The 144,179-nt window shown below is 41.0% G+C and overlaps 4 protein-coding genes, 1 long non-coding RNA gene and 1 pseudogene across 10 annotated transcripts; 5 read left to right on the top strand and 1 right to left on the bottom strand.

The window, feature by feature from the left end:
- Window positions 1-197: 197 nt before the first annotated feature.
- Window positions 198-4,148, bottom strand: zgc:113208 (uncharacterized). 3 transcript variants are annotated; one of them, XM_014137485.2, is made up of 6 exons: window positions 3,766-4,148; window positions 3,348-3,503; window positions 3,169-3,267; window positions 2,984-3,054; window positions 909-1,039; window positions 198-804 (listed from the first exon to the last, which is right to left on the bottom strand). In XM_014137485.2, exons 1-6 carry the CDS (start codon window positions 3,968-3,970, stop codon window positions 570-572), a joined length of 897 nt encoding a protein of 298 aa, XP_013992960.2. In that variant the 5' UTR covers window positions 3,971-4,148; the 3' UTR covers window positions 198-569. The 3 variants fall into 3 exon arrangements, with proteins under 3 accessions (XP_013992960.2, XP_013992962.1, XP_013992961.1); XM_014137487.2 differs by having other exon boundaries at window positions 3,169-3,256; XM_014137486.2 differs by having other exon boundaries at window positions 3,348-3,498.
- Window positions 4,149-7,635: 3,487 nt separating this feature from the next.
- On the top strand, window positions 7,636-12,869 carry LOC106568030 (melatonin receptor type 1C-like; annotated as a pseudogene).
- Window positions 12,870-17,391: 4,522 nt separating this feature from the next.
- vma21 (vacuolar ATPase assembly factor VMA21) lies at window positions 17,392-19,471 on the top strand. The gene is made up of 3 exons (XM_014137488.1): window positions 17,392-17,568; window positions 18,065-18,174; window positions 18,396-19,471. Exons 1-3 carry the CDS (start codon window positions 17,507-17,509, stop codon window positions 18,539-18,541), a joined length of 318 nt encoding a protein of 105 aa, XP_013992963.1. The 5' UTR covers window positions 17,392-17,506; the 3' UTR covers window positions 18,542-19,471.
- Window positions 19,472-36,594: 17,123 nt separating this feature from the next.
- On the top strand, window positions 36,595-106,805 carry npas2 (neuronal PAS domain protein 2). 3 transcript variants are annotated; one of them, XM_014137490.2, is made up of 22 exons: window positions 36,595-36,782; window positions 70,840-71,044; window positions 74,401-74,457; window positions 75,957-76,111; window positions 79,714-79,805; window positions 80,022-80,111; window positions 80,910-81,030; window positions 87,374-87,487; window positions 88,445-88,563; window positions 94,079-94,161; window positions 95,389-95,495; window positions 95,790-95,937; window positions 96,451-96,535; window positions 96,852-96,981; window positions 97,199-97,305; window positions 97,401-97,487; window positions 98,055-98,237; window positions 98,531-98,740; window positions 102,525-102,718; window positions 103,301-103,393; window positions 105,303-105,513; window positions 105,638-106,805. In XM_014137490.2, exons 2-22 carry the CDS (start codon window positions 70,989-70,991, stop codon window positions 105,833-105,835), a joined length of 2,640 nt encoding a protein of 879 aa, XP_013992965.1. In that variant the 5' UTR covers window positions 36,595-36,782; window positions 70,840-70,988; the 3' UTR covers window positions 105,836-106,805. The 3 variants fall into 3 exon arrangements, with proteins under 3 accessions (XP_013992965.1, XP_013992966.1, XP_013992964.1); XM_014137489.2 differs by lacking the exon at window positions 36,595-36,782 and adding an exon at window positions 65,355-65,951; XM_014137491.2 differs by lacking the exons at window positions 36,595-36,782; window positions 97,401-97,487 and adding an exon at window positions 65,354-65,951.
- Window positions 106,806-116,556: 9,751 nt separating this feature from the next.
- LOC106567771 (uncharacterized) lies at window positions 116,557-121,239 on the top strand. Of its 2 annotated transcripts, XR_006758384.1 has the most exons (6): window positions 116,557-117,492; window positions 117,644-117,816; window positions 117,973-118,066; window positions 118,200-120,221; window positions 120,320-120,456; window positions 120,674-121,239. It is a non-coding gene; the product is annotated as an uncharacterized lncRNA (long non-coding RNA). The 2 variants fall into 2 exon arrangements; XR_006758383.1 differs by lacking the exon at window positions 116,557-117,492 and having other exon boundaries at window positions 117,503-117,816.
- Window positions 121,240-134,352: 13,113 nt separating this feature from the next.
- Window positions 134,353-134,911, top strand: rn133 (RING finger protein 133). The gene is given in 1 exon segment (NM_001140800.1): window positions 134,353-134,911. A coding segment is annotated over 1 exon segment (435 nt). The 5' UTR covers window positions 134,353-134,391; the 3' UTR covers window positions 134,827-134,911.
- The last annotated feature ends 9,268 nt before the right edge of the window (window positions 134,912-144,179 follow it).

The following is a 144,179-nucleotide window of genomic DNA, read 5'->3' as shown; positions in this document are numbered from 1 at the left end:
ATCGCCTTATTTTTAGCGATTATTCCAAAACCCTATACTTTCTTCCCTTCGAGATGGCTGAACAATCCAGAGGTAACTCATTTCCGGGTTTTAGGACTACAAGCTGGTGAGCGCTGTAGCTCATATTCTTTTTGCAGCGCACAATACCCACTTAGAAATACGCATGAGAATAACAATTAGACAGAAGCTCCAAGAAATGGAGTTAGGTATCAAATTTTTTTTTTAAGTCACATTAAAGTTAAACATTGCATTTCCAGTATCAAAAACACCACAAACATTGCATTTCCAGTATCAAAAACACCACAAACACACGTTTGCAAATAAAACAGTCAAACTCGTGCACTTATTTCTGTACCCCAGTGGAGGCTGGTGGGAGGAGCTATAGGAGGATGGGATCGTTGTTATGGCTGGAATTAAATAAATGGAATCAAATGTCGTTTCCATATGTTTGATCTGTTTGATAACGTTCCATTTAAATTCCTTCCAGCCATTACAATGAGCCCGCCCTATAGCTCCACCCACCAGCCTCCCTACTGTACCCATATAATGAATACAAGCAGGGTGCACAGTTATTTTGGCTTAACCCTCTTGGCACCCTCCTTGTAGTCCTCCTTGGTCAGTCGGTAACCCCAGTGCTGTAATGTCTGTCTGACCACAGGAGAGATTGTTGGGTTGTCAAAGCCACAGCCTGACCGGACTACTTTGGCGATAAGATTATTTCTCCACCGGCCTTTTACCCCAGCACACTTTGCCCATCGCCCGATCTGACGCTCATCATCCTTAGTACGCCGACCATGGTAAAACCTGTAGGGAATTTACATTTCAGAGTAAGAAGACACTAATGTAGGAGAATAGAAAGGAGCCTTATTATACCCAGTCTGAATGTACTGTATATATTCTGCAAATACCTGCAGTACCACTGAAACCACCCATAGGGATCCTGGGTTACAATCCATCCACTGCTTTCCCACATTTCTAGACTGCCTCCACACTTCACTTTGTATGTGTTTACACTCTCTCTGCATGTTGATGAGGCCACCTGTATGGGGAAACACATAATGCATTATTTATTATAAGCAGTGTGAGCCTGGCTTTGTAATGTCTTATTAGTAGGGATGCACGATATATCAGTGAACATATCAGAATCGGACGATATTAGCTAAAAATGCCAACATCAGTATCGGCCCGATGTCTAGTTTAATGCCGATGTGGAAAACCAAAGTTTTCCAAAAAAAAATCAAAGCTGACGTGCATACCTATATAACGTAGGTACATGACGTAATGATGTCACGTAAAATTATGCGCTACATGTGCAACACAGCATTCCTAACCTAGCCCACAATGTCTGCTGTGTGGATCGAGCAGTCAACAAGTCGAGCAGTCATTTGAAAGAGTAAGAACATTTCAGCGAGACAACTCAAAGGCGAAATCCATTAATGCCAAGATAATGGAATCCATTGCCCTTGACAATCAACCATTCTCTGTTGTGGGTGATGTTGGATTTCTCGCGACTGGTCGAGCACCGGTACACACTACCAAGTGCGCTATTTTTCCAATTTTGACCTACCAGAGTTACACAGTAATACGCTAATGTTTTCTGGCTGTCACTGAGTAGACTGATACCCCATGTCATTCATCCACAATCCATAAGTAAGGCTGTACAGTGAAATAAGTATGCCCTCAATGCAATTCTAAAGTATAATACATCCAGTGTGATTTCAACCGATTTTTGATTTTCTATAACATTCCAAACTCGTTTAGCATGATCTATTCAATTATGGCATAATTCTACTATTTGTATTAATTTGCATCACTGTCAATGACATACTTTTGTGGCTGATCCTTATTGTGGCTAGCTTCACATAGATGGGTCCGACCACCATTAATCAAATAAGAACTGTCTTATAAATTAGGGTTATTTTAGATGATAACAACTAGCTATATAGTTAGCTAGCTAACTATATAGCTACTGAAACAGATGGCGTTTTGCTATGTTTTTGGGGAAGAACATTGCTTGCATCCATGAGCTAGCTAGCTAGCTTTTTTTTAAATGACCAGCACTGTAGGTACGCGAGACAACTTCACCAGCATCATAGCATACGGATCGATGAATCGTTGTGACATATGAAATACGAGTGATATCAATGTGTAATAACTACGTCAAAAATGTATGAACACGTTAAATTATGTGACGTGCAGTCATATTCAGGTCCTGATTGGTCAAATAGTGTTATTTGACCTGTATCTTTTTGACACGCAAAGACCCAAATGGCATTCCATAGAAATCCTGGTTGAGAATGAAACGACTGAATAAATGAACAACGAAACAGCACAGCAAGTAAATGAAAGAACTAGGTTTTGATTATGTTTTACTGGTAAATGACAACAAAATATTTTTTTGGTCAGTGTGGTGTGTGTGTAACCCTTATTTAACTAGGCAAGTCAGTTAAGAACAAATTCTTATTTACAATGATGGCCTACCCCGGACGACGCTGGGCCAATTGTGCGCCGCCCTATGGGACTCCCAATCATGGCCGGATGTGATACAGCCTGGATTCAAACCAGGGAATGTAGTGAAGCCTCCTGCACTGAGATGCAGTGCCTTAGAGCGCTGCGTCCATGTGTGTTAACTATTTAACTGTACTAGAATGCTAAAAAGGCCACTAAAATTTTAAATATCGGATATCGGTATCTGTTTTTTTTGGCAAGGAAAATATCGGTTCATATATTTCTACAAATTTCCAAATGACTCAAAAAGTCTAACTTGGTCAGGATCATTATGCGATCATAACAACATTGGTGGGCATGCTTATGACAAGTCTTATAATGCTTTATTTCTGCATTATACCAATCAGCTTTAATTGTTCAGTCTTGTTTGGGTGTCTATTACAATGAATGTGTTCATAGGTGTTTTAGCGTTAATTTGGTTTGGTAGGTCTAAACGCAGTCAGTGTGTAGAGTAGGTTTGGTTTCGTATAATCACCTGTGTGGGAATGTTCAAACCTTTCAGCCAATCCTCAGGGAGTTCCTTCCATTCATCTTTGTAATTTTGTTCTATGATGAAAGAAACAAAAAAGGTGTGATTAGTAAAGTGGTTAACCTACATTAGTAATTAAGTCATAACATCCAAAGTAATGATTTTAGATTTGTGTGGGATAGGCTACTCACTTGTGACACTTGAGTATATTGGTCTGAAGTAGGTACCACCAAAGCTGCCAGCTTGAAGTACTTCTTTGGGTGACATGTTAGGTTGGAACTGTGGGAAGTCTAAGAAAAATTACTTGTCACCGAGCCTTCTGTGGAATGAATGTCCATGTGTTTAAACAGAGTTGCATATGTAGGCATACCTTTAAAAACAAGTTGTCCTTTGTCATTCTTTGAAACCTCTAGGCATCCATCCCGAATCATCTTCTGGCTTGCATCTTTAGAATTTAGAGAAACTTCTGAACTACCCAAGAATTTGTGTTTTTTCTTGCTTGAGTCCTTCTCCATTTTAACCTTTTCTGTGGGAAAGTAAAATTATTTTAGGTGGCTAACGTATTATTATTTTTTTTTAACCATTGGCCGTGTTCAAGAAGATCAAACCCGCAATGTATCGTGGTTAAATTGTGACTGACTGACTAATAATGAGTCGTTATTTATGATGAATAGTGATTTGTTGATAGTCGTTTTGATGCTCTGGAGCACGGCCATTTTCTATGCAGCATAGTAGGCAGACCTTAGGCCACGTTGTACCCGACTCAAAACCGTGACTCACTCACTTACCCTTGTTCAGAGCTTTATTTGCGCTAGTCTTGCCACTATACTTCGATTTCAGCTTTTTGCAGTCTGGAAAACTTGTCTCAGATGAGGAAGCTTTTCTTTTTGTAGAAGTTGTCCCGCTGCGTTTCTCCATGTTTCGTCTCGTTATGTTCCTTCCTGTAGGCCCTAGACAACGTTCAAATGAAATACATCGAAAACGACCAAGCATCGGAGTTGCACAACCCTAGCTACAATGGATTTGTTGTGAAGAAGAAGGGACTCAACTGTATCCTCAGTATGAATGAATGAGGAAAAAATCGTGTTAAGTAACTGCGCATCTCACTGTTTATGTAAAGCTACGGGTGCGCCTGCTTTACAAGCCAGCGCGCCCCGACCAATGCGCCGGAGTCAGATGACGCGTTCCAATCAACGACATATTAACCCTGGATTGCTGATGCTATGTTTTGGCCATGGAGAGGCTTTGAAGGCGCCAAATTGGCACTCCTCAGAAACGCAGTCTTCCATAGGAATGAATGAAATTGTAGAATGTTTCAAGGACAAAAATTATGTTTATTTAAATATTTTTTGTTGTTGTAGTGGGGACAGTAACATTAGTAGTTTCCAAAATGATGCTTTAAGGAAAATGTTTTTATATATTTTTTGGTTCCAACCAATGGTTTATATATACCTCAGAAAACTGACAGTGGGTGCTGTTTTGAAACCACCATGCCTCCATCTTTGCACCCCCATCATTGTAAAAAATATTTTGGAATCTATATAAATGCATTTATTAATGTCTACATTGGTTTTTGCCATGTGTATTCTATTAAAGACACCTTAATGCATACTTAAATATACTGAACAAAAATATAAACGCCACATACAACAATTTCAAAGATTTTACTAAGTTACAGTTCATAGAAGGAAATCAGTTAATTGAATCTCCTAATCTATGGATTTCACATGACTGGGCAGGGGTGCATCCATGGGTGGGCCTTGGAGGGCATAGGCCCACCCACTTAGCAGCCAGGCCCACCCACTGGGGAGTCAGGACCAGCCAATCAAAAGGAGTTTTCCCCCACAAAAGAGCTTTATATTACAGACAGAAATACGTCCATTTGGAGAGCATAAGGTGGGGAGTTTTTGAGTCGTTAAGTCAGACTTTCCTCTTGATTGCTAGCTATAGCATAAATTCTTAGTTTCACAGTGTTATCCGACAAAGGTATTGATGTGAGTTTCTGTGCCTCTGCCTCCCCACATATTGTTTTCACCATATAAATTGGGCCAGTTATATCAAAGTCTCTGCAATAGTGTGTGGTTTCATATTATAGCGGGCATAGCCATTCACCATGGGAATGATTCAAGTGCAACGGTCAGGTGCAGCCGATCTAAGGGTGCTCTCTGATTGAATTTTAACTGTTAGATTTGAATACATTTCATTTAGATTTTTAAGGTTAACCACGTTACAATGATTTTCAGAGAAAAAGACAATGTCATAATATAAACACTGCCGTTCAAATGTTTGGGGTCACTTAGAAATGTCCTTGTTTTTGAAAGAAAAGCACATTTTTGTCCATTAAAATAACATCAAATTGATCAGAAATACAGTGTAGACATTGTTTTTGTTGTAAATGACTGGAAATGGCAGATTTTTAATGGAATATCTACATAAGCTCACAGAGGCCCATTATCAGCAACCATCACTCCTGTGTTCCATTGGCATGTTGTGTTAGCTAATCCAAGTTTATAATTTTAAAAGGTTAATTGATCATTAGAAAACCCTTTTGCAATTATGTTAGCACAGCTGAAAACTGTTGTCTGATTAAAGAAGCAATAAACCTGGCCTTCTATAGACTAGTTGAGTATCTGGAGCATCAGCATATGTGGGTTCGATTACAGGCTCAAAATGGCCAGAAACAAAGAACTTTCTTCTGAAACTCGTCTATTCTTGTTATGAGAAATGAACTGTCCACCCAATCAAAGGATCAGAGAATTAATCTAGTATTGAAAGCATATGCTACAGCTAGCTAGCACTGCAGTGCATAAAAGGTGGTAAGTAGTTGACTCAAAGAGACAGAAAGGCAATAGTTGCATTTTTTTTATTTTGAAGATTTTATTTTAGCATTTTCCAATTAAGAACATTCATAACAAAAGTGAAAAGATATTAGACAACAATATGACAAAGCGACAGTAACAGACAAGCGTAATTTAAAAAATATATATATTATATATACAAACATACAGTAAATAAGTCATAAAGAGGAAAATAAAAAATAATAATAATGAGACATTGGATCATATGGTCACCTGCCGTAAACTACATATTATACATTACGTGTGAAACATTATGTGAGGATTACATAGAGATTCAATCAATGTGATGTGAGGGGAGATTCACCATATAGTCAAGAAAAGGTTGCCAAATTCTGTAAAATGTCTCTAACTTATTCCTAAAGCAGTAAATATTTTTTCTCCAGTGGGATACAACTATTAACTTCCGATAGCCACATTGCAACTGGCAGGGGGAATCCGATTTCCATTTCAAGGCAATACATTTCTTGGCAATCACTAGCAATATTTCTGTTAGCTTTATAGTATGGCTTTGCCTAAGATTGGAGTTAGACCTCCGGGTCTAAAGGGAATGCAACCCTGTGAATTGAGGATATGGTATCGCATACCCCCTGCCAGAAACGGTGTAGTTTTGAACACTGCCAAGTGGAATGGAGGAATGTTCCTTCATCTGAGCCACATCTAAAACATAGCGAGGAGATATCAGGGTTGAACTTGTGGAGTCTAGATGGGGTGATATAGAGCTGATGGAGGAAATTAAACTGGATCAGTCTGTATCTAGAGTTCAATGTGGATGTAACACCATCCCTGCATAGGTCACTACATAGACACTCATCAAGATTAATACCCAGATCTTTTCCCCCATCTAAGTCAGGGTTTATCTAGCTCAGGCAGTGTTAGTCCTGACATAAGAGCATCGTAAACACGGGAAATGGTCTTGAACAGTGGTTGTTCTGCATGGCAGAGTTGTTCAATAGGTGACATCTTAAGTAGGTTCCATTGTCCATTGAGAGTCACCCTAATGAAGTTTCGTAGTTGTAGGTAGCTAAAGAAGTCCCTGTTAGGCAAGTGGTATTTCTGTTTCAGCTGATCAAAAGACATAAGAACTCCCTCCTCATAACAATGTTCCAGAAGAGTGATCCCCTTATCAGACCATGGTCTAAAGTTACTATTCTGGAAAAACATAGGAATCAATCTACTGTTCCATAAAGGGGTTTTAGGGGAAAGAAATCCCTCCCATCTGAACAGCTCATGCAGTTTGCACCATGCCAGGACAGAATGTATGATTAAAGGGTTGTCTGTGATGGTTTTTATAGATTTTCTGTCCCATTTGTAAAACAATTCTGCCCCAGTATCATCAATTACCTCAAACTTTTCAATGTTCAACCATGAGGGACCATTGTCAAACCTCTGAGCCAGAAATCTAGACTGTGCAGCCCAGTAGTACATTCTCACATTGGGGAGGTTTAAGCCCCCTTGACCGTAATCAAGGGTCAGTTTATCCAGGCCAATCCTAGGGGTTTTGCCGTGCCAGATAAACCATCTGGTCAGCTTGTCGAGAGAGGAAAAGAATGCTGCGGGCACAGGGATAGGGAGAGATTGAAACAAATATAGAAATCTGGGCAGGACATTCATTTTAATTACATTGATTCTACCCAGTAGAGTGAGAGGCAAGTCCATCCATTTACACAGGTTACCCTCCACCTTTTGCAACAAGCTGGCCAGATAGAGTTTATAGAGGTTCTTCAGGTTACCATCCACCATTATGCCCAAATATGTGAAGCCCATAGGCGACCATCTAAAAGGAAACTTGTGATTGATGGTATGGTGGTCAAAGACAGACAACGGTAAGATTTCGCTTTTATCAAAATTGACCTTATATCCAGAGAAGAAACTATAACACTGTAGTAGGATCTGCAAGTGAGAGAGGGAATGTTCTGGGTTTGTTAGAAATAAGATAAGGTCGTCCACAAAGAGTGATAACTTATGGGTATGGAGGCCCACCTCAAAGCCATGTCTGTCAGGGCACTAGTTGAACAATTTTTAACAAATTCATTTCTTCCAAAATGAAGGAGAAGAAAGTAAATTTTTTATGGATTTATTTATTTTTACTTTTGTTACTTTAGCTAATATGGTGACAAACGATGAAAGGCTGTGTGTAGTGGTTATGATATGGTTTGGCTTGGAAAGGTTTTTTCGCCAGGTCACATACAGCTGATGTGTTGTGCATTGAAGTCCACAAGTGAAGGGACAAGGTGAAAGGAGGAGAGAAGGAATACAACGTGTCTGCAATAAATGTAACTTTGTTTACGCGTGATCAGGGTGTATTCATTCCGCCGATTCTGTTGAAAAGCGTTTCTTAAAGGGAAGCAAACGGAACAAAACAGGAATAAACATACCTGAATTTCTTCAATAGAAACTCTTGTTTGCAACTATTTAATGTGTCACTGTCTGTCCATGTGTCACTGTCTGTCCATGTGTCACTGTCTGTCCATGTGTCACTGTCTGTCACCTCACATGTTTCTTTCGACCTGTGTGCACCTACGTTGTAAACTGTCATTCATAGGCTAGGTTGTAGCAACCTCATGATGGGTATATGGAACATTTTTGTATCATGTAGTAGCCTAAACCTCTCGCTGTTACATTGAACTGGGTGAATGGAATATGAATGAGTCATCCAATATGCTTTAATAGAAATAAGGCCATGCTCTTGGGAAAAAAAATTGTCCTCCATCTTAAACGTCACTGACCGCCACTGGATGAATCACACTTCACCATCTGGCAGTCCGATGGATGAATCTGGGATTAGCGAATGCCAGGAGAACGCTACCCTGCCCGAATGCATATTGCCAACTGTAAAGTTTGGTTGAGAAGGAATAACGGTCTGGGGCTGTTTTTCATGATTCTGTGCTTCCAACTTTGTAGCAACAGTTTGGGGAAGGCCCTTTCCTGTTTAAGCATGACAATGCCCCCGTGCACAAAGCGAGGTCCCTACAGAAATGGTTTGTCTGTACGGACCTCAACCCGTCGAACATCTTTGGGATGAATTGGAACGGCGACTGCGAGCCAGTCTTAATCGCCCAACATCAGTGCCCGACCTCACTAATGCTCTTGTGGCTGAATGGAAGCAAGTCCCTGCAACAATGTTCCATCATATAGTGGAAAGCCTTCACAGAAGAGTGGAGGCTGATATAGCATCAAAGGGGGGACCAAGTCGATATTAATACCCATGATGTTCGATGCGCAGATGTCAATATACTTTTGGTCATGTAGTGTATCTTGTATTTTATGTGGCATACTTGTCAAACCTCTAGACCTTAAGTGAAACTGATACATTTTACAATTCATACTAGTCATTCTATGCCAATTGATTTTCATTGAAGGCAGACAAGCCAATTCATTCCTTTCTCTGTTGAGTAATTTCCACTTTCATTTTTGTGGCAGAGCTGCGATGAGATTGTTGATACAAGTATGGAACAACCCATGTTAAAAGTAAGCCTTTTAATTGATTATTGCTTTGTACAGCTGAGGCTCATTCATTAGTGTTTATGATGCACTTAACAAATATATTTTGGATTTCAAAGTCTCCTAATGTCAGGAACTGAGTGGGAAGAATATTTATTTTTAAGGCTATGAGGGAGTTTGTAAATGTGGAGAATAGCAAGAGAATATCAGGGACAGCTATATGATTGGGATGAAACCCCCAGTATGGTTATTTACACTAACATTTTAGTCATTTAGCAGACGCTCTTATCCAGAGCAACTTACAGTAGTGAACACATACATTTCATTTCATGCAATTTTTTTACTTTTTTGTACTGGCCCCCCATGGGAATTGAACCCACAACCCTGGCATTGCACACACCATGCTGGCATTGCAAACACCATGCTCTACCAACTGAGCCACAGGGAAGTTATGGTTATGTCTGCCATCAGCTGACAGATTTAAACTGTCAGTGTCTTTCATACTGCAGTTCATAGTTCAAACCACAAAGTGAAAACAAGTACAAGCAAGCAGTTAATTCCATAGGGCAAACCTTGCCCTGGACCAGGGAATCCTATCAAAAGCTTAATCTGCCTTTTCCAGATTTGGCCAGTTTCTCCAGCTTGGTGGCCCCTATACTGTACCTGCACTACCTCCCATCATGTTCCCACTCCCAGTGCAATGTATTCCGTGGCCCCAGCAAACAAGTTCCAGAACACAGCAGCGGACCAAGCTGTACTTCGGTTGGCCCCTTCAGAACTAGTCCCCATGATCACTTAACATCAATGGATTCCTGCCTTGGAGAATGTTCATTGTCAATCTATTTCATATTGTATATCATGTCATCACTATCTGCAGCCTGGATAGAGAACTCATTGTTTGTTAGGCTCTTGCTTAGTATCTCACATTTTCAAGATGGATGTGATAGATGTTGCCGCTACTAATGTTCGTATGCGATTAAATCAGATTTACATGCTGCAACTTAGCATCAATAAGATAATTGTATTGCATGAGGATGGAAGACTATTTGCCCATACATTTTATCATAAGATACCCTCTTGAGTGAAGATTAGATAAGAATATTTGGACCCAGTATCACTCCAAGCTTGTCGATGAGAAGTTAGATTTATGAACATGACATGTTCCGTTTGTTTCCCTGTGACTGTGGGATATAGCTTCAACGAAAAATATAGACATTATGTGAGTTCAAGGCTGTAGTAATCCATCTGTCTAGTATTCTATGAACAAGCTACTGAACCTCTGACCAGAACATAAACCAGTCAGTTTGAGATTTAAAAATAAATCAAAAGTGTCACGGCTGTTCAAAGGATCGGACCAAAATGCAGCGTGTTCGTAGTTCCACATATTTTATTTACCGTGAAACTAAATGCAATACACTAAATACACAAAAACAACAAACCGTGACGCAGAGAGAAAACACACTACTCAAAAATGAATCACCCACAAAAACAGGTGGGACAAACATCAACATAAATATGACCTCCGATTAGAGACAACGACAACCGGCTGCCTCTAATTGGAGATCATACCAAACAAAACCAACATAGAAATACAAAACTAGAAACTGAACATAGAAATACAAAACATAGACAAACACCCCCTGTCACGCCCTGACCTACTCTACCATAGAAAATAACAACTTACTATGGTCAGGACGTGACAGTAAGGTGCATTTTTGCATGTGAAATCATTCATAATGAATGCACAAGCTAGTGTTTCTCACTTCATGTGAATAAATACCAGGATTTTGCCTTTGGTTTAACTTTAGGATGATCATTTCCTCAGAGTCCAGACAATTCCATAATTGAGGTGTGTGTTTCTCTGGTTTGGTATTGGTCATCAGAGGGATAGATACTGTACACAGACTCTACTCCTGTCAGGAGTAATCAAGCTCCATAAATCAAATGGTGACACAACAGAAAATTATTTTGCTGATGCTTCTCAGACACTTGAAGTGGTGATTTTAGCATTTAAATCTTTGTGGGGCAAAAAAAAAATGTGTGATGCATGCCAGCATAAACACAACACTAAACAATACATTAATTGCACTATACCACTGTTACACCTGGCTATCAGCGGAGCTTTGTTTAGCAGTGAAACAGTTCAATCAGCCTCATTTACTGCATTTAAAAAAAATATGGCTGTCCTGCTTAAACCAATGTGGTTTCTACTGACAATTGAGATGTACAAACTATGGCATAAGGGGACAACAAGCGCATAAGAGGCAATCTGTTATTTTCATTAATAAATTAACGAGTGACCTAGGACAGATGTAGTCAATATAACTATTTGTTCAGCACTTTTGAAATGTGCAGCTACAGAATTCAGAACATGGGCCGTTCTTACAGTATTCTCCCTGTACACCAAGTCAGAACCGTATGATAAAAAGGGGGCATATAAGCAAACAATGAAAGCTCTTACAATATTCAATGACGTTTCTCTAAAACAGGCTATAGGCTACATGTGCACCACCAAGTCAGAGCAGTAGGCTAAGTTATGAGGGTGAGGCACATGGGCTACTAACAGCTGACTAAACAATATACACTTAGTATTACTTTCTTAGCTACAGTATACATATCTCCCCGGTATATTACATCATTTGTGCAGCAGCATACAAAACATTGTTGGACTCACCTTGTTGTGCTGTGCTCATTTGAACAGAAAGCTGGTGCGGCGGTCCTTTGTGGGCAAATTGTGTCATTAAAGTCCAATCTCTGGATTTATGGTGCTTTCAAGACAACTGGGAACTAAAAAAAAAATATATATATTTCAATCATAATGACGTCAGTCATCTTCAGGTCAGCGGCTTAATCATGGGCCTCAGTGTCATTGTCTCCATCTTCAAAATCACGGCCATTGTAATCAACCGCTACTGCTACATTTGCCACAGCCTGCACTACAACCGCCTGTTCAACACCAGAACACCTGCTGCTACCTGGGCATCACCTGGCTGCTCAATGCCATGGTGACGGTGCACAACTTCTTTGTGGGCTCACTGCAGTACGACCCACACATCTACTCTTGCACCTTCGCCCAGACTGTCAGCTCCTACTACACCATCTCTGTGGTGCTCATCCCCTTCCTGCTGCCCCTCTTGGTGGTCTGTTACTGCTACCTGAGGATCTGGGTGTTAGTCATCCAGGTGAAACAAAGGGTGAAACCAAATGACAAGCAGAAACTAAAGCCCAGCGACCTTCACAACTTCTTGACTATGTTTGTTGTGTTCCGATTGTTTGCTGTGTGCTGGGGACCACTCAGCTTTATTGGCCTGGCAGTGGCCACTGACCCAGAAGGGTGGTGCCAAATATCCCAGATTGGCTTTTTGTCACAAGCTACTTTTATGGCCTATTTCAACAGCTGTCTCAATGCTGTCATCTACAGGCTACTCAATCAGAACTTTCGTAAGGAATACCAGCACATCTTCCTATGGCTGTGCACCCCTCTAACAATTTTTGTGGAAGGCTCCAGGTGTGGGACTGAGGGATTTAAAAGAACAACAAGTAAACAGTCACATGTAGTGTCAAACAGCAATCAGGCAAGGGTGAACCTGTAGGTGAATAGCAAATGACTGTGCACTTATTCCTTTAAAATACTATGAAATGGCACAAGAAAAATGTATTTGATCAAATTATAAATGTGTTAAAAAATAAAAACATTTAACCTGTATACAGTGGTGGGAAAAGTACCCAATTGTCATACTGGAGTAAAAGTATAGATATGTTTTACTAGAATGTTACTCAGGTAAAACTGAAAGTCACCCAGTAAAATACTACTTGAGTAAAAGTCAAAGTATTTGGTTCTAAATATACTTAAATATCAAAAGTAAATGTAATTTCTAAAATATGCATAAGTATAAAAAGTAAAAGTATAAATCATTTCTAATTCCTTATGTTAAGCAAAGCAGATGGCCCCATTTTCTTGTTTTTAAAATTTACAGATAACCAGAGGTACACTCCAAAACTCAGACATAATTTACGTACGATGCATTTGTGTTTAGTGAGTCTGCCAGATCAGAGGCAGTAGGGATGACCACGTGTTCTCTTGATAAGTGTGTAAATTGGACCATGTTCCTGTCCTGCTAAGCATTCAACATGTACCGAGTACTTTTTGGCACTGAAAATGGCTCCCAAAAGGTTATTGCCTTTTTTTGGGGTTCATCGAGGAACCTCCTTAGTTAGTGTTTTTTTTTTTTTTTGCAGGAACCTAACTGCCTAACTGAAACATTTCAATTTGAAAGGACAGCAGGTGCAGGCACTTAACTAAAAAAAATTAAGATCTCAGTTTAAGGTAAGGTTGTCCCTTGTATGATCTTAATTTATATTATTTTATGATGATACAGTAGCATGTAACTTTTCATATTTGTGCAAATCTTTCTAAAACAGAAAATGTACACAATTCAATGGATATCAATCAACAAAGATGTAAGAATATGTACTGTAGGCTATAAGAACATTGAAGGCTAGCTGTATTGAGTGCAAATGACTGAACTGCTCACTTTTCTGTCTGTCTGCAGGTATACAGACGGAGGCACACAAAGGTATGTCAATTGGTATTGTTATGTTATGCTGATCACATTTACCATCCTCCCTTACCTTTTCAATGAATATCCCGTAGACCTCTACATTATGGAAAAGATATGTGTATGAAAACCATTATCAAAACAGTTTTTTCCATCACATTCACCACAAATACCAAAGGTATGAATTCTGTTGTGTAGGCATGTTTTGTTAATCATCTGTATAATTACTATTTTGGGGATTCACAGACTTCACCCTCCCTACATTAATGAATATGCACTTCAAACTCATTCTGGCTATGGATACGGAGAACATCAACACATTAACATCAACACACCAGAGGATATACTCATTGGACTTGGGGCTCTGCTGGGAGGTTACCTCATATTTAGATTTTTTTTAAATCTTTGCCACTAAAATCATAATAAACACTGAGAACTAAAATATTGTGTCATTGTTATGCGTATTAATAATGGGGGGGGGGTATTTAAAAAATAAACCCAAAAATGTTCTCCAAAGGTTCTTCGAGGATCCATTAAAAGGGGTTCTTTGAACTTATAGGGTTTCCCCCACAGTTTCAATTTGAACAACCCCTAAAGGGTACTCCAAGAACCTTTTTGTTTTCAGAGTTTAGAGAAAAGTTTGTATTGCAGCCAAGACTTACACATGAACGTTGTCCTTCATAAATTGTATGTAGACATTTTCATAGAGCGTATATGAAACAATACAAGTACCAAAGGAGTTTAAAGCAAGACACTGATGTGTCACCCAGGTAATGAGAATGAAACCGTTTTGACCTCATCCGTGATATTGTCCCTTATCAGTCCCATCTAAAATGTGTCATTTTCACCTTTAATTTATCTCATCCTAATCAAGTGCTGAATGAAGGAGAAATCCACTTTATGCATAGTATAATTGATCATACATGGGACATTGGGACACCTTGGGGTTGATGATTCAGAGCACAGAACATTGCCAAACTAATTGTAATTCATCTCACGTACCTATAAAAAGAGTTGTACCAAAAATAAACAGCATTTCAGAAGTTGCTAATTGTTAATTGTGGGACTAGTCTCATTTAATCTCATTTTACTCTCTCCTGAGTGGTGCAGCGGTGTAAGGCAATGCATCTCACTGCATGAGAAGTCACTATAGTACCTGGTTCAAATCCAGACTGTATCACATCTGGCTGTGATTGGGAGTCCCATAGGGCAGCACACAATTGGCCCAGCGTCTTCAGGATTAGGCTGGAGTAGGGTGTCATTGTAAATGAGAATTTGTTCTTAACTGACTTGCCTTGTTAAATAAAGATTCAAATAAAATGAGTTAACATATTTCTGATGTTATCTGACTTTAATCACTCATCACTCACCCTCTTATGGGACCGAACTAGAACTGTGTTAAAGAAACATGTATATTCCAATCCTGCCATGTGCATTGTTATGACCTCTACATGCCACTTGTCTTTCATCCTATACTATCGTTGTGAGAGTGGTGTGGGGTAGACAAGTGTGGTGTGTTTGGATATGGTGCATGTGTAAACATAAGCAAAGAGGCACGAATAAAAGAGGGCTGATGCACAAAATGACCACCCAGCTCATGATGAGGAAGAAACCGACTCACTAAAGTCAAGGATATAATGAACCCAGCAAAAGCTTCCTCTATAGAATGTATGGAATGTGAGCATCCCCTAGCCAAATCAATAACAGTTAACAGTGTCCTGCTACAGTGAATGGGGGATATAATCAAACTACACAATCATTGGATATCAAACAAATAAAGTGAATCAAGTGCTTTTGAAGTGATATAATGTTGTGGCCCTTTGGGAAGGGCCGAATTACCGAACGGGCACGCAGGGCACGTGGCCTGGGGACCGAACTTCCAGGGGGATTTCAGATAGCATATTATGAACACGTCGGTTGGGTCTCCCCTGGAGGTCGAGCCCCCCACCCAGATAGCATATGAACATATCAGTTGAGGTCCCCCTGGAGGTCAGGCCCCCCGAGATAGCATATGAACACATCATAAGCCATGGCAAAATGTGTAGGATTGCAGGAAATTAGCTTTAAAACTGCAAAATGTTATTTTCATCTCATGGTAAAATGTGTAAAATAGCATGAGATAGGCCTAAGCTATAAAACTGAAGAAAATAAATATCTGCACCATGGAAAAATGTGTAGAATTGCAGCAAGCTAGCTGTTTTCCCCCAAAATATGTAGGTAGGTGACCCTGGGCCCCAGATTTGGAAGTCCGGGCTTGCCTTTGGTTGGTATGTCCCTTTCAAGAATAGTTGTTCTGTTCATTGGGTACATGGTTGATCAATATACGTGGCTTTATGGGCTGTGTAATCACTTCACTCTCCATACTTTGGCAAAGGGCACTCACTGTAAGGACGTGAGTAGATTTTTTTCCAGAGATGTGTTCTGCTGCCTCAGTCAGTGCAAGTCATGCACTTATTCTAATACAGTCAAACTGCATGGTGACCTGCGTGCACCTGTTTTTTTGCGACGCAGATTACTGTTCGATTTGCGATTTCCTTCCTTACCACTTTTGCCCATTCACTTCACAGGCCATAGACCGGTGCCCGGCACCCAGAATAATCGAAACCGCCCATTGGTTAAAACCAGAGTAAAACAGATTGGCCTAGTAGTCACGTTGGTTTAGTGCCGATTCTAAGAGTATGTTACCCTCTAGTGGTAAGATCTTGCAATTACATGGACTCATATTTCCATTGATCACCATGCTTTTCATGTCTTAAAAATAATATTACTGTATACAATTTCACGAATATGTCTTTCTCTGGGAGAATGGCTATGAAGTGACATTTTAAGCATCAGGTCATCATGTTTTATTTATTTTTTTAACCTTTATTTAATTAGGCAAGTCAGTTAAGAACAAATTCTTATTTACAATGACAGCCTACCAAAAGGCCTACTGTGGGGACGGGGACTGGGATTAAAAATAAAAATATAGAACAAAACACACGTCACGACAAGAGAGACACCACAACACTACATAAAGAGAGACCTAAGACAAAGAGAGACCTAAGACAACAACATAGCATGGCAGTAACACATATCAACACAGCAATGTGACAACACATGGCAGCCGCACATGGTAGCAGCACAAAACATGGTACAAACATTATTCGACACAGACAACAGCAAAAAGGCAAGAAGGTAGAGAAAACAATACGTCACGCGAAGTAGCCATAATAAGTGAGTACATCTGTAGAGATAGTAAGAAAAATATCCTCATCAGTAACAACATTGGTGAATAAAATGCTCCTGTTAAAAACATAGACATGGTACAAAGAACACTGATTGACGCTGCACAAATACAAATATATACTATGTCAGGGGCTCCCGAGTGGTGCAGTGGTCTAAGGGACTGCATCTCAGTGCTTGAACGTCACTTCAGATCCTGGTTTGATTCCAGGCTGTATTACAACCGGCTGTGATTGGGAGTCCCATTAACTGTCTTGCCTAGTTAAATACATGTTAAATAAATAAAAACATCAGCACCATCGACTTGGTCAACTTTAAAATGTATACGTCATGGTCATGTGATGTTACCAGGAAGTCCTTTATGTTTTCATCGCCACACTGCAAGAGCCACGACATAGTAATCTTTTATAGAAAAATATTGCCTGTGTCATTCAGTTCAATCAAAAATGGATAACTATAATAAACAATCGTTGAACTCAATGCCAGGTCCCGTTCCAGATTTCAGAGGGTAAGTTATTACGGATAGGTAAAAGGTTGCGAAACTGGAGCCTTGCTAGCTAACTAAGACGGGGTGGATTGCTAGCTAGCTAGATATCTTGCTAGCCCAGCTTGTGAACTTAATTTATGCAATACTATCTACTTGCATGTAGCTGCATGGTTACATGCAATGTTGTTAGCTACTGTACCTCACCATGGGCATACAGTATTTGACCACCTACAAAATCATCACCAAACAATAAATATAGCTAACTGCTCTCTGTCCAGGGTTAACCAACTAGCTAAATTACTCTACAGTTATACATGCACATTAATAATGAGTTTATGCATATGATGAAGTTATACTTTACCAATTTACATTTTTTCCTTATATTTTTCCGTTTTGTTTGCCTGTATAAGAAACAGTGTATGAATCTAACAAGTAAAGTGTTACATTTGTGAAATGTGGTCACCAAATCATCTAAATTAAGAAGAAAATGTGTTTTCTTTGTTTCATTCTCTTTCAGGAACGATGGATCATTGGTGTCTGTACTGAAGACGCTGCTGTTTTTCACAATCATGATGATAACCCTGCCAATAGGATTATATTTTACATCAAAATCATATATTTTTGAAGGTAAATTTGATAGCTAACCCACCGCTTGCCCACCAAACATTAAAATTATGCGCAGCAGGAGCCACATTGTTTTTGTTTAGTGGAATATTTTATGTAAACTGTCTGTTTTTGGTGTCATTTTCTAAAGACATCCATTTCTGCCATCATGACGGCTTTTCTGTAAGCCTATATTGTTTTAATGTCATACACAAGAACATTTTTTTTCTCTCTTGCTTCCTCAGCTTCTGGGTATTCCAGCAATGACAGTTATTTCTATGCTGCCATCGTGGCAGTGATAGCTGTCCATGTGGTCTTGGCCCTCTTTGTGTATGTTGCATGGAATGAGGGCTCTGGGTCACATCAGACAAGAGAAGGAAAGCAGGACTAGGAGGATCAGGCTGTGTGTGGACCAGGAGAGGATGACCACATCACTACCACCACACACAGAGAAGACAGTGAGGCTACAGCCTAGAGCCCACTGATGCAGTGCAATAGTGGATGGTTGATGTTCAGGATTTATATGCTTGGAGAGGCACGAAAGTATGCAATGTGGTGTTCAGGCATAAGAATATGCAGCAATTGCTCAATGAGTTTGTCCAGTTTCAGCAGTTAAAAAATTAGGGACAACTATTTTTAAGACATGGGACCCTATTAAATATAACCTGGTAACAGGGCTTTGGGGATGAGTCAAAAACATGTTTTTGATAGGTTTTCTTAGGGAAGGGTAGAGCATTGTATTTTCGTGTATTGCCATATGCCGTTAAGGTAAGCAATCATCATTCAGTCATTGTTTTGAATCTAAATACTTGATAAACATCTGTAGGTATCAACCTAAAATGAACACCTGTGGCTTTGCATCATCGGAGGTTAGATTGTATCAAAATAAAAAAGAATGGATAAAATAGATGGCTGATGATAAGTCTTAATGTCATGTACCACAAATCTATCTTCACTTCATCTGGGTTTTTTTTACTTTAGAATGCATGTTTTTTCTCATAGATTCCTTCAAATGTGATTTGCACATTCTAGTTTGTTGAACTCCCAAGGCTCTTTTTGACTGTCACATATGTTGTATTCTATGTTTGTTTTCTCCTAATTTGATACAATTCATAATGATACGTGAAATACCCATGAAGTCGTTTTTATTGATCATGCTTGCAGAGACCTCCACCCTGGGTCTCTTTATGTAAGCTTGTCTCAACAAAAATATATTCAAACTGACACCATGAAGGTGTGCTGTCAGGGTTTGACAATTGGATGAAATAGAATAGTCATTGGGGGATAACAACGGGTTGTTCAATAAAGCATTCATCTCTGATTTGTGGTTCAAGAATTATAACAGAAATGCTTTCAATTCACACAGCAAATACTTACTGGACAAGAAAGAAAGAATAAAGGTCTTGACTTCATGACAGGCAGCAAACCAAACGTTTAAAAACATGGAAAGTTAAGACAATCATGGAAACCTTGAGAACATGTCTGGCTTCTGATGGAGGAAATATGCAAACCAAGGCCACTGACTACTTAAATGCCCAATGATTAAGAAATCTAACCATTCCCTCAAAGAAAAACTATGCATCCTACAAAAAGGCAAAACTAGCATTAAACCTCAGATTTAAGTCAGGCTGAATTTATATAAAACTTCAGATCAATGTAATGAACATATAATAAATAGTACTTGGTAGACATACTACACGTACAACACTAACCTTTTCTGAAACCAACTTGTCACAGCAAGACTGACAGCCATGTGTTTCAGGTCAGGATTGGAGCATTGGGGATTTTAGTGTGTAATTATTGGTGGGGCAAACAAAAAAAGAATAATTGGGATGCATGCCAGCAAAGCCACTGCACAACACTAAACAATACATTAATTGCACTATAATGCTGACAAACGGTGCCCACAAACTGTTAGGGCCTGCATAAAGCTGTCCCAGCAGTAGAGTCCCAACAGCAGTCCCGACACCCTACACTCAGAAATGAAAAGGTTCCTGGAGTATCCTTTAGGGATTCTTCAAATTGAAACTGTGGGGGAACCCCTGTAAGTTCTTCAAAGAACCCCTTTTAATGGATTCTCAAATAACCGTTTGAAGAACCTTTCAGGGTTAATTTTTAAACTACCCCCCCAACTCCCGTGTAGTTATTAATTATAATAATATGAATAGCAACAATAACACAATATTTTAGTTCTCAGTGTATATGATTTTAATGGCAAAGCAGCATTTAAAAATCTAAATATGAGGTAGACTCCCGGCAGAGCCCCAAGTCCAATGGGTTTATCCTCTGGCGTGTTGATGTTAATGTGTTGATGTTCTCTGTATCCTTAGCCAGAATGATTTTTCAGTGCATGGTGATTGAACAAGTTTCCTGTCATATTCATCAGAGATGTAGGGAGGGTGAAGTCTGTTAATCCCCAAAAATGTAATTATACGGATGATTAACAAAACATGCACACAACAGAATTCATACCTTTGGTATTTGTGGTGAATGTGATGGAAAAAACCTGTTTGGATAATGGTTGTCAAATCAAATTTTGTCACATGCATGGAATACAACAGGTGTAGACCTTACAGCGAAATGCTTACTTACAAGCCCTTAACCAACAATGCAGTTTTAAGAAAATACAAACAAAAAAATTGAAATAAAAGTAACAAATAGTTAAAGAGGTGCAGTAAAATAACAATAGCAAGGCTATATACAGGGGGTATAGAGTCAATGTGCGGGGGCAACGGTTAGTCGAGGTAATTGAGGTAATATGTACATGTAGGTAGAGTTATTAAAGTGACTATGCATAGATAATAACAGAGAGTAGCAGCAGCATAGAAGTTTTGTAAAGAAAAAATAATATTTCACCTTTATTTAACCACGTAGGCTAGGCGAGAACAAGTTCTCATTTACAACTGCGACCTGGCCAAGATAAAGCAAAGCAGTTCGACACAAACAACAACACAGAGATACACATGGAATAAACAAACATACAGTCAATAATACAGTAGAAAAAGTCTAAATACATTGTGTGCAAATAAGGTAAGATAAGGGAGGTAAGGCAATAAATAGGCCATGGTGGCGAAGTAATTACTGTCATGTCCTGACCAGTATAAGGGGTTATTTGTTATTGTAGTTTGGTCAGGACGTGGCAGGGGGTGTTTGTTTTATGTGGTTCGGGGTTTGTTGGGATATGTATTTATGTAAGGGGTGTTTGTTGTATGTGTTCCGGGGTTTTGGGGTATTGTTCTATGTTTTGTATTTCTATGGGTTTTCTATGTTGTGTATTTCTTTGTTGGCCTGGTATGGCTCTCAATCAGGAACAGCTGTACATCGTTGTTGCTGATTGGGAGTCATACTTAGGTAGCCCTGTTTTCACCTGTCTTTTGTGGGAAGTTGTTTTTGCACTGCTAGGGTTAGCCTGCAAAACTGTTTAGCTGTCGTTATTTTTGTTAAGTGGTCAAGTTTCTTAAAATAAAATGTTAAAATGAGCACTCAACCCGCTGCGCCTTGGTCTACATACGACGGCCGTTACAATTACAATATAGCAATTAAACACTGGAGTGATAGATGTGCAGAAGATGAATGTGCAAGTAGAGATACTGGGGTGCAAAAGAGCAAAATAACTAAATACATAACAGTATGGGGATGAGGTAGTTGGATGGGCTATTTACAGATGGGCTATGTACAGGTGCAGTGATCTGTGAGCTGCTCTGACAGCTGGTGCTTAAAGTTAGTGAGGGAGATATGAGTCTCCAGCTTCAGGGATTTTTGCAGTTTGTTCCAGTCATTGGCAGCAGAGAACTGTAAGGAAAGGTGGCCAAATGAGGAATTGGTTTTGGGGGTGACCAGTGAAATATACCTGCTGGAGAGCGTGCTATGGGTGGGTGCTGCTATGGTGACCAGTGAGCTGAGATAAGGCGGGGCTTTACCTAGCAAAGACTTGTAGATGACCTGGAGCCAGTGGGTTTGGCAACGAGTATGAAGCGAGGGCCAGCCAACGAGAGCGTACAGGTCGCAGTGGTGGGTAGTATATTGGGCTTTGGTGACAAAACGGATGGCACTGTGATAGACTGTATCCAGTTTGTTAAGTAGAGTGTTGGAGGCTATTTTGTAAATGACATCGCCGAAGTCGAGGATCGGTAGGATGGTCAGTTTTACGAGGGTATGTTTGGCATCATGAGTGAAGGATGCTTTGTTGCGAAATAGGAAGCCGATTCTAGATTTAATTTTGGATTGGAGATGCTTAATGTGAGTCTGGAAGGAGAGTTTAGTCTAACCAGACATCTAGGTATTTATAGTTGTCCACATATTCTAAGTCAGAACCGTCCAGAGTAGTGATGCTGGACGGGCGGGTTGAAGAGCATGCATTTAGTTTTACTTGCATTTTACTTGCATTTAAGAGCAGTTGGGGGCCACGGAAGGAGAGTTGTATGGCATTGAAGCTCGTCTGGAGGTTAGTTAACACAGTGTCCAAAGAAGGGCCAGAAGTATACAGAATGGTGTCGTCTGCGTAGAGGTGGATCAGAGAATCACCAGCAGCGAGAGCGACATCATTGATGTATACAGAGAAGAGAGTCGGCCCGAGAATTGAACCCTGTGGCACCCCCATAGAGACTGCAAGAGGCCCGGACAACAGGCCCTCCGATTTGACACACTGAACTCTATCAGACAAGGAGTTGGTGAACCACGCGAGGCAGTCATTTGAGAAACCAAGGCTGTTGAGTCTGCCGATAAGAATGAGGTGATTGACAGAGTCGAAAGCCTTGGCCAGGTTGATGAATATGGCTGCACAGTACTGTCTCTTATCGATGGCGGTTATGATACCGTTTAGGACCTTGAGCGTGGCCGAGGTGCACCCATGACCAGATCTGAAACCAGATTGCATAGCGAAATAGGTACGGTGGGATTCGAAATGGTCGGTAATCTGTTTGTTAACTTGGCTTTCGAAGACCTTAGAAAGGCAGGGTAGGATAGATATAGGTCTGTAGCAGTTTGGGTCTAGAGTGTCTCCCCCTTTGAAGAGGGGGATGACCGCGGCATCTTTCCAATCGGTGTTGCAACAATTTCGGCAGATCAATTTAGAAAAGGAGGGTCCAGATTGTCTAGCCCGGCTGATTTGTATGGGTCCAGATTTTGCAGCTCTTTCAAAACATCAGCTATCTGGATTTGGGTGAAGGAGAAATGGGGGAGGCTTGGGCGAGTTGCTGTGGGGGGTGCAGGGCTGTTGACCGGGGTAGGTGTAGCCAGGTGGAAAGCATGGCCAGCCGTAGAAAAATGCTTATTGAAATTCTCAATTCTAGTGGATTTATCGGTGAAGACAGTGTTTCCTAGCCTCAGTGCAGTGGGAAGCTGGGAGGAGCTGCTCTTATTCTCTATGGACTTTACAGTGTCCCAGAACCTTTTTGAGTTTGTGCTACAGGATGCACATTTCTGTTTGAAAAAGCTAGCCTTAGCTTTCCTAACTGCCTGTACATATTGGTTCCTAACTTTCCTGAAAAGTTGCATATCACGGGGGCTTTTCGATGCTAATGCAGTACGCCACAGGATTATTTTGTGCTGGTCAAGGGCAGTCAGGTCTGGAGTGAACCAAGGGCTATATCTGTCCCTGGTTCTACATTTTTTTAATGTGGCATGCTTATTTAAGATGGTGAGGAAGGCACTTTTAAAGAATAACCAGACATCCTCTACTGACGGGATGCAGTCAATATCCTTCCAGGATACCCGGGCCAGGTCGATTAGAAAGGCCTGCTCGCTGAAGTGTTTTAGGGCGCGTTTGACAGTGATGAGGGGTGGTCGTTTGACCGCAGACCCATTATGGATGCAGGAAATGAGGCAGTGATCGCTGAGATCTTGGTTGAAGACAGCAGAGGTGTATTTGGAGGGCAAGTTGGTTAGGATGATATCTATGAGAATGCCCGTGTTTACGGATTTGGGGTTGTACCTGGTAGGTTCATTGATCATTTGTGTGAGATTGAGGGCATCAAGCTTAGGTTGTAGGATGGCCGGGGTGTTAAGCATGTCCCAGTTTAGGTCACCTAGCAGCATGAGCTCTGAAGATAGATGGGGGGCAATCAATTCACCTATGGTGTCCAGGGCACAGCTGGGGGCAGAGGGTGGTCTATAGGAAGTGGTGAGAGACTTGTTTCTGGAAAGGTGGAAGGGGGGGGAAATGCAAATAGTCTGGGTAGCCATTTGATTAGATGTTCAGGAGTCTTATGGCTTGGGGGTAGAAGCTGTTTAGAAGCCTCTTGGACCTAGACTTGGCGCTTCGGTACCGCTTGCCGTGCGGTAGCAGAGAGAACAATCAATGACTAGGCTGGAGTCTAACAATTTTTAGGGCCTTCCTCTGACACCGCCTGGTATAGAGGTCCTGGATGGCAGGAAGCTTGGCCCCGGTGATGTACTGGGCCGTACGCACTACCCTCTGTATCAGCTCTCAACCTGCTCCACTACAGCCCCGTCGATGAGAATGGGGGCGTGCTCGGTCCTCCTTTTCCTGTAGTCCACAATAATCTCCTTTGTCTTGATCACATACCTTGTCGATAATGTAGAGGCCTATGGGATATTCATTGAAGAGGTAAGGGAGGAGGATGGTAAATATAATTTGCATAACATACCAATACCAATTGACATAACTTTGTATGCCTCCTTGTCTGTATACCTGCAGACACAGACACAAAAGTGAGCAGTTCAGTCATCTTCACCCAATAAAGCTAGCCTTCAACATATTCTTATAGCCTACATATTCTTACCTCTTTGTTGATTCATATCCTTTGAATTGTGCCTATTCTCTGTTTTAGAAAGATTTGCACAAATATGAAAAGATGGTATCATCATAAAACAATATAAATGTAGATCAGACAAGGGATAAACCTTACCTTAAATTGAGGAGGCCTTTACATGTTTCAGTTAAGTGCCTGCACCTGTTGTCCTTTTTAATTCAAATCCAAGTGTTTCAGTTGGGCAGTTAGGCTCCTGCAAAAAAAAAAAACAACTAAGGAGGTTTCTCGATAAACCCTACCTCCTATGGGGTTCTTGAAGAACCTTTTGGGGACCAACCTTTTAGGGACCCTAAGGTTCTTCGAAGAACTTTGAGGATCTTAGAAGAACCGTGGTTGAACCCCTAATTTTTTGTGTACATTTCAAAAGTGCTGAACAAATAGTTTTATTGACTACATCCATCCTAGCTAGCTTATTAATGTCTTAATCAAAATTATGGATTGCCTCTTATCTGCTTGTCATCCCCTTATACCATAGTTTGTACATCTCAATTGTCAGTAGAAACCACATTTGTTTAAGCAAGTCAGCCATATCAGCTATGTTTTTTAAAGGGCAGTAAATGAGGCTGAATGAACTGTTTTGCTGCCAAACAAGGCTCTGCTGATAGCCAGGTGTAGCAGTGGTATACAGCGACATAATTCAGGACATGGGCATACAGGGACAGAATTCAGAACATGGGCTGTTCTTACAGTGTTTTCCCTGTACACCAAGTCAGAACCGTAGGATAAATAAAGGGGGTATATAAGCAGACAATGAAAGCTCTTACAATATTTCATGATAACAGTTCTCTAAAACAGACTATAGGCCACATGTGCACTGTCAAGTCAGAACAGTAGGCAAAATTAAGAGGGGATAATAGATAAAATTATTAGGGTGGGCTACTAACAGCTTACTACACAACATGCACTTAGTATTACTTTCTTAGCTACAGTATACATATCTCCCTGGCATATTACATAATTTATGCAGCAGCATACCATACATTTTTGGACTCACCTTGTTGTGCTGTGCTCACTTGAACAGGAAGGTGGAGTGGCGGTCCTTCGTGTGCAAATGTTGTAATCAAACTTTATCATCAAAGTCCGGAATTCTCTGGATTTATGGTGCTTTCAAGACAACTGGGAACTTGGAAAAAAACAAGGTCGAATCATGATGACGTTAGTGATCTTCAGGTCAGAGGCCCGAGTTCCTGACTTACAATTCCGAGTTCGATGACCGTTCAAAACGTATTTTCCCAGTCGGAGCTCGTTTTATCCCGAATTCTCAGTTGTCTTGAACTCACTCAGATTTCTCAGTTCCGAGTTAACAGTTGTTTTGAGCGCGGAACAAATAATGCTTCATTGACTGCATTGGCCAATGTTGAATGTTTATAATTTTAAGCTTGGCAAAAAGAGACTCTTCAACAGCCACTCCACTGAATAGCAGGCTAGTGATTGCTTTGCAACGCTTGCAGTCAGCCACTGATTCTTTCCAAACTACTCATTGTTGAATTTGTGATTTCCAACTTGTTGTGTAATGCTTATGTCCAATGGCCGATGAGCACCAATACGTTTTATCTATAATTTCTCTTCATTATTTATCTTTATATGATATGATTTGATTTATATGATTTGCCAGTAGATTGTTGACTTGATTCATGATGATGACAGCTAGTTAAGATTTTGAAAGTATGATGTTGACATGATCAGTCAGTGAGTTGTTCCTAGCCACCGTGCTTCTACATCTGCTTCTACATCTGCATTGCTTGCTGTTTGGAGTTTTAGGCTGGGTTTCTGTATAGCACTTTGTGACATCGGCTGACGTAAAAAGGGCTTTATAAATACATTTGATTGATTGACCAGTGTTACGCACGCCTCTAGAAAGAGGGAACGCAACACCCTACTACAACTTAACTCTCCGTGGTGTGAAAGAGATATGGACTGTAGGTGTGAGTAAGGATGACAAATAGGCAGAGAATACCGTTAACAGGGAATTTATTCCTTCACACGGTAAGTTTGGGGAAAAGGGGCTGGACGGAACCAAAGCAAAGAAAGTAAATATCTCCCTGCAATCATCTCTCTCTGAGCAACAGCACACTGGCTTATATAGCTTTAGGTGGGGTTGTTAATTGGAGACAGCTGTGTCCTGACGAGGGGGCGGGGTCAGCTCTCCAATCAGCAATGGGGCCGACCAATCAGCTGCTTGGAGAACTTCAGGAAGCCATTACCTGAAACACACTGAAATATACAAACTACAACACAGAAACTGGGGAACGTAACACGCCCACCACAAAATATGCAAACATACAGTTTGCAATAACAAAAATCAACGCATCCCCAGTTACTAAACCCGTGATAGAGCGTCGGCAACCACATTTGCCGAGCCCTTCACATAGGCTATCTGTACATTATATCCTTGTACAATCAGAGCCCACCGCATAAGGCGGCGGTTCTGATTGTACATTTGCTTTAAGAAGACCAAAGGATTATGGTCCGTGAAGACCATTACAGGCAAGGCACTGGAACCCACATATACCTCAAAGAACTGTAATGCTAGCAATAAAGCCAGCGTTTCCTGTTCAATTGTGGAGTACCTTGACTGACACGAGTTGAACTTACGGGAGAAGAAACTGATAGGTCGATCCACTCCATCTTCATCTTCCTGCAAGAGAACCGCACCCACCCCCACTATACTAGCGTCTACCTCCAACTTAAAAGGTTTGTCAAAGTTGGGGGCGGCAAGCACTGGGGCACTACAAAGTAGCGCTTTAACGGACTCAAAAGCATAGTTACAGTCCTGGGACCACTTAAATGGTACCTTCGGACTAAGCAGAGATGAAAGGGGAGCTACTACCGTCGAGAAATTCTTACAGAAAGTACGATAGTAACCTACCATCCCCAGGAATCTGCGCAACTGGCGGCGAGTCGTGGGAGCAGGAAAAGCAACAATTGCTTCCACTTTGCCAGTTACTGGGCGCACTTGACCTCGTCCTACTTGTTTCCCTAAGTAAGTCACTGTAGCCTTTCCAAACTCAGACTTAGCCAAATTGAGGGTTAAAGAAGCATTCTCCAACCGCTGAAACACACTTTTCAAGGTGGCGAGATGATCAGACCAAGTAGACGAATGAATCACCACATCGTCAAGATAAGCAGTACAATTCGGCACATCCGCAAACACAATGTTAACTAAGCGCTGAAAAGTTGCAGGTGCATTACACATTCCAAAGGGCATCACAGTATATTGTACGAAGTTATCTGGTGTAACGAAAGCCGAGATGTCAGAAGCTCGAGAGGTCAGAGGCACCTGCCAATATCCTTTTAGCAAATCTAATTTACTAACGTAAGCAGCAGAGCCAATTCTATCAATGCAGTCATCTAAGCGAGGTAGAGGAAAAGAATCAGTCTTTGTAACGGCATTTACTCGCCTATAGTCCGTACATAAGCGAGACGTACCGTCAGGCTTAGGAACAAGAATACACGGGGAACTCCAGGAGCTGTTACTGGGTTTTGCCATGTCATTCTGTAATAAATAAGCTACCTCACTTTTCATTACCTCCCTTTTCTTTGCATTAACCCGGTACGGATGCTGACTTATAGGAACAGCGTTCCCCACATCCACGTCATGTTCCAAGATGGACGTGCGACTTGGAACATCCTGAAACACATTGAGAAAACTGTTTATCAATAAGATAAGATCCTTAGTTTGATCTTTATCCAAATGTTCCATTTGAGAGGGTAACTTTTTCAGCATCTCTGAATTACATAAGCGTTCACACTGCTGTAGCGTATGGCGTAACTCCAACCCATCCTCCTTATCCTCCTCTAGGTCCCAGCCAGGCTTAAGCACCACCGCAGCCACACTGGAGATGGCGGGCTGGACCGGCTTACTTGAGGAGCTGTTGGGAGAATCACGCACATAATATGCTTTCAGCATGTTAACATGACACACTCGGGAAGAACGCCTCCGATCTGGGGTCTTTATCACATAATTGGTGTCACTGAGTTTCTTTTCCACTAGATATGGTCCAGAAAAACGTGCTGACAGAGATGAGCCAGGGATTGGCAACAAAACTAAAACTTGATCCCCTGGTGCAAAAGAACGGCCAAAGCCTTTTTGTCATAATGCAACTTCATGCGTTTTTGAGTAGAGGAGAGAGAGTTTTGGGCTAACGCACATGCAGCGTGCAGTCTCTCCCGCATCTTACTTACATAATCCAACACATTTTTAGGGGCGCTACTGGGTGTAGGAGATAAGATATGCTCCTTCAAAACTTTTAGCGGACCCCGTGGGGTGTGTCCAAACACAAGGTCAGCAGGGCTGAACCCTAAGGACTCTTGTATTGTTTCCCTAATAGCAAATAGGACAAAGGGCACCCCCTCATCCCAATCGGCACTGGTATCCATGCAATACTTGCGTAGCATTGCTTTCAGCGTCTGATGCCAGCGTTCGAGAGCCCCTTGACTCTCCGGATGATACGAACTGGAGACCTGATGGGAAATACACAGCGTCTTTAACACATTAGAGAACAGCTTTGACATAAAGTTGGATCCCTGATCAGTTTGGATTACTTTAGGGAGTCCAAACGTAGAGAAGAACTTCACTAGTGCCTTCACCACAGTCTTAGCCGTTATTGTACGGAGAGGTATAGCCTCTGGGTATCGAGTAGCACTGCACATTATTGTTAGTAAGAACTGGTTACCTGACCTGGTTCTTGGCAACGGACCTACACAATCAATTATCACTTTTTCAAACGGTTCCACCACCACAGGAATCGGGAAGAGCGGCGCACATGGAACTGTTTGATTCGCTTTCCCAGTGAGTTGACATACGTGGCATGTTTTACAAAATTGGACAACGTCAGACTTCAAACCTGGCCAAAAGAAATGTCGAAGTACTCGGTTATAAGTCTTCGTGATCCCTAAGTGTCCGGACCACGCCTGGTCATGGGCGAGTGACAACACCTGCTGTCGGAACGGTGTAGGAACAACCACTTGACACACTTCACTCCAGTCACTAACAGTGTCATGAGCTGCCCATTTACGCATCAAAACTCCTGCTTCCATAAAGTAAGCAGTCTCTTTAGTTTTAGCTTCCTCAATGGAAATTACCGAAGCAAAACACTTGCGAAGACTGATGTCTCCCTTTTGACATTCAATCACCTTCTCGGGGGTGACAGACAAAAGAATGTCATGTAATTGGGGCGCGATTTCGCTTTCCCCTGCCTTAGTTTTTACGGGGGTAAAAACTGGCGGCATTTCAGAAGGAATACTCGGTGCATTGTCTTCTACCTCAACCTTCTCAAAAATGGAACTAGCCAAATCCACCACATCTCCTAGCTTGCGAGATTGTGCCCTCGTTAACACACAAGCTGGAAAAACGTGGAAATGCTTGAACCAATTTCTCATCTGTAGTTCTAATTTCTGGGTTGTCTACTACCTCTAACACAGGAGTGACGTTACCACCAGCGATATCATTCCCTAGTAACAATGTGACTCCTTTTACTGGCAGTGTAGACACTACACCAACACGGAAACGTCCTGATACCAAGTCTGACACTAAGTGGACCCAGTGTAATGGTACAGGTACTGTTTTTGTCTCTATCCCCTGTAATATGACATGAGAGCCACAATACGTTTCAGGAGACCAGGGTAAAGCATCAGTAACAATTACTGACTGCGCAGCCCCGGTGTCTCGTAAGATTCGTATAAGCTTTTGATCAGCTTGTTCTCCAGTTAAGGAAACACAACCGGCAGATATAAACGGAGCATAGACAGGATCCGGTTTCTCAACTGCTGAATCAATATCTCGGTCCAACGGATGAGCCATAGACTTGACTAAACCCACACTTTTCATTTTTGGGGACGGTGACAGGGACTGTTTCGGTTTATTTTTCAAAACCGGGCAGTCCGCAATCACATGACCCTTTTGGTGACAGTAAAAACATTCACGGATTTCATGAAAAGGCTTAGAGTTGTCAGAGGAAAAGCGACCTGAACGAGGCACTGATGACGTAATTGTTCGGCCTTCAAAACGAGGTGCACCAAAGACAGTCTTGTGTGTCAAAGCGTACTCATCTGCCAACACTGCTGCCTGGGCCAACGTCACCACTTTCTGTTCATTTAAATGAACTACAATTCTATCAGGGAGGTTGCTTTTAAAATCCTCCAACAGCATCAACTCCCTAATATCAGCAAAGGTGTTAGCTTTGCTGGCTGAACACCAGCGATTAAACAGAGACTCTTTGTCCCTTGCAAACTCAACAAAAGTACGTTGAGATGTTTTTTTGTGGTTCCTGAAGCGCTGTCTATAAGCTTCAGGCACTAACTCATAAGCCCGCAACACGGTAGTTTTAACTATATCATACTGTAAACTGTCTTCCAGGGAGAGAGCAGCTACTACTTCCTGGGCTTTCCCAGACAATTTACATTGTAACAGGAGCGGCCAAACCTCAGATGGCCAATGTAGCCCAGCGGCTACACGCTCAAAAGCAGAGAAATAGGAATCAACTTCCGACTCTCGGAATGGAGGGACTAACGCTATATTTTTACTTACATCAAAGTGGGCTTGATGATAAGCAGTTTGTGGAGTCGTATTGAAGCCAGCGTCTAGCTCCAGTTGTCGGATTCTCACCTCCTTTTCAATTTCCATTCTCCTAATTTCAAGATCAAAATTCATCTTTCTCTCTTTCTCTTTTTGCTCCATTTCTAACCGGGCCAGCCTCACCTTCAGCCTAGCGGTCCCGCCTGAACGACCTGAAGCAGAAGATAAAGGATCGAATCGGGGCAATGTAAAGGGGGTACGAGCAACCCCTTCCTTCGCCCTGTCCTCCGACTTGGCAATGGAAAGTCTACTCGTCTCCTCTCCTGAAGCCTCCCTCTCATCATCTTTCAACGAAAGAATGTGTTCTCTCACTAACCCCTCCCTGACTAGCACCAAAAGCTCAGCCTTTAGGGCTTTCTCAGGGATAACAAACCCATAATAGTCAGCTACAGCTAAAAGGTCTGCTTTCCGAAACCTCACCAAAGAATCAATAGAGGGCGCTTCAAAAAACTTGGAGATGGCTGAGGCAGCCATCTTGTACACAGAAGTCCACTGAACACACACAAACTAAACTAGTCACCCAAACTCACAACCTACCACCACACCTCAATCACAAATCACTGAGAGCTCAGTGCAGCAGGGTTCGGTGGGTTTAATGGAATCCCGGATGAGCCCCCATTATGTTACGCACGCCTCTAGAAAGAGGGAACGCAACACCCTACTACAACTTAACTCTCCGTGGTGTGAAAGAGATATGGACTGTAGGTGTGAGTAAGGATGACAAATAGGCAGAGAATACCGTTAACAGGGAATTTATTCCTTCACACGGTAAGTTTGGGGAAAAGGGGCTGGACGGAACCAAAGCAAAGAAAGTAAATATCTCCCTGCAATCATCTCTCTCTGAGCAACAGCACACTGGCTTATATAGCTTTAGGTGGGGTTGTTAATTGGAGACAGCTGCGTCCTGACGAGGGGGCGGGGTCAGCTCTCCAATCAGCAATGGGGCCGACCAATCAGCTGCTTGGAGAACTTCAGGAAGCCATTACCTGAAACACACTCAAATATACAAACTACAACACAGAAACTGGGGAACGTAACACCAGTCCAATCAAACCTACTGTAAATACAAAACGTGATTTGATGTCCTTGTATCTATGGCCAATGACCTTGCGCCTTCTTGGATGGGCACTTCTAATGTAACTCTATGGCAGCACCCAAGGGGCTAGAATGTTCGAGCTCTACCCTTAGAACACTGAGCCAATCACAGCGCAACTAGAGAACATTACCAACCCCTATGCTCCGTATTTTCTGCTGGCTGCCCCACCACCACAGAAAGCACTGAGCTAGGCTGAAACACCTGCATTTTGGAGATGCCTTAGTCAAGAAAGCATAAAAAGAGACCATGTTTGTATGCAGCTTTATTAACACAATGAAATATCTATATTATTTTACATTGTTTGCAAACTGATATGTAACACGTATTAATGCCAAAATAACATGCAAAAACATAGCTACAAATGTGGGGCTCAAAACAAGCGGGGCTCTGCCCCACGTGCCCTTAATGATGGGTCACCACTGGATTGGAGGGTTGTATAACTGTCTCAATGGATTGAATGAAAGACCGAAACAGACAATTACGCCAGCACATTCCTCATATAAAGGCAGCTCTCTTTCAGACTGTTTTCAAACTTGAATTCATGTTTGTCTCAATCCCAAACAGTTCTGTTAGGTCTAGTTGACAAACTGAATCAAATAGAGAGAGCCGTAGTCAACATAACTTGTTTTAACATGATCTACATGTCGCTCATACACTGTAAAGAGAGTCTCTAAATGTTAGTGATATAATTAAATATCCAATCAAATGTACTGTACATTAAAATACTGTTGCATTAATATATGTTTAAGGAAAGAGAATTGATCACATACTGTATGTACACTGTATGTACTGTGTTAGTTTTGTAGAGAGGTAATGACAGGCTGTATGTGTCTGTATGTGAAGTTCTCTTGTTTGGCTTTGGAGAAATGCTGAACTACTAAATCACAGCAGTACACTGGATGCTTGCGTTAATTGATTGTCATTTGTGTGTAAATGTGTGCGTGTAAATGTGTGTTTCTCACTTTATTTCTTCCCTCTTCTCTGACTCACCATGATGGCATAACCTCAGGCTGCCAGGTCTGTGAGGTAGATGGGAGTTGTATAACACAGTTAACTTCATTTACTTGTCATTGCTTCATGGATCCTGGTCAATTAATGATGAAAGAAGATATACCATGATGACTCCACTGAGATGTGAATTGTTAATAAGGAAGTTTATAATCTATGCAACTGCTACCATGGATACTAGGACAACCCCTAATACATGTCTGTGTACGTATTAACTGTAGTGATTGCTTTTTATGTTATAATAGTAATGTTTTCTGTAGGGCTGTCAAACAATAAAAAAAATGTAATTCAGTTAATTGCAGGATTTGTTCTGAATTGGCTCTATTAAGCTGTAATTTAAGATTTTTTATACAAAGAATATTGCAGGAATATTGACGTCTTGATTTTGTCTAAATGAACAGTAAACAAAATTAGGTAAATTGAGAAAGCACACTTTCTTTAACCTCAATGTCAACTTGTTTTTACATTGGATTGATGTTTTTAGCTGTACAGGTAATGTATTTGTGATGTTGTCGGTGTATTTTGAATACTTTCAGACAATGTGATTAATCATACAGGAGTAATAAACGCCTAGCACACTAATTTGGTGGGATATTTTTTGTATATATCATTTTTGTATAATTTTTTTTAATCAGCACCCTCAGCACCCCAACTTTTTATTTGATTTTGATTTATCAGCACCCTCAGCACCCCTACTTCCTCTGAATACAGAACAGGGAAGAGCCCAAGGGTTAAGTAATGGCTAAGAGGTATCGCTTGCTCTCCTCTTCTGAAATAGAACAAAGTCACCCTGTCGCCATGGACACACATTGAACTCATATCCTGTAAGGTTATCATGCAATGTAACCAAGGGTGATTCACCAAAGAGAAGTGATTTCCATAAAGGTTGTGCTATTATCAGATTTCCAAATCAATTCACTTCAGGTCAAAGTTGTTTTGGAGTGCATATGTGTAACAGCAAGGACTCTTGAAATCCCTCTCAATATGTTTGGTTATACACTACATTTTTAAAGGTTTTAATAGAGCTTATGTACTGCTTGCTTATAAAACACTCAAAAATAATGGTATATTTTTTGTATGAATGATGACGACGCATGGAACTATATAAATGCCTAAAACCCACCCAGGGTAGAAAATGTATTGCAAGCATTTTGGTTTGAAGTGAATGAAAATAGGTCAAAATAGCAACTAGGAGGGTTATACATGCACTATAAAATATAGGAATTCTAACCCTTCTTGGGCCAGGATTCTGGATGTGAACGCAACTCTCTGACCAAGACAAATAACTCAAGCAAGCAAAACAACAATGACGTATTAAGAAAGTAAAGCTAGAATCCTTAATTGTAACAATAACAAAGTGGACACCCCGCCTCTGTTTCGGTAAAAAGTTGACGGATGGACCTGGAGAAATGTTACCACTATCAAATTCATAGACAGAGGATGCAAATTATATTTTTAACCATGTTTTGAGACTATACAATGTTTGTTTACATTTACAGTTGTGTTTACAAACATTGGAGTAAAACACGGTTATGATTTGGGTTCTGATGGGGCACAACAGTTGAACTAAGCTCATCAGGCATTTATAGGTTACATTCTTCAAGAATCAATGGGTATATGTCATTAAAGTCCAAATATGGATGTAGCAACTAAGGATTCTAGCTTTAAACATTCCACACCAAAACCTTACTTGCCACAAGGTTTGATAATCTGCTGGTGAACAAGGTTAGCAATGCCACACCACTGCTTATGCAAATGTGAAAATATCTCACACATAGGCTAAGTGATCATCTTGATGCAAATTTTGAATTTAATTTGTAAGTATGATAGACTATGTCACAAATTCAGTTCTCTGGAAATGTATTTTCCACCTGTTAATCCATGTAAATGTGGAAATCATACAAATAAAAAAATTGAATGACATTTGAATGTTTCAGTGATATACTGTAGATAATGTGAACGTCTCATGGGATTTCTAAATCATTGTAGATACAAAAGTCATACTTATTTTCTATTATGAGTTGGGTTTGATTTTTTTAGGGAAAAATCCTAATTTGCCAATGATCATGTCTGTCACCAGATGGCAATACTGTGGCCTTTATCTGTCCTGTACAGAGACTGTAAAGACCCTGTATTACCCAGTTTAGCCCACCCTTTTAATCAAATTATAGTGGGCTACTTTGAGCTGTAGCATATGCCTATGTAGTTTTGTCCAATATGTGCACTATATGTCAATAGGCCAATGGTAGGCGATTAATTGAATGAGGCAATAAGGTTAGACATAAAAAGCAAATAAGTGTTAAGGTAGGTGATACAATATCAGTCCATTCTGCAATTTCAATAATTTACTGCGATGGAAGTTTACAAGTTGCAGAAGCCCTGTACTTGCAAAATAATGGTTGTTGTGTAACTCAGTTGGCTGCCGAGCACGCGTCAATTTATGGTGCTTTCACGACAACTGGGAACTCAGAAAAATACGACATCAAATCATGACGTCAGTGATCTTCAAGTCGCAAAGTAGGAGCTCTAAAAAGAGGCCCAAATTCCAGAGTTGGAATTCCGAGTTGGATGACCATTCAAAACGATTTTTCCAATCGGAGTTCCCAGTTGTCTTGAACACACTGAAGTTAGAAGTCGGAGATTTTCAGTTGTTTTAATGCGGCATTCGAACTAAGGCTACAGTACTATGATGCATGCATAAATTGGAAAAATAGCAATGTGATAAAAATGGGACGAGGTCGTCCTGAAGCAGCAGATGCCAGATGGCCTCGATCATTACTGCGAACGAATTGGCTGAATAGTGAATGTTGTCCATAATTTTAGGCGATGACGTTGGCGGGCTACGCTTCAATGGCAATGAACTGAGGATATGCGCTCGTGCCGTACGCTCCTCCTCCCTCCCCTACTGTAGCGAATCTGGACACGACGCGCTTGGTTAGGTCACTCCCTGTAGCTCCTTTTAAGGTGCGACGACGGCTGATGATGTAAATTGTGAGGTGTGTGGTTTGGAAAATGAACATCAGCAGAGAAAACACTTCGAAGTATCTCATTGCCTACAGAAACGGTGCCAGTTACATAACATTATTTCATGGTAGGAATAGGAGTCTAAAAGCCTTGTTGTATTTCTCGGATGGGATTTTCATATCGGAATCGTCCCCTCGTTGCTGCTTTACATTAAGTAAGTTAATGCATTACTTTTACTTACTTCTAGCAAGTTCAAGCGTAACCTACATTGAGTGGAGTGAGTGACATCTGGCTAAGGTTGATCGAAAGTTGATGTTCCATTGATATGCCGGTGCATGATAGTCTATGGTTTTATAGTCGTGCAGTTATCGGAAATGGGAACTTCCAGGTGATTTCACGGTTTTCTATTAGATGACCTAATTTGACAGGCTAGACCAAGTTATTTTTATTAGATTTTTTCATCCAGTATTAAGAATAAGGCTGCACGTGTTGGATGTGTTAAATAGCCTGTAGTCTACTATCCATGCGAGCCAGACCAGTCGTGGAATTATAGTTTTGGTCCTATATAAAAGTTACTTCATTCTGAAAGGTTGATCGTGACCACACTGTCAGGAGAGCACTCCTTACAACATCTAATTTATGTAGGTTAATCACTAAAAGAGACATTGTTATGTAACTCATGACTCATGAAGACGTCACGCCTTAGATATATTTATTAAAGAAAGGAAACTAAATTGACCGGTGCTGCGCAGTTGTTCTGGGCTTCAGGAGAAAATATTTGCAACGAAAGCTGTTCATCCTTATGAGAAAATGTAGGCCTATGATTGCGTGGTACGATTGATGATGATGATGGGGACTCTTCTCCACTCACACCGATCCTGAATGTATATCAGACTCTCAGAAATAGTGCTGGCTTAGTTCAGATAATGGATATTATTCACTAATTCATGCTATGATGGCAAAAAGTTTGTGATTACTTCAACACACACTACAATCATGTGAGACATTATTTTGAAGACATCACATTATTCAAGTTTACATTTGCCTTGATACTGACGATTTGATGATTTTTGGCTCATAATGATCCTGATAAAGTGTTCAAGGAGCCAGGATTGGTTGCCTATGTTGATGGTTTTACTATTGTTCATCTGGTCTGTGATGAGGCTGGTCCCATGTGGTCAGGTTTTTGGTTGCCACGAGTAGGTGAGGTGAAGTAATGGTGAAGTGAGGTAGCTAAGCTTATTTTACTGAGCCAACCCACTAAGAGTTAGACTTTTACCTCAAGAGATACACAGTCTGCCCTCTACTGGCTGCCATCTCCTTTTCTCTTTCTTTTCCTCACTCATCTGCCCATTTTTATCTATCTCTCCATGTAACTTCCCCTTCCATTGATAGATACTTCTACTATAGAGTACCACAGTATGAGTCAAAATACCCATAAAACCTAGCGTCAAACGGAAATGGTTACTATCACTATTTCCACCATTAATTTCTCCCTCAGGGGATTTTTAGAAACACTTAAAATAAGGGCTGTGTTTCGTGGAGGCTTACCCTGGCGTGATGTTTTGATAACCGTGTAAAACTCTCTAGGATAAGGTGACTTTTATCAATATATTCGCCTGTATTAACCCCCCCCCCCCCCCAAATAAAATAATAGTAAATGAAATGCTAATTAGCTACTAATGTGGCTATCATAAAAAACGACAAATGCCATGATGATCTGGACGAGACTGCCAAATAGAGGCAAAGGTAAGTTCATTCAGAGATTCTATCTGATGTTAGCTAAATGTGGTAATGAATAAATTGGCCAAATGTATTTAAATAGACAATTCTGTGAAATGTCTTGTGCAAGTTTTAAATTGACACAGTACCTGTTAGAAAAGGTGTCAGCTAGAGATGACGTGCAGGAGCTTGCAGGGAATTGTAGTTTTGCATGATGTCTACTTTGATTCTAATTAGCATTTTCAAATATGAGAGTAAATCGAGCTGAATTTCCAATACCAGTCAAAGGTTTGGACACACCTACTCTTTCAAGGGTTTTTCTTTATTTTACTATTTTCTACTTTGTAAAATAATTAGTGAAGACATCAAAACTATGAAATAACACATATGGAATCATGTAGTAACCAAAGAAGTGTTAAACAAATCAAAATATATTTTACAGTTGAAGTTGGAAGTTTACATAGACCTTAACCAAATAGATTTAAACTCAGTTTTTCACAATTCCTGACATTTAATCATAGTACAAATTTCCTGTCTTAGGTCAGTTAGGATCCACACTTTATTTGAACCTCCCTGGGCAAGGTGGGATGCTTGCGTCCCACCTAGTCAACAGCCAGTGGAATTGCGTGGCGCGAAATACAAATACCTCATAAATGCTATAACTTCAATTTCTCAAACATATGACTATTTTACACCATTTTAAAGACAAGACTCTCGTTAATCTAACCACATTGTCCGATTTCAAAAAGGCTTTACAGCGAAAGCAAAACATTAGATTATGTCAGGAGAGTACCCTGCCAAAAATAATCACACAGCCATTTTCAAAGCAAGCATATATGTCACAAAAACCAAAACCACAGCTAAATGCAGCACTAACCTTTGATGATCTTCATCAGATGACACTCCTAGGACATTATGTTATACAATACATGCATGTTTTGTTCAATCAAGTTCATATTTATATCAAAAACCAGCTTTTTACATTAGCATGTGATGTTCAGAACTAGCATACCCACCGCAAACTTCCGGTGAATTGACTAAATTACTCACGATTAACGTTCACAAAATACATTACAATTATTTTAAGAATTATAGATACAGAACTCCTTTATGCAATCGCGGTGTCAGATTTTAAAATAGCTTTTCGGCGAAAGCACATTCTGCAATATTCTGAGTAGATAGCCCGCCCATCACGGCTAGCTAATTTGACACCCACCAAGTTTGGCCCTCACCAAACTCAGATTTACTATAAGAAAAATTGGATTACCTTTGCTGTTCTTCATCAGAATGCACTCCCAGGACTTCTACTTCAACAACAAATGCTGTTTTGGTTCCAAATAATCCATAGTTATATTGAAATAGCTCCGTTTGTTCGTGCGTTCAGGTCAGTATCCGAAGGGTGACGCGTGAGCGCATTTCGTGACAAAAAAAATCTAAATATTCCATTACCGTACTTCGAAGCATGTCAAATGCTGTTTAAAATCCATTTTTATGCGATTTTTCTCGTAAAATAGCGATAATATTCCAACCGGGCGACGTTGTATTCATTCAAAGAGAGAAAGAAAAACATGTAGAATTCACATGAACGTGCATCTCCAGTGTCATTGTTCCCTGCCTGACCACTCACAAAAACTCCTGCTGTTTTTCGCCCAGAGACTGCAGAGACGTCATTCCACTTTCTGGCGCCTTCTGAGAGCCAATGGAAGCCTTAGAAAATGTCACGTTACAGCAGAGATGCTGTATTTTTGATAGAGATGCCACAGAAGGAGAACAAATTGTCAGACAGGGCACTTCCTGTATGGAATCTTCCCAGGTTTTGGCCTGCCATATGAGTTCTGTTATACTCACAGACACCATTCAAACAGTTTTAGAAACTTTTGAGTGTTTTCTATCCAAATCTACTAATTATATGCATATTCTCGTTTCTGGGCAAGAGTAGTAACCAGATTAAATCGGGTACGTTTTTTTTATCCGGCCGTGCAAATACTGCCCCCTAGCCCCAACAGGTTTTAAGAATGTGAAATGTCAGAATAATAGTAGAGAGAATGATTTATTTCAGCTTTTAATTCTTTCATCACATTCCCAGTGGGTCAGAAGTTTACAGAAGTTTCCTCCAAACATAATGATGGTTATTATGGCCAAACAGTTCTATTTTTGTTTAATCAGATCAGAGGACGTTTCTCCAAAAAGTACGATCTTTGTCCCCATGTGCAGTTGCAAACCGTAGTCTGGCTTTTTTTTGTGGCGGTTTTGGAGCAGTGGCTTCTTCCTTGCTGAGCGGCCTTTCAGGTTATGTCGATATAGGACTCGTTTTACTGTGGATATAGATACTTTTGTACCTGTTTCCTCCAGCATCTTCACAAGGTCCTTTGCTATTGTTCTGGGATTGATTTGCACTTTTCTCACCAAAGTACGTTCATCTCTAGGAGACAGAACGCATCTCCTTCTATACTGGTTAACTTTGCCTTGAATTCTAAATAAATCACTGACAGTGTCACCAGCAAAGCACCCCCACACCATCACACCACCTCCTCCATGCTTCACAGTGGAAACCGCACATGCAGAGATTATCCGTTCACCTACTCTGTGTCTTTTTACACATTCCCAGTGGGTCAGAAGTTTACAGAAGTTTCCTCCAAACATAATGATGGTTATCTCACAAAGACACGGCGGTTGGAAACAAAAATTGCATATTTGGACTCATCAGACCAAAGGACAGATTTCCACCGGTCTAATGTCCATTTCTCGTGCTTCTTGGCCCAAGCAAGTCTCTTTTTCTTATTGGTGTCCTTTAGTAGTGGTTTCTTTGCAGCAATTCGACCATGAAGGCCTGATTCACGCAGTCTCCTCTGAACAGTTGATGTTGAGATGAGTCTGTTACTTGAACTCTGTTAAGCATTTATTTGGGCTGCAATTTCTGTGGCTGGTAAATCTAATGAACTTATCCTCTGCATCAGAGGTAACTCTGGGTCGTCCCCTCCTGTGGCGGTCCTAATGAGAGCCAGTTTCATTTATAGCGCTCAATGGTTTTTGCGACTGCACTTGAAGAAACTTTCAAAGTTCTTGAAATGTTCCAGATTGACTGACCTTCATGTCTTAAGGTAATGATGGATTGTCATTTCTCTTTGCTTATTTGAGTTGTTTTTGCCATAATATGGTATTTTACCAAATAGGGCTCTCTTCTGTATACCACCCCTACCTTGTCACAACACAACTGATTGGCTCAAAAGCATTAAGAAGGAAAGAAATTCCACAAATTAACTTTTAACAAGGCACACCTGTTAATTGAAATGCATTTCAGGTGACTACCTCATGAAGCTGGTTGAGAGAATGCCAAGAGTGTGCAAAGCTGTCATCAAGGCAAAGGGTGGCTACTTTTAAAAATCTCAAATATAAAATATATTTTGATTTGTTTAACACTTTTTTGGTTACTACATGTTTTCATATGTGTTATTTCCTTGTTTTGATGTCTTCACTATTATTCTACAATGTAGAAAATAGTAAATATTAAGAATAACCCTTGAATGAGTAGGTGTGACCAAACATTTGACTGGTACTGCATTGATAAAAGTCACCTTGTCCAAGAGAGATTTACATGGTTATCAAAACGTCACGGCAGGGTAAGCCTACACGAAACACAGCCCTTATTTTAAATGTTTCTAAAATACCCTATGGGAAAAATGAATGGTGGAAAAACAATTGGAACCATTTCCCTGTTTTACAGCTAGGTTTTATGAGTATTATGACACCTCCACTGTGGGGCTCTATAAGGTCTTCCTAGCAAAGCTGTGTCATGGCAGTATAGAGGGTCAGTTCAAGCCTTGGCTATTTTATATATTTATTTAACTAGGCAAGTCAGTTAAGAACAAATTCTTATTTTCAATGACAGCCTAGGAACAGTGGGTTAACTGCCTTGTTCAGGGACAGAATGACAGATTTTTACCTTGTCAGCTTGGGGATTTGATCTTCCAACCTTTCAGTTACTAGTCCAACACTCTAACCACTAGGCTACCTGCTGCCCTATAAAGGTTGAAAATATACAACATGATTTTTATGAGCTTTTAGAACAAATGCAGTGAGCTCTGTTAAAGAGGTGATGCCATAACCTTTACTTTCACAGAGCTCCTTGACAAGTTTTCTTTTTAATCGAAGGGTGTACAGAGAGGAAATGGGGGTCTCTGCCCCCTCCTTATGCTGTAGAGGGTTTTCACGTCTCTCTGCCTGAAAATATGCTGTGTGAACGTTAGGTAACTCATGACATGCAGCCTCTGCTGTTACGGAGCCTGCTGGAGGGAAAGTAGGTTACTGGGCCATGTCCTGCAAGCTTAAACTGAACAGCTAGTTGGAATATTGCTGGAGATGCTAAGTGTGACTAGCCATGCACAAATGGAGCAGGTCCATGCAAAAGCAAAGTCATTTATTCTTAGGTTTAGCTGTGAGCAGTGAGGATCGATCGCACCGCACCATTTCCTGTTTCTATAATGTACCTGAGAATGTTTCATTATGTTCTCTTTCAATGGAACGTACCTACTGGTCGTTTTTCATTGCATAAAGGCTAACCTGAGAAGAATGTCTGTATTGCTGAAGTGTTTTTATTATTTTGTTATTAGGTGTAGTTGTTAAAGTGAAGCATCAAGCTCAACTCAAGTGTGCTGGCTGGAGTTTTTCTTTTTAAAGGGCAGTTTTATATCACCAAAAACTTCCATTTTGTGAAGCGACATTTTAGCATTGTGACACCCAGGTGAACTCTATTTTGGGACATCAGTGAGGATTTAGCCTACTGCATCGGTTCCCAACCTTTTCCGTTCTGAGGACCACCAAATCATCGTCAGTGGCTCTGATTGGACAGTGCATTCTGCTCAGCAGCAATTCAGGACACAATCCAATCATACCTGCACTTCAGAAAAGTGGCTCTGCAGAGAAATAGCAATGCTCCTAATCCAGTGTAAATGCAAGTGTTAGGTAAAAAAACACATTCAGAGAATGATTCGGAATGGATTCACTTGATTAAATCAGCCAGACTGTGGTCAGACAGAGACTGTCCCATGACCCTTTATGTCATGGACAGGTCAGGGCCAAGCCAAGAAAAGGGTTTAACTCCAAATCTATGATGGTTTGATTTTGGGGGGGCTAAATGCCTGGTAGCTTTAGTCCTCAATTGTCTATTGTGTTTGTATGGAACAGGAGGTTTGGAAGATAGCAGATGTCAGTGGTTATCATTGCTTCACAGGCCAGTAGAAGTCAATAGTTAGTGATTTTGAGTACATTTTTAACCTCCTTATACCTCTAGAATTTGAAGTAAAAATAAAGGCAGTCACATTGGCAGTGAACAGCTGTTGCACAGCAAGCATCTATTTACGGGCCCCTCTTCACTTGTTTAATCACCTAGTGGTTGTAGTATGTTTCTTTGGGACACTGACAAAGGAATGTCACATGGGTGTCAGCTGCGCTGTTCCACATTAGATATCAACATAAACATGCCTCCCATCACCAACGTCATGCATTTGATGGTTGGTTTCCTGCGGCTTACGTCCTCAGGCAGTGACTGACATTAATTGACCTGGACACCGGGTGCTTGTTTCCTGGAAATTCATTGAATAGTCAAATATTTGTTTCATTCATTTTTGAAGGGGATTGCTAAGCCCTACTTTCGGCACCTAATTGGAATGGATGTAAGAGCAGTAATTAACATGTAACTTTTGTACAGAAGAGACAGTCAAGTGTGATGCATCTATCAACAGGATAAGAATATGACGTACTTATAATCACCTCATGAGCAATTCCATGGTAACGGATTTACGGTTTGACTCAGTGTTTTCCCTTTAAATTGTATGTCAAATAAAAACCATTGATTTCAAAGTTTAACAAAGCATACAAATCTATGCACATAGACTACTTTTAACAATTTCCACTGAAACATTTACAAAAACGTATTTAGTGGAAGAACTGTGCAGAGGCAAACGTTGGTAACGGAATCGTGGTAAAATCTCCCTCGGGTTATTATGCGACCACGTTTTCCAAAAATTCTCAAACATCTGCTCCATATTAAGATTCAAAGATGTCTGCAGAAAGAATGGGGTGTCAGCTATGACATGACACCTTGAGTTATTGAACTACAATAAGAAGTGGATTTACAGTCGGTAATGGAATTACATTATGGGTCCCTGATCTCTAATACACAGAAATGCATAATTATGGATATGAATGTCATTCTCCTCATGTTTCACAAGTGTGGATATCACAGCGTAGCAGAGCTGTACTCCATTGTATTGTACTACTGTATTGTACTGTACTCCACTGTGCTCTACTCACTGTACTGTGCTAACCAAACTTGTTCAGTCCGGTCCGTCTGTGGACGTAAACATCAAGGCCAGGTTGGGCTCATCAAATGTAAACTACTTTTCAACGTCAATGGATGTCCGGTGTCGGTCGGTGCTCAGTGGGCGAGGATGCTGGTTAACGTAAATGGAAAGAGAGAGGGCTCATGGGTAGGTGTCAGTAAGAGCTATGACCGGTGACATTAACTGGAGAGTAGAGAGAGTAGAGAGAGAGTAGAGAGAGAGTAGAGAGAGAGAGAGAGAAAAAAAAAACTCTTGGTTTGAGCACTAGATGTCAGAAAGACAAAGAAAACAGTTATGAGCACAACATAACAGTATGGCGGCGGAAGGGAGGACAGTAGCAGGTGACCCAACTGTGGTTTGTGACTATTGTGATTTCCCATTGTAGCCAATTCAGTTGCACTAATTCGGTTACTGATTTTTTTTTTTTGTGGGGGGGGGTATTCCGTTACCAATTTGGTAACGGAATTACGAGTTTTAATCACTTAATTCAAAAAAGTTGATCTCCTCCCATGTCCACTCATCCTGGCCACGCTGCTTGGTCCGTTTTTGGTGGGATCTTCTGTTACGCTCGTCTGAAGAAGGAGACCAAGGTGTAGCGTGGTAAGCGTACATCTTACTTTTAATTGATGAACACCGAACAAAACAAAGAAAAAATACAAAACGAACGTAAAGTTCTGCAGGCTTCACAGTAGCTATACAAAAACAAGATCCCACAAAAACCCAGTGGGAAAAGGCTGCCTAAATATGATCCCCAATCAGAGACAACGAAAGACAGCTGCCTCTGATTGGAACCATATCAGGCCAACAGAAATACAAAAAATAGATATACATAATCTAGAATGCCCACCCAAATCACACCCTGACCTACCCAAATACACCCTGACCTACCGCAAAACCTGACTCAATAGGGGAGGGTCCGGATGGGCATCTAGCCTCGGTGGCGGCTCCGGTGCGGGACGTAGACCCCGCTCTGCTCGCAGATCCGCCATCCTCAGTGGCGACTCTATTTTGGGGTTCATCGCTGAAAGCTCCGGACCGTGGATCGTCGTCGGAGCCTCTGAACTGGGAAGCCCTGCTGGAGGCTCCGAACTGTCGACCGTCGCTGGAGGCTCCGGACTGCGGACCGCCGCTGGAGGCTCCGGACTGCGGACCGCCGCTGGAGGCTCACTGGAGGCTTCGTGCCATGGATCATCACTGGAGGCGTCAGACCATGGATCATCACTGGAGGAGTCAGACCATGGATCATCACTAGAGGCGTCAGACCATGGATCATCACTAGAGGCTTCGTACGAGGAGGCATACTGGAGGCCAGAAGCGCAGAGCCGGCACAACCCATTCTGGCTGAAAGCCCACTCTAGCACGGCTAATGCGGGGCGCAGGCACAGAGCGCACCGGGCTATGAATGCGCACTGGAGATACAGTGCGCATCACCGCATAACATGGTGCCTGACTGGTCACACGCTCCCCCCGGTAAGCACGGGGAGTTGGCTCAGGTCTAAACCCTGACTCCGCCAATCTCCCTGTGAGCCCCCCCTCCCCCCATTTTTTTTTTTTGGAGCTGCCTCTCGGGCTTCCGTTGTTGTGCTAAATCCTCGTTTCGTCGCCGTTCCTCTCTTGCTGCCTCCATCTGCTCCCTTGAACGGCGATACTCCCCAATTCGCGTCCAGGGCCCTGCTCCACTCATGATCTCCTCCCATGTCCACTCATCCTGGCCACGCTGCTTGGTCCGTTTTTGGTGGGATCTTCTGTTACGCTCGTCTGAAGAAGGAGACCAAGGTGTAGCGTGGTAAGCGTACATCTTACTTTTAATTGATGAACACCGAACAAAACAAAGAAAAAATACAAAACGAACGTAAAGTTCTGCAGGCTTCACAGTAGCTATACAAAAACAACATCCCACAAAAACCCAGTGGGAAAAGGCAGCCAAAATATGATCCCGGAAACTATCATTTTGAAAACAAAACGTTTATTCTTTCAGTGAAATACGGAACCGTTCCGTATTTTATCGAACGGGTGGCAACCCTAAGTCTAAATATTGCTGTTACATTGTACAACCTTCAATGTTATGTCATAATTATGTAAAATTCTGGCAAATTAATTACGGTCTTTGTTAGGAAGAAAAGTCTTCACAAAGTTCGCAACGAGACAGGCGGCCCAAACTGCTGCATATACCCTGACTCTGCTTGCACAGAACGCAAGAGATGTGACACTATTTCCCTAGTTAATATTGCCTGCTAACATGAATTTATTTTAACTAAATATGCAGGTTTAAAAAAATATACTTGTGTATTGATTTTAAGAAAGGCATTGATGTTTTTGGTTAGGTACATTGGTGCAACGATTGTGCTTTTTTCGCGAATGCGCTTTTGTTAAATAATCACCTGTTTGGCGACGTAGGCTGTGATTCGATGATAAATTAACAGGCACCGCATTGATTATATTCAACGCAGGACAAGCTAGTTAAACTCGTAATATCATCTACCATGTGTAGTTAACAGGTGATTATGTTAAGATTTATTGTTTTTTATAAGACAAGTTTAATGCTAGCTAGCAACTAACCTTGGCTCCTTGCTGCACTCACCTAACAGGTTGTCAGCCTGCCACGCAGTCTCCTCGTGGATTGCAATGTAATCGGCCATAATCGGTGTCCAAAAATGCCGATTATTGATTGTTATGAAATTGGTTAATTGGTTGACCTCTAGTCTTTACATCAACATGTTTTTTTTTTATGTATTTCTCATACCTTTTTAAGACTTTTTCTGGTAGATACTTTCTAAAACCCATTTTCCATCTGTTTATCCACAAAAGAAAGCCTTTACTTATGCCAAATTGTTAAGATAGATAAATTTGTCAACTATTTTCAATGTCTTCTTTTCCCCAAAAGCTTAGCTTTCATTTGACACCCAAATTGATATGCTTCTATGAACTTCACAGGTTGGGGCTCATGTGTCCGTTTCGATGGAAATGCCATCATGTAAATTATTTTCTTGTGATTTTGGTGTCCCCTGCTGGGATAGGTTGAGGATACAACTTCAAATGTAGGATCTTAATTTGATCACCCAGTTGCAGGATATTTTTTTTATCTTGTAGTGTATTTGAGGTTTAAAAAGGCTTCTCAAATTAGTAATTTCCACTGAAATTTCAGACTTGATTTTCAGTTAAAAAAATGTATCAACCCATACAAAAATGTCCATTAATTATAATCCACATAATAATTCACATATCCTGTTGCTGGAGCAAACTTGCTCAAATTAAGATCCTACATCTGTATTGATCAGTTATAATTAGGTCACATCTGGAATACCTGATTCATTAATCATTCCCACGCCTCCTTTTTGAGGCAGTGGGTCCAGGCTGCATCTGTCACCAGTGTGATGAGTGATTAAAATAACAGCTAGCATGAACTGGAGATTATCTATGAAAGCTGCCTCTACTGGCAATTACTTGTAACTGGACTACGACAACCTCAGTTCATACTTTGTAGATTCCTTGAGTTGAATTTAGGTGAATTGATAGCTTGTATAAACCTCTTGAACAGTGATATATTATAGAGAGTAAAGTACCGTAGATGTACATCTTTCCCCTACTCTTTTATGTCCCAATGCATAATGATAATGTTTTGGTAAAAAATAAATCATAAGCAACCAAGCTTTTTTGGAAAGTCAGTCATGACACCTCCACTTCTTTCAGCAGTGGGGAATATTCTTTGCGTTTCATGTTTTGAAAAGGAAGTGTAAGAAAGATGAGATCAAGGTTCACATGCTGATAATTACCCCAGTTGATAAGACATGACAGACTAAACTACAAGCATGACACAACACAATCCTATCAAGTTTTGGATTATATGAGATGTACTACTTAGTGCTTGTCATATAAGCAACAAATAGGCATTCCTGCTACTGTCAGACAACTCATATTCATCTAACAGATTAAACATATGGTGAAAATATAGCCATGCAAATCTAGAGGTAGAAAAGCTTGACATGATAACCTAAATACAGTGCATGTCACGACTTCTGCCGAAGTCGATGCCCCTCCTTGTTCGGGTGGTGCTCGGTGGTCGACGTCACCGGTCTTCTAGCCATCATTGATCCATTTTTCATTTTCCATTGGTTTTGTCTTGTCTTCCTACACACCTCGCTCCAATCCCATTCATTACATTACATGTTGTGTATTTAACCCTTTGTTTCCCTTCATGGCTTTGTCAGAGATTGTTTGTTGTTTTGCGAGTGTTGTCATTTTTGGTGTGCAACAGGTTTTTTTTTACCCATGTTTCCTTTTTATTGTACTTTGGTTTTGGAATTTGTTTTTACTTTATTAAACTACTCCAGTTCCACCAAGCTTGTTTCTCCTGCGCTTGACTTCTCTGCCACCTACACCCACGCCTTGACAGTGCATTTGGAAAGTATTCAGACCCCTGAATTTTTTTTTCCCACAATTTGTTAGGTTACAGGGTTATTCTAAACTGGATAAAAACATTTTTTCCCCTTTCATCAATCTACATACAATACCCCATAATAACAAAGCAAAAACAGGTTTTTAGAAATTTATGCAATGGAAATATCACATTTACGTAACTATTCAGACCCTTTACTCAGTACTTTGTTGAAGCACCTTTAGCAGCGATTACAGCCTCGAGTGTTCTTGGGTATGACGCTACGAGCTTGGAACACCTGTATTTGGGGAGTTTCTCCCATTTTTTTTCTCTGCAAATCCTCTCAAGCTCTGCCAGGTTGGATGGGGAGCGTCGCTGCACAGCTATGGCCACTCAAGGACATTCAGAGACTTGTCCCAAAGCCACTCCTGTGTTGTCTTGGCTGTGTGCTTAGGGTCGTTGTCCTGTTGGAAGGTGAACCTTCGCCCCAGTCTGAGGTGCTGAGCACTCTGGAGCAGGTTTTCATCAAGGATCTCTCTGTACTTTGCTCCGTTCATCTTTCCCTTGATCCTGACTACTCTCCCAGTCACTGCTGCTGAAAAACATCCCCACAGCATGATGCTGCCACCACCATGCTTCACCGTAGGGATGGTGGCAGGTTTCCTCCAGACGTGACGGTTGGCATTCAGGCCAAAGAGTTCAATCTTGGTTTCATCAGAGCAGAGAATCTTGTTTCTCATGGTCTGAGTCCTTTAGGTGCCTATTGGCAAACTTGAAGCGGGCTGTCATGTGCCTTTTACTAAGGAGTGGCTTCCGTCTGGCCACTCTACCATAAAGGCCTGATTGGTGGTGTGCTGCAGAGATGGTTGTCCTTCTGGGAGGTTCTCTCATCTCCGCAGAGAAACTCTGGAGCTCTGTCAGGGTAACCATCAGGTTCTTGGTCACCTCCATGACCAAGGCCCTTCGACTCCGATTGCTCAGCGGCCAGCTCTAGGAAGAGTCTTGGTGGTTCCGAACTAATTCCATTTAAGAATGATGGAGGCCACTGTGTTTTTGGGCACCTTCAGTGCTGCAGACATTTTTTGGTACCCTTCCTCAGATCTGTCTCAACACAATCATGTCTCAGAGCTCTACGGACAATTCCTTCGACCTAATGGGTTTTGCTCTGACATGCACTGTCAACTTTGGGACCTTATATAGACAGGTGTGTGCCTTTCCAATCAATTGAATTTACCACAGGTGGACTCCAAGTTGTAGAAGCATCTCAAGGATGATCAATGGAAACAGGATGCACCTGAGAGCAATTTCGAATCTCATAGCAAAGGGTCTGAATACTTATGTAAATAAGGTATTTCTGTTTTTTATGTTTAATTTTGTAACATTTCTAAAAACCTGTTTTCGCTTTGTCATTATGGGGTATTTTGTGTAGATTGAGGAACATTTTTTATTTAATCCATTTTAGTATAAGGCTGTAACGTAACAAAATGTGGAAAAAGGGAAGGGGTCTGAATACTTTCCGAAGGGACTGTATGTCAGGTAGCTTGTGGTGCAGTATGTCATTAAGCAGAAAATCCTGGTGATCCTGTGTGCTGTAGTAGTACTGTAACATTCCTTGGTGTACTTGGCTGCGGCTTCATTCGCCCAGTGGAACTATGTTGCACATGACCCTTGAGAGTATGTCTGGTATTCATGTCACCCTCTTTAACCTTCTTACTGTGACAGACGAAATGTTGAGCTCGGGTTATAACTGCCAGTACAGACGTCATTAGCCTCTCTGCTGATGTCGCTCATCTCTGGTCCACAGCACACTGTCTTTGTACTCACTAGCTACAGGCAGAGACCTACTAGGGCATGACAAGACACTTAATTGCTTTACCTTTTATGTTCCTTTCTCCCGGTTGTTCAAATATGATTAATGTTTTGTGTGTCAGCATCTTGCTTCAGAGAATCCATAGAAATGAGTTAGAGGAAATGGCATAATGTTTCTCATGGCATTGTTTTTCCCCATAGCACAGTAAGCTTGTGGGGGGGTTACTGTAAGTAGATGACCTGGAATCCTCAAACATACTGTGATCAGTGCAGCTTGTTCATGCGATCATGGAAGTGTCCTCCCACATAATGAGTCTAGTTCATTTAGAGGTGAATTTACTTTTTAATCCCTGACCGGGTGCAAGACAGGGATGCCTTCTGTATTTCTGGGCTATTATTTTTTTCTGGAGTGTCTATTCTCATGTCTGGCTGTGATAATTCTGGCTTGCCAGGCTTTACTGGAGTCTCCCAAGGCAAAAGGTCACAGTCAAGGGTTGGGTGTGGCTACACTGGTGCTCTCAGAGGAAGACAGTTTGGTTTCACAATCTGAGTAGGCCCAGCCCTTCAGATCTTGTTCTCAGGGTGTTGGTTGTGCGTCTATTACTGACGTAATCATTTGTTTGTGTTACGGAATACTACAATGTACAGACGGTTCGTGGATTGTCTGAGGCGCCACTCCCTGAATATTAAATAAATTAGCAAATGTCTAAGTCACTGTACAGTTGAGCTGTGCTTCCCAAATGTTTTCACTCATGCCACACCTGAAAGCCCCTACCTCTCTGCCAACCCCTTGTACCCCACAGTTTAGGAACCACTGCAGTAGAGTGTAGGTCTGACAACTCCCTGGTATGAACTAGAAAAAGTATTTACACCTGTTCATACATTTTAATGGATCAGGATACTGTAAATGTAATTTTTACAGGTTATAAACTTTTACTCACGTGAGTTCAAAAGTCAGAACTGTGCAAATTCTGTGTACACATGTCAAGAGTGAGACATATATATGGCTGACTGGTTATCTTAAGCAGTTTCTGGTGAAAAGCATTGGCATTCCCAGACCAGACTAGAGGGAGGATAGGGAGATGTGCTAAACTCTTACACAATGAGGAAAATGAGATAGCAATTGACAGGAATAGGATCATATTTTTCCTGGGTAGTTTGCTTTCACTCTCAAAGCTGTTCCAGTGTGCTTTGCTTCCAACTGTATCAGCTGCACCTCTTAAATGTATGTGGTTTATTATAATGATGGTGACGATGATGATACTTTGTCAGCCTAAAGTATCTCTTCAGGGTATTGTAACATAATCAGGGCCTTTCTGCAGCCAAGAATTGAATGAATGATGTAACCTCCTCTCAGAGCTTGTGTGCACAAAGTGTGAGCTGCATGGTCCTTCCACCCGTGCCCTAGAATCATGACCTACATATCTGCTCACACACCGCTTTAGGTAATTGTCATCATGTAGGCCGCAAAGATCACGTCTTTTGCTCCTGAGCGGGACGGTTTAAGAGGCCTGATGATTTATTTATTTTGTGGTGTATGCTTAGCAGTTTGTTAAACTGTAATAAATGTCTGAAATCTATGTAGTGTAATAGTGAAGAAGTATTTAATAAAAAATAAAAAAATCTTTACCAAGCTACATAAATAATAATATTTCGTTTTTAAGTTGAGTATTATTCAAACGGTCACTTTTTAAATAAATGCAATAAAGCAGAGTCTATTGAATGTTGGTATAAATTATTTAACTTGTGTTTATTCCCCTGGTAGATTTAAAGTAATTGATAAGTTGCGAAGACATTTGCTTTAGGCCCAGTTCATAATGAAACCCTTTGATTAATTGATTTACCTGATGTTCATTTATAAATTCTAACATTTGTACAGGGACTCTATTAGCTCGCTCTCTGAATTATTGTTGAATCTGAACATGTCTTAATTGATTGAACTAGATTAGTACAATCAAACATCTCCGAATAAGGCATTCCTTAGAGTTATCTGAATTATATAGGGGCGGCAGGTAGCTTAGCTGTTAAGAGCATTTGGCCTGTAACTGAAAGGCTGCTGGTTTGATTCCCCTGAGCCGGCTAGGTGAAACGTCTGTCGATGTGCCCTTGAGCAAGGCACTTTATCTTAATTGCTCCTAAAGTCACTCTGGATAAGAGTGTCTACTATAATCTATGGTTTTGCTGTTACCAATAGATTATTTATGAATATTCACCTTTGGATGTATATTTTTTGTCACCTAATGATTGTTCATTTCTTGGTCAATGACTATATTCATGTCACTCATCATTTTGAAGATAACAAATACATTGATTGCATGCTTTGTAGGCTGCTTGTTTACTTATTGTAAGGTCCATTAGTGTCAAATGCAGTTTATGCTTGTCACGCCCTGACCTTAGAGATCCTTATTATTCTCTATGTTTGGTTAGGTCAGGGTGTGACTCGGGTGGGGAATATCTTTGTTTTGTATTTCTATGTTGGCCTGATATGGTTCCCAATCAGAGGCAGCTGTCATTCATTGTCTCTGAATGGGGATCATATTTAGGCAGACTTTTCTCACTGGGTTTTTGTGGGATCTTGTTTTTGTATCGCTACTGTGAAGCCTGCAGAACTTTACATTCGTTTTGTATTTTTCTTTGTTTTGTTAGGTGTTCATCTATTAAAAGTAAGATGTACGCTTACCACGCGGTACCTTGGTCTCATTCTTCAGACGAATGTGACAGAAGATCCCACCAAAAACAGACCAAGCAGCGTGGTCAGGAGGAGTGGACATGGGAGGATATCCTGGACGGCAAAGGATGCTGGACGTGGGAGGAGATCCTGGCCGGAAGGGATCGCCTCCCATGGGAACAGGTGGAAGCAGCGAGGGAGGAACGGCGACGAGACAGGGAGTCACGGCTACGACGGAAGCCCGAGAGGCAGCTCGGGGGGGGGGGGGGCACACGGAGAGATTGGCGCAGTCAGGGTTTAGACCTGAGCCAACTCCCCGTGCTTACCGTGGGGAGCGTGTGACCAGTCAGGCACCGTGTAATGCGGTGTGCATTCACAGCCCGGTGCTCTCGTTGCCGGCTCCCCGCATTTGCCGTGCTAGAGTGGGCATTCAGCCAGGACGGATTGGGCCGGCTCAGCGCTCCTGGTCTCCGGTGCGTCTCTTCGGCCCAGGATATCCTGCGCCGGCTCTGCGCACTGTGTCTCCGGTGCACCTTCACAGCCCAGTGCGTCCTGTGCCAGCGCCCCGCATTTGCCAGGTGAATGTAAGCATCCAGCCAGGACGGGTTGTGCCAGCTCTACGCTCGAGACCTCCAGTGCGCCTCCACGGCCCAGTGTATCCGGTGCCTGCCCCACGCACCCGGCCTCCAGTGCGTCTCTCCAGCCTGGTACGCCCTGTGCCTGTTCCACGCACCCGGCCTCCAGTGCGTCTCTCCAGCCTGGTACGCCCTGTGCCGGCTCCACGCACGAAGCCTCCAGTGATGATCCATGGCACGAAGCCTCCAGTGATGATCCATGGCACGAAGCCTCCAGTGATGATCCATGGCACGAAGCCTCCAGTGATGATCCATGGCACGAAGCCTCCAGTGATGATCCATGGCACGAAGCCTCCAGTGATGATCCATGGCACGAAGCCTGCAGTGGTGATCCATGGCACGGAGCCTGCAGTGGTGATCCATGGCCCGGAGCCTGCAGTGGTGATCCATGGCCCGGAGCCTGCAGTGGTGATCCATGGCCCGGAGCCTGCAGTGGTGATCCATGGCACGGAGCCTGTAGTGATGATCCATGGCACGAAGCCTCTAGAGGCGGTCTGCAGTCCAGAGCCTCCAGCGGCGGTCTGCAGTCCAGAGCCTCCAGCGACGGTCTGCAGTCCGGAGTTTACAGGGGGGGGTTCCTAGCCTGGAATTCCCGACGACGATCTATGGTCGTCGTCGGGCGACGATCCCTGCACCAGAGACGCCACTGAAGTGGGGGGAGCCTCAAACGGAGCGGGGTTTGCGTCCCGCACCGGAGCCTCCACCGAGAGTAGATGCCCACCCGGACCCTCCCCTATAGGTTCAGGTTTGCGGCCGGAGTTCGCACCTTTGGGGGGGGGGGGTACTGTCACGTCCTGACCTTAGAGATCCTTATTATTCTCTGTTTGGTTAGGTCAGGGTGTGACTCGGGTGGGAAATATCTATGTTTTGTATTTCGATGTTGGCCTGATATGGTTCCCAATCAGAGGCAGCTGTCATTCGTTGTCTCTGATTGGGAATCATATTTAGGCAGCCTTTTCTCACTGGGTTTTTGTGGGATCTTGTTTTTGTATAGCTACTTTGAAGCCTGCAGAACTTTACGTTTGGTTTGTATTTTTCTTTGTTTTGTTCGGTGTTCATCTATTAAAAGTAAGATGTACGCTTACCACGCTGCACCTTGGTCTCATTCTTCAGACGAACGTGACAATGCTTAAGCAAACCATCCAGTTACTTTCTGTTAAGCTGCATGATAAGATCAGATATCCTAATTTTATCTCGATGTGGAATATGTGAACATACTGAGCATACTCAGTTCATGCATGCATGGCATGAAATGAATTCTGAGGTACAGTCTGGATTTGATTTGTGATTTTTAGACCAGTAAGCTGCTCTCCACTCACATGATACCTGCTGCCTCAAGGCTTCCAAAGGTGTCTCATTTGGAAACATTGTCTACACAATACATCTCAGACGGTCATAAGGACAGGATGACCTTTTGCCAGATGAGATGTCGACATGGGACGATTCATTTTGCAAAGAAAGAAAAGCTATGATAAACAATGTTAAGCCTTGTGAACATCAATTACATTAAATATTTATCAACAATTTACTCTTAGTTTTGCCAACAATGATGATGAGGCTACATTTAAAAGGTTTAGGTTAGGATTGCATCAGGCTTTAGAAAGCCAATCCTCAGTAGATGGCTAGTCCTCAGTAGATGGCTAGTCCTCAGTAGATAGCTAGTCCTCAGTAGAAAGCCAGTCCTCAGTAGATAGCCAGTCCTCAGGAGAAAGCCAGTCCTCAGGAGAAAGCCAGTCCTCAGGAGAAAGCCAGTCCTCAGGAGAAAGCCAGTCCTCAGGAGAAAGCCAGTCCTCAGGAGAAAGCCAGTCCTCAGGAGAAAGCCAGTCCTCAGGAGAAAGCCAGTCCTCAGGAGAAAGCCGGTCCTCAGGAGAAAGCCGGTCCAACTGCGTTGGCTGATGGAAAAGAGAGGACCGCATGCGTTTCCACCACACAATGTTTCCATGGGAACACAGAGAGAACCGAAGTACCACAGCCTGATACATTTTATTTTATTTAACTTTTATTTTGGCAGGGATCATGCAGATGAGCCCAGTAATTAATGACAGTCAGTGCTTCAAATGACGACTGTGATGACATCACGACACCAGCGTCACAGATGACTGCTAAAGGCAGTTTGGCTCAACATCTCATTAATTGCAATGTTAAAAGACACTCTTTTTTTTCGAAGATCTGAGGGTAACAGCTGGGCTTTAGGTACAGGGGAGTGACACACGCTGCAGTCCCTCAATTTATTACGTAGAAGGGGACCATTTATGAACACTGAGTGTCATCCATTTATCCAATCGCCTGACCTACATAACAGATGAACTAATCTCTACGTAGGCGGATGGTGAATAATGCAGTAAAATGTGGGTGATCTTTATGAATCATAAATGCCTCAGACTTGTTGGTCGCTGGCATAGGACAGTTATTTCAGTGTGATACAGCATCATCATCCTGGAATCAGTTCACTCTGGGATCATCATGCAATAAGGGTACATTTTTGACAAGCATGAGTGAATGTTTTTTTAGGTTTTACTCAGATAACCTTATTTCAAACAAAACTATGGTCAATATACACTACATGGCCAAAAGGATGTGGACACCCCTTCAAATGAGTGAATTTGGCTATTTCAGCCACACCCATTACTGACAGGTGTATAAAATCCAGCACACAGCCATGCAATCTCCATAAACAAACATTACCAGTAGAATGTCCTGTACTGAAGAGCTCAGTGACTTTAAACATGGCATCATCATAGGATGCCACCTTTCAAACACGTCAGGTCGCTCTGGATGGGAGTCTGTTAGATGACTGAATGTAATGTAAATCAAATCAAATCAAATGTATTTATATAGCCCTTCGTACATCATCAGCTGATATCTCAAAGTGCTGTACAGAAACCCAGCCTAAAACCCCAAACAGCAAGCAAAGCATGTGAAAGAAGCACGGTGGCTAGGAAAAACTCCCTAGGAAAAACTCCCTAGAAAGGCCAAAAACCTAGGAAGAAACCTAGAGAGGAACCAGGCTATGAGGGGTGGCCAGTCCTCTTCTGGCTGTGCAGGGTGGATAATATAACAGAACATGGTCAAGATGTTAAAATGTTCATAAATGACCAGCATGGTCAAATAATAATAATCATAGTAGTTGTCGAGGGTGCAACAAGCACGTCCGGTGAACAGGTCAGGGTTCCATAGCCGCAGGCAGAACAGTTGAAACTGGAGCAGCAGCACGGCCAGGTGGACAAGGGACAGCAAGGAGTCATCATACCAGGTAGTCCTGAGGCATGGTCCTAGGGCTCAGGTCCTCCGAGAGAAAGACAGAAAGAGAGAATTAGAGAGAGCATATTTAAATTCACACAGGACACCGGATAAGACAAGAGAAATACTCCAGATGTAACAGACTGACCCTAGCCCCCCGACACATAAACTACTGCAGCATAAATACTGGAGGCTGAGACAGGAGGGATCAGAAGACACTGTGGCCCCATCCGATGATACCCCCGGACAGGGCCAAACAGGCAGGATATAACCCCACCCACTTTGCCAAAGCACAGCCCCCACACCACTAGAGGGATGTCTCCAACCACCAACTTACCGTCCTAAGACAAATGCTGGACAGCTTCACTGCAAGTAGATTCTATGTTTTAATATTCAATAAAAATAAAATAAACAAAAAAATGGTTCACCGTGTGCCATGCCAAATGTCAGCTGGAGTGGTGTAAAGCTTGCCGCCGTTGGACACTGGAGCAGTAGAAACGTGTTCTCTGGAGCAATGAATCACGCTTCACCATCTGGCAGTCCGACGGACCAATCTGGGTTTGGTGGATGCAAGGAGAAGGCTACTTGCCCGAATGCATAGTGCCAACTGTAAAGTTTGGTGGAGGAGGAATAATGGTCTGGAGCTGTTTTTCATGGTTCGGGCTAGGCCCCTTAGTTCCAGTGAAGGGAAATCTTAACACTACAGGATGCAGTGACATTCTAAACGATTCTGTGCTTCCAACTTTGTGGAAACAGTTTGTGGAAGGACCTTTCCTGTTTCAGCATGACAATGCCCCGTGCACAAAGCGAGGTCCATACAGAAATGGTTTGTCGAGGTTGGTGTGGAAGAACTGGACTGACCTGCACAGAGCCCTGACCTAAACCCCATCGAGTACCTTTGGGATCAATTGGAATGCTGACTGTGAGGCCTAATCGCCCAACATCAGTGCCCCTACTTCACTAATGCTCTTGTGGCTGAATGGAAGCAAGTCCCCACAGCAATGTTCCAACATCTAGTGTTAAGCATCCCCAGAAGAGTGGAGACTGTTATAGTAGCAAAGGGGGGACTAAGTCAATATTTATGATTTTGGAATGAGATGTTCGACGAGCAGGTGTCCACATACTTTTGGTTATGTAGTGTTTTTGAATAATGCTGATTTAAAAACTGGCCCCATCAACACCAATACGGGCACATTTTTATATCTAATAAAATATATATAATTACAATGATGGCATCATGGTTAATTGTAAGATCAATAATTTTCCTAATCTAATGGATAACTATAATTCATTATCACAAATGCTTGCAAAATAGCAAGGGTAAAGTCAGCAATATTATTTGCCATATGAGTAAATTAGTCTGTTATACTGTATGCAGATGAATGAAACCACATGCACAACAACTTTTTAAAGGGTACTGTAATTAATGAAACATACTTGCAATTAATTATATTCCCTTGATATTAATTAAGCATGGGACTCTGAAAATAGTTATATTTCTTTAATTATGCCTTTGAGCAGCGTTGTTTTCGACGGACCTGTAAGAACAGTGGTTAATGAGTTAACTGTCAGTCATTTCTTTCACTACTCAGAGATTATATGGAAAGCAATTGCTGTAGCCGGTAACACAAATGCTCTTCACAGCCTGCAAGCCTCTGATTTAATTGAGCTGTCATTTGTGTTTTCCGTGTGATAAAAAAGTGTCACATAGTTAAATTCAAAACAGGTCACCTTAATTATAGGCTCCTACATTGTTTAATTAGTTTGAGACTTTCCTCATCTCCTTTTATACAATAGACTCACATGTAAATGTTCATTTGTCATTCATCATGAGCTAGGCCTAGTGTAGCTTACGGCTTTAATGAAAGAACATTAGTCTGATAATAAAGCAAATTAGTAGACAGAGAGAGGGAGAGAAAATTGTAGGTTGTTCATAACTGTAGCCTTGCTTATTATGGTCTATGACGCAAGTGTGTAGATGCAAGTGGCATACATATACAGTATGTAAGGTGTACTAGGTTATAAAAGTAAGGGCAAAATTCCTTATTTCAGGTTAGGATTATGTCTTGAACTAGACAAATAGGAGGTGGTGTGTCTCTGTGTCTCTGACTGAATGATTGTTGAAGGGAAATCAGGCATCTAAAACCTGCCAGAATTTCTGCATCAACTTGCATTTTGTCATTACGAGATTAAGAGTTATTATTGTTATTTTTTTTATTTATTTTTATTTCACCTTTATTTAACCAGGTAGGCAAGTTGAGAACAAGTTCTCATTTACAATTGCGACCTGGCCAAGATAAAGCAAAGCAGTTCGACACAAACAACAACACAGAGTTACACATGGAGTAAAACAAACATACAGTCAATAATACAGTAGAAAAATAAGTCTATATACAAAGTGAGCAAATGAGATGAGATAAGGGAGGTAAAGGCCAAAAAGGCCATGGTGGCAAAGTAAATACAATATAGCAAGTAAAACACTGGAATGGTAGATTTGTAGTGGAAGAAAGTGCAAAGTAGAAATATAAATAATGGGGTGCAAAGGAGCAAAATAAATACAGTAGGGGAAGAGGTAGTTGTTTGGGCTAAATAATAGATGGGCTATGTACAGGTGCAGTGATCTGTGAGCTGCTCTGACAGCTGGTGCTTAAAGATAGTGAGGGAGATAAGTGTTTCCAGTTTCAGAGATTTTTGTAGTTCGTTCCTGTCATTGGCAGCAGAGAAATGGAAAGAGAGACGGCCGAAGGAGGAATTGGCTTTGGGGGTGACCAGAGAGATATACCTGCTGGAGCGCGTGCTACAGGTGGGTGCTGCTATGGTGACCAGTGAGCTGAGATAAGGGGGGACTTTACCTAGCAGGGTCTTGTAGATGACCTGGAGCCAGTGGGTTTGGCGACGAGTATGAAGCGAGGGCCAGCCAACGAGAGCGTACAGGTCGCAGTGGTGGGTAGTATATGGGGCTTTGGTGACAAAACGGATGGCACTGTGATAGACTGCATCCAGTTTATTGAGTAGGGTATTGGAGGCTATTTTGTAAATGACATCGCCAAAGTCGAGGATCGGTAGGATGGTCAGTTTTACGAGGGTATGTTTGGCAGCATGAGTGAAGGATGCTTTGTTGCGAAATAGGAAGCTAAGTCTAGATTTAACTTTGGATTGGAGATGTTTGATGTGAGTCTGGAAGGAGAGCTTACAGTCTAACCAGACACCTAGGTATTTGTAGTTGTCCACATATTCTAAGTAAGAACTGTCCAGAGTAGTGATGCTGGACGGGCGGGCAGGTGCGGGCAGCGATCGGTTGAAGAGCATGCATTTAGTTTTACTTGCATTTAAGAGCAGTTGGAGGCCACGGAAGGAGAGTTGTATGGCATTGAAGCTCGTCTGGAGGGTTGTTAACACAGCGTCCAAAGAAGGGCCAGAAGTATACAGAATGGTGTCGTCTGCGTAGAGGTGGATCAGAGACTCACCAGCAGCAAGAGTGACATCATTGATGTATACAGAGAAAAGAGAGAGAATTGAACCCTGTGGCACCCCCATAGAGACTACCAGAGGCCCAGACAACAGGCCCTCCGATTTGACACATTGAACTCAATCAGAGAAGTAGTTGGTGAACCAGGCGAGGCAATCATTTGAGAAACCAAGGCTATTGAGTCTGCCGATGAGGATGTGGTGATTGACAGAGTCGAAAGCCTTGGCCAGGTCAATGAATACGGCAGCACAGTATTGTTTCTTATCAATGGCGGTTACGATATCATTTAGGACCTTGAGCATGACTGAGGTGCACCCATGACCAGCTCTGAAACCAGATTGCATAGAGGAGAAGGTGTGGTGGGATTCGAAATGGTCGGTAATCTGTTTGTTGACTTGGCTTTCGAAGACCTTAGAAAGGCAGGGTAGGATAGATATAGGTCTGTAGCAGTTTGGGTCAAGAGTGTCCCCTCCTTTGAAGAGGGGGATGACAGCAGCTGCTTTCCAATCTTTGGGAATCTCAGACGACATGAGAGGTTGAACAGGCTAGTAATAGGGGTTGCAACAATTTCGGCAGATAATTTTAGAAAGAAAGGGTCCAGATTGTCTAGCCCGGCTGATTTGTAGGGGTCCAGATTTTGCAGCTCTTTCAGAACATCAGCAACTGCAATAGGCAAAAGTCTATAAAATATAATTAAATAGAATAAAACAGGACATTATGTCATGATTATTTAGATACACAGGACATGGCAATGGAGGAGACAAAACGAAAGAGCTGATTGTGGACTTCAGGAAACAGCAGAGAGAGCACGCTCCTATGCACATCGATGGGACCGCAGTGGAGAAGGTGGAAAGCTTCAAGTTCCTCGGCGTACGCATCACTGACAATCTGAAATGGTCCACACAGACAGTGTGGTGAAGAAGGAGCAACAGCGCCTCTTCAACCTCAGGAGGCTGAAGAAATTCGGCTTGGCCCCTAAGACCCTCACAAACTTTTACAGATGCACAATTGAGAACATCCTGTCGGGCTGTATCACCGCCTGGTACGGCAACTGCACCGCCCACAACCGCAGGGCTCTCCAGAGGCCCAACGCGTCACCGGGGGCACACTGCCTGTCCTCACAGCACCCAATGTCACAGGAAGGCCAAAAAGATAATCAAGGACATCAACCACCCGTACCACGGCCTGTTCACCCCGCTATCCTCCAGAAGGCGAGGTCAGTACAGGTGCATCGAAGCTGGGACCGAGACTGAAAAACAGCTTCTATCTCAAGGCCGTCAGACTGTGAAATAGCTATCACTAGCCGGCTACCGCCCGCTTACTCAACCCTGCACCTTAGAGGCTGCTGCCTTATATACATAGACATGGAATCACTGGCCACTTTAATAATGGAACACCAGTCACTTTAATAATGTTTACATACTGCTTTACTCATCTAATATGTATATACTGTATTCTATTCTACTGTATTTTAGTGAATGCCACTTCGACATTGCTCATCCTAATATTTATATAATTCTGAATTCCATTCCTTTACTTTTAGATTTGTGTGACTTGTTAAATACTACTGCATTGTTGGAGCTAGGAACAAGCAATTCGCTACACCCGCACTAACATCTGCTAAATATGTGTATGTGACCAATAAAATGTGATTTGATTACAGAAGAGAGAGCATGTCTTGCCATCAGTGAGTGAAGAAGTGACTCCCCTGGTGTGAATGTGCATACTAAGTACTAAGGGACTTTTGAATCTGATTTTGCTCTATCAGTTTGACTATTGCTGGCATTGAAAACCAAGCCTTGTATTATCCAGCTTGTGCTTCACAGTATTTCCAAAGGTCTCAAAAGGAAAGAAACAGTCCTGTTTTGTATCCAGTATGAGTTCGTAGACAGGTCTTGGAGCTGAAGCCTGTATAGAAAGAACATATTTCCACCCCTGAGACTTTAGCTGCAGACATTGTACATTTTTGTACAGGAAGCTTATGGCTGTAATTAGGTATTCATTTACTGACAAGTTTAAAGTTGAAACGTGTATGTGTCCTGATGTTCAATTTCTCAGACAAACAACAAAATACGTTTTTATTGCAGCCAGTTAGGTAGTTACAGCTGTTATGGCTTGGGAAGCCTTCTCATTCATATGATTGTCATTTCATGAGGAGGTTGTCGAAAGCTGTGTGTTGTGGACTAAATGTCACCTGGACCCCGGCAACAAATGCAAATTGTAAGTTGTCTAGTTTAAAAAATAAATATAAAATACAGATGAGTGATTCAAATTATTTTGATGCTACAGAAAAAACTGTGGAACAGGTCTATGGGAACAGACTTAACCTAGGACAGAAAGGTGGTTTAATGAATTTGAATATCATTGTTAAATTGAGAGCGTATGTGATACAGTTCTTAGACTGGGTGTGACTCAGTTGTGATTGGCATGAGTAGTCCTTCCATCTGTCATGTCCCTCACAGGTGGCTGCATGTGTGTGATATATCACTGCATGTATGTGTACAGTAGCCTGCATTTTGTGTATGTGTACAGTAGCCTGCGTTTTGATATTCATAAAGCATTGAGTAACATGTGTTTGTTAATAGATAAGAGCAGCTTCCAAACACATGTATTGATATATCAATATTTCCAGTGTAGCGGAAGTGAACAAGTGAGGCTGGTGGTGAAGGGACATTTCATGCACAGGGTATTCATGGGACTGGACACTGACCTTACTGAATAATGTTTTTGTTAAAAAAATACAGGAGAGTATGTAGAATCTGATTATGTGTGTCACCATGTGTGCACTGTAAATGTGGGTTTGTGTGTGGTTGTGACAGTTTATCAGATCTTGGGCTATTTCCCATAGCTGGGTTGTGTATATACAGTATCTCAACGGAGAAAGCATCCGAGCGAACAAAATATACAGTATCTCAACGGAGAAAGCATCCGAGCGAACAAAACAGCGCCCCTCTGTTTCTGTATGTGTAGGCCATCTATCTGATGTGGTCTGGTCATAAAGAGTATGACGTTGTTGCTGCCAGTAGCATTGAATGCAAGAGAAGCCAGTGAGCATTTGGTTTCCCTTGATTTAAAAAAGTATAAAATAATAGCCAATCATCATTGAGCTAAACTGAGTGAGCTCAATTCCACACCACAAACAAGTGTCAAGGGAAGCCAGTTTGGATTTGGCATCACTCCTATTAAATAGAAATACATCATCGATAGAAACAACTTGAATTGCTGCATATTGTTGTGTTGTTGTCCTCCAGTGGCTAGCTAGCTAGCTAGCTAAAATGGTCCCTTTCCTAAATTAGCCATGGATGGAGACTGGGATTTGGACTTGTGGTTTTACTAAATTCTCCGTACTGGCCAATGATTATACCGGCGATTCTGATCCAAGCATAAAATACATTGTGCCCCTGGACTGAGAGGATGGAAGTTCAATATGTAGCTAGATGTAGAAGCCTTATGTTAACTATCTAACGTTGCCCATGAAAGAAAGTTAGGCTAGTGAGCAAGCATTTTAGCCAGGTAGCCTAGGACAACAACAAAAATAAAAGTGTGTACTGTATGACAGAGTCATAGACCATTTCATCAACGTGAAAGAGAGGAGGATGGCATTGGCGTTTCTCTACAAGTAGGGTGAGTCAACGTGTTTTTTCTACTTGTACGAACACACACACACACACACACACACACACACACACACACACACACACACACAAATCAGAACCATGGACAGCAACATCATACTGTATTTAGCTTATGTTGATTGAACTAAATAGTTTTTGCTATATTTTAGTTGTCATTGTATTAGACTAAGCAAATGTCATTTGATGTTGAAATGTTGAAGTTGAAATGGTGCTGGAATAGTGGAGGCAGCTCCTGTTTTCTTTGCAACTTGCAGTAACTCTCTGTGGTTCTAAATCAATAGTTGTTTAGTAGTCAGAACATTTCGGAAACGTGAACTTTCTTGACCATGCTGTCGGTCATGTAACTCTTTGTTACATGCAATATGCTTTGTGGACTTCACCGGACAGTGGTTGCTCTCCGGTTTTGTAAAGAAACAAAGATGTGGATTTATTCTGCCACTGGGTCTCCTTGTTGTCTCGGCCTTAGGCCTTTATATCTCGGCCTTAGGCCTTTATATCACAGTGGCAAGGCATATGAACTAACAGGCTATAGACCAAACAATGCAATTATGACATGTTGTAATATGGCTTTTTTTCTGTCTTGTAGCTCTATTGCAGTTGGGGCAAGATATTTTATTAGAATAGGCCTAAGAATTGTGAAAATAATTTCCCCTTGTACAGTATGTTGGCCTACTGCAAAGACTGGTAAAATGTCATTCATCTTCATCTCAGAACTTTTCAGGATCAAATTGTAATTACAATATTTGATAGACAACCTAACCTGATTTGTCACCATGTCATGAATTGCCAGCCTACAGGCTACATGAAACAGGTAACACGAAGGTGAGGCCTCGATTGTAGACGTCATTAGCAACATTACTATAAACGTTATTACAGTGATCGGGAGCCAAACCCATTGACAGCAAACCTCGAACTTATCAGAGATAGTACATGTCCCGCTCTCTACCCCACGATGTTGGCTACAACGAACTCGGCACTGAAATTAATACAGACGTTCGAATTCAGAATAATGTGACCTAAATGCCATTCAAGTGTTAGTATTATCCGAACTATTATTTTTCTCACTATGTATACTCCTAGTCGTGTGTTGTACAGCCGGTTGCTAATGATGTCCTTAGCTAAGTATTGAGCTACCGACTGACCTACTTTCCCTGTTCGCAGCGGCTCAGTCCTGTTTACAAGGGACTGCCAACGGAGGTTGAGTGGTAGATGAAAACAGACAGAGCATAGACCTGAAAACGATTACTTCCAAAATCTTGTACAGTGTATGGTACCGAATAGGGATTGTTACATGAATCGGATTTCGAATAATACTTACATACTACGTATGTATGCAATAATTGATGGTCTTTTCGCGATGCGTTTGTGGTGAGTCAAGCTTAGGATAGCCTACTTGGCTCAGTGAATTGCACAGTAGGCTATGTTGGAAAATGAGTACCGACAAAAGTAAAGTATGGATCTTTATGTCAACTAAAGTGTTGTTTTCAAGGTATGTAAAATGTTTATGTCCTTTGCATTTTTTGTCACTCTAGTCTTGTGATAATGAAAACGTTTACCGGTTGGTTTTGCTTCCATTTTGGATGAAAAGATCTGTAGGCTACTGCTTCTGACGGTGTCAAAATACAAATAAAGTAGGCTATTATCAATGTTAATTTATATGCATTATATGTCGTTTTCATAGAGAATTGTTATATGTCCTTTTGTGTATTCCCCAACGTAGTTATCCATTTTCTTAAAAGGCTCCATGACAGTTCAGCTCACGGGTAGCCTATAGATTTACAAGTAGAGTGTGTCCTTGCAAGTGTATGAGTTGTCTGTTTTGAGAAACATCGTTTTAAAACCATGTTTACGTTGATTAGAACATAGTGCTTTTGGCACTTGCATGGTAACTGATTGGTTGAGGAGGCTTAGTGCCTCTGGTCAATTGATCAAGTGAGGAGTCTTGAAATTATTTAAATGATGTATTTTGGGAACTTCCAGTAAGGCAAGCTCTAGATCTAGCTCAATGCCTTGGTCAGTGACTTGTCGTCTGAGAAGGAGTCTGTAATATAAATGTACCTACAATTGCTGTACAATACTTCATGTAAATGTTACATTTGCAAATATTTCAATTTTGATGAATTTTCACATCATGATTTCAAAGGTTTGACATCTGTCATTTGACATTTCCATATAGTAATTTGGCTTCTTCTGTCAGCAGCCTGAGTAGATGGGTAGCTAAGTAGGCCTAGTTTATGAAACCATATGAATTAATTATCTGCCAATGTAATTTTCCCCCCCAGTTTAGTCATGGGACATTATTATTTCTTCACCTCAGTGGATGTTGGTTGGAGGAGAAGGTCAGTGAGTGCGTGAGATGTCCCTCCCATTGTTTGGCTTAGGGAGCCAATGGAGGTGAATCTCTCTGATGTTGTTTCCTTTTCACTCAAGACAGGGTTTAGTTAGTTGACAAGTTTAATCATGGAGAAGCACATTGATCCAGGAAGTAAAGTCAAAGATGAATCCTCTTTCCAGATTGATGGTTGTCACTAGTTAGTACAGTCACAAAGTCAGAGGCTATATTGTAAAAATAAATGAAAACAAAAATAAGCTTTTTGGTATTCATTTAAGGTTAGGCTTAGGCATAAGGTTAGCAGTGTGGTTAAGGTTAGGGTTTGGGTTAGGTTTAAAGTCAGAATTTAAGAAAATAAATTGTAGAAATACTATGCAGGGTTTAGCCATAATGATGACTTTTGTAGCTGTGGTAACTATTGACGACCCAGATTGATTGGCGGTATTGGTTTGTAAAGGCAAAATGAATAAGTACTCTATGATAAGAAATGATCATGAACCAGAAAAAACCCTGGGCAAATTATGTTGTGTTTAAAAATAACATTTGGCACCATATAGGCTAGTTCTACATTTATCACAAATCATGACCAAGTTGAGGTGTTTTGACATTTCAAATTACACTAATTCAAGATTTAAATATTACAGTAAAGGTGGTACAAGAATCCTCCTTAGTTGAGGAGTAAATTATGGCTTTGAATCTATTATTCATGAGGCCACGTAGGCTTGTCCAAAAACAAAGCTGAAGACAAGTAGAAAATATGAGCCTAATATAATTTAGACCGGGGTAATGTAGATTGGGGAAAACACTGGCATTACATATCACAGAAACATCACATTATGATTGGTTTGTGTTGAGAGTCAAGTACAATCAAATCACCCCCTCGACCCTTAAAGTATATCATCAGCCTGAAACACTTAATGTCATATGTGTTTAGTCTCACATTCTCTTTTCCTTTTTTCACCGTATGTGTCACTGACACTTCAGCCTAGATTTAATAACCTTATGCCATCTTTGGCTACCTCTCACCTCTCATGGAATTACATCCTTGATGAAGACTTAAATAAGTCACTTTTTTAAATGAAAGGGTTCAGATCTATGACCAGCAGCTCCCGCCCAAACCATTCTCAGCAGTGATATCTAGACAGGTTTAAGAGTTAAAAGATTGTAAGATTAAAGATGGCTGCTTCAATAGAAATTATAGCTCTCTGAATACATTACATTTAGCAGACGCTCTTATCCAGAGCGACTTACAGTAGTGAATATATACATTTCATTTTCATTTCATGCATTTTTTTTTTTGTACTGTACCCCCGTGGGAATCGAACCCACAACCTTGGCGTTGCACACACCATGCTCTACCAACTGAGCCACAGGGAAGGCCAATACCATTGAATGTGTGGGTGTCTGTGTCTGTGTGAAGGTGAACCATTGACAGTGTGAATATGCTATTGCATGGCTTTTCATTAAAGGGAAACGTCACAATTAGAAACACTTATCTTTCTCCATCTTTTTACTACGAAACATAGATACGCACCATTTTCACATGTGTTGATGTTGGGGGTGGTGCTGGAAATGATGAAGTTGAAAATTGTGATGTTTCTCTTTAAGGAAACAACCTGAAATACGTAGTTATTGATTAATTATTTGACACAGGCATGAGGTAAAGTCGAGACTTGATTGAAAAACCCCTCAACAACAAAAGGGAAGATTAAAGCTGAAGTAGGTATCAATTGTGCCTAAAATATAATCTTTGAGTTAAGCGAACCCTCTGAGTAATGAAAGGAGCCATAATAAAGATTTATTGTGCATAATCTTATTGGGCATGGTGACAAGCAGCAGGCACCATCAAGAAACCATTTTCATGTCAATGTCATAAATACCATAAAGTGTTTTGGTTAATTTGTTGAGCTTTGAAATGTATTATGAGAAAAAAATATGTTTTTTTTATGGCTCATCATTTTATCACAGTTTACAACTCTTATTGGATTTTCCTTTCAGTTTTCCTCACATGAGCGCATGGATTTCATTTAGATGAAGAGAGCTATGTGAAATGTAATATCCATGTTGGCCCCTTCTCAGGCCGCTTCTGTATGTCAGTCAGTGGGCGTATGGAATAAGAACTGGGTCTCGGCCCAATGGAAATGGGCACAGAGTCACCATTCTCAGACATACTGAACCGCAATGAACGGAAAATGGCCACCAACTGTCATAATTACACAGACATAATATATATATTTTAAACATTTCCAGCCCACAGACCTCTATTCTTTTAATTGGAGTAAAGGAAAGAATGATGTGTTGTTCCCCCACTCAAGATTATTGGAAAGATTTTTTGCATGGAATACTATCTTGGTGTAAGAGTGGATGCATTTGATCTTGGTTCATTGGTTTCATTTAATTTGATCGAAAAGGTTGGTGCCTGCTGTAGTTTACTACATCTGAAAGTGGAAGATGGAAAAGGAGGGTATCTCAGATTTTAAAGAAGGGAAAGGGGGATACCTAGTCAGTTGCATAACTGAATGCATTAAACAGAAATGTGCCTCCTGCATTAAACCCAACCCCTCTGAATCAGAGAGGTGCAGGGGGCTGTCTTAATCAACATCCATGTCATCAGCACATGGGGAGCAGGTGTTGTTGGGGGGTTAACTGCCTTGCTAAAGGGCAGAACAGCAGATTTTTCCACCTTGCCAGCTCAAGGATTTGAACCAGTAACCTCTAAATTACTAGCCCAATCCTCTTAACCTCTAGGCTATGATTCAGACACTGCAGACCTGAAGCTAAGATGAAAGGGGTTCAATCATGGGGCTTAATAGTACATGGCTAATGAACTCTTTCATCTGACCTCAACATGTCAATCACATTCCTCTCGTTTAAACACATGGTTAATGGTTCCTCCTCGGATGTATTTGATTTGATGGCTTCTGATTTACTTTTCTATTAGGGTTACATTTGCAAATGGACAAAGGCTGTTTGAATTCCCAGAGGTGTTTTCTCAAGTTTTTCTTTATATTTCGTGATGGGTTGAATGAGGTAACTCTTCCATTCTCTTTGTTAACAAAAGAGGTGTCTCTGCCTCTGGGATTTTTCTAGGTCAGTAGAGCTCCTCCCGCACGTAATGCTGCGTCCTCTGTGTTGAATTGCTGTATCCAGGTGGTAATTTATGTTTACCACACTTCCTTTAATACATGCTGTTCACTGTTGGAAATCATGGCTTATGAATCACAATGAATAATTGTTTTTTTCTGGTAATGTGTTCAATCACTGATATTATATTCAGTGAGATATGCACAGGATCTGGGTTGATAAATAATAGTTCTCCTTGAGGTAGTCTGTTGTATTTTACAATAAACAGAATACTTTTGTATGCATTTATTGTTGTTGTTTTTCACAAGCATAGCTGTTGCACCCTCTACAACCACTGTGATTATTATTATTATTATTATTATTATTATTATTTGACCCTGCTGGTCATCTAATGAACGTTTGAACATCTTGGCCATGAACTGTTATAGTCTCCACCCGGCACAGCCAGAAAAGGACTGGCCACCCCTCAGAGCCTGGTTCCTCTCTAGGTTTCTTCCTAGGTTCCTACCTTTCTAGGGAGTTTTTCCTAGCCACCGTGCTTCTACATCTGCTTCTACATCTGCATTGCTTGCTGTTTGGAGTTTTAGGCTGGGTTTCTGTATAGCACTTTGAGATATCAGCTGATGTAAGAAGGGCTTTATAAATACATTTGATTGATTTAGCTCCAATGAAAGCTCAGAAGGAAGCATTAAAAAGTACACCTGTTCAGAATAGATTTGGAAATAGGATGACTTTCAAGTAGGTTTTGGGACTTGCTTGAGTGTGAATAAGAAAATACTGAGGGGCAGTACTGTTGCTGGGCATAATACAGCTATGACACTTGAATTAAACTACTGCAGATTAATTAAGATACATTCGATAATTATCGACTGTATGTGTAATTGACATAGATATGCCATAACTACAGTAGACTTCCCCCCCTTTAATTGAAGCCCACTTTCTGTCTTATTATCCTTCCCAGGTTTTTGTATTTCTGTGGCGGACTCCAGGAGGAGGAGGTGTGCAGCAGCAGCAGGTGATCACTAGATTTTTCCTGGGAGTTTCAGTGCAGCTAGCGCGAATGGGATACATCAGACTTCAGATAGGGCCTGGCTGGGAGAGGGAGTAAGTATGGACAACCTTTCCGACTTTGGGTCCCTATGTCCGTCTAGCCGGAGGGAATGGGAGTGAGTATCTAGGCTACTTTTATTGTCTTTGTTGTGTTTTCTGTCACTGCTAAATACATGTGTTTGTATGGAGAAATACACTATATATACAAAAGTATGTGGACACCCCTTCAAATGAGTGGATTCGGCTATTTCAGCCATACCCGTAAACAAACATTGGAGCCATGCAATCTCCATAGACAAACATTGGCAGTAGAATGGCCTTACTGAGGAGCTCAGTGACTTTCAATGTAGCACCGTCATAAGATGCCACCTTTCCAACAAGTCAGGTTGTCAAATTTCTGCCCTGCTAGTGCTGCCCCGGTCATCTGTAAGTGCTGTTATTGTGAAGTGGAAACCTCTAGAAACAACAACAGCCGCGAAGTGCTAGGCCACACGAGCTCACAGAACCGGACCGCCAAATTCTGAAGCGCGTAGCATGTAAAAATCATCTGTCCTTGGTTGCAACACTCACTACCGAGTTTCAAACTGCCTCTGGAAGCAATGTCAGCACAATAACTGTTCGTCGGGAGCTTCGTGAAATGGGTTTCCATGACCGAGCAGCCGCACATAAGCCTAAGATCACCATGTGCAATGCCAAGCGTCGGCTGGAGTGGTGTTAAGCTCACCGCCATTGGACTCTGGAGCAATGGAAACGCATTCTCTGGGGTGATGAATCATGCTTCACCATCTGGCAGTCCGACGGACAAATTTGTGTTTGGCAGATTCCAGGAGAACGCTACTTGCCCCAATGCATTGTGCCAACTGTAAAGTTTGGTGGAGGATGAATAATGGTCTGGGGCTGTTTTTCATGATTTGGGCTAGGCCCCTTAGTTCCACTGAAGGGAAATCTTAACGCTACAGCATGCAATGACATTCTTAACAATCCTGTGCTTCCAACTTTGTAGCACAGTTTGGGGAAGGCCCTTTCCTGTTTCAGCAATCCCCCCCGTGCACAATGTGAGGTCCATACAGAAATGGTTTGTCGAGATCAGTGTGGAAGAACTTGACTGGCCTGCACAGAGCCCTGACTACAACCCCATCGAACACCTTTTGGAGGAATTGGAACGCCAACTGCGTGCCAGGCCTAATCGCCTCAACGTCAGTGCCCAAACTCACTAATGCTCTTGTCGCTGAATAGAAGTAAGTCCCCACAGCAATGTTCCAACATCTAGTGGAAAGCCTTCCCAGAAGATTGGAGGGTGTTATAGCAGCAAAGGGGGTACCAACTCTATATTAATGCCCATGATTTTGGAATGAGATATTTGGCAAGCAGGTGTCCACATACATTTGGTCATGTAGTGTATGACATACCGAGTTACCCTACATTCTAACAATATACAGTGCCTTCAGTGTCACGCCCTGACCATAGAGAGCCATTGTTTCTCTATGGTGAAGTAGGCCAGGGTGTGACTGGGGGGTATTCTAGTTTATTATTTCTATGTGGGGTTCTAGGTTACTATTTCTATGTTGGTGATTTGTATGATTCCCAATTAGAGGCAGCTGGTAATCGGTGTCTCTAATTGGTGATCATATTAAGTAGTTATTTTTCCCACCTGTGTTTGTGGGATCTTGTTTTTGTGTAGGTGCCTATTTGCACTTCACTGTCTTCATGTTTCGTTTGTTCATTTATTGTTTTTGTATTTTGTTAAGTTTCACATTATAATAAAGATGTGGAACGCTACTCACGCTGCGCCTTGGTCCAATTATTACGACGATCGTGACATTCAGAAAGTATTCACACCCGTAGACTTTTTCTACATTTTATTGTGTTACAGCCTGAATTTAAAATGTATTAAATTGATATTGTCACCAGCCTACACACAATACCACATAAAGTGGAATTGTCTTTGTAGAAATGTTTACAAATTAATGAAAAATTTGAAAAGTCTTGAGTCAATAATTATTCAACCCCTTTGGTATGGAAAGCCTAATTAAGTTCAGGAGTAAACATGTCATAATAAGTTGCATTCACTCAATCTGTGTGCAATAATATTGTTTAACAATTTTTAAATGACTACCTCATCTGTACCCCACACATACAATTAATTACCTGTAAGGTCCCTCAACCACAAAGACCAGGGAGGTTTTCCAATGCCTAGCAAAGAAGAAATAAAAAAAGCAGACATTGAATATCCCTTTGAACATGGTGCAGTTATTAATTACACTTTGGATGGTGTATCAATACACACATTCACTACAAAAATACAGGCGTCTTTCCTAACTCAGTTGCCGGAGAGGAAGGAAACCGCTCAGGGATTTCACCATGAGGCTAAAGGTGACCTTAAAATAGTTACAGAGTTGAATGGCTGTGATAGGGGAAAACTGAGGATGGTAGTTACTCCACAATACAAACCTAAATGAAAGAGTGAAAAGAAGGAAGCATGTACAGAATAAAAATATTCCAAAACATGAATCCTGTTTGCAATAAGGCACTAAAGTAAAACTGCAAAAACGTGGCAAATAAATTAACTTTATCACTGAGTACCATGCTTCATACAGTATTTTCATCATGTTATGGGTATGCTTGTCATCGGCAAGGACTTGGGAGGTTTTTTAGGATAAACTGGGAGACAAATTCACCTTTCAGCAGGACAATAACCTGAAACACAAGGTCAAATATACACTGGAATTGCGTACCAAGAAGGCATTGAATGTTCCTGGGTGTTTCAGTTTTGACTTAAATTGTCTTGAAAATCTATGGCAAGACATGAAAATATCTAACAATGATCAACAACCAACTTGACAGAGCTTGAAGAATTTTCAAAAGAATAATATTGTACAATCCAGTTGTGCAAAGCTCTTAGAGACTTACCCATAAAGACTCACAGCTGTAATCGCTGCTAAAGGTGATTCTAACATGTATTGACTCAGGTGTGTGAATAGTTATATATGTAAATTAGATATTTATGGTTACATTTTCAATAAAGTAGCAAAAATGTCAAAAACATGTTTTCACTTTGTCATTACAAGGTATTGTGTGTAGATGGGTGATTATTTTTTCGAAATTATATTTTATCCATTCTGAATTCAGGTTGTAACACAACAAAATGTGGAATAAGTCAAGGGGTATGAATACTTTCTGAATGCACTGTATGCAGGGATATACTTGGTCGACTACTGTACTATGTGAACACCCTAGAATAAAGCATCTGGGCACAAGTCAGTTTCTTTAGGACCATAGTTGGAGACTGCTGTTGTATAAGATTACATTTTGAAGAATGGTTTCCATTCCAAGGGTGTCTATCTCTGTTCATAATGTTGTATGGGAGGGGGGGATTTGTATCTGCTTTGTATCTATCTGTTGATGACTGGTGTTAATTCAGAGAAACAGCATTCCAACTAGTTTCCCCCTCCGCTCTCCCTTCTCCCTCTAGCACCAGCAGCTGTGTGGACGATTTGATGGATGAAGATGAGAAAGACAGGGCAAAAAGGTATTCCACCACTGTGTGTGTGTGTGTGTGTGTGTGTGTGTGTAATGGTTGTGTGTCTGTGTGTAATGGTTGTGTAGTGGTTGTGACAGACGGTTGAGTGTAAGGACGAGAGATGAGGCAGACGGAGAAGTTCCCTACTTCAGCTTGTATGTGTTAATGAAAGGTCCTCTTGGCATGGCCCTACTTTGACAGTCCATCTGTGAAGGTGTTTGCTTTCCTGATGTGAAAATTCTTCACACATTCAGCTCTATAAACCTCAACACCTTCAGCACAAAGACAAGTGTTTCCGTGCCGAGACAGTTTACAAAATGTCATAGGAAGCTGTTAAATATAGTCAACAAGGTCAAGCCATTTTTTGCTTTTCAGTAATGATGCATACAAGCCTGACTGAAAGTAGACTTTTAAATCATTAGTCAGTGTGTCAATTTTCTGGTGGGTTCAGCTGGGGTCAGATTCATCGAAGGTTTGTGTGTGGAGAATGGCAGCAAAAACTACAAGCACAAAAAAATATATGTTTGTTTGTTTTAATGGTAGATTTTGTACATGCTATGCTGTTGATATCAGAGTGTTTTCCATAAAAAATAAGTCCATATGGGATGAATCTTCAGAAACGTTTGCTTGTGATATCAGAAGGGATATTGTTGGGTTTCACTAGACTATCATCCTTCTCTCAGCATCCTGCAAGCTGTTTTATGGTGGCTGAGGAATGACTGAATTGTGATGGTGGTTACTTATTAGCATCTGTCACTTCTTAGCTTGAGTGTGTTTAATAAATAAGAAGCTGTATGTAGAATTGTTGAGCTCGCAACTTCCACTGCATCTTTTGCGTATTAGCTACTCTCCTCAAATGCACTTCTTTATAAATAATTCATAAAGTGTATATGTTCAAAGTTTTAAATTACAATGAGTGTACTAAACATTATGAATACCAGGTGAATCCAGGTGAAAGCTATGATCCCTTATTGATGTCACCTGTTAAATCCACTTCAATCAGTGTAGGTTTTTATTTTTATTTCATTTAACCTTTATTTAACTAGGCAAGTCATAGATCGAGATGATGAGACAGGTTAAACAAGGATTTTTAAGCCTTGAAACAAATAAGACATGGATTGTGCCATTCAGAGCGTGAATGGACAAGACAAAAGATTTAAGTGCCTTTGAACGAGGTATGGTAGTAGGTGCCAGGCACACCGGTTTGAGTGTGTCAAGAACTGCAACGCTGCTGGGTTTTTCATCCTCAACAGTTTCCTGTGTGTATCAAGAATGATCCACCACCAAAGGACATCTAGCCAACTTGACACAACTGTGGGAAGCATTGGAGTCAACATGGGCCAGCATCCCTGTGGAATGCTTTCGACACCTTGCCCGATGAATTTAGGCTGTTCTGAGGGCAAAAGGGGCTGCAACTCAATAGTAGGAAAGTGTTCCTAATGTTTTGTACACTCAGTGTAAAGGGTGAGAAATGTAATCCTGTACATTTATCATGTTTTCTATTAAAGGGCATCTCGTAACAAATCGGAAAAGAAAAGAAGAGACCAATTCAATGTGCTCATCAAGGAGCTGTGCACCATGCTGCAGGGCCAAGGTCATCCACGCAAGATGGACAAGTCCACCATACTGCAGAGAACGATCAACTTCCTGCAGACACAGAAAGGTAGGAATGTGTAATGTAGTCGGCTGCGTCATTCATCACATTGACGTTGGCCACCTGCTGACCTGTGTGTGTAGCGTCTAAAAAACAACCAAAGAACATCAACACTTGAACTTGTCTTTTCCTAAAAGCTCTGACTTTGCTGATAGCTACTTTATTGAGGAAAAATGTACTTACTATGACTGTGATATGTGGGTCAACCACATATCAATCTTAAGATGAATGCACTAATTGTAAGTCGCTCTGGAGAAGAGCATCTGTCTGCTAAGTGACTCAAATGTAAAATGCGTGTGCATGTGGCACTTGTGTCCTGCCCTACATAAAGAACATCACAGCTCCCAGAACGGGTGAGAAAAGAAGGAAGGAACTAGGAGGGTGGAGGGCATTAGCTGTCTAGTATAGTATTTGTTCGGACAGGAACATAGAGAAAAGAGAGGAGTTCTCCACTTCCCTACCAAGCTTGGCCCAGACAGAACTTCAACACACACGGAACCCAAACCGGCTGCGCACATGCACCATCGTGCGCCATCATGCATAAATGCATTTTGGTCTATAATCAATAGCCTTCAGTAACTGTTAAATGTGCCTGGCTTTATATATCATCCATACACAGTGCATTCGGAAAGTATTCAGACCCCTTGACTTTTTCCACATTTTGTTACTCTACAGCCTTATTCTAAAATTGATGAAATAAAAAATGTTCCTCATCACTGTACACGCAATTCACCATAAGGACAAAGCGAAAACATATACAGTGAGGGAAAAAAGTATTTGATCCCCAGCTGATTTTGTACTTTTGCCCACTAAGAAAGAAATGATCAGTCTATAATTTTAATGGTAGGTTTATTTGAGCAGTGAGAGACAGAATAACAGACAGAATAACAAAAAAATCCAGAAAAACGCATGTCAAAAATGTTATAAATTGATTTGCATATTAATGAGGGAAATAAGTATTTGACCCCCTCTCAATCAGAAAGATTTCTGGCTCCCAGGTGTATTTTATACAGGGAGTGCTCCTTCTTAAAGGGAGTGCTCCTAATCTCAGTTTGTTACCTGTATAAAAGACACCTGTCCACAGAAGCAATCAATCAATCAGATTCCAAACTCTCCACCATGGCCAAGACCAAAGAGCTCCAAGGATGTCAGGGACAAGATTGTAGACCTACACAAAGCTGGAATGGGCTACAAAACCATCGCCAAGGAGCTTGGTGAGAAGGTGACAACAGTTGGTGCGATTATTCACAAATGGAAGAAACACAAAAGAACTGTCAATCTCCCTCGGCCTGGGGCTCCATGCAAGATCTCACCTCGTGGAGTTGCAATGATCATGAGAACGGTGAGGAATCAGCCCAGAACTACACGGGAGGATCTTGTCAATGATCTCAAGGCAGCTGGCACCGTAGTCACCAAGAAAACAATTGGTAACACACTACGCCGTGAAGGACTGAAATCCTGCAGCGCCCGCAAGGTCCACCCTGCTCAAGAAAGCACATATACATGCCCGTCTGAAGTTTGCCAATGAACATCTGAATGATTCAGAGGACAACTGGGTGAAAGTGTTGTGGTCAGATGAGACCAAAATGGAGCTCTTTGGCATCAACTCAACTCGCCGTGTTTGGAGGAAGAGGAATGCTGCCTATGACCCCAAGAACACCATCCCCACCGTCAAACATGGAGGTGGAAACATTATGCTTTGGGGGTGTTTTTCTGCTAAGGGGACAGGACAACTTTACCGCATCAAAGGGACGATGGACGGGGCCATGTACCGTCAAATCTTGGGTGAGAACCTCCTTCCCTCAGCCAGGGGATTGAAAATGGGTCGTGGATGGGTATTCCAGCATGACAATGACCCAAAACACACGACCAAGGCAACAAAGGAGTGGCTCAAGAAGAAGCACATTAAGGTCCTCGAGTGGCCTAGCCAGTCTCCAGACCTTAATCCCATAGAAAATCTGTGGAGGGAGCTGAAGGTTCGAGTTGTCAAACGTCAGCCTCGAAACCTTAATGACTTGGAGAAGATCTGCAAAGAGGAGTGGGACAAAATCCCTCCTGAGATGTGCGCAAACCTGGTGGCCAACTACAAGAAACGTTTGACCTCCGTGATTGCCAACAAGGGTTTTGCCACCAAGTACTAAGTCATGTTTTGCAGAGGGTTCAAATACTTATTTCCCTCATTGAAATGCAAATCAATTTATTCAATTTATTTATTTATTCATTTTTGACATGCTTTTTCTGTATTTTTTTGTTGTTATGGGGTATTGTGTGTAGATTGTTGATGGGGGGAAAAAACCTATTTAATCTATTTTAGAATAAGGCTGTAACGTAACAAAATGTGGAAAAAGTCAAAGGGTCTGAATACTTTCCAAATGCACTGTAGGTCTAAGAGCGCATCCTGTTTAGTCTTAGTAGCTTAATTAACTTAGGCCTATATTTCAATACTTATATAGGCTACTGTATCAATCAATCATTTATTTGTTAATGTCATCACACAGCATAGGAGTCATTCATGATATGAAATGCAATCAAGCATTTTAGTTTTAAAATAAAATAACAAAGCAACCATTACATAATTAGCGTAACAATAAATAGGCCTAAACCTTTCCAATTCGAAAATTGCATTCACAAATGAATGCGACTGTTTTTAGTCTTTGCTGTAATAAAGGCTTTACAAAAAAAACATTACAACAGACCCTCTGGTTCGCTTATTTATTCAGTGTTGTTTACATTGTTCCAAACAGTCAGAAAAAGTATGTTGTCATCTAATAGATACTGTTTGGCAAACATAATATGCATGTGGCACTTGCTCCTTAGCTTTTTTTTCTTGATCTCCAGTATTTTCCACAACTAGTAAAATGTATTCCATACATCTGACTTCCCCTTTACCTCCTGAGCAACCAGTAAACATTCCCCCGATTCGAGTTTATTTGTCACGTCCTCTGCATCTGTTTTGCTGTCACTTCTGTTTTGCGGTCACTGTTCAGAGTTTTGTATTAACCAATTTATTGATGTGATTATGATATGTTATAGGCCATATTGGTCACGTGCATGTGATGTGTACATGTGTCACGTAAAGAGAGCAAGGGTTGAGGGAATAGGGAATGTTTTTCCTAAACAAATGAGAGGTTTTGGTAACAGAACTTTTCAGTCAGAAATGGCTGTAATTATGTTGTAGCTTCAGCAACACGAACAGTGCGATACACACTGTTGATGTTCTGTGGTGGTCGCTGCAGCAGGGAGGAGAAAGAGACAATGGGTGCTAGTCACACAGTCACTCACAGTTTGTTTTTTACACGGCACAGCAAGTCTGAGCCAGGCCTGGCACATTCAAATCAATTGCGGTCAAACTCCCTCTAGTCACGAGTGTGTCTTAATTATTTAATCAAACAGTTTGCTTAAAGCGTCAGACAAGCTCAGTGCATATAGTTGATTTGATTAAAACACATAGGATGTGTCTAAAAATACACATTTTAAAATGTCAACAAATCGATTGGTTGAAAGAACAGATGACTCTTGGTCGACCAAGATTTTTTTTTGTCGGGGACAGCAGTAGTGTAGTGCTAAGAGATCTATCTAACCCCTATTCCTGGCCTTATCCTCTGTTTCAGAAATCACAGCACAGACCGAGTCGTGTGAGATCCGGCAGGACTGGAAGCCTTCGTTCCTCAGTAATGAGGAGTTCACCCAGTTGATGCTGGAGGTAAAATCAGCTTAGCACCACGTTAATCTCCTCTGATATTAAATAAAGCCAAAGGACATCCTTCACTTGTACTGGAAGGAATACTGTATTTTGACATCCTGATGAACCGCTGTACGCCAGCACCAGCATTACCCATGATGCACCTCTGAAACAAATGTAGCACACAACAATTATAGTAGCTGGTATTATTATAATCACTTTGTTTTCCTTCCACAGGCTTTAGACGGTTTCCTCATAGCACTAACTACAGATGGAAACATTATATATGTGTCCGACAGCGTGTCTTCACTCATTGCCCATTTACCGGTGAGTGAGAGTTAGGCTGATCTAGCTCGTAACAGCATTGTTCTTTGTAACTTAATATTCGTGTATATAAAAATAGCTGCACAGTAAACAAGGATATTGATTAAATCTTGCAACCACCATGTTTCTGATTGAATCATGCGTTAAACTTTAGGCCTCCTGAGTAGCGCAGTGGTCTAAGGCACTGCATCGCAGTGCTAGAGGCGTTACTACAGATCCGGGTTCGATCCCGAGCTGTGTCGCAGCCGGCCGCGACCGTGAGACCCATGAGGCGGTGCACAATTGGCCCAGCGTCATCCGGGTTAGGGGAGGGTTTGGCCGGCTGGGATGTCCTTGTCCCATCGCGCTCTAGCGACTCCTTGTGGCGGCCGGGCACATGAACACTGACTTCGGTTGCCAGCTGTACGGTGTTTCCTCCGACACATTGGTGCGGCTGGCATCCGGGTTAAGCGAGCAGTGTGTCAAGAAGCAAAGCGGCTTGGCGGGGTCGTGTTTCAGAGGACGCACGGCTCTCGACCTTCGACTCTCCTGAGTCCATGCGGGAGTTGCAGCGATGGGACAAGACTGTAACTACCAATTAGGGAGAAAAAAGGGGTAAAAAAAGTAACAACAAAAAAATTACTTAAGCTTCCACTTATGATCTAAATATACTAATTCAAATCAATGTATACATTATTGCAATTGGGACACTAACTATGGTATGTAATACCATACCTTGTAATATGACTGTGATATGACATGTGCATAGACAATGATGGGCCATAGACACTGACGTTCCCACCTTTTATCCTTTTGTATCAGTCAGATATGGTGGACCAAAATATCTTGAACTTTCTCCCTGACCGTGAGCATGGGGAGGTCTATAAGCTGCTATCATCCCACATGCTGATGACTGACCCCATCTCTGCTGACTTCCTAGACAGTGAGTATTTAGTCCTCCTCTTCACTCCCTCAGTACTGAATCCATCTTTCCTCTTCACTCCCTCAGTACTGAATCCATCTTTCCTCTTCACTCCCTCAGTACTGAACCCATATTTCCTCTTCACTCCCTCAGTACTGAACCCATATTTGTTCTTCACTCCCTCAGTACTGAATCCATATTTCCTCTTCACTCCCTCAGTACTGAACCCATCTTTCCTTCTTAGTACTGCACCCATCTTCCTCTTACCTATACTGAACCCGTCTTCTTGAAAATATTTCCTCTTTCATATGAACCCATTTTTTAGTACTGCACCCATCTTTCCTCTTCACTCCCTCAGTACTGAACCCGTCTTTCTTTCTCAGTACTGAACCAATATTTCCTCTTCACTCCCTCAGTACTGAACCCATCTTTCCTTCTCAGTACTGAACCCATCTTTCCTTGTTAGTACTGAACCCACCTTTCCTCTTTTCTACCTCAGTACTAAACCCATCTTTTTTTCTCAGTACTGAACCCATATTTCCACTTCACTCCCTCAGTACTGAACCCATCTTTCCTTTTCACTCCCTCAATACTGAACCTATCTTTCCTTTTCACTCCCTCAATACTGAACTCATCTTTCCTCTTCACTCCCTCATTACTGAACCCATCTTTCCTTCTTAGTACTGAACCCATATTTCCTCTTCACTCCCTCAGTACTGAACCCATCTTTCCTCTTCACTCCCTCAGTACTGAACCCATCTTTCTTTCTCAGTACTGAACCAATATTTCCTCTTCACTCCCTCAGTACTGAACCCATCTTTCCTTCTCAGTACTGAACCCATCTTTCCTTGTTAGTACTGAACCCACCTTTCCTCTTTTCTACCTCAGTACTAAACCCATCTTTTTTTCTCAGTACTGAACCCATATTTCCACTTCACTCCCTCAGTACTGAACCCATCTTTCCTTTTCACTCCCTCAATACTGAACCTATCTTTCCTTTTCACTCCTTCAATACTGAACTCATCTTTCCTCTTCACCCCTCATTACTGAACCCATCTTTCCTTCTTAGTACTGAACCCATATTTCCTCTTCACTCCCTCAGTACTGAACCCATCTTTCCTCTTCACTCCCTCAGTACTGAACCCATTTTTCCTTCTCGTTCAATCAGTACTGGGTCGATCTCCAGCTCTGGCATCACCAGGGATGCTTAGCTAAGGAGATGTCTGGATAGAGATGTCTGTGTATTTCACAATAGTGTTGTTTGATGAGAAGTTTGAAATGTTCTTACCTATCTCCGAGTGTCTTGAACTCTTGGTGATGACACCAAGAGTTCAAGTCATCTGTGCTGTATAATCAGAGAGTCCATCACTGTGTTAATGAGATTTTACATAAATATTATGGGTGGCATTTAACCAACATTTACACTTTAATTATATTGTTGTTCATCCACAGGTCTAAAGTAGGGTCACTGAATGAAAATTAGTAATGCTTTGTTTTTCTTATTGGCATTATGTCGCAGAACAACTATTCATAAGCATTTGAACCAGCCTCCTATTTTGTCCTGTAGCAGTGCTTTGTTTTGCTTAATTTAATGCACTACAGCAATGAACAGGGCTGTGGTGACCTTTTATTTCTTTTGATGTTGGCTATTTCACTTTTATGAGCGATATCCCCATGAATTATACATCAAACCATGCAGTGGCCAAACAGTCACACGCCACAGCCTTCAAAACAAACAGCGATTTTATGCCAGCACTGGGAAAGATTCTGTTTGACAAAGTGTTAAATCTCTCCTGTAGGCATTCATCCAATTCTATTGTATTTACATGACTAATTCCTCTGTGTGTTAGGAATTCACACTACTGTACTGAACCTCACACCTCTGCTCTGCAGTCCTGATACTGAACTGACCGTGAATATAGAGCAGGTTGCCATGTTTGGCGCTGCCAGTTTATTGGATTGCTGGACACTGTGGTCCTATGATTAGTCCTTTAGCTAATAATAGTAGTTAGCCTAGCAGTGTGGTTAGGAGTTTTAATCACTGTAGCTTCAGTAATACTGTATCTAGGGCTCGAGACACTGAGCTTAATCCCATGCTACAATTGTCACTCTTCTGAGAAAGAGACTGATGTGGAATCATCTAGGTCTATGTTTAGAACTATAGGAATACAAAGCATAGAAAACTACTGTAGACGCTACTGTGTCTGGAATAATTATCATTTTCTCCTAGCCTCATTAGCAGGCAATTCCTGCGTTTATCTTTCATCTCCTTTCGTTCGTTAAAGAAAATACGGCTTCTCCTGCTCAACACACAAATAGTTTTGGAAGTCATCGATCTTCTTGGTTAATGTGCTACTATCATTCTGTTGAAGAATAGCAATGGGAATGTTTGTTGCTCTGAGTTGAGTGTTCATCACTAATACATGCATTACGTGCACTGCACTCCCACCTGAGGACAAAGGAGCTCTCAGGTACTTATGAATGTCTAGCTACTCTTGGATAAGTGAACTCAGATACTTGACTCAGAGCTTATGGTACCACAGAGGAAGCATTTTACTTAATTGAATCCCGTTAGATATGTGTAACAATGGAGTGATGATATCATTCTTGGTTTAATAAGGAACCTTTTTTCCTTTGCACTTTAAATCCCAAATGTGTGTGTCATTCTATACAGATGTTTGCAAATGTATTAAAAATACAAATCTGAATTATAACATTTACATAAGTATTCAGACCCTTATCTCAGTACTTTGTTGAACCACCTTTTGCAGCAATTACAGCCTCAAGTCTTGGGTATGACTCTCCAAGCTTGGCACACCTGTATTTGGCGAGTTTCTCCCATTCTTCTCTGCAGATCCTCTCAAGTTCTGTCAGGTTGGATGGGGAGCGTCGCTGCACAACTATTTTCAGGTCTCTCCAGAGATGTTAGATCGGGTTCAAGTCCGGGCTCTGGCTGGACCACTCAAGGACATTCAGAGAATTGTCCCAAAGCCACTCCTGCGTTGTCTTGGCTGTGTGTTTAGGGTTGTTGTCCTGTTGGAAGGTGAACCTTCGCCCTAGTGTGAGGTCCTGAGCACTCTGGAGCAGGTTTTCATCAAGGATCTCTCTGTACTTCGCTCCGTTCAACTTTCCCTTGATTTTGACTAGTCTCTCAGTCCATGCCTCTGAAAAACCTTCCCACAGCATGATGCTGCCACCACCATGCTTCACCGTAGGGATGGTGCCAGGTTTACGCCAGACGTGACGCTTGGCATTCAGGCCAAAGAGTTCAATCTTGGCACCATCCTACAGTGAAGCATGGTGGTGGCAGCATCATGCTGTGGGGATGTTTTTCAGCGCCTTTTTCAGTACCTTTTGGCAAACTCCAAGCAGGCTGTCATGTGCATTTTACTGAGGACTGGCTCCCGTCTGGATACTCTACCATAAAGGCCTGATTGGTGGAGTGCTGCAGAGATGGTTGTCCTTCTGGAATGTTCTCCCATCTCCACAGAGGAACTCTGGAGCTCTGTCAGGGTAACCATCGGGTTCTTGGTCACCTCCCTGACCAAGGCCCTTCTCCCCTGGTTGCTTAGTTTTCCCGGGTCGGCCAGCTCTAGGAAGAGTCTTGGTGGTTCCAAACTTCTTCCATTTAAGAATGATGGAGGCCACCATGTTCTCGGGGACCTTCAACGCTGCAGAAATTTGTTGGTACCCTTCCCCAGATCTGTGCCTCGACACAATCCTGTCTCGGAGCTCTACGGACAATTCCTTCGACCTCATGCCTTGGTTTTTGCTCTGACAAGCGCTGTCAACTGTGGGACCTTATATAGACCGGTGTGTGCTTTTCCAAATCATGTCCAGTCAATTGAATTTACCACAGGTGGACTCCAGTCAAGTTGTAGAAACATCTCAAGGATGATCAATGGAAACAGGATGCACCAGAGCTCAAGTTCGAGTCACATAGCAAAGGGTCTGAATACTTACAGTACCAGTTAAAAGTTTGGACACACCTACTCATTCAAGGGTTTTTCTTTATTTGTAGTGTTTTCTAAATTGTAGAATAATAGTGAAGACATCAAAACTATTAATTAACACATTTGGAATCATGTAGTAACCAAAAACGTGTTAATAATATATTTTATATTCTTCAAAGTAGCCACCCTTTGCCTTGATGACAGCTTTGCACACTCTTGGCATTCTCTCAACCAGGTTCATGAGGAATGCTTTTCCAAAAGTCTTGAAGGAGTTCCCACATATGCTGAGCACTTGTTGGCTGCTTTTCCTTCACTCAGCAGTCCAACACATCCCAAACTATCTCAATTGGGTTGAGGTCGGGTGATTTTGGAGGCCAGGTCATCTGATGCAGCACTCCATCACTCTCCTTCTTGGTCAAATAGCTCTTACACAGGCTGGAGGTGTGTTTTGGTTCATTGTCCTGTTGAGAAACACGTGAAAGTCCCATTAACTGCAAACCAGATGGGATGGTGTATCGCTGCAGAATGCTGTGGTAGCCATGCTGGTTAAGTGGGACTTGAGCTGTAAATAAATCACTGACAGTGTCACCAGCAAAGTACCTCAAACTGTCACACCTTCTCCTCCATGCTTCACTGTGGGAACCACACATGCAGAGATCATCCGTTCATCTACTCAGTGTCTCACAAAGACACAGCGTTTGGATCCTAAAATCTCAAATATGGACTCATCAGAGGACAGATTTACATCAGTCTAATGTCCATTGCTCGTGGTGGTCCTCATGAGAGCCAGTTTCATCATAGCGCTTGATGGTTTTGCGACTGCGCTTGAAGAAACTTTCAAAGTTATTGAAATGTTCCGTATTGACTGACCTTCATGTCTTAAAGTGATGATGGACTGTCATTTCTCTTTGCTTATTTGAGCTGTTCTTGCCATAATATGGACGTAACCCTATTTGGTGAAGTACCATCTCTGTATACCACCCCTATCTTGTCTCAACACAACTAATTGGCTCAAACGCATTAAGAAGGAAAGAAATTCCACAAATTAACTTTTAACAAGGCAAACCTGTTAATTGAAATTCATTCCAGGTGACTACCTCATGAAGCTGGTTGAGAGAATGCCAAGTGTGTGCAAAGCTGTCATCAAGGCAAAGGGTGGCTACTTTGAAGAATCTCAAATATAAAATATGTTTTGATTTGTATAACACTTTTTTGGTTACTACATGATTCCATGTGTGTTATTTCATAGTTTTGATGTCTTCACTATTATTCTACAATGTAGAAAATAGTAAAAATTAAGAAAAACCCTGGAATGAGTAGGTGTGTCCAAACTTTTGACTGGTACTGTATGTAAATAATGTATTTCAGTTTTTTTATTTGTTTAAATTTCATTTGCTTAAAATTTCTAAAAAAACAGTTTTCACTTTGATATTATGGGTTATTGTGGGTAAATTGATGACGACAATTTCTTAATAAATCCATTTTAGAATAAGGCTGTAATGTAACAAAATGTGGAAAAAGGGAAGGGCTCTGAATACTTTCTGAATGCACTGTATATCTCAGTTTGAATGGCACAGGGCCACTGGTATTCCCAGCCTCCTGACAATGCCACAATGCTCTATTTTTAGTGTAATGAAGAGCAACACATTGGCTTTGGAGGATTAGTAGAACATTAACACAGTGAGTCCCCTCAGTGTGTACAGTATGTCTGAGCTAGTGCTCTGACATAAGTCAGCGGAGGCATTCTCTTCCGCAATGGTAACCCGTTTAAACGGAGCCATGGATTCTGTAGAAAATGGGATGACTGTATTCAGACATTCTGTGACATTGTGTCTGATTGAGGAGTATTTCGAACATCATCAGTGCAGTTTTAGTGTGTCGATGGCTCAGTGACATACTCCCCCTCTTCCTCTCCCACCACTGGTCTCATTCCCCTGCCAAGTGAAGCCTCGTCTGTAGGAACAACACTGCTGAGCCATCCCATGACAACTGAGACAAACTATGCTGGGTTCAATGCCATTTACTGGGAGCTGTGTGCTGATTTCCAGCCATGAGAAAAAAGCCAAAATGTCTGAGCTGTCAGTGGTTGTTAGGAGCAGAAGTTGTAATGGCAAAATAATTATTGTCATCATTCTTTTCTCTGAGATTTACTCTGTCAGAGTTTCATCCAAGGCTCTTACATAAAATATCAACCTATTTGAAAAGAGTTTATCATGTTGCACCATGAAGACTTCAAGATGATTTATATTAGAAAGAAGTGCCAATAGAGTATGTGTAAATACACACTGAAAATGGGTTATTCGCTTTGTCAGTAAAATATTTTCTTACTTTATTTTTCTTCATGATGGTGGAAAAAGCATTGTGTTTTGTTGAGGACACTCCAGCTAACTTTCATTTGGTATTTTTTCCAGGTAAGACACACATTGAGTTCTGCTGTCATCTAGCTAGAGGAAACATCGACCCAAAGGAACCCCCTACATATGAGTTCGTGAAATTTGTAGGAGATTTCAAGTTTCATAACAACGGTGAGTGTTCTGTTATTCTCCCCCGAGCTCACCTGACATTTTAAAGTTGTGCAATACTTTGCAATGTTTTAGTTCCCAAATCTTTGTTTCCTTGACATACTCGCATAACAACAGAAATGACTTTCCCTTTCAACTGTCAGAACTATTGTTATATTATCATGTGTATTTTATGTGCCATTTCATCTACAACTACTGACCGAGCTACAACCTGATGAATGGACAGTAAACCATCTAGTTATATTAATAAGGCCAAACTCTGCATTCTATTGAATATTAGAATGGAGATGTTATGTCATAAAAACTTACTCGAAACATAAAACAGACAGAAAATCAAACAGGTTATAAAACCGTTTCAGAACTGCATATCTCATTGTTGATCACTATTGAAATACCTGGCTAATTGACTGGAAAATTAGACGTATGAGGAAATGTTTCCCTCTCATCTGAAATTACGCGTCGGACTTTTGGATATTTCCATACTTTTTAAAGTTTTGGACTTCCAGTCGTTTGAATAGCATAATGTAAGGTCACCAGAGTGTGGTGAGATTGAACGGTTATGTAAAGTTATTTGGCACTCGTAGAATAACTCCAGTCACTGCTAATCAAAGATGTATTGCCTGATTTGCCATTACCCCCGACCCCCCTGGGGATCACTACCACAGTCTTCAGGGGCCACAGTCCTGCTGATTTTCCTTTCTCAAATGACTGTGTGATTAAAGGGCAAAATCCCCTGCACACACTGCTGTGGCCGGGAAACACAGTTGGACTTTGATTCACAGCTCCTACGTCCTCTTGTAACAGACATACCTGTTTGGGGTTGATGATAATCACTCCTACTGTCTATACTATACTGTTGTAATGCACCAAATGGATTGTTGCTGTTGATCTATATTTGCTATGCCTACATTCATCCTCTGGGGAGGTATTGAGTGACTGTTTCTGTTGTTTGACTCACAGTGCCTACTTCCTCTTGTAACGGGTTTGAGTTGACATTACCAAGAACCCTGCAGTCATCACTGGAAGAGCAGGTCTGCCTTGTTGCCACTGTACGATTAGTCACTCCGCAGTTTTTAAAGGTAAGATCGTGTTTCTTTTGCTAAATCTTTGCTGATTCCATTTGAGAACATACAGATGTTTTATGTTACCTTCTAAAGAGGAAGAAGAAAATAATACATTATGAAAAGCCATGTATTACTTTTTTTAATGTTTATTTCACCTTTATTTAACCAGGTAAGCTAGTTGAGAACAAGTTCTCATTTACAACTGCGACCTGGCCAAGATAAAGCAAAGCAGTGCGACACAAACAACAACACAGAGCTACACATGGAATAAACAAGCGTACAGTCAATAACACAATAGAGGGAAAAAAAGAAAGTCTATATACAGTGTGTGCAAATAGCTTGAGGAGGTAAGGCAATAAATAGGCCATAGTAGCGAAGTAATTACAATTTAGCAAATTAACACTGGAGTGATAGATGAGCAGATGATGATGTGCAAGTAGAAATGTAAATAAAAACAATATGGGGATGAGGTAGGTAGATTGGGTGGGCTATTTACACATGGGCTATGTACAGCTGCAGATAGCTGATGTTTAAAGTTAGTGAGGGAAATATAAGTCTCCAGCTTCAGCGATTCTTGCAATTCGTTCCAGTCATTGGCAGCAGAGAACTGGAAGGAAAGGAGGCCAAAGTGGGTGTTGGCTTTTGGGATGACCAGTGAGATATACCTGCTGGAGCGCGTGCTACGGGTGGGTGTTGTTATCGTGACCAGTGAGCTGAGATAAGGCGGAGCTTTACCTAGCATAGACTTATAGATGACCTGGAGCCAGTGGGTCTGGCGACGAATATGTAGCGAGGGCCAGCCGACTAGAGAATACAGGTCGCAGTGGTGGGTGGTATAAGGGGCTTTGGTGACAAAACGGATGGCACTGTGATAGACTGCATCCAGTTTATTTTGTAAATGACATCGCCAAAGTCGAGGATCGGTAGGATGGTCAGTTTTACGAGGGTATGTTTGGCGGCGTGAGTGAAGGAGGCTTTGTTGCGAAATAGGGAGCCGATTCTAGATTTAATTTTGGATTGGAGATGTTTAATATGAGTCTGGAAGGAGAGTTTACAGTCTAGCCAGACACCTAGGTATTTGTAGTTGTCCACATATTCTAAGTCAGAACCGTCCAGAGTAGTGATGCTAGTCGGGCGGGCGGGTGCGGGCAGCGAACGGTTGAAAAGCATGCATTTAGTTTTACTAGCATTTAAGAGCAGTTGGAGGCCACGGAAGGAGTGTTGTATGGTGCACCATTTAAAGGAAATTAATTATTTTGTCTTGCCCATTCACCCTCTGAAAGGCACACATACACAATCCATGTCTCAATTGTCTCAATGCTTAAAAATATTATTTAACCTGTCTCCTTCCCTTCATCTACACTGATTTGAAGTGGATTTAACAAGTGAAATAATTAAGGGATCATAGCTTTCACCTCAATTTACCTGGTCAGTCTATGTCATGAAAAGAGAAGGTGTTCTTAATAAAATAAAATACATCTATTTACGATTACATTTTTATAAAACCATTTATGTAAAAGTTCTATCTGCGCAGCAACTTTGAACTTGGTTTTATAAGGTTCTATCTCAATCCAATCACACATTACTGAGTTTCCAATCAAACATATTTGCGTGTAAGGGGAGTCATGAAAGAGGAAGACATCACAAAACAGTTCTGAGATCTGGGACTTGAATAATACTCCATATCTCAGAACTATACATTTAGTAGATTAGTGCTGTGCGATTAATGCTTTTTGAGGTCGGTTCGATTATTAAAAAAGGGATTTCGGTTTCGATAATTGTTTTAGACATTAAATGCACTCTGCGTTACGTGGGTTCAATGCTTTAACAACACTGAATAAAACAATTCATAAAAGTCCCATGATGGTAGTGACTGCCCATTACGGCTTATCAGAGGTGTGGCCAAGTCACTATTATTCGAGTCACGAGCAAGTCTCAAGTCACAAGTCTGAAACTCAAGTCGAGTCCCAAGTAGAATAGGTCAAGACTCGAGTCAAGTCCAAGTCGTGCATTCTAAGAGCAAGTCAAGTCGAGTCACAAGTTTTCAAGTAAAGCCTCAAGTCAAGTAACAAAAAAATCTATACGTTTACTTGTTCAACTACAAATCTCTGTCTATTTATTGAGGCTACCAGACAGCACTTGTCATTATTTTGTCTACAACACATTTTGATTAGCATTTGTAATTGTAAAATAGGGACATGTAGCAGTCGTAAGGGCATGACATCAGCAGAAAACAAGGTAGGTTGACGTGCTCAGAGTGTACATTTATTTACAGGTCTTGGTGAAAGCGCCAGATCATACAAAATATACATGTAGATTTACCAAATATACACAGGCAATAGCCCAAAAGAAATAGCCTCTGTATCAGGCTTAACCTGTCCTATCTGAACTGACACAGGTAGAGGGCCAGACTGTACAGCCTCCTCTTGAGAAACTAAATCGGTCCAGCAGGAGCTCAAACAGGTAGGCCTACATAATATAAGCACTTGGCCCCCAGGACCATACAATTACCCAATTGGCAATTACAATCAATAAAACTGGTTCTACAATTTAAAAGGCAATTTCCACATCCATTGTTACATTCGTATTAATCAGACTTAATGATTATTAATGATATTTCAACACTGTGCATACATGGAACAATCATTTTATCTTGTTCAATGTTCTGACTCCAGAGCGTGTTTCTATGCGCACTGAGGCGCTTGCGCGGATATTACGCACAACCAGAAGACCAGAATGACAGACACAGAACCCCGACATAACCCAAGCAATATGAACAAAGGAAACCATACATTTAATTAAATAAACAGTACTTCTACCTCATGTGTCTTGTGAATGATCATGGGCACAATAAAAATCATGCCAACTCAGAGGGTAAGAAATGGTTGGCTAAATGCAAATGTATCTTAGGCCTGTCAAACATGTAACAGAAATGTCTACGTGTTGCAAAAAACGGTATGGGTGTCACGTCCTGACCAGCAGATGGAGCTAGTGTTTTAGTTTTGGGGTCAGGACGTGGCATGTTTGTATTGGTTAAATGTTGGGTGGATGATTGGGACTTCCAATTGAAGGCAGGTGTGTATAGTTGCCTTTGATTGGAAGTCCTATATAGGTGTGTGTGTTTTTCTTTGGGGTTGTGGGTGGTTGTTTTTGCACTGCGTTTCTAGCCTGCAGAACTGTAGCTGTTGTCACTTTGTTTGAATTGTTAAGTGGATGCTCTACTCCTTTATTTTAATTCAAGATGAGTATTCACATACCTGCTGCGCCTTGGTCCATTTCTACAGAAGACAGCCGTTACAATGGGGATGGAATGATGAAACGCTAGCAATTATTTTAATATAGATTTACCACATAGGGCCTATGAATTTAAACATGTGAAAACAAGAGAAAACATTTCAACAAGAGAAAAAAATCACTCTCCACTGGCTGGAGTTTGGAGAGTGCAAGTGAAGAGCAGTGCCTATGGGAATAATTAATTTTAAACATATTCCAAATGCAAGCTTCATAAGCAAATTATCAATTTCAAGCAATTGTTAGATACAAAAATAGCATTAGGCCTATGCTAAAAATTGATGCCCCACTGCTGATGAGCTTGCAAAGTAAACAGTTAATATTCTTGATCACCAACATTGTTTTGAGCTGCATATTTATTTATTATGGCTACCCTCTCTTATAATTTGGTGTTTGTGCTGCACCCAATCCTATAGCTGTATAGCAAATCACCAATCTGTTTGCTTATTCACCACCTGAGCTGTGTTGATTGACAGTTTGACAGTATGGTGATTTTGAATCAGTTACAGAGTTTAATGGCTGTGATACTGTAGGAGATAACTGAGGATGGATCAGCAACATTGTAGTTACTCCACAATACTAACATAAATGACTGAGTGAAAAGAAGGAAGCCTGTACAGAAAAAAAAATATTCCAAAACATGCATCCTGTTTGCAATAACTCACTAAAGTAATACTGCAAAAAAATGTGGCAAAGGAAATAACTTTTTGTCCTGAATACAAAGCATTATCTTTGGGGCAAATCCACTGGTGTTGCTTACTAAGACAACATTGAATGTTCCTGAGTGGTCTAGTTACATTTTTTACTTAAATCGACTTGAAAATCTATGGCAAGACTTGAAAATGGCTGTCTAGCAATGATCAACATAACTTGACAGAGCAAATATTGTGCAATCCAGGTGTGCAAAGCTCAGAGACTCACTCAGAAAGACTCACAGCAGTAATCACTGCCTAAGGTGTTAACATGTATAGACTCAGGGGGTTGAATACTTATCTAATCAAGATATATTAGTGTTTTTCTTTATTATTATTCATATTTTTTTTTACTTTGACATTACAGAGTATTTTGTGTAAACGGTTGACAGAAAATGTCATTTAAATCCATTTTAATCCCACTTTGTAACAAAATAAAATGTGGAAAAAGTCAAGGGGTGTGAATACTTTCTGAAATCCCTGTAGGGTAGTTGTCATTTCAGTGAACTATTGTTTTAAAATCAAAATCAAATCACATTTTATTGGTCACATACACATATTTAGAAGATGTTATTGGTCACATACACATTTAGCAGATGTTATTGGTCACATACACATATTTAGCAGATGTTATCGGTCACATACACATATTTAGCAGATGTTATTGGTCACATACACATATTTAGCAGATGTTATTGGTCACATACACATATTTAGCAGATGTTATTGTGGGTGTAGCGAAATGCTTGTGTTCGCTGCTCCAACAGTGCAGTAGTATCTAAATTCACACAAATCTAAAAGTAAAATAGAAAGAATGGAATTAAGAAAAATATGAATATTAGGCTGAGCAATGTCGGAGTGGCATTACAGTATATACATATGAAATGAGTAAAGCAGTATGCAGTGTTCCATTATTAAAGTGGCCAGTGATTCCATGTCTATGTATATAAGGCAGCAGCCTCTAAGGTGCAGGGTTGAGTAAGCGGGTGGTAGCCGGCTAGTGATGGCTATTTAAAAGTCTGATGGCCTTGAGATAGAAGCTGTTCTTAGCTTTGATGCAAGGACAAGTGTTTGGTGATTATGAATTAATGTTGAATTGATGTTGAATATGAAATTATGTAATACATCATGTGGTTTGAAGGAAGGAAGGGTATTCTTTTCATTTAATCATTAAATGGCTTTACTTTTCTATTAATGTTGAAATAATCATATCATTAAGTGCCAGAAAGAACCTTTTTACACAACACAGATCCACTTTTGAGACTTACAAGGTTACAATTACAACACACCTCCTAAAAAAACTAATTTATAAAAGCCTCAGGATTTTGATACTCTGCACTTTAAGTACCTTTATGGTGAGGGACTTGATTAGTTATGAATGAGGAATTCACTACAAAACAGTTCTGAGATATGACGTGAAAACATATAACTCAGATCTAGACTTTTCTTAGATAGAACCTCATTATTCCATGGTCACAATACTTTTTTTTAGGATTTAAGGATTGGCTCTCTAGTGCCTTAAATTGTATTTTTGTTACTTTTACCAGGATTTGTGTAATGTGGAAGATCCCTGTGATGAATTCACATCCAGACACAGCCTTGAATGGAAGTTCCTGTTCTTAGATCACAGGTAAGAGGAGCTGAGAAACATGTACATTTTGTTCTCTCTGTTATCAGTCTTTAATTGAGTAGTTTCATAGCCTGATGGAAAGCTACACTATCATCGGTGCCCATCAACTGACATCCTCTGGGCTGCACATCTTTAGCGCTACAGTAACATATAGATTTAAGAAGACAACTGCTGTTCTCTCCTGTCCCTATCTTGACATTAACATGATATTGTTGTTTGTAAACTCTGTCTACTGGCGTGTCATACTGCCCCGCTGTGTCCCTTGGTTATGTTCCATCTGATTGGCTTTGGGTGATCAGGCTCAGTGTTCAGCAGACTGCTGGTGCTAGTGGCGTGACTGACTGATTGTGCTAGTTTCCACTGTGTGGCCTGGCGTCCTCACTAAGTAAGGCATTTAAACCTGCTGCCCTGCCCTGGATAGTGAGAGTGAGACACAAGATTAGTCTGCAATGTCACAGGTGATAAAGGACCAGTGAGAAACAGCCCAGACTGCAACATTCTATCATTCATGACACCACCAGTGCAGTATCAAATCAAATCCCTTAGTACCTGCTAATCAAAGACCCTTGTGAATTCAGGGCAGGGAGGATGGCAACCTCCCCGAGATGATCAGATAACTGTAAAGAAGGTAAAACCAAGGGAGGAAATTGTACGTCCTGTGCTCTGCTGAGCTATAATTGGACATTCACAGCTCCTTGCCAAACTGCTGTGCTCTGCGCTGGGTCTCAAGAATGGCTCCCTCTATAATGTGACCTGCATGCCATTCTGAATTTGGCTTATGGGGGCCTAGGCTAAGTGGATTTAACTGAGCATTGATGAATGAAATGCACCAAGTGAGCCAAAATCACGTCATAATCATAACTGTGATTATACGACATTGCCATGTTTATGCATTTTTTAGGCATTCGCAACATCGCACACGCTCAGCCCTAGCCCATTTAGAGAGGTGATGTTCTGTCAATGTGTCATAACTGTATGGATCATATGAAGTTATATTGCCCTGTGTGCTTGAGGCAGTACAAACTTAGGTTTATTAATCATAATGTTTATGCATTTTTCAATGTACTTGTCAAGGTAATTATGGCATTATCAATCAAGTTATTCTCTCTAGGCTGCAAAATAGTACATTCCGACAAAATAAATACTTAATGTCGCAGTTTAACCAGTCTGTTGTTGTTATAAAACATAGCTGCCTAATATCTTGGTTATTCTCTCTTCTCTTTCCAGAGCTTCACCAATCATCGGCTACTTGCCCTTTGAGGTTCTTGGGACTTCTGGCTATGATTACTATCATGTGGATGACTTGGAGCTTATAGCGCGGTGTCATAAGCAATGTAAGCAACTCTCCACTACCTCTTTCATCCCCCTCTCCCTCTCTCCCTCTCTTCTGCTCTCCCTCACTACCACAGGATCCAGGCAGCCATTTCACAGAAATAGGTCATCCCACTGTAGTTACATTTCTATTTCCACTTCACCATTGTGCATAAAAAGCCCAGACTTCTGAGACTGCTTAGAGCTTGTTACTTCTACCCTGATGTTTTAGGATTTCGGGAACAAGGGCAGTGTAGTGATTTGTGTATGCCTGACTGCTCTGTTGAAAATGTCACTGTGTTGTGTTGTCTTCACAGTAATGCAGTTTGGGAAGGGTAAATCCTGCTACTATCGGTTTCTGACCAAGGGTCAGCAGTGGATCTGGCTGCAGACACACTACTACATTACATACCATCAGTGGAACTCCAAGCCAGAGTTCATAGTGTGCACTCACACAGTCGTCAGGTAAACCTAATTCCTCTGTCTCTCTCTGTCATGTTTGGTAAAATATACTCTGGTGCTACCTGAGGGTGAGGAACCCCCGCCCCCATAGTTCAACAGGATCAGTCTAGTGTAGACCTATTGAACCTGATCTCCACTGCATTAGTAGTAGTAGCTGTCTATCATTAGATATTGTAAATTGAGGATGAATATCTGAACGTCTTGTAGAAAGATCTGGCCTTAATGGCCATGTACTCTTATAATCTCCACCCAGCACAGCCAGAAGAGGACTGGCCACCCCTCAGAGCCTGGTTCCTCTCTAGGTTTCTTCCTAGGTTCCAACCTTTCTAGAGAGTTTTTCCTAGTCACTGTGCCTCTGCATCTGCATTGCTTTCTCTTTGGAGCTTTAGGCTGGGTAGATGTAAAAAGTGCTTTATAAAATAAATTTGATTGATTGTTGATGGAAAAGCTAGGCTTATGGGCAAATCATTTGACATTTGATCTTTCTTTCTATCGCACTCTGTCACGGACTTGTAGTTACGCGGAGGTGAGAGCGGAGAGGAGGAGAGAGTTTGGCTTGGAGGAGACGTCACCTGAGATGGCCACCTCGTCCTCCATAAAGGTATGAAGAAGACACACTAGGATTAAATATAAATAATGAATCATAAAGAATGTTACAATAACATCCAGTGTTCAAGTTTCCCAATAAACAGCCATTTTACCAGGTCCAATTGTTACAATCATGTACAGTAGTGCTCTACTTCCCAATCCTGTGTCAGTGTTCAGAGCTAAGTGGGATGGTGAAATGCCATGCAAATACGGAGCTTTTCAGTGTCAGGCATTGTTGTGTGTATTCTGAGTGGTAAAAGCAAATATGTCCCAGATCTTGTTGGCGCTGTCAGTACTTGATACTCCTCTGTCTATCCTGTGTGTTCCAGGCTCAGGAGGTGTACCTGGACATCTGTCCCAATCTGGACCCTCCCGGACAGGACAGGATGAGCGGGGCATGCTCAGTGTCCTCCCACAGCTCCCGGAAATCCTCCCACACGGCCCTGTCCGACTCGGCATGTGAGTCCCCCTGTTGCTGTCTTTGTCCAGCTAACCCAAATACCCCCATACTGAATTAGTCTGTTTAGACTTGAACCCTGTACCATACAACACCACTTTCACCCTAATCCAAACTCTGCACCACCATACACTCACTTATTGTATACAATTTTGGATTTAAATGGTTAATTATGAAGTATGCGTAACCTTCTACCTATTGAATAATTTTCCCCACCAGCCAACACATCTTTGCGGTTCACAGACGCTTGCACACCATCACGACAGTCTGCATCAGTCGCGGGGACAGAGAAGAATTTGGCCAGACTCGTACCCAGTAGGTCAAAGGTCAGTTCACCTCATTAAGAACTAGCCAGTGGAAAAACATCAGCCTGGAATTCTGCTCAACTCCCCATCTGTTTTTGTTGTCCTTCACCTTATAGACTTTGGTACAGAGGCAGAACTCTTTTGACCTCCTTCCCCAACTGAGCCTCCCCCTTTCTCCTACCTGCAGCCAGCACTCCGCAATGGTTGGTGTTTAGACTAATCTCTCCTGTCTGTCTGTCGCCTGCCTGCTTACTGTATGTCTAGTAGTGTCCCAGTATTATGACAGCTTGCTCTTGTCTGTTGGTTGACATCCTCGCTTGTTTGTGTGAAATGCCTCTACTCCCACTTGATTTTAGACCACAGCAACGTAATTGGGGATGATCATATTATAGATGTAAATGTAGATGACAATTATATTCCAGATGTAAAACTACTAAAGTTATTCTCAAGTATGTATAAATTGTCTCAAGATGATCACTTCAACTCATGTTAAATGAGTCCCAGTAAAAGCATCTGCATGAAAACAAGAGGAAGAGCTGAAAACAAGAAGAGCTGGAAGTGCTAATCAAGTGATAATGATTGTGAGGATGATTTCTGTGGACCTCAAGTGCTTGAGTGCTGTATTTCTGAAATACAGCAGAGTCCTCCTTGGCTCTGAAAATGTGTGTAGGCAGCTGTGAAGGCTTGTGCCAGAGCATCGCCCATGCATGGTACTTTGATGTGAACCGCCGTTATCATGATGGCTGTGTATCCTATTATTTCCGTCGCAGCAACAACAACAACAGCAGCAGCAGTCCATGTACCAACCGCAGCCCCAAGAGCCTCAGCTAGGTGTGATGAACCAGCTCAAGGAGCAGCTGGAGGAGAGGACACGCATCCTGCAGATGGACATCAAGACTCAGCAGCAGGAGCTGCATGACATCAAGGAGAAGCTTCAGCTAGCTAACCTCCAGGTAACCCTGCTTACCGCTAGTCAGACGCCCGGCCTAAAGCAGTCCCTTAACCTAAACCAGGGTTTTCCCAAACTCGGTCCTCTGTTTTGGTTATTGCCCTAACACTACACAGCTGATTCAAATAATAAATGAATCATCTAGCTTTGAATCAGCTGTGTAGTGCTAGGGCAAAAACCAAAACGTGCACCCCTTGGGGTTCCCGAGGACCGAGTTTGGGAAACGCTGACCTAAGCCGATTGTCATAGAGTGGATACAGTAGCTAAGCCCTCCTGTGTTTGTGTGTGTGTGTGTAGATGATGTTACAGCAACCCATCCACGGTGACTTTGGCCAGGTCCAACAGCAGCAGCCTCAGCAGCAGGGTCCAGGGAGGCCAGTCCAGCAGCATCAGCCCCAGTCTAGGGTAATCAGGCAGACCTCGGCCAACTCTAAACAGCCTCTTCATGGAGCCCACGACTCGTCCCCTCACTCTCTCCTCAGAGAGCACAGCACACCCTCCCCTCAGGTACCCCAGCTCTCCATCTGTACTCTTATCCCAATAGCTTTAGACTTTTACTTTCTATAGAGTTAGCAGGGAAATATTCACCATAGCCCCTGTGCCCAAGGAAGCAAAGGTAACCTGCCTAAATGATTACTGCCCCGTAGTACTCATGTCGGTAGCCATGAAGTGCTTTAAAAGACAGGTCATGGCTCACATCAACAGCATCCTCCTGGATACCCTAGACCCACTCCAATTTGCATACCGCCCCAACAGATCCACAGATGACGCAATCTCAATCGCACTCCACACTGCCCTTTCCCATCTGGATGAAAGGGACACCTATGTGAGAATGCTGTTCATTGACTACAGCTCTGCGTTCAACACCATAGTGCCCACGAAGCTCATCACTAAGCTAAGGACCCTGGGACTAAACACTTCCCTCTGCAACTAGATCCTGGACTTCCTGACGGGCCGCCCCCAGGTGGTAAGGGTAGGCAACAACACGTCTGCCACGCTGATCCTCAACACTGGGCCCCTCAGGGGTGTGTACTTAGTCCCCTCCTGTACTCCCTGTTCACCCACGACTGTGTGGCCAAACACGACTCCAACACCATCATTAAGTTTGCTGATGACACAACAGTGGTAGGCCTGATCACCGACAACGATGAGACCACCTATAGGGAGGAGGTCAGAGACCTGGCAGTGTGGTGCTAGGACAACAACCTCTCCCTCAATGTGAGCAAGACAAAGGAGCTGATCGTGGACTACAGGAAAAGGCGGGCCAAACAGGCCCCCATTAACATCGACGGGGCTGTAGTGGAGCGGATCGAGAGTTTCAAGTTCCTTGGTGTCCACATCACCAACAAACGATCATGGTCCAAACACACCAAGACAGTTGAAGAGGGCACGACAACACCTTTCCCCCCTCAGGAGACTGAAAAGATTTGGCATGGGTCCCCAGATCCTCAAAACGTTCTACAGCTGCACTATCGAGAGCATCCTGACCAGTTGCATCACCGCCTGGTATGGCAACTGCTCGGCATCTGACTGTAAGGCGCTACAGAGGGTAGTGCGTACTGCCCAGTACTTCGCTGGGGCCAAGCTTCCTGTCATCCAGGACTGACAGTTGAAGTTGGAAGTTTACATACACTTAGGTTGGAGTCATTAAAACTCGTTTTTCAACCACTCCACAAATTTCTTGTTAACAAACTATAGTTTTGGCAAGTCGGTTAGGACATCTACTTTGTGCATGACACAAGTAAGTTTTCCAACAATTGTTTACAGACAGATTATTTCACAAATAATTCACTGTATCACAATTTCAGTGGGTCAGAAGTTAACATACACTAAGTTGACTGTGCCTTTAAACAGCTTGGAAAATTCCAGAAAATTATGTCATGGCTTTAGAAACTTCTGATTGGAGCGGCAGGTAGCCTAGTGGTTAGAGCGTTGGACTAGTAACCGAACGGTTGCAAGATCGAATCCCCTAGCTGACAAAGTAAAAATCTGTTGTTCTGCCCCTGAACAAGGCAGTTAACCCATTGTTCCTAGGCCGTCATTGAAAATAAGAATTTGTTCTTATCTGACTTGCCTAGTTAAATAAAGGTAAAACAAATAGGCTAATTGACATCATTTGAGTCAATTGGTAGTGTACCTGTGGATGTATTTTAAGGCCTACCTTCAAACTCAGTGCCTCTTTGCTTGACATCATGGGAAAGTCAAAAGAAATCAAAAATTGTAGACTTCCACAAGTCTGGTTCATCCTTGGGAGCAATTTCCAAATGCCTGAAGTTACCACGTTCATCTGTACAAACAATAGTACGCAAGTATAAACACCATGGGACCACGCAGCTGTCATACCGCTCTGGAAGGAGATGCTTTCTGTCTCCAAGAGATGAACGTACTTTGGTGCGAAAAGTGCAAATCAATCCCAGAACAACAGCAAAGGACCTTGTGAAGATGCTGGAGGAAATGGGTACAAAAGTATCTATAGCCACAGTAAAACGAGTCCTATATCGACACAACCTGAAAGGCCGCTCAGCAAGGAAGAATCCACGGCTCTAAAACCGCCATAAAAAAGCCAGACCGTACTTTTTGGAGAAATGTCCTCTGGTCTGATGAAACAAATATAGAACTGTTTGGCCATAATGACCACCGTTATGTTTGGAGAAAAAAGGGGGAGGCTTGCAAGCCGAAGAACACCATCCCAACCTTGAAGCACGGGGGTGGCAGCATCATGTTGTGGGGGTGCTTTGCTGCCTTAGGGACTGGTGGACTTCACAAAATACATGGCATCATGAGGAAGTAAAATGATGTGGATATATTGAAGCAACATCTCAAGACATCAGTCAGGAAGTTAAAGCTAATGGGTCTTCCAAATGGACAATGACCCCAAGCATACTTCCAAATGTAGCGGGGTGCGTAATTGGCAGCAGAGAAGTCAGGTGCAGGAGAGCAGAACTGGGTAATAACCAGAGATTTATTAAGCAAAACCAACGGCATCCAGAACAACAAAATAAATGGGCACAACAATAACCCGTCGTGCGCTCACGGGGAACGTGCACAAGCACAACAATAAACAATCCCACACAAAGACATGGGGGGAACAGAGGGTTAAATACACAACAAGAAATTGAGGGAATTGAAACCAGGTGTGAGGAAAAACAAGACACAACACATGGAAAATGAAAAATGGATCGATGATGGCTAGAAGACCGGCGACGCTGAGCGCCGCCCGAACAAGGAGAGGACCCGACTTTGGCCGAAGTTGTGACACCAAAGTTGTGGCGAAATGGCTTAAGGACAACAAAGTCAAGGTATTGGAGTGGCCATCACAAAGCCCTGACCTCAAACCTATCGAAAATTTGTGGGCAGAACTCAAAAAGCGTGTGCGAGCAAGAAGGCCTACAAACCTGACTCGGTTACACCAGCTCTGTCAGGAAGAATGGGCCAAAATTCACCCAACTTATTGTGGGAAGCTTGTGGAAGGCTACCCGAAACATTTGACCCAAGTTAAACAATTTCAAGGCAATGCTACCAAATTCTAATTGAGTGTATGTAAACTTCTGACCCACTGGGAATTTAATAAAAGACATAAAAGCTGAAATAAATCATTCTCTCTACTATTATTCTGACATTTCACATTCTTAAAATAAAGTGGTGATCCTAACTGACCTAAGACAGGGACTTTTTACTAGGATTAAATGTCAGGAATTGTGAAAAACTGATTTTAAATGTATTTGACTAAGGTTTATGTAAACTTCCGACTTCAACTCTATATAATAGGCTGTGTCAGAGGAAAGCCCCAAAAATTGTCAGAGACTTCAGTCACCGAAGTGATAGACTGTTTTCTCTGCTACCGCATGGCAAGCGGTACCGGAGCGCCAAGTCTAGGACCAAAAGGCTCCTTAACAGCTTCAGCCCCCAAGCCATAAAACTGCTGAACAATTAATCAAATGGCCACCGGACTATTTACATTGACCCCCCCGAATTTGTTTTGTACACTGCTGCTAGTCTACTCATTGACTCGGCACCGGTACCCCCTGTATATAGCCTCGTTATTGTTATTTATTGTGTTACTTTTTATTATTTTTTACTTTCGTTTATTTGGTATATATATATTTTTTACTCTTCTTGAACTGCACTGTTGGTTAAGGGCTTGTTAGTAAGCATTTCATGGTAAGGTCTACACTGCTTGTATTTGGCGCATGTGACAAATAAAGTTTGATTTGATTTCAAATATACAAGGACGTGTTTTGTTCATGACTGTAGTCAACCTGGTGTTAATGTCACTGTTGTTGTTGTTTAGGTGCAGCAGAGATTGATAAGGAGTGCAGGTGGGCAGATGCAGGCAGTCAGTCTCCCGGTGCACACCCACACCAGCCTGACCATGCCCTTCTACAGCAACCCCATGATGTTCACTCAGCAGATGAACACACAGCCACTGCAGGACGCAAACCAAAGACACTCAGACACCGAGTTCAGTCAAGAGGGACAGTTACGGTGAGCCCTAACGACAGTAAAACACTGATTTCTTGTTGCAGAATTCCTTTCAAGAGCATGTTGTTGAGTCTGTTCTTAATGGTCAGTGTAACTCAGCTTTTAGTTTGGTCTGAATCGAAGCAACTTGTAACTGAATACATTTTGGGAAACATTGACATGGCAAGCTGTATATTATCAAAACAAAGCTTTATGATTTGAAGTTAATCATAGCTACATTGTATGAATTCTGAATGAAAGAGCACCTGCTTAACACCTGCTTACCTTGAAGTAAAAGTAACTTGATATGAAATTCTTGTCCTTCTGTTAACTTAATCAAAAATAAAAGTAGGTTTGAGTTCATCAGGTTGAAATCAAATGGTTAGAAGAAAAAGGTTAGGGTGACATTGGAGAGGGAATAGTCTCCTTGAGTCACAAAACTTTTTGTCCTGTCTATTGGACTCACACTGTATTTAGGAGATGGATAAGTATGTCAAGGGTGGAAAATACCAGCTTGTGCAATCTCAGCCCTCATGGCCCAGGAGTCATTTTTAGAAAGGTTGGAGTTCCAGATTTGACACTGACATAGACCGTTCTTCGTGGCAGCATGCTGCTCAACCAGCCAATGCAGACCCTCTTACCTGATAGCAGTGTGAGCTCCCAGGCTTCCCAGTGCAACACAGCCATCCAGCAAACCAAGTAAGTGTGTGTTTGAGTGTGTGTATAATCATTATGTTGACTTTCTTTACATGGTCTGTTATTTGACCCATATGTAGTACATGCAGTGAAATATGAGAACATTTATCCTTGATATGACCTGATTGTACTTAAAACACATGATATACACTTACAGTTGAAGTCGGAAGTTTACATACACCTTAGCCAAATACATTTACACTCAGATTTTCACAATTCCTGACATTCAATCCTAGTAAAAATTCCTTGTCTTATGTCAGTTAGGATCACCATTTTATTTTAAGAATGTGAAATGTCAGAATAATAGTAGAGAGAATGATTTATTTCAGCTTTTATTTCTTTCATCACATTCCCAGTGGGTCAGAAGTTAACATACACTCAATTAGTATTTGGATGCATTGCCTTTAAATTGTTTAATTTGGGTCAAACGTTTTGGGTAGCCTTCCACAAGCTTCCCACAATAAGTTGGGTGAATTTTGGCCCATTCCTCCTGACAGGGCTGGTGTAACTGAGTCAGGTTTGTAATCCTCCTTGTTCGCACATGCTTTTTGAGTTCTGCCCACAAACTTTCGATAGGATTGTGGTCAGGGCTTTGTGATGGCCACTCCAATACCTTGACTTTGTTGTCCTTAAGCCCTTTTGCCACAACTTTGGAAGTATGCTTGGGGTCATTGTCCATTTGGAAGACCCATTTGCGACCAAGCTTTAACTTCCAGACTGATGTCTTGAGATGTTGCTTCAATATATCCACATAATTTTACTTCCTCATGATGCCATCTATTTTGTGAAGTCCACCAGACCCTCCTGCAGCAAAGCACCCCCACAACATGATGCTGCCACCCCCGTGCTTCACGGTTGGGATGGTGTTCTTCGGCTTGCAAGCCTCCACCTTTTTCTTCCAAACATGATGATGATAATTATAGCCAAACAGTTCTATATTTGTTTCATCAGACCAGACGACATTTTTCCAAAAAGTACAATCTTTGTCCCCCATGTGCAGTTGCAAACCATAGTCTGGCTTTTTTATGGCGGTTTTGGAGCAGTGGCTTCTTCCTTGCTGAGCGGCCTTTCAGGTTATGTCAATATAGGACTCGTTTTACTGTGGATATAGATACTTTTGTACCTGTTTCCTCCAGCATCTTCACAAGATCTTTTGCTGTTGTTCTGGGATTAATTTGTACTTTTCGCACCAAAGTACGTTCATCTCTAGGAGACAGAACGCGTCTCCTTCCTGAGCGGTATGACGGTTGCGTGGTACCATTGTGTTTATACTTGCGTACTATTGTTTGTACAGATGAACGTGGTACCTTCAGGCGTTTGGAAATTGCTCCCAAGGATGAACCAGACTTGTGGAGGTCTACAATTTTTTTTCTGAAGTCTTGGCTGATTTCTTTTGATTTTCCCATGATGTCAAGCAAAGAGGCACTGAGTTTGAAGGTAGGCCTTGAAATACATCCACAGGTACACCTCCAATTGACTCAAATGATGTCAATTAGCTTATCAGAAGCTTCTAATGTCATGACATAATTTTCTGGAATTTTCCAAGCTGTTTAAAGGCACAGTTAACTTAGTGTATGTAAACTTCTGACCCACTGGAATTTTAATACAGTGAATTATAAGTGAAATAATCTGTCTGTAAAGAATTGTTGGAAAAATTACTTGTGTCATGCACGAAGTAGATGTCCTAACCGACTTGCCAAAACTATAGTTTGTTAACAAGAAATTTGTGGAGTGGTTGAAAAACCGAGTTTTAATGACTCCAACCTAAGTGTATGTAAATGTCTGACTTCAACTGTATTTGCAAAGAATCAGACCATACAGAAATCTGAGTGTTAAAGAAAAATAAACATATTCTGTTACTATGAACACAGTAAATGTAGTTGACCGGTTGATTGCGCTCATCCCTCCCCAGATACACCCTGGAGCAGCAGATGATGACCCCATCGTTCCCCATGCAGCAGGTGAACTGCAACGCTGTCCTGGTCCCCTCCCCTGTATTCACATCCCCCATCATGATCCCTCACAACAGCTTTATCACGCACCAGGCCCAGCCCACCTACCACCCTCAGCAGCAGGCCAACCATCACTCTCTACAGCTGCAGCAGCCCCAGCAGTTCTTTCAGGTACAGTAGTAGTCCTACTACTTGCAGTAGTGTGATAGCAGGCCTTGGGCTGGCGGGGGTTTGGCTCACTCTGTAGAATAACTAGTATCACCTCACTTACGCCCTGATCCCTTTCTGTTGATAGATGCAGCCCCAAGGACTCTTACACAGTGGACCCACTCAGGCGTTCTTCCACGCCACTAATGTCCCACAGCAAGGTACTGTGGGTTATATTCAACAACAACCACAGCAGCAGCAACCACAACAACAGCAGCAACAACACCACCATTCCCAAAACCAGACTGGCAACCTTTCAGACTTCCGAAATATGCTCACTCGGTAGCACCGAAGACTCAAACAGAGTTGTTAGATATCCCCTGAAATGTATTGTCACAGGTTCAGTGGCAGAATTATATGGGATGCATAGAAGAGACAGAGGCTATTTGGCGCCAGTGTTATTTGCTGTTTAAGAAGCCAAAGTGGCTTTGTTTCCACAGCAACAAAAAAAATGAAAATATGCCTGTGGTGACCTTACTTCTGATAAGGAGCCACCCTTTTCAGACAAAGCTGTTTTTGTACCCCATGCTGGGGTGAACCACAGTCAGAGGCTGCTTGGACCGGTGGCGGCCCCCAATGTGACAGTTCTCCCAGAAATGAAAAAGGAGTCAGTGTGCTGAAGGCCTGTGCTTCACTGCACCACCAGCATCTCTGTCCTACTCCACAAAGCTACGGGGACCATGCTTACACGTCATATTTCATCATGACACAGCTGGATGGAGAAAACTATGAAAGTAATCATCAGGAAAACAGTTCTGCTATGTGTTTTTATGCAGATATGTTTTCAACAAAAAAAATGGTTATTGTTAGGTGAGTCTAGTTGTGCACTGACTGCACTTGTTCATAGCATCTGTCCTGATGTTCAGAGAGTAAACACAAGCAGTGAATATTTACTTCTTCAAAGTTGCATCTTCATTTCACATGAAAAACATTTTGTGTCTGTGAGTTATGGTTTTGTTGTGCAGTTGTTGCATACTTTTTTGTTATGAAACAGCAGTTTTACAAACCTATAAAACAACAATATTTTCCCCAGAAGGAAATGTAAAGGAAGGGTTCATTTTGATGTTGGACATCAGTTGTTATTTCATTACACATTCAAATCAGTCATCCTGGATACAGTGCATTCGGAAAGCATTCAGACCCCTTCCACTTTTCCACATTTTGTTACGTTACAGCTTTATTCTAAAATGAATATAATCTATTTTTTTCCTCATCAATCTACACACAACACCCCATAATGACATAGCAAAAACTGGTTTTTAGACATTTTGCAAATTTATATAAAAAATAAAAGGAAATGTCACATTTACATAAGTATTCAGACCCTTTAATCAGTACTTTGTTGAAGCACCTTTGGCAGCGATTACAGCCTCGAGTCTTCTTGGGTATGATGCTACAAGCTTGGCACACCTGTATTTGAGGAGTTTCTCCCATTCTTCTCTGCAGATCCTCTTAAGCTCTGTCAGGTTGGATGAGGAGCGTCGCTGCACAGCTATTTTCAGGTCTCTCCAGAGATGTTCGATCGGGTTCAAGTCCGGGCTCTGGCTGGGCCACTCAAGGACATTCAGAGACTTGTCCCGAAGCCACTCCTGCGTTGTCTCGGCTGTGTGCTTAGGGTCGTTGTCCTGTTGGAAGGTGAATCCTTGGCCCCAATCTGAGGTCCTGAGCGCTCTGGAGCAGGTTTTCATCAAGGATCTCTCTGTACATTGCTCCGTTCAGATTTCCCTCGTTCTTGAATATTCTCCCAGTCCCTGCCTCTGAAAAACCTCCCCACAGCATGATGCTGCCACCACCATGCTTCACCGTAGGGATGGTGCCAGGCTTCCTCCAGACGTAATGCTTTGCTTTCAGGCCAAAGAGTTCAATCTTGGTTTCATCAGTCTAGAGAATCTTGTTTCTCATTGTCTGAGAGTCTTTAGGTGCCTTTTGGCAAACTCCAAGAGGGCTGTCATGTGCCTTTTACTGAGGAGTGGCTTCCGTCTGGCCACTCTACCATAAAGGCCTGATTGGTGGAGGGCTGCAGAGATGGTTGTCCTTCTGGAAGCTTCTCCCATCTAGACAGAGGAACTCTGGAGCTCTCTCAGAGTGACCATTGGGTTCTTGGTCACCTCCCTGACCAAGGCCCTTCTACCCCGATGTCTCAGTTTGGCCGGGCGGCCAGCACTAGGAAGAGTCTTGGTGGTTCCAAACTTCTTCTATTTAAGAATGATGGAGGCCACTGTGTTCTTGGGGACCTTCAATGCTGCAGACATTTTTTGGTACCCTTCCCCAGATCTGTGTCTCGACACAATCCTGTCTCGGAGCTCTACGGACAACTCCTTCGACCTCATGGCTTTGTTTTTGCAATGACATGCACTGTCAACTGTGGGACCTTATATAGACAGGTGTGTGCCTTTTCTAAATCATGTCCAATCAATTGAATTTACCACAGGTGGACTCCAATCTAGGTTGTAGAAACAGCTCAAGGATGATCAATGGAAACAGGATGCACCTCAGCTCAATTTTTGAGTCTCATAGCAAAGGGTCTGAATACTTATGTAAATAAGGTATTTCCGTTTTTTTATATAAATTTGCAAACATTTCTAAAAACCTGTTTTCGCTATGTTATTATGGGGTATTGTGTGTAGATTGAGGAGGAATTATTTTTTATTTAATGCACTTTAGAATAAGGCTGTAACGTAATAAATGTGGAAAAGGTCAAGGGGTCTGAATACTTTCCGAATGCACTGTATACTGTAGTTGATATCATTATTAAACACTATAGTATGTTCACCACCCAACACTATTAGTCCATGTTTGAAAAAAATATTTTTTTAATGACTGACAAAGCAACTGGAAACCTATCCTCATACAAGTATAACCCTATTTATGTTCACTAGAGAATCAAATATTTTGACATTTGATTTTCTAAAACTAAAGAAAAGTACCAATTACTAATGCCAACATTTTCATTAAATAATCAATAAAAATCAGGCTTCATATTTTTTTATTCACACTTTAATGGACGGCGCAAACCTTATTAGTAGACTACCATAGCATGTTTGTTAATTGACCATATATTTCAAAACAAGTGTAAGCAGGCAGCCATTATTGCTATGTCTTGCTGTTCTACTGTGTGCATTTTTATTCTGGCATTTAAATATAAAACAATACCTACTGGGCACACCACGTCATTTTAATGTGGAAATGTGGGTCATATTTGGTTGAGACATTGATCAATGAGATTTCAACATTTATTCACCCACTCAAAAAGACAACCAGAAGTTTGTTGAATTCCCAATGTGTAATCACTATGCTTTCAACCATCTAAAAGCACAACCAAATTCCAATGGAAAAACAATGTCTGATTTTTGGTTCAGTTGTCATCTAAATCTGTTATCACTGCGATTTCAACCATTTAAAAGCACATCAAAGTTCAAATGGGAATAGAATGTCAGATATTTTGTATTTATACAACAACTTAATGTGTTATCACTGTGCTTCATCTCATAGCACAACCCAATGAGATGGATTGCAGTTGAGGTTACATTTAAAAGTACATAGTGAAAGTGATCAATTCTGTTCAAGATTCTGCACAGATTATTATAGCAAGTATTATAGCAATCTCTACAGACCTGCGACCTTCGCATGCTATTTTGAACATGCACGCTTTCTATGATTACATAAGACATTTAGAGTTACAGTAGGCTAATCTGAAAATGTGGCCATGGATGCATTAGTCATTTAGGTTGAATAAATACTGTTACATTAGTTTGTAAAATAGCCTTAACTTTAGGCTATTTACTGTATTACAAAAGTAATATTGAATTGTGTTTGGTGGACTACAACCAAATATCAACATTTAAAGGATATCTAACATTTGGATGGTTTCATCTGAGCCACTGGCTTAATCCTATTCTTTAACTTTTATTTTTGGTTGAGTTGGAGACATCAATCCAACATATCATTTGTTAAGTTGTCGACAAGTTAATAGGCTATTTATTGCAAAAGTGGTGCCACTGACATAGTCTGGCTTCAAATTCAGTATGTCTACAAATGAATAATGAATATGTTGGATTCACATCTCCATCTCAACCAAGAGGCAATGTTAAAGAATATACTAAATCAAATCAAACTGTATTTTAGGTGCATTTAAAGTTTTTGATTTGATTTAGTCCCATTCTTTAACTTACATTTTTGGTTGAGATGGAGAGGGTGGTGAATCCAACATATTAATGATAAACATGAAGATTACATTTTAAATCAAATCAAATCAAATTTATTTATATAGCCCTTCGTACATCAGCTGATATCTCAAAGTGCTGTACAGAAACCCAGCCTAAAACCCCAAACAGCAAGCAAAGCATGTGAAAGAAGCACGGTGGCTAGGAAAAACTCCCTAGGAAAAACTCCCTAGAAAGGCCAAAAACCTAGGAAGAAACCTAGAGAGGAACCAGGCTATGAGGGGTGGCCAGTCCTCTTCTGGCTGTGCAGGGTGGATAATATAACAGAACATGGTCAAGATGTTAAAATGTTCATAAATGACCAGCATGGTCAAATAATAATAATCATAGTAGTTGTCGAGGGTGCAACAAGCACGTCCGGTGAACAGGTCAGGGTTCCATAGCCGCAGGCAGAACAGTTGAAACTGGAGCAGCAGCACGGCCAGGTGGACAAGGGACAGCAAGGAGTCATCATACCAGGTAGTCCTGAGGCATGGTCCTAGGGCTCAGGTCCTCCGAGAGAAAGACAGAAAGAGAGAATTAGAGAGAGCATATTTAAATTCACACAGGACACCGGATAAGACAAGAGAAATACTCCAGATGTAACAGACTGACCCTAGCCCCCCGACACATAAACTACTGCAGCATAAATACTGGAGGCTGAGACAGGAGGGATCAGAAGACACTGTGGCCCCATCCGATGATACCCCCGGACAGGGCCAAACAGGCAGGATATAACCCCACCCACTTTGCCAAAGCACAGCCCCCACACCACTAGAGGGATGTCTCCAACCACCAACTTACCGTCCTAAGACAAGGCCGAGTATAGCCCACAACGATCTCCGCCATGGCACAACCCAAGGGGGGGCGCCAACCCAGACAGGAAGACCACGTCAGTGACTCAACCCACTCAAGTGACGCAACCCCTCCCATGGACGGCATGGAAGAACACCAGTAAGCCAGTGACTCAGCCCCTGTAAAAGGGTTAGAGGCAGAGAATCCCAGTGGAAAGAGGGGAACCGGCAAGGCAGAGACAGCAAGGGCGGTTCGTTGCTCCAGCCTTTCCGTTCACCTTCACACTCCTGGGCCAGACTATACTTAATCATAGGACCTACTGAAGAGATAAGTCTTCAGTAAAGACTTAAAGGTTGAGACTGAGTCTGCGTCTCTCACATTGGTAGGCAGACCATTCCATAAAAATGGAGCTCTATAGGAGAAAGCCCTACCTCCAGCCGTTTGCTTAGAAATTCTAGGGACAATTAGGAGGCCTGCGTCTTGTGACCGTAGCGTACGTGTAGGTATGTACGGCAGGACCAAATCGGAAAGATAGGTAGGAGCAAGCCCATGTAATGCTTTGTAGGTTAGCAGTAAAACCTTGAAATCAGCCCTTGCCTTAACAGGAAGCCAGTGTAGGGAGGCTAGCACTGGAGTAATATGATCAAATTTTTTGGTTCTAGTCAGGATTCTAGCAGCCGTATTTAGCACTAACTGAAGTTTGTTTAGTGCTTTATCCGGGTAGCCAGAAAGTAGAGCATTGCAGTAGTCCAGCCTAGAAGTAACAAAAGCATGGATTAATTTTTCTGCGTCATTTTTGGACAGAAAGTTTCTGATTTTTGCAATGTTACGTAGATGGAAAAAAGCTGTCTTTGAAACAGTCTTGATATGTTCTTCAAAAGAGAGATCAGGGTCCAGAGTAACGACGAGGTCCTTCACAGTTTTATTTGAGACGACTGTACAACCATCCAGATTAATTGTCAGATTCAACAGAAGATCTCTTTGTTTCTTGGGACCTAGAACAAGCATCTCTGTTTTGTCCGAGTTTAAAAGTAGAAAGTTTGTAGCCATCCACTTCTTTATGTCTGAAACACAGGCTTCTAGCGAGGGCAATTTTGGGGCTTCACCATGTTTCATTGAAATGTACAGCTGTGTGTCATCCGCATAGCAGTGAAATTTAACATTATGTTTTCGAATGACATCCCCAAGAGGTAAAATATATAGTGAAAACAATAGTGGTCCTAAAACGGAACCTTGAGGAACACCGAAATTTACAATTGATTTGTCAGAGGACAAACCATTCACAGAGACAAACTGATATCTTTCCGACAGATAAGATCTAAACCAGGCCAGAACTTGTCCGTGTAGACCAATTTGGGTTTCCAATCTCTCCAAGCTTGAAACCCTAGGCCTATATGTATTGTCTATATTTTGTTGAACCCGGGGTTGAATTGAAACAATAGCTGTTGATGAGTTTTTAAATGCTATATATGCCTAACTAGTATTAATTGATGATATACTGTATGATTTATAAAGTATGGTTACATTTAATTTGATCTGTTAAACCTACCCATTGGAATGACTTCGATAGCAACAGTGAATATATTTTGTTATTAAGAGGTCTCAATAATCATTCTCACGATAGCACATTGGTAGTAGTCAGTGACAAATATCAAAGCTGGGCTTGGTTAAAACCCTGCATGGGAGACCAAATGAATAGCTGTACTGTAGATGGAGCAACTCTCCAGTAGGAGGTGCTGCCCAGCCTATAATTTTTTTTTTTAATGGTGGATATAACGTCGAAGATCTGATGTTGTGTTAAAGGTACATGTTCGACATTTTATACAAGGTTTCTATGTTGAAAATGGCTTACAATGATGGCATAATCCTGTGGTTGGAATTTCAGCCTCTGAACAACAGTTTGATGACTTTGACTTTTACAAATCCAATGTTATTTCCATGTAGAGTCCACATCACAATACGTTGACAAATTACATTGAAACAATGTTGATTCAACCAGTTTGTGCCCAGTGGGTAGGGTCCTAATGCCTTAAATGGCTCACAACCATAAACTACTAACCAAGGACTATTTTACTTATTGTTTTGTATCAAATGTAACAGATGCTGCAATGATTAAGAAGATGTCACTAATATATTGTAATTGTCATACATTGATTATGTATGCTTTCGTAACGCAATTTTCTTCTCAGGTTATTTGTGGAAATAACCACAAATTATTAATAATCACACATTTATTCTCAGTATTACATTAACAACTTGTCATAATTTTCTGGTTACATGGTTTATATTTGCTAGTCGGTTAATATATATATATTTGGTAGGAGGGAGTCTATTAGTGGATTTATCCATGTATGAGTTATTGTGTCCATACACTCTGGTGATTTCAGGAAAACTGTGTAATAACAAAATACTAACCAGAGATAAATGACCTGCTAATATAAATGACAATCAAATAATACTACATATTTCTTCTTATTTTCTTTAAAGTTACATTAGCTAAATAACTACATCATTAGTATCAGATTGGAGTTCCCCCACGTTCATTAGATATTGTAATATTTGAATGGGAAAGTCCTTCTGTGAAACATCCGTCAAACAGACCTTCTGTATGTATGCCTCAAAATTCCTTTACATGATTAAGTCACTAGCCATAACAAAATGTAACATCATATTGGAATTCCAATCAAACTAAATGTGCCCTTTGACATGAAGGTTGAAATGCATTGCGGAGTAATAACAATCTTTAACTGTACAATGTTAATGACAATCCTAGCAGTCTCTGCTGTGTACATTGAGTCACTATCACTTCATCTGTCACAGTCACTCTCATGAAGACTGGTGCTGTTCATTTAGGTTGAAGAGATGCTTAAAGAAAGTTGTAGAATGCTTAAAGTATGTGCTGTTTTACCCTTTTACTATGTGCAATGTCAATTTTGAAGAAAAAAAGTTTCTAGGCAGGTTTGTACTCATGTAAAAGAGATATAGTTGTATACTATACTACTATGTGAATGAAATGGAAATATTTTTGTATTAAAATATCTTTAACATTCCTTCAACCATAAATATAAGCAGTATCTTTACTGAGGTACAGCTTGTATCTGCTAAATACTTTGTTAGAATGACTAATCCACACTAAAGACTCAGGTCAACTGGTCTGAGAATGATGCTGGCATGAGGGAAAAGGGAGCCATTCTATTTTTCAGTAGAACTTGTGTTGGCCTATTGCTGGGGTCAGCCCAACGTAAACATTGTTTTAAGTGATATGAGCAACACATTGTTTCAACATCATTACTGTGTCAGTTTGTTATTACTCTAAAGACACAACATTGACTCTATTCAAGACCTACATGCAGATTTGTTTAGACAACTGTCCTATTAATGCTGCATCATTTTAAAATACTGTTTGTTGATTGTCAGCAAAACGACTCCCTAGGTTGTCCTCCACTCAACCTTATCATAAAAACTGTTGTTGGTTCAGTGTGCTCAATGTCCAATCATAAGGTAGACTGCCTTTTGAAGCTGGTTGAAGGAACATGTAGTGTATGTTTAAATATCAAGCTCATAGAATAACAGTAAACCATGTTCTCACAAGTGTCCAGTGTACTCTCCAGCTAACCATCGTATGTAAAGAATTTGCATTAGTTGACCCCATTTGAAACCAGAGGCAGTTATTCATTTCCATTAACCCAGTGCCACAGATGATTTCCTACATTTAAGGTTATGCTGAGAGCCATTGTGTGTTTGCTGTGTATTGCTTCAGTTTATACAAATGTTCATGTTTATTGGTATGTGTGTTTGTTCATTGTGATTGCTGCGTTAGATCAAATGGTACTGGCTGTTTCTATGATTCTGTTTAATCCGTCTCCCCCAGCAGTAGATTATGCACTTTTTGTTTCACCGTTTCAGACTATATTTTTATGTTCATGAATTCTTCATCAAGTGTCATTCTTTTTTTAAAGGCATCATGTTACTTTGACTTTTGCATTTGTGACCTTTAGAGTGGACTGTGCATCCTTGCAGTATATGGGGTGGAGGGTCAATCAATGCATACTGTAAAACATTTGCCAGGAAAAAGTAAGACAAACAAAAACCGAACCTGGTACATATTAGCCATTGCATTGCAGAAAACGAATTGAAAATATTGTATTATAGAATGTACAAAACATGTTGAGATTATATAGTTGTTTATTTTATGAGATGTCAAATAGATTGAATATATGTTACATGATTTGAAAGTAAAACAAACAGAAGTATTTTGTAACAGATTATTGAAGTGTCTTATTTGGGGAGGTGAGGTTATTATTTTCTTCAGTTCAGCAAGTTGGTGTTATGGTGTTTCACAGTCTATTGTATGGCTTGTTTTTTTCTGTCTGTATATACCATCAAAAATAAGCTTTAACATATTGTTAATATTGTTTAAAAATAAACAAATAAAAAGTTTACATTCTGAAACAGCTTGGATATTAATTATGTGATAGTGATATTGAATTATTTATAAATCTATTAATCTTGATAATGTGGTATCTTTAAAAATAAATATAAAAAAAAACATGCATTTTGTGCACTTTATTCTGCGTGTTTTCATTCATGTATAACTGAAGTTTATTCTCTCTGATGTAACTCTGAAAGGAATCCAGTCCTGTTAAAATACCCTATATATACAAAAGTATGTGGACACAACTTCAAATTAAAGGATTTGGTTATTTCAGCCACAACCGTTACTGACAGGTTACTGACAGGTGTATAAAATCGAGCACACGGCCATGCAATCTCCACAGACAAACATTGTCAGTAGAATGGCCTTATTGAAGAACTCAGTGACTTTCAACGTGGCACTGTCATAGAATGCCACCTTTACAACAAGTCAGTTCGTCAGATATCTACCCTGCTAGAGCTGCCTCGTGAACTGTAAGTGCTGTTATTGTGAAGTGGAAACGTCTAGGAGCAACAACGGCCCAGTCACAAAGTGGTAGGCCGCACAAGCTCAAAGAACGGGACCGCCAAGTGCTGAAGCGCATAAAAATCGTCTGCCATCGGTTGCAACACCAAACTGTCTCTGGAAGCAACATCAGCACAAGAACTGTTCATCAGGAGCTTCATGAAATGGGTTTCCATGGCCAAGCAGCCACACACAAGCCTAAGATCACCATACACAATGCCAAGCGTCGGCTGGAGTGGTGTATTGCTCGCCCGCCATTAAACTCTCTGGAGTGATGAATCACCCTTCACCATCTGGCAGTCCAACAGGCAAATCTGGATTTGGCGGATGCCAGGAGAATTCTACCTGCCCGAATACATAGTACCAACTGTAAAGTTTGGTGGATGAGGAATAATGGTCTGGGGCTGTTTTCATGGTTTGGGCTAGGCACCTTAGTTCCAGTGAAGGGAAATCTTAACACTACTGCAAACAGCGACATTCTACACGATTCTGTGCTTTCAACTTTGTGGCAACAGTTTGGGGAAAGCCCTTTCCTGTTTCAGCATGACAATGCCCAATGGCACAAAGTGAGGTCCATATAGAAATGGTTTGTCAAGATTGCTGTGGAAGAACTTGACTGGCCTGCACAGAGCCCTGACCTCAACTCCATCGAACACCTTTGGGATTAATTGGAACGTTGACTGCGAGCCAGGCCTAATCACCCAACCCCAATAATGCTCTTGTGGCTGAATGGAAGCAAGTCCCTGCAGCAATGTTCCAACATCTAGTGAAATGCCTTCCCAGAAGAGTGGAGGCTGTTGTAGCAGCAAAGGGGTACCAACTCCATATTAATGCCCATGATTTTGAAATGAGATGTTCGACGGGCAGGTGTCACATACTTTTGGTCCTGTAACGTTAGTGTATGTATGTAGTAGGCTACGTTGTCAGTGCGGCGTCGCTGATGTGTGGAATGACAGCTTCCTATATTCAAATCCACTGGCGCCGAAGCAAAAGCTGAACTTTGATAAATTCGGCCTACTACCAGAAAGTATACTGTAGCTACACTTTTCCAACCAACTTGTCGTGATTTTCATAAGTCAAAAAGTAGCCAACGTTAGCTAGCTAGCTAATCATAAACCGTAAGAACGGATATCATATCAGTAACATTAGCATGCTAGCTATCTGGCTGGCTAGCAGCTGAGTTAGTTACTACAGTCACGTTTTTCTGCAAGATTTGATTTGGCAAGACATATACAGCTAGCACTGGGTTGATGGTTAACGGTAACTCTTGTTTGCGTGGTCAGCTGCTGTACAGTAGTCAGCAAATGGCTGTTTAAACTGTGTTTACATAGCTACCTAGGTACTTTTTTTAGCAGCTAACGTTAGCTAACTTGTTGTAAACAAACCCATTTCGCCCAGCGCACGGTCTGTTATGCACATTAATGAACCATACCTGAAGAAGTTGAAAAAACATCGAATCTGACATATTTCTTACTCTACTTTGGGACAGTTCTTTACAGCAAAAACTCATACACTTCAAATTGACAAAACTGATGCTGTTATTTGACTTCAGAGATATTTGACACAACAAAAACCTTACAGCTAAGACACGACAGTGAGTGAGTCTGGCAAGCCACGTGCATACCGTAGTTTAAATGATCTGGTCCACAAAAACCTTCTTCGCAGTGGAATTTATAATAACATTACCCAGTGCTCATTTGTTTACAATAAGAAATTATTTGGTCAGGGTTGTGTTTACACTGAGAAGATTGAACATGGTTCACTTAAGAAGTCTAATGTTTTGCGCAAGATTAAGGACTTGGATTCCCTCCCCATGGTTACCAAGGATGGATTTAGAAACATTGTGGCATTGCAAAGTGATGCACCCCTGCAGATGGGCCACAAACATTACCTGTCTCTTTCAGGAATAATGAGGGTCCTGAAGGCAGAGTATAGGTTCTGGATGGTAAAATTAGAATTTCAGTTGCTAACTATTGTGAGAATTACAATGGTGATTACCTGAACCAGGTGAGTAGTATCTATATCATAATAACACTTTACACATATACCATCTCTTCTCTACTCAACCCTGACAATATAGTTAACGTTTCTTTGAATGTTGTCTGTATGAAGTGTCTCATCAGGATTGGCGCTCTTTGTGTATTTCTCCATGCTCCAGACTTACTTCGAGGTCGCAGATCAACGTGTAGAATGAGCTGTGTCCAGAGTGGTACCAGAGACTGAATGTTGGAACTGTGCTCTACCTCCAAAACTACACCCTCAAGCAGAGTAATCCAAACAGGTCTCGACCTGACATAGACAACCACAGAATGAAGAGCTTTCACTCAGTAGGTACTGAACTCAACCTAACCTAGTGATTCACAACTTAGCAAATCAACATACAGTACGTTGCCAGGCAGACACTCCTGATTGGTCATTTTGAAATAATATTCTGTCTGATTCTGAATACTGTATATTGTGAAACTCTTCATTGGACCAACACTGAAGGACAGCATTATGCTGAAGAAGACTGTTGTTGGTGGCCATTATTTCTTCCCTCACACCCCTCAGATATTCACACAGTCAGTGGCAGATGGCTCAGGTGAGTGAGGTGAACCTTTTCAAGAAGGAATGATGTCTGTAATATGCAACACTGGTTTTTGTATGTTTGTTGTTTTTAAACCACAGCAGACAACACCATTTAATCATTTTCATATTTATTTCCCATCCACCAGCTCAAGTTCTTCTGGTTGCTGCAAATTACCTAAAGAGGGAGATGGATGGTCTGCATTATTGTCCACACAAGCAGCTGGCAATCCAAGGTCAGATCATTGCTGTGCAATATGTGGCATGGCCAGAGGAGGCACTGTCAGACCAGGTAGGCTTTATTGCTTGCTTGCTTTACAGTGGGTTATACAATGAACTTAAGGAGGATCTTTTGGTCAGCTGTCCTGCCAAAATCAAAATTTTAACAGTCTTGATGAAAATAACCCATTATGTGACATTTTATCAGGTAACAATAATGTAAATGCCTGTGCCAAAGCCTGCCACCTTATCCTCCAACGGATACTTCATTTTTATAAGGGCCCAATTGTCCTTTTATCCGCTGTACTTTATGCATAAATGTGTATAGAATATATATTACGCCTGTACCATGTTTGCCTATGATTGTTTTTAGTGTTTCAAAACTCAATTTGAGTGGTCCACAATGTGGTTTAAAAAAGAAAATCTGTATTATAGTATCATAGTGGAGTGACACGTCAATACATTTTTCTAACTCTAGATACATTGAGTACACAAAACATTAAGAACACATGCTCTGTCCATGACAGACTGACCAGTTCAATGCAATGATCCCTCATTGATGTCACTTGTTAAATCCACTTCAATCAATGTATATGAAGCGGAGGTTAAAACATGATTTTTAAGCTTTGAGACATTTTAATTTAACCCTTATTTTACCAGGTAAGTTGACTGAGAACACATTCTCATTTACAGCAATGACCTGGAGTATAGTTACAGAGGAGATAAATGAGCCAATTGGAATGAAGGCCAGATTGGGAATTTAGCCAGGATACCAGGGTTAACGCCCCTACTCTTACAATAAATGCCATGGGATCTTTAGTGACCACAGAGAGTCAGGACACCCATTTAACGTCCCATCTGAAAGACGACATCCTACTCAGGACAATGTTCCTAATCACTGCCCTAGGGCATTGGGATATTTGTTGTTTGTTTTTTTGACCAAAGGAAACAGTGCCTCCTACTGGCCCTCTAACACCACTTCCAGCAGCATCTGGCAAGCCAGCAGTATGCTGCAGGGTGGTGTGCTGCAGGGTGGTGTGCTGCAGGGTGGTGTGCTGCAGGGTGGTGTGCTGCAGGGTGGTGTGCTGCAGGGTGGTTTGCTGTGCATGTGTGCCATTCAGGGGGGTGAATGGGCAAGACAAAAGATTTAAGTGCCTTTGAACAGGGTATGGTAGTAGGTGCCAGGCACACCGGTTTGTGTCAAGAACTGCAACACTGCTGGGTTTTTCACGCTCAACAGTTTCCCATGTTTATCAAGAATGGTCCACTACTCAATGGACTTCAAGCCAACTTAACACAACTGTGGGAAGCATTGGAGTCAACATGGGCCAGCATCCCTGTGGAATGGTTTTGACGCCTTATAGCGGTGCGCAACTCAATATTAGGAAGGTGTTCCTAATGTTTTCTATACTCAGTGCATATAACACATTTCATGTTATTTTAACACACTAATTCTCTTTTTCTAAAGTCGATGCATTGTTTTTTTTTTACAAGAAAAGGAACAGGACAGGATACATTGAAAGACAAAAAAACAACAGTTGCCTGTACATAACTTTATAGGAATGATTTGGCATTGGTAAGTCAAGTTTAGAATACGGTTCAGTCTGTGGGTGAGCCTGTTGTGGCTGTACCTAATCCACAAAGTGATCAGAAAACTGTAGACGTAACTGAAACACAGGGAAACAGCACCATCTGGTGTACAGAGCTCACTCAGCAGACGGGGGAAAAACAACCCAAGAAGAGGTGAGTTTCAAAACACAGGTGGGCTATAAAACATTACTAAACATTTCAAATTGTACTTGTAACTCCCCTTTACTACGGCATTTGAAATTGTATTTGTATATTTTACATTGTCATGATGACGTCACTTGCGTGTTTTAGAATAATTGTATTTTGTTTTTTAGAGTGATGAAGCAATGCTACATCACTCGTGCCAGGATGCAAGAGAAAAGGTACTGAATAAATGTCTATCCTCTGCCATAATCAGTTCTCTATGCCCATCAGGGACCCACCCAGTAGCTCAGGTTATGAGAGCTTTGTCTGTTCACAGAGAAGCTGGCCGTGGCTTTACAGAATAGGAGCTAGTGGAGCAGGAAGAGGAGAGTGATTCTGAATCAGAGGAAGAAGTTGGTCCTCTAGAAGGAAACCCAGACCAAACCAGAGCCAGTGAACAACAAAGTCCATCAGGTATAAGAGTGCTGTGCCACATGAACATACTATCTCACCACTTATTTGTGGCCTAGCTTCTATTCCTCTCTTTATGGACTAAGCATGGCTAGCCTGAGAAATTAACTATGCTGTCTGTCTGGAACCATGGAAACAGCTTGCCATTAATGAGGGGTGTTACAACAAGGCTAGTGACACTGATATGCCTACTATATTTTGTTTCTAAAATATTCCACAGAATGACGGCGCTCCAAGAGAGAGTGGTTACCTACTGTGGATGGATCATCGGGGAAAGCAGCTCGTGGCTGAAGCAGAGATGAGAAGTGTCAGAATATTTGGGTCAATGACGAATAAGGTTTTCAAAAACATTTTAAAAGGGAAAAATATTAATTTCGAAACAGTTTTTATGTTCCCTTGAGTGTTACTTACAATTTGTATGCACATTCAGGATTTGTCGCTTTTTATGCAACTTCAATTTACCACCTAAAAAAGTCATCCTGTGTGACCATTCATTTTTTTATATAAAAACTGTTTTCTGACCATTATTTCTAGCAAAGAAGAGTAAAATATGAATATTAACATGGTCTCAGTTATTCAACATCAAAGAAGTTAAAAATTACAGTATAATTTTTACATTTTTGTACTTTTCACTGGACGATCCCACATTTTGAATGACTGTCAACTAAAACTTCTGTTAGAGAAATTAAATCCATATACAATTTTACAAAAATGCATTTTTCTCTTATAGACGAGATTCTTTCTGCATTTTTTTAGACAATGAAATAATGCAATTGTTTTTAACCATTAAGTACTGAATTATCATTGCTGGTTGCACCGAATGACTATTATTTTACAGTGTCATTTTTTTAGGCAGATCTCTTTCCCTCTTACAGAAACACACACATACATAAACAGTATGGTTTCTTATTCAACAACAATGATGCCTTTAATGCTTAATAAATTACAAAAAATGTGACTCAAATGTTTATCACGCAGAAACATTTCATCATGAACATGGCAATGAACTTCTAAAAATGATTACAATTCTGCATTATGATACATTTTTCAAACAATGTTAAAACAGTTAAGAATCAATGTAATACATACATAGTAAAGTTCTTGAAGTACAGTAATGACATTCAAACATTAAAATACAAAACGTATAAGAAAGTGTTCTTCTACATTACATCAATTGCTCACTTGATTAAAAACGAATGAAATTGCTCTGTGCAATGTCTTGTAAAAACATTAATGTAACATTAAAACATCCACAGATGTGTTTAAGTTTGTGCAGAACAGTGCAAGATTAAAATGGACAATTACAAATTATTTCTTTACAGCAAAAGTTGTAACAGAACCTCAGGTTGACAATTATCAAACTTGCATTCCTCAGTTTGTTTGATGATGTTGCACTAATGTGACAAGAAAGCAGCCCAGTCTGTGTCGGACAGCCGAGATGCTCTTAAGCTCAAGGGCTTGGGCTCACTGATCATTGCCTTCACATCTCCTTCATAGTACAAGGTAATGTCTGGCACAGATGACCAGACAGAAACATTCCTCACTCCATACTGCTGCATACAAGTGATCAGCACTTCCCAATCACCTTCCGTACCTGGCCTACAAAGGGGCGGTAGCGGTAAGTGAGTAAAATCACTGAGGATGCCAAGCCAGTAAAAAAGTAATATTATAACCTATGTTGTGATAATTAGGCTGTTTGCTCAAACCCATTCGTTCATTCGCCACCGTGATATACAATAAGGCCGTGACAACAAAAAGACAATAGTCACGGAATAAGTTCAACTACACATACGTTTGTTTCATCACAAAACTGGATAGCAACATCTGTGTGGTGAAGTCCACAAAGCAAATATTGCATACCAACAGTTATTTTTATTATTTTATTTAACCAGGCAAGTTAGTTAAGAACAAATTCTTATTTGCAATGACAGCCTACCCAGAAACAGTGGGTTAAATGCCTTGTTCAGGGGCAGGACGACAGACTTTTACCTTGTCAGCTCAGGGATTCGATCCAGCAACCTTTGCGGTTACTGGCCCAACGCTCTAACCACTAGGCTACCTGCCGCCCCGGCAGCAGCAATTATAACCTGCAGCATGGTCAAGAAAGTTTGTTTGACAGTTTACTAAACAACTATGGCTTTATCACCACAGAGTTACTGTAAGTCAGCACAAAGACAACAGGAGCACCGCAATTCCAGCACCATTCCAGCACCATTTCAACTTAAACATTTAAACATCATCAAATCAACCAGCTTAGTTTAATACACTGGAAACAAACTTAAACATTACCCGAAACAGATATCATGTGGCTGTCCATGGTACTGATTTATGTGTGTGCATGCGCAAGTAAAACATATACAGTACCAGTCAAAAGTTTGGACACACCTACTCATTCCAGGGTTTTCTTTATTTTGACTATTTTCTCTCAACCAGCTTCATGAGGATGAACAATTAACAGGTGTGCCTTGTTACAGGTTAATTTGTGGAATTTCTTTCCTTAATGCGTTTGAGCCAATCAGTTGTTGTGACAAGTTAGGGTGGTATACAGAAGATAGCCCTATTTGGGAAAATACCAAGGCAATATTATGGCAAGAACAGCTCAAGTAAGCAAAGAGAAATGACAGTCCACCATTACTTTAAGATGGTCAGTCAAGGTCAGTCAATCTGGAAAATGTCAAGAACTTTGAAAGTTACTTCAAATGCTGTCGCAAAAACCATCAAGCGCTATGATGAAACTGGCTCTCATCAGAACCATCACAGGAAAGGAAGACCCAGAGTTACCTCTGCTGCAGAGGATAAGTTCATTAGAGTTACCAGCCTCAGAAATTGCAGCCCAAATAAATGCTTCACAGAGTTCAAGTAACAGACACATCTCAGCATCAACTGTTCAGAGGAGACTGTGTGAATCAGGCCTTCATGGTTGAATTGCTGCAAATAAAACACCACTAAAGAACAACAATAATAAGAAGAGACTTGCTTGGGTCAACAAACGTGAGCAATAGACATTAGACTGGTGGAAATCTGTCCCTTGGTCTGATGAGTCCAAATGTTATATTTTTGGTTCCCACCGCTGTGCTTTTGTGAGACGCAGAGTATTTATTTAACACTTTTTTGGTTACTACATGATTCCATATGTGTTCTTTCATAGTTTTAATGTCTTCACTATTATTCTACAATGTAGAACATAGTAAAAATAAAGAAAACCCTTGAATGAGTAGGTGTGTCCAAACATTTGACTGGTACTGTGTATATAAAAAAAATTGCCCTACTTGTAGACTAGTTGAACGCAAATGCCATCCAAATGCCAACACTGATGATTTCTCCAGTGAGATTCAGCCACTTGCGAATTGATGGAAAATTATGAAAACACAGAGATGAAAGATCAATTTTATATATATATATTATAAATATATATATTTTTTGTCAAATATTTGAGGAAGCCTGGCTTCCCTTTGCGTCCATGAATACACTGCAAAGGGGCAGTGTTCATAGCTGACAATGACAAATCTGCCTAGACTTTTAGTTAGTGTTGACTTGGCCACAGCTTCATCTTGCTGTACATCAGTGATGGTGTTCTCCTGATAGTGGTCTTCATTGAAGTTCACTTCCACAGGATTGAAACAGATGTTGAAGATGCTTGGTTTGCTACAGAAGCAAGATACTTCAGTGTTTTATTTTCCGTGCCTCTGTGAAGGTGACCTGGTGCAATTTCATGGTTCCTTTGACTCCAGCGAGGTTGTTGGGCACGGCTTTGTCATATTTAGTGACATCTGCAATCCAAAATAACTTTATGCTCGATCCACTCTTCTCAAGTAGTTTGAATGGCTCCTTTGTGTAGTCTGCACATCCTCCCCCCGTTGAACGCGTTTGTCCGCACAACGTTTCACAGCCCTGCCCATGCCATCTGGTGACCCCTTCCCATGGATCTTTTAAGAAAAGTTCCAGGTGATTTGTTTGAATCAGTAGATATATGAGTGCTGAGTAGGTACATATTCTTCTTGTTTCTGTATTGGGTAACCGGGCCATCACTCATCATGTGGAGTGTCACGATTTGTGGATTCTTGTTTTTTACATCTCTTAGGATAGGCTCCAGGTGAGCCCATAGCGCTCTCTCATCATGTCTAAGGGAGTCAGATATTGTGGTTTAGGACTGGCTTCCCTCTGATGTGTACACATCACTTGTATGGATCGTAGCCTGCTGTTTACTTCCCCCAAAGTGGAACGTCTGGATTTCTGTGGCCAATTTACATGCAAAGTTCTCAGAGAAATCTATGTGAACGACCACCTCTTCCTCTGTGAGACTTTCTTTCAGATATCTACAGTTCTCTACTTGGTCGATCCAGTTGAACTGGTGCTTTGCTGGAGCATCTTGATTTTGGTTGAAGACCTCTTTCACGTCCTTAAGGGATCCAGGTTGAGCCACTTTCACAAAATGTGTGTATACATTCTCCCTCTTCTACTGTTGTTGTAAAAATTGTTTTTACTTAAAAGTAAATCATATTATGTATTTCTGTGTACAATAAAAAAAATTGATGAATAGATAACTTAAGACAAGGAGATTGATATCATTCAGTATAACTGTTTAGTCATATGGTGCAACTGGAAATTCTGGTGACTACGAATTATAATTTTGTCTGTACCGTATGATTTTTCTCGCGTAAACATGTTTTACAGGCAACTGCTTGTGCACCCATGTGAGAACTTGACTTTTACCTTAAGTATGCATCTTGAGTATCAAAATAAAATACAAGCTTTTCAGATAATTCAACATTTTTATTGTTTTTTAGCATTTTCTGGGGGGGTAAAACCTGACAGGGAGTGGAAAAGTGAACTTATTAAACATTTACGAGCGACTTCTTAACATTTCTTCTAAACCAAAGGGTGCCTCACAGGCATCTTAATGATGTCACATATTGTCACTAGAATCCTCATGTGATTTGATCCAAAATGGTGACTTTATGTCAGTTGCACCGATTGATAATCATGAAGGCTAATTTTCCAGACAAAAGTATTTAAAACCTTTCTGCCTAAACTGTCTTACCCATATAAAAGTAGTAGTGCAGTAGACCATTAGAAAATCATGCCAGAATAATCTTTTGACAGTTTTGTTATGATTTAAGATGTTTTATTAACACTTTTATATATAGATTGTATTTTTATTATTTTTGGACAGGTGCACAGACTGAAAAATGGACAATTTTTTCACATCTAACCATTAACTCTTTTAGGACAAAGTAAAAGAGAAAGAGCATAGTTTCATAACATAAAATGTGTATATATTGGTTGTTGATTTTTGGAAAATATTCATTCGGACACCAAAATATGCACGTCAAACCATTGACCCATTTACATTCTAGTTGTGTTTACCCAGAGTGCCTTTCTCAGATATTCAGATTTGTCGACAAGACCCTTCTGCTGCAGCAGAGTAACCTCCATGCTGCCAGGTGGAATGCTAGAGCAAACCGCAGACACCTTCTCACCAGTAGCCTGCAAAGGATACTATAAAACCCACAATTTTTGGTAATGTAGAGCTCATGTTCATCATTTATTTGCATTTCTTTCATTTGACTCGAGTTAATCGGGGATTTTGTTTTATACATCCTTAGTGTTCTTGTTTTATTAATATTTTATTGCTTGTTTGCTTTTACTTCTTTCATTGTTTTACTCTAAAATATGTTGATTGTATACGATTTTAAATACACTTAAAATAATTTGATTTGATTCATTATACATCTCCCTTTGTTAAAATAGGACATGCATGAATGTGTAATTCTGTATGTTGTACTCACTGTATTGTTTGTGAGTACAGGAGTTGCACACACTACCATGTCTCTCTCTCTCTCTCACTATAAACCAGTGGATGGCCATCAATGCTGCTTTTGTTCCTGTGATGCCATCTGGGGACCGCAGGTCCTTAGGTCTGCCTCAAGACCCCCATGACAACACACTTCTGTCTTGCCTGTCTGCAGGCTTCCTCTGCCCTCTCGCAGACCCCCATGAGCCTGAGTGAAGCTGCACTCCCTGAGACCAAGTAACACACCGGGTAGAGGGGGACAGGAGGGGAGGATAAAGACACACCACTGGGAGCCAGTCATGGGGCACTGCTTTTAGCTGAGGCGGAAGACCCTGGCTATTTTCAAGCCGACAACTATTCGTGGTTCATGACCTGCTCACAAGCATATTTACAATATCACATTTCCTAATGTTGACCTTCAAGTGGGGCTTTCAACTTTAAAACTCAAGAGTCCACTTAAGAGAGCAGTTATGGCAAATATGCTGTCCATTCCTGAGGTTAGACTGAGTATTGATTACATAGTACAGTGCAGGGTCAAATCAAACATGATTTTCATGGTACATTCTGTCTACACATAATATTAAGCATTGATTCATTAATTATGTAAAATGTAGACACTGTATTCAGGAGGGCTGTATGCATAATGTTTCTACAACTTAAAGTAACTGTCCAGTGTTTCCAGATTTCTATGAAGTATGACCTATAATTAATTACAATAAGAGTAGAATAGTTTTCCTTCCAAAAAAAGTGTAATAAAGGATGTTAAAAAGCAGATTTTATGTATTAGAATGGTATTGGCGTACCCCAACAACAGAATGGTGTATAGCGGTCATTAAAAATATTAATGCGAGTAGACCACTGATTGGCCAGCTCATCTTCCACAGGAGGATGACATCATCCTCTGAGGAAATGGCAAGCATTTTTGAAACGGTCTGTTTGAGATACAAGGTTGAGGTGGGGTTTTTGAGGTGTTTTTTTCTCCAATTTATGCTTTGGACACATATGAGTATAGGATGCGTCAACAACATTATTTGGGTATGGAGTTAACAGTTTATCAACTTTTAAAAGTGAGATTTTAACTGGACAGTTACTTTAAATATTTTTTTATTTGTGTATGCTGGTTTTTCTTTTTTGTTCTTTCAGAAGAGATTTTGTCAACTGCTGCGGAGCTGAAAGACACTCATTTTGTGTGTATCCTTGACCTCTGTCATCTCGGAGGAGAGAAAGAAGAGGTTCTCATCACCAAGGTGTATAGAATGACAAACATCGCTTTGGATAATATATTGGACCACAATATGTCTGAAATTAATTTGTTCTTTGTTAACATGATTAGGCAGTCATGTTTTATTGTTCAATTCTGGAAATATTTTGGTAGATATTGTTTGTGGCAATTTTCTCTTTTTTTAAACTGGGGGTTTGAGTATCTGGAGAAAAAGGAAAACGTTTGGTTTTTGTTTCATTAGTCCATTGTTGATATAGTCCCAAAATGTTTTGTATTTATTAAGGATCCCTATTAGCTGCTGCCAATGAAGCAGGGGTCCAGCAACATTAAGACATTTATATACAGTTAAAAATATTACATGACATTTCATTTCCCCAATACATTCAGAACGGGTGGCAATGAATAAATTAGTCCTAAATATATACAAAAAAAAACTAAGAGCATTGTATTTGGGAACACACTAAAACTAACTGCAGCTCTTTGTTAAGTGTTGCAGTGATTTCACTCGCTGTAGTAGCTCTGGATAAGAGCGTCTGCTAAATGACTTAAATGTAAATGTAAATGATGTGTATAGTGTTGAGTCATCCACATTCATAGCCCCACTGGCTTTACTCAAGGCCAGTGGCATGTCATTAGTAAAGATTGAAAAAGCAAGGGGCCTAGACAGCTGCCCAGGGGAATTCCTGATTCTACCTGGATTATGTTGGAGGCTTCCATTAAAGAACACCCTCCGTGTTCTGTTTGACAGGTACCTCTTTATCTACAATATAGCAGGGGGTGTAAAGCCATAACACATACGTTTTTCCATCAGCAGATAATGTCAAAACAGCTCCCACAATCTTTTTGTCATCAATTTCTCTCAGTCAATCATCATTCATTTGTGTAAGTGCTTGTTGAATGTCCTTCCCTATAAGCATGCTGAAAGTCTCTTCAATTTGTTTACAGTGAAATAGCATTGTATCTGGTCAAACACCATTTCTTCCAAAGGCTATTTGAGCCAGTAAAGGGGGCTTTACTATTCTTAGGTAGCGGTATTACTTTTGCTTCCCTCCAGGCCAGAGGGCACATATTTTCTAGTAGGCTTAGATTGGCAAAGAGGAGTGGCAATATTTTTCGCTATTATCCTCAGTAATTTTCCATCCAAGTTGTCAGACCCCGGTAGAGAATTCAAAATGTACAATGCTTGTCTTTCATAATTTGATCAGTTATACTAGTGTAGTGTCAGAATTTGTTGCTGACATGTCATGCCTAAGTTTGCTAATATTGCCAATGAAAAAATCATTAAAGTAATTGGCAATATCACTGGGTTTTGTAATGAATGAGCCATCTGATTCAATGAATGATGGAGCAGAGTTTGCCTTTCTGCCCAAAATGTCATTTAAGGTGCTCCAAAGCTTTTTACTATCATTCTGTCATTTGTCTTTGTTTCATAGTATAGTTTCTTCTTTGTATTCAGTTTAGTCACATGATTTCTCAATTTGCAGTACATTTACCAATCGGTTCTGCAGCCAGACTTATTTGCCATTCCTTTAGCCTCATCCCTCTCAACCATAAACATTTTCAATTCCTCATCGATCCACAGGGATTTGACAGTTTTTACAGTCATTTTCTTAATGGGTGCATGCTTATTAGCAGTGGTGGAAAAAGTACCCAATTGCCAAACTTGAGTAAAAGTAAAGATAAGAGAATGACTCAAGTAAAAGTGAAAGTCACCCAGTAAAATACTACTTGAGTAAAAGTCTAAAAGTATTTGATTTTAAATATACTTAAGTATCAAAAGTAAATGTTATTTCAAAAATGTACTTAAGTATCAAAAGTAAAAGTATAAATCATTTCAAAATCCTTATATTAGGCAAACCAGATGGCACCATTTTCTTGTTTTTTTTTATTTTATGGATAGTCAGGGGCACACACCAACACACTGAGTCCGCCAGATCAGAGGCAGTAGGGATGACCAGGGATGTTCTCTTGATAAGTGCGTGAATTGGATCATTTTCCTGTCCTGTTAAGCATTCAAAATGTAATGAGTACTTTTGGGTGTCAGGGAAAATGTATGGAGTAAAAAGTACATTATATTCTTTAAGAATGTAGTGGAGTATAAGTTGTAAAATATAAATAGTAAAGTACAGACTTAAGTAGGATTTTCAAGTATTTTTACTGAAGTACTTTACACCACTGCTAATTAGTAACTGGAATAATGTCACAAAAAGAGCCGTGTTGAATAGACCAAACTGCAGCGGGAATATGGATGCTCATGTTTTAATTCAAAAAAGGAGTAACGCATCCACTGGAATCCAATATACACGACAGGAACAGTTTTGCAGGCACACAACACGCAGTGCAAAAACAACTACCCACGAAAACCAAACAAACACACACCTACTTATGGGACTCCCAATCAGAGGCAACTAGAAACACCTGCCTCCAATTGAGAGTCCAGCACCCAAAACTACACATAGAAAAACAAACCTAGAACCTATACCAAACTAACACACCCCACTACACCACACACAAAACCCCATAATACAAAACAAATATACCTCTGCCACGTCCTGACCAAATATAATAGAAATAATACCTAAATATTGGTCAGGACGTGACAAATAAGCAATTTCATAAATGTGTTAAGTGCAGCGTTTGGTTGCTCTTCATTAAACACCACAGACCAACAAATATTCTTTACAGCAACAACATAGGAATCGCTACAAAATGTATTCTATGACCTCTTATACACTATATTAGGCCCTGGCTTTGGAACTTTGGTTTTCCTAGATATGGCTACTATATTGTGATCACTACATGCGCTGGATTTGGATACTGCTTTAAAGCTCATTTCTGCAGCATTAGTAAAGATGTGAACAATAAATGTTGATGATTTCATTCCTATGCTGTTTGTAACCACCCTGGTAGGTTGACTGATAACCTGAACCAGGTTGCAGGCACTGGTTACAGTTTGAAGCTCTCTTGAGTGGGCAGCCTGATGAAAGCCAGTCAATATTTAAATCACCCAGAAAATGTACCTCTCTGTTGATATCACATACATTATCAAACATTTCACACATGTTATCCAGATACTGACTGTTAGCACTTGGTATAGCAGCTTCCCACTAGAATAGGCTTTAGGTGAGGCAGATTAACCTATAACCATATCACTTCAACAGTATTTAACATGAGATCCTCTCTAAGCTTTACAGGAATGTGGTTCTGAATCTAAACACCTCCACCTTTGGCATTTCTGTCTTTTCTGTAGATGTTGTAAACGTATTGCTACCACTATCATCAAAGGTATTATCTAAGTGAGTTTCAGAGATTGTCAGAATATGAATGTCATCTGTTACTAGTACATTTTTGATTTCATGAACTTTGTTTCTTAGGCTACATACAGTTGAATTCGGAAGTCTATATACACCTTAGCCAAATACATTTAAACTCAGTTTTTTCACAATTCCTGATATTTAATCCTAGTAAACATTCCCTGTCTTAGGTCAGTTAGGATCACCACTTTATTTTAAGAATGTGAAATGTCAGAATAATAGTAGAGAGAATTATTTATTTCAGCTTTTGTTTCTTTCATCACATTCCCAGTGGGTCAGAAGTTTACATACACTAAATTAGTATTTGGTAGCATTGCCTTTAAATTGTTTAACTTGTGGCAAACGTTTCGGGTAGCCTTCCACAAGCTTCCCACAATAAGTTGGGTGAATGTTGGCCCATTCCGCCTGACAGAGCTTGTGTAACTGAGTCAGGTTTGTAGGCCTCCTTGCTCGCACATGCTTTTTCAGTTCTGCCCACAAATGTTCTATGGGACTGAGGTCAGGGCTTTGTGATGGCCACTCCAATACCTTGACTTTGTTGTCCTCAAGCCATTTTGCCACAACTTTGGAAGTATGCTTGGGGTCATTGTCCATTTGGAAGACCCATTTGCGACCAAGATTTAACTTCCTGACTGATGTCTTGAGATGTTGCTTCAATATAGCCACATAATTTTACTTCCTCATGATGCCATCTATTTTTGAAGTGCACCAGTCCCTCCTGCAGCAAAGCACCCCCACAACATGATGCTGCGACCCCCTTTTCTCCAAAAAGTACAATCTTTGTCCCCATGTGCAGTTGAAAACCGTAGTCTGGCTTTTTTTTATGGCGGTTTTGGAGCAATGGCTTCTTCCTTACTTATCGGCCTTTCAGGTTATGTCGATATAGGACTCGTTTTACTGTGGATATAGATACCTTTGTACCTGTTTCCTCCAGCATCTTCACAAAGTCCTTTGCTGTTGTTCTGGGATTGATTTGCACTTTCGCAGCAAAGTACGTTCATCTCTAGGAGACAGAACGCGTCTCCTTCCTGAGCGGTATGACGGCTGCGTGGTCCCATGGTGTTTATACTTGCGTACTATTGTTTGTACAGATGAACGTGGTACCTTCAGGCGTTTGGAAATTGCTCCCAAGGATGAACCAGACTTGTGGAGGTCTACAATTATTTTTTCTGAGGTCTTGGCTGATTTCTTTTGATTTTCCCATGATGTCAAGCAAAGAGGCACAGAATTTGAAGGTAGGCCTTTGAAATACTGTCACGTCCTGACAAGTGAAAGTGGTCATTTGCCATAGTAGAATGATCAGGGCGTGGCAGGGGGGTTTGTTTTGTATGTATTTTGTATTTTTCTGTTTCTATGTGGGTTTGTTCTAGTTGTCTATTTCTATGTGTTGGTTTTCATGTTCGGCCGGGTATGGTTTCCAATCAGAGGCAGGTGTCTTTCGTTGTCTCTGATTGGAGGCCATACTTAGGCAGCCTGTTTTTCCTTTGGGGTTGTGGGTAGTTGTTTTCCGTTTAGTCTAAGTGTACCTGACGGGACTGTGTTGGTCGTTTTGTCAAGTGTCTTCATTAAAATATTGAAAATGAGCGCTATCCACGCTGCGTCTTGGTCTCCATTTCACAACCCCTGTGACAAATACATCCACAGGTACACCTCCAATTTTTTGTTTTATTTTACATTTTTAGTCATTTAGCAGACACTCTTATCCAGAGCGACTTACAGTAGTGAATGCATACATTTAATTTCAAGCATTTTTTAAATCATTTTTTAATAAAATTTTTTGTACTGGCCCCCCGTGGGAACCCACTGGAATTGTGATGCAGTGAATTATAAGTGAAATAATCTGTCTGTAAACAATTGTTGGAAAAATTATTGTGTCATGCACACAGTAGATGTCCTAACCAACTTGTCAAAACTAATTTGTTAACAAGAAATTTCTGGAGTGGTTGAAAAACGAGTTTTAATGACTCCAACCTAAGTGTATGTAAACTTCCGACTTCAACTGTATGTTAACGTGGGCTATTTTTAGAACTTTTCTGGGATGCTTGATTGTTTTCATCACTTTACTGGGAAGCGAAGCAGAAGTAGACATGCTCATGTGATTTATGTTAGTGCAGGGTGAGCTGCACACAGTGGACTTCCTGCTAGGGCACACCGCCTCAATGCTAACAGTATAACTCTGGTTCATAGGCAAATGATTACTGCATACAATAGTTGCAAGACCAGCAGGGGCATTCGGGGCAGTTAGAGGGACATCATTTAGGTTACTTACATTGTGTCTTCCAATGCCCCTGGGAAAATGTACATTTTCTGAAGCATTATGACAACTCAGTGACACAATGGTAGGGATTAACTGAGCTGGGTTTGGGTCATTGATAAGTCATTTTCTCAACGCAGCCTTATAAGGCTCATCCTCCTTATGAAACAAGCGTTGTTTCCAGAAGGTATCACAACTGTCAATAAATGTTACACCCACAGAGCTGGAATAGTCTCATAGCCAATTATGGAGGGCTAAAAGTCTCCTGAAACGTATAATGCCACGATTTAGGGGGGGCACAGAGCCAGATATTATGGGGCGTTTGTTGGTGTCAAGCAGAGACCCAATCAGTTCTTTAAAACCCATATTCAGCTGTTTTGAGCTGCATGTCAGCAATCAAGTGTAAGATATATAACTTCCAAAATACAGAAATACAGCAGGCATGAATCATACCGGCAGTATTTCTGTATTTTTAAAGTTATATATCTTGAATATTTTATTGCTGACATGCAAAACATTTTGGGACTATATCAACAATGGACTAATGAAATGAATACCAAAATATAGTTTCAGGGTGGAATTTTACTTTCAATATAATTAAACCATTAAATAAAAGAATCACATTTTAAAGAGGATTCAAAAAAATTGCAGGGGTTTTTACTTCAATATTTATGTCAACTCGTTTTCCATATGCACATGCTTAACGTTTCCTTATGCCACAGCATAAAGACCAGCTACATGGGCTCTGGAAAAAGTACATAGAACTATACAGAAGGTAGAATAGTTGAGTAAACATCCTGAAAAAGAGGATATAGTTTATGGCTCAAATGTTTAGAGTAAACCACCTAAACTGGTTTCACATTGGGATTAACTTTTCAATTTGTGATGCTGCTGCAAATATGTACAAAGGAATTGCCAAAGTTATTTTGCTAGATCTTTGTTTTAAGCCTACGGTATCACATATTATCTTGTGCATTTTTATGGCAGCAGTATTGTATTGACATTTAATGCGTTTGTTGACACTGCTCATTTTAAATCCTGCTAGAACATTTCCTCCTATACACTTTTAATAGCACACTGGCCTGAAACTAATGAAGACAGATCATGTGTTGGAATACAACACTGCAATATTGCAAACAAAAGCATGTGTCAAATCAACAGGCTAACACTCACAGGTAAACCTGGACTTAAAGCTAGTGAGCAAGGTCCACTGAGATAAGAGAAACCACAACTGACGTAGACTTGGTTTATGTTACAGAGAAGGGAGGTATCAGTTTACTGCCCTAGAGTACAGCGCTCCAGGCAGCCGTTGATCAGGAAGACGGGACTCGACTGAACTACAGGAGTTGCGAGTATGTTTGAGAGGAAAATGGAGAAGAAAGGCACACATGGATTCGGCTTGGGATTTTTCACATTGCTCTGCCTGATAACTGCTCAACATGCTGGGGCGAACATGGTATTTACGAAAGCTATTGTTCAAACGCGTTACTTTAACACAAGTGACAACCAAACGGTGTTACAGAGCTGTGAGTGTGGATTATATGGGCTCCACTCTTCTGTCACCTCGGCTTCCGGAAAGGTGATTCTCCCTAATTCAGATCCCTTAGCCTGTGGTCTCCAGATAGGCTTTAACAGCTCAGAGCTGTGGATCGCCCTTATTCAGAGGGGGAACTGCACCTTCGCTGAGAAGATCAAGACTGCTGCTGAAAATGGAGCCACTGGTGTGGTTATTTACAACCTTCCTGGTACAGGCGACGAGGTAACCCCCATGGTGCACCATGGTGAGTGATTCGGTTACCTTCCAATTGGTAGTGCTTCAGCCTTTTTGTTTTTCTATTCCTTACATAATTGCAAGCTTAATAACTAACTAGAAAAGGCCATTTACTTAAGTAAACTGAATTAAATGTGGTGACACTGATGCACATTTGCAACCACGTACCTATGTGAGAGTGGATTCTCGGCACTCACTAGGATGAAAACTAAATGCAGGCTCAGACTGTGTGGGGGAAATGATTTAAGACTGAGACTCTCCAAAACAACCCAACATTGCAGAGTTATGTGCATCCTTTCAAGCACACCCTTCACATTAACCTGTGGTGAGTTATTCACCATTTTTGATGAACAAATAAGGTTTTATATGTACGATTGCTAAATAAAGAGCAAAATGATTATTATAATATTATTATTTGTGCCCTGGTCCTATAAGTGATCTTTGTCACGTCCCACAAGCCTGGTTGTGACAAAAACTCACACTCATTCTTATGTTTAATAAATGTATCGTACAGTATGTGTATGGCAGGCTTACAATGATGGCAAAAAACAACATTTGAGAGTGCGCTGACCCTGGAGCTAGGGGGGTACGCAGCTGGAGGTTGAACGTTTGAAGGGGTACGGGACTATAAAAGTTCGGGAACCACTGGTCTACGCCCATTCAGCATCGTTCACACCCTCTTAAAGCCTAAACCCCACCAATCTCTTCAAGGATTCATATGTGAGGCCATGTGCTTAACAGAGTGAGTACAGTAGTGTAATAAACAACCAAAGATTTCAAGACTAAAGACTGTTTTATAATACGTCTACATTATACACATGTCTGTAGACAGTCACAGTGACATATATTGTTGTCTGTTAACAAACTTGTCGTGATCGTTATAAAAAAGTATAAACCCAAATACGACAGACTGCATGACATCAGCAGCCTGGTGGTCCAAAATAGCTTTACTGTTGTATTTTAACACCAATAAACCCATCCGTTTAAAAATGAATTTAGTATATGTCAATCTAGCAAACCAGGCAACTAAAAGTAACTTTCTAAACAATGTTTTGGTTAATTTCTGGCTTGTTAGCTAGCTAACGTTAAGTTAGCTGGCTAGGTAGTTCAAATAATGACCATATCATAGCTGACATCTTAATAATCAATAAAAATATGCTGAAGTTACAGGAAAATGAACTCACAACAATAGTATTATTTAAAAGTTAATGGCAAGCTAATTACAAAATATAGCTAACTATTGTGAGTGTGACAAAATAAAAGCAGGGCATTGTCTCGTTGACCTAACGTTATATCCTAATTTGACTTTGGTGCAGGTCATGTGTTCTTCACATTATTGTCTCTGGTAACACACACTATATCAAATAAAATCTGTTTATTTCTCAAATGCACAGGATACAGAAGGTGTTAACGGTACAGTGAAATGGTTACTTGCATAGTGGAGTCTTTTGTTTAGAAATGTAGCTAGTTAGCTAGCTAAACAATGAACCATAATCCCAACTCATAACTTTACAACCATGCATGAATCTGCAGGTAGCTAAAGCTGACCAACTAGGTTCAATGTTAGAGCTAATGTTAGCTAGCTAGCTAACTAGCAATGCAAATTGCTTTCTGAGATACAAATAATATTACTACACAGATCATACATGTAACGTTAGCTAGCGAGCCAGCCAGCGAATGTTAGCTAGCTAGCTAACAGTACACTTTAAATTGCAATGAAAATGACTTTGACAAAATTAGAAATGTATAATATCTGAAAATGTAGCTAGCTAGACACTCTTACCCATATACATGGCTGAACGCTTCTCTCTCTCTGTCACGGATGCCATGGCTGCCTTTAGTTTTAAGATGTAATCCGGAGACAGGTGTTCTATACAACAGCCTTCTGTGTGTTCTCTTTTCGACTCCCTCCGCATATTTGCAATCAAACAGCATTATTTTCTCCATCTCCTTAACTATCATATTCTGCTTCGACCGGGCATTCCACTGATTTCAAAACTCGGTCAACTTCTTCCGTGACAACAACACTGTTGATCGCCGTTTTAGAAGACTCTACAACGTCTGGTTCAATGAAAATGTTTCTACCTAAAATCAGGGATTGCCTCATCATCGGATTAAGTTGCTGAAAGTGGAGAGCATTAGCAACACTTTTGCAGTTCTTCATGATATCTTTCAAAAAAGCCACGTTAGAAAGGATTACCTAGACATACTGAGCAGCTCATGTTATAGACAGAAGCATGACTGTCACGTCCTGGCCAGTATAAGGGTTAATTGGTATTGTAGTTTGGTCAGGACGTGGCAGAGGGTATTTGTTTTATGTGGTTAGGGGTGGTGTGTTTGTTGTAGGGCAGTTGATTTAGGTATTCCGGGGTTTTTGGGCACTGTTTGATTTTCATGTATTCTATGTTTAGTCTAGTGTGTCTGTTTCTATGTTTGGGTTCATTGGGGTTGGGACTCTCAATTGAAGGCAGGTGTTGTCTATTTGCCTTTGATTGAGAGTCCCATATATGAGGGTGTGTTTGTCTTTTGTGAGAGATTGTTGTGTGCACTGCGTTTGTCTGAGCCTGCCACACTGTTGCCGTTGTGAGTATTGTTTATTTTTTTATTTTTTTAAGTGGATACCTTACCTGTTTTTATCAGGAATAAACATGAGTGTCCACAATCCCGCTGCATTTTGGTCCTCCTTTCCTCAACACAACGAAATACGTGACAATGGCAGACCAATCCAAACTCATCTCTCAGCATGTCTAGCCCACCTTTATCTCAGCCAATCATGGCTAGCGGGAATGTTCCTGTCTTTTTCTGTGGCTAAACCAACTAGGCTCGTAATTTAACAATTAAATTTGTATTTACAGATGGCATACACGTTTGTTATTAAGGCACATGAAAGTTCACGTTTCAGAAGGCATCTGGAAAAAATCATTTTGATCAAAAATAAATGTTTACATTCAAATACCTCTCCTGGGAAGTAGTGACGTGCGACATACGACCAATTTACTGAAATGAGTCCCAAATATGGTTGTAGTGTAAAAAGTATTAGTAGTATCAACAACAACTTGGAGTAGTTGTTCCCCTTGCTCTGCAAGAGCCGCGGCTTTTGTGGAGCGATGGGTAACGATGCTTCGAGGGTGGCTGTTGTCGATGTGTTCCTGGTTCGAGCCCAGGTAGGGGCGAGGAGAGGGACGGAAGCTATACTGTTACACTGGCAATACTAAAGTGCCTATAAGAACATCCAATAGTCAAAGGTATATGAAATACAAATGGTATAGAGAGAAATACTCCTATAATTCCTATAATAACGACAACCTAAAACTTCTTACCTGGGAATATTGAAGACTCATGTTAAAAGGAACCACCAGCTTTCATATGTTCTCATGTTCTGAGCAAGGAACTTAAACGTTAGCTTTTTTACATGGCACATATTGCACTTTTTGTTACGCCCTGACCATAGAGAGCCTTTTATTCTCTATGTTGGTTAGGTCGGGGTGTGACTAGGGTGGGTAATCTAGGTTGTTCTATTTCTATGTTGGCCTGGTATGGTTCCCAATCAGAGGCAGCTGTTTATCGTTGTCTCTGATTGGGGGAATCATATTTAGGCAGCCATTTCCCCACTGTGTTTTGTGGGATCTTGTTTTGTTTTTGTGTAGTTGCCTGTGAGCACTCCAGAACGTTTCGTTTGTTCTTTATTGTTTTGTTTGTGCTGAAGTTTCACTTTATAATAAAGATGTGGAACGCTACGTACGCTGCCCTTGGTCCAGTTCTTACGACGATCGTGACAGAAGATCCCACCACAACAGGACCAAGCAGCGTGCCCAGGAGGAGAAGGTATCCTGGGCTTGGGAGGAGATCAAGGAGGAGAAGATATCCTGGACGTGGGAGGAAATCATGGAGGGACACGAAAGCCTTCCTTGGAAGCAGACGCAAGGAGATAAGGGAGGACTGCGACGACGCCGGGGTTCACGGCCACAAGGAAAGCCCAAAGGACAGCCCCCCCCAAAATTGGGGGGGGGGGACACACGGGGTGGTCGGCGGAGCCGAGGAGCGAACCAAAGCCAATCTGGGCGAAGAGGGAGAAATTGGAGAGTGAACAGAGAGTCTGGAGACCGTCAGTGAGTTGATGGCGAAATTGGAGGAGAGAGAAATGAGTTGTGTTGGTGTATGATGCATGACATTCGCCCTAAGGAGCGTGTTATCTGTTTGATGCCACCTGAGTCAGCTCTCCGTACTCGTCCTGAGGAGCGTGCTAGCAGTCTGGTAAAAACTGTGCCAGCTCCACGCACCAGGTCTCCAGTACGCCTCCACAGCCCTGTACGTCCTGTGCCAGCTCTCCGCACTCACCTTGAGGTGCGTATCATTTGTCCGGTACCATGTGTGCCGGCCCTACGCACTAAGTCTCCAGTGCGCCTCCACAGCCCAGTACGTCCTGTGCCAGCTCCCCGCTGTGTTTTGTGGTTTTGTGTAGTTGCATGTGAGCACTCCAGAACGTCACGTTTAGTTTGTTCTTTATTGTTTTGTTTGTGCTGAAGTTTCACTTTATAATAAAGATGTGGAACGCTACGTACGCTACGCCTTGGTCCAGTTCTTACGACGATCGTGACACTTTTACTTTCTTCTCCAACACTTTGTTTTTGCATTATTTAAACCAAATTGAACATGTTTCATTATTTATTTGAGGCTAAATTGATTTTATTCATGTATTATATTAAGTTAAAATAAGTGTTCATTCAGTATTGTTGTAATTGTCATTATTACAAATAAATTTAAAAAAATGGCCGATTTTAATTGGTATCAGCCTTTTTTGGTCCTTCAATAATTGGTATCGGCGTTGAAAAATCATAATCGGTCGACCTCTAGTCTGGACGTTTAAAAGTAGTTTGTGTTGGTAGCTTTTACGGTTTTGGCGCTACAGGTGGCAGCGAATAACAATAAAATATGAAAAAACATTTAGGTTGTGCTTTGCTTTTCATGAATGCATTGTGAAGTTTAATTTAATACAAAAATAAAGCGAACTGGATGGAAAATGGTGAATGCGCAAAATTTCTTTAATCTTCAACATAGAAATGCTACGAAAGATACTTTACAGATACTCATTACAAATTATGGAGTAATCCATGATACACCAAATTAAATTTTGAATGAGGAAACTAAATATTTTAAGCAGATTTTTTATTTTCAGTCTCCTCCATCTCCACTGAATGATAACAGTAAGGATTTTTTTAATTAACAAATTGTACAGAAAGACCTGTGTGAAGGCCAACTTAGAGTAGGAACTTCGAGGCAATTAAATCCTTTCAGTCTGGAAAAACCCCAGTGCTTGATTGCATACCAGCAGAGGTACAGTACCAGTCAAAAGTTTCTACATTGTAGAATAATAGTGAAGACATCAGAACTATGAAATAACACATGGAATCATATAGTAACCAAAAAAAAGTGTTAAACAAATCAAATTATATTTGAGATGTGCCTTGTTAAAAGGTGTGCCTTGTTAAAAGTTAATTTGTGGAATTTCTTTCCTTCTTAAAGCGTTTAAGCCAATCAGTTGTGTTCTGACAAGGTAGGGGTGGTATACAGAAGATAGCCCTATTTGGTAAAAGAACAAGTCCGTATTATGTCAAGAACAGCTCAAATAGGCAAAAAAAAAAATGACAGTCCACCATTACTTTAAGACATGAAGGTCAGCCAATACGGGAAATTTCAAGAACTTTTTCAATAAACTAAAGTTTCTTCATTACTCTTGCAAAAACCATTGAGTGCTATGATGAAACTGGCTCTCATGAGGACCGCCACAGGAAAAGAAAACCCAGAGTTACCTCTGCTGCAGAGGATAAGTTCATTAGATTTACCAGCCTCAGAAATTGCAGCCCAAATAAATGCGTCAGAGTTCAAGTAACAGACTGATCTCAACATCAACTGTTCAGAGGAGACATTGTGAATCAGGCCAAATAGTCAAATTTCTGCAAAGAAACCACTACTAAAGGACAGCAATAATAAGAAGAGACTTGCTTGGGCCAAGATACACAAGCAATGGACATTAGATCGGTGAATATTTGTCCTTTGGTCTGGAGTCCAAATTGGAGATTTTTGGTTCCAACCGCTGTGTCTTTGTGAGACGTGGTGTGGTTAAACGGATGATCTCAGCATGTGTATTTCCCACCGTAAAGCATGGAAGAGAAGGTGTTATGGTGTGGAGGTGCTTTGCTGGTAATACGGTCTGTGATTTATTTAGAATTCAATGCACACTTAACCAGCATGGCTACCACAGCATTCTGCAGCGATACTCCATCCCATCAGGTTTGGGCTTAGTGGGACTATCGTTTGTTTTTCAACAGGACAATGACCCAACACACCTCCAGGCTGTGTAAGGGCTATTTTACCAAGAAGGAGAGTGATGGAGTGCTGCATCAGATGACCTAGCCTTCACAATCCCCCGACCTCAAACAAATTGAGATGGTTTGGGATTAGTCGGAATGCAGAGTGAAGGAAAAGCAGCCAACAAGTGCTCAACATGTGGGAACTCCTTCAAAACTGTTGGAAAAGCATTCCAGGTGAAGCTGGTTGAGAGAATGCCAAGAGTGTGCAAAGGTGTTATCAAGGCAAAGGGTGGCTGTTTGAAGTATCTGAAATATAAAATATATTCAGATTTTTTAAAACAAATGTAGTGCACTGAAATAGCAAAATAGTAAAAATAAAGACAAACCCTTGAATGAGTAGGTGTTCGAAAACTTTTGACCGGTGGTGTACCTCTTTCTCTACGCTACGGCATTATATAGTCGGATAGGGTGTAAATGAGCCCCTGTGGTTTCATCAAACACTATCACCACTTTTCACTCCGACACATCATTACTCTTGCTTCCTACCTTGGCCCTTTTTAAGCTAACTTTATTAGATGGTCCACCTCTTTCTGTATCATGGTCTGTCTTCTTCCTATGTCTTTCCACTACTGACCAGTGGCAACCCGTTTTGAGCCCCACCTGTTTAGCAAAAAATAAATGTTATTGCATGTTATTTTGGCATTAATTCATGTCACATATCAGTTTGCAAACAATGTAAAGACAAATGTATTGAATGAATAAAGACATACAAACACGGTCTCTTTCTTGCTTTCTTGAGTAAGGCAGCTTCAAAATGCAGGTGTTTCAGCCTAGCTCAGCGCTTTTTGTGATGAAGGGGCAGCCAGCGGAAAATAGGCGTTGGTAATCTTCTGTAGTTGTGCCGTGATTGACTCTGGTGTTCTATAACTGATTGGGGACACTACGTCACCGCAGAATCTACAGGGAGAGCTAGGCAGTTCAAGCCCCCTTGGGTGCTGTCATAGATTTCCATGAGAAGTGCCCATCCAAAAAGGCTCAAGGTCATTGGCCACAGCTAAAATTAGATCAAATAAAATAAAACAAGTAAAAAATAAATAAATTAAATACTAAATGAAAATAAAGAAAAATAGAAAAATAACATAATTAAGGAGCAACAATAAAATAACAGTAGCGAGGCTATATACAGGGGGTACCGGTACAGAGTCAATGAGCGGGGGCACAGGTTAGTCGAGGGAATTGACGTAATATGTACATGTAGGTAGAGGTAAAGTGACTATGCATGGATAATAAACAGAGTAGCAGCAGTGAAAAAATGGGAGTGGGGGGGGGGGTGCAAATAGTCCAGGTAGCCATTAGATTAGCTGTTCAGGAGTCTTATGGCTTGGGGGTAGAAGCTGTTAAGAAGCCTTTTGGACCTAGACTTGGCGGTCCGGTACCTCTTGCCATGCGGTAGCAGAGAGAACAATCTATGACTAGGGTGGCTGGAGTCTTTGACAATTTTTTGGGCCTTCCTCTGACACCGCCTGGTATAGAGGTCCTGGATGGCAGGAAGCTTGGACCCTGTCATGTACTGGAGAGACTCCTTCCCCTCCAGGAGAGGATGTTGGATGTTGCTGGGCAGCTTCAATGTGATGCTCTTATTCTTCTCACTTTGCTTGGTGAGGTAGATTGCTGCTATAACTTGATGACTCTTCACATACATAACCATTTCCTTAGCTCTCTTGTAGAGTGTATCCATTGTTTTCAGTACCATGATGTCCTTGAGGAGCAGATTCAATGCATGAGCATCACAGCCAATGGGTGTGATGTGAGGGTAGGACTCCTCCACTTTAGACCAAGCAGCCTTCATGTTTGCAGCATTGTCTGTCACCAGTGCAAATACCTTCTGTGGTTCAAGGTCATTGATGACTGCCTTCAGCTCATCTGCAACGTAGAGACTGGTGTGTCTGTTGTCCCTGGTGTCTGTGCTCTTGTAAAATACTGGTTGAGGGGTGGAGATGATGTAGTTAATTATTCCTTGCCCACGAACATTCGACCACCCATCAGAGATGATTGCAATACAGTCTGCTTTCTCTATGATTTGCTTGACCTTCACTTGAACTCGGTTTAACTCTGCATCCAGCAAATTAGTAGATAATGCATGTCTGGTTGGAGGGATGTATGCTGGGCGAAGAACATTCAGAAATCTCTTCCAATACACATTGCCTGTGAGCATCAGAGGTGAACCAGTTGCATACAGAGTTCGAGCAAGACATTCATCAGCATTTCTCTGACTACGTTGATCCATTGAGTCAAAAAAACTTCTGATTCCAGGAGGACCATGAGCTGTTGCTATTGATAAGGAGTCTGATTCATCATTTTCACCGCGAATAGAAGAAGAGGGACTTTTGTCAGAGGCAACTTTATGCACTTGGCCAGATGATTCTACATCGTTGTTGCATTCTTCACATATGTTTTGGCACAGTATTTGCAAATGTACACAGCTTTTCCTTTTACATTAGCTGCAGTGAAATGTCTTCACACATCAAATAGTGCAGTGGCATTTTCCTGTAAAGATTAGAAAACAATTGTAAAAAAAAATAAAAAAAATACAATTCCATGTACAGATAAATAGTTAAGTAGTTAGATTAAACAACTCCTTTGTAAGATACATGTTTTAAAATGAAACATGTATGGAAACAGGTAAATTAACACTCCTCAGTTAGCAGGCTCAAGCAAGCTAAAACCCACATGGTGGCAAAAACTAACTAGCAGAAATTGTTAACAAGTTAGAAATGATTTAAACACACTTTGCTGTAGGCAACTATTTACTAGTTAACAAAAGAATGTTATATAAAATATATTCACCCCACCCAGTATTATAATCAAAACTTACCAGAAAGCATGTAGTCCTTGTCTCAGACAGTGTAGTAGTTTGGGCTCAATAGCATCTCATTAGTGTGCAAGATCTTGTGAATCAGCTCTACATGTGATGGAAGAGTGCACTGTGCATGCAGAGGGTTGCAATTCCATTGAATTGGGGATAGTTTAACCAAAATATGCCACAAGACCTAGAATTGC

Source organism: Salmo salar, chromosome ssa13 (genome assembly GCF_905237065.1).
Source record: "Salmo salar chromosome ssa13, Ssal_v3.1, whole genome shotgun sequence".
NCBI lineage: Eukaryota > Metazoa > Chordata > Actinopteri > Salmoniformes > Salmonidae > Salmo > Salmo salar.
Note: the sequence above shows the minus strand (reverse complement) of the source record. Positions and strands in the feature narration are given on the sequence as shown.

Excerpts from the sequence above, each read along its gene's own strand:
- npas2 (XM_014137490.2), top strand. The coding sequence starts at position 70,989 with ATGGACAACCTTTCCGACTTTGGGTCCCTATGTCCGTCTAGCCGGAGG. Across the intron at positions 71,045-74,400 it reads TCTAGCCGGAGGGAATGGGA|CACCAGCAGCTGTGTGGACG; the intron begins GTGAGTATCTAG and ends TTCTCCCTCTAG. Across the intron at positions 95,496-95,789 it reads AGCGCGGTGTCATAAGCAAT|TAATGCAGTTTGGGAAGGGT; the intron begins GTAAGCAACTCT and ends TTGTCTTCACAG.
- zgc:113208 (XM_014137485.2), bottom strand. The coding sequence starts at position 3,970 with ATGCTTGGTCGTTTTCGATGTATTTCATTTGAACGTTGTCTAGGGCCT. Across the intron at positions 3,504-3,765 it reads AAATAAAGCTCTGAACAAGG|AAAAGGTTAAAATGGAGAAG; the intron begins GTAAGTGAGTGA and ends ACTTTCCCACAG. Across the intron at positions 3,268-3,347 it reads AGGACAACTTGTTTTTAAAG|ACTTCCCACAGTTCCAACCT; the intron begins GTATGCCTACAT and ends AATTTTTCTTAG.
- vma21 (XM_014137488.1), top strand. The coding sequence starts at position 17,507 with ATGGATAACTATAATAAACAATCGTTGAACTCAATGCCAGGTCCCGTT. Across the intron at positions 17,569-18,064 it reads CCCGTTCCAGATTTCAGAGG|GAACGATGGATCATTGGTGT; the intron begins GTAAGTTATTAC and ends ATTCTCTTTCAG. Across the intron at positions 18,175-18,395 it reads AAAATCATATATTTTTGAAG|CTTCTGGGTATTCCAGCAAT; the intron begins GTAAATTTGATA and ends TTGCTTCCTCAG.